This window comes from Xenopus tropicalis, chromosome 8, assembly GCF_000004195.4.
Source record: "Xenopus tropicalis strain Nigerian chromosome 8, UCB_Xtro_10.0, whole genome shotgun sequence".
Classification (NCBI taxonomy): Eukaryota; Metazoa; Chordata; class Amphibia; order Anura; family Pipidae; genus Xenopus; species Xenopus tropicalis.
This window is the reverse complement of record NC_030684.2, coordinates 96369601-96513779: the sequence shown is the minus strand read 5'-3', so window position 1 is coordinate 96513779 and position 144179 is coordinate 96369601. Positions and strand designations below refer to the sequence as shown.

General features: G+C 39.3%; 2 protein-coding genes across 16 annotated transcripts in view; both read right to left on the bottom strand.

Annotated features, from left to right (window-relative positions):
• The window catches only part of evl (Enah/Vasp-like), an 89490-nt gene extending 17374 nt beyond the window's left edge, over positions 1–72116 (bottom strand). For 4 of the 9 annotated variants that reach the window (XM_012967869.3, XM_012967871.3, XM_012967874.3 and 1 more), the window contains exons 1-4: positions 32818–32948; positions 24378–24546; positions 20439–20616; positions 3316–3388 (exon numbers count right to left, since the gene is read on the bottom strand). In XM_012967869.3, coding sequence (XP_012823323.1) covers positions 3316–3388; positions 20439–20616; positions 24378–24546; positions 32818–32828 — 431 coding nt within the window. In that variant the 5' untranslated portion in view covers positions 32829–32948. 9 annotated transcript variants of the gene reach the window in all.
• A 6800-nt stretch (positions 72117–78916) lies between these two features.
• On the bottom strand, positions 78917–141777 carry eml2 (echinoderm microtubule associated protein like 2). Of its 7 annotated transcripts, XM_031892388.1 has the most exons (25): positions 140580–141560; positions 124322–124504; positions 123433–123489; positions 121862–121994; positions 120688–120738; positions 119630–119764; positions 118099–118127; positions 110058–110084; positions 105433–105562; positions 104736–104885; positions 104338–104407; positions 102731–102841; positions 101900–101995; positions 100409–100543; positions 99852–99951; positions 96573–96724; positions 95101–95226; positions 93946–94077; positions 91829–91896; positions 90200–90288; positions 85843–85940; positions 84317–84404; positions 82257–82352; positions 81470–81600; positions 78917–81066 (listed from the first exon to the last, which is right to left on the bottom strand). In XM_031892388.1, the coding sequence occupies exons 1-25, from the start codon at positions 140647–140649 to the stop codon at positions 80941–80943; spliced, it is 2583 nt and encodes an 860-aa protein (XP_031748248.1). In that variant the 5' UTR covers positions 140650–141560; the 3' UTR covers positions 78917–80940. The 7 variants fall into 7 exon arrangements, with proteins under 7 accessions (XP_031748248.1, XP_031748249.1, XP_031748250.1 ...); XM_031892389.1 differs by lacking the exon at positions 110058–110084 and having other exon boundaries at positions 140580–141777; XM_031892390.1 differs by lacking the exon at positions 120688–120738.
• Positions 141778–144179: the final 2402 nt, after the last annotated feature.

The window sequence follows — 144179 nt, the reverse complement described above, 5'->3', positions numbered from 1 at the left end:
TGAGCTGGCCTGTGCTAGTTCATCCATGGTCCTGGCAGGACCGGCCAGGGTCAGTTTTAAAATCTTTGCCACCCACCTTACTAAAAATAGTGCATGCAGCAAATTGTTTGTATTAGCATTGTTTTAGTCTTGTATAGGATGGATTAATGGAGAAATATCACTACCTTAGCAAGCCGGTAGTGGTACATTGAGCAAAATGAGAGGATAGTTACTATAACAGCCCCCAAGATATTCTACTGATACCATTCTAACACATGGGAGAACTCAGGGCAAATGACAGCCTGTTAGGAAACACACATGGGACACTGAATCTAGCAGAGGCACAGCCTTCATAAAGATGCAAACATACATAAAAGCTGCTCACACAGAGTACAATACATTACTGGGATTCCCACCAACAGAAGTCTGTTTCCCCTACTGCAGGGGCTTCCACACTGTGGGCTCATGCTGCACTTTGCGGTAAAATAAACGGTGTGTAACAAGATTAAAGCCAGATAAAAACATTTTAGTCATCCTGCTACTTGTCTTGACATTGTGCTAATATTATATTAATGCAGAAAAAAAATTGCCCCAAATCTTATCCCACTTGGGTTTCAATGTGTAAATTTCAGCTGCACTTTTTTTTCTGAACCAGTTGTTCACCTTTAAACACAGAAATAAATGTGATATAATTTTGCACCCTAGGTGTCTCTCAGGAAGGAAGAGGTTAACCATATACTCAGCAGCACTGAGTTAACTGAGTAAACTGCACCTGTGTGTTGTACAGTATGTATGTGTAGCGCTCAAAGTGTTTGTAACTGCTGCTCCCAATACACCCCAACATTGTTTGGGTAGCAGTAAGATACTGGGAGCTGCAGGTTGCTTATGCCTTCTCCACACAACTGGACATTTTGTTTGTATACCCTGTGCTCTATCACAACCAAATGACACCTGAAACACTCTACTATTAATGCAGGTAAATAGTGAGGAAAGCCTTGGCTAAACACAGATATCCTAAACATAGGTTAATATAGGGCATTCATAAACCAGGCCAGAAGTTTACCAGCTTATTTTGGGAAAGTTAGAGTAACAGTGTCAGTCTTTCAGTAAGATCACTCTATAAAGGCCAATAACCATTGAATGGGCCTGATTCACTAAAGGGCGATAAAACGTGCGCTATTTTTATTGTGCGCTAAAATTTTTACCGCGTCTTAATTTTGGCGATTTTTCGCACGATTCACTATAAGCATACTCGCGCTTTTTTACGCGCGATATTGCATGCGTTATTTAACTTGCGAAAAGACTATTTCAATGCGGTATTTGCCGGTACATGCGCTAAATTACGCGAATAATCGCCGCATATGAATGGTAGCATAGAAATAGTGTATAAAAATTGTTGCCGCATATAAATGATGTATATAAATATTAGCCACATACTGATGAGCAAATGTGTTCTGGTTATCTTTAGTGAAAAATTAGCAAATCTTTCGAAAGATCCACGAAACGGCAAAAATGTTGTGCGGGCAAAAAAATTGTTGCTGTGACTATTATTTTTTGACGCTTGTATAAATTTTTGGATGTGCGGTGAATTTTTGCGTGGCAAATTTTTTCATGCGTTTTGCCATTGGCGGAATGTTTTGAGAAACGCATGAAAAAATCCGCCGCGAAAAAAATTCAACGCACGTCCAAAAATTCGCTGCGAATCCATGCCTGCCAAAACATTTCATCACTTGTAGCCAAATATAAATAGTCGCGCAAATGAACGCACGCCATGTTAGCCATACACGCCAATACTTGCAGAAAATGACTGTATTAAAAATGAACATTTCGCAGCAAACTGGCGGCTGCGTCACTCTAGGGGAAACACATACTTGAATAAATAACACTGTAAGTCCATATTTTATTGCAAAAAATCATTTACTGTACTTTTCTATAATTTTGCGCCTGCCTGTAGTAGGTGTTAATTTTCGCATAGCCGAATGCGATATTTAGCGCGCAAAAGTTATAGTGAATCATGCGATCGTATTCTTTTCAGCGCGGAAATTAACGCAAAACGGTAAAACTAGTGCGAGAAATAACCCATGCGAAAATGGCGATTTTTCGCACGCGATAATACTATGGTGAATCGCGCGCAAATTATTTTGCGTTTTTTAACGCGAAAAAGCATGCGATAATTTTTATCGCCCTTTAGTGAATCAGGCCCAATATCTTGTATTATCCTATTTATATGGATAGGTGTATAAATAAGATATATCCATCTTCCCAAAGAGAACTAACAAGGCCGTGCTGTAATTTCACTCTGATCCATGTTCTTCCCTCCCCCTACTGGGAAGTCTGTCCATTTTCACAAAGAGAGTAAAAAATGGAAAGTGGTTGGTATAATGCTGCTCCTGGTCTCCTTTTGTATAAATATGTAACATAATGCATGTCATAATGTTATCAGTACAAAGACAGTCTGTTCCAGTGCCGCTTCTTGCCCCAACTCCTGGCACCTTTCCTCACACCAAGCCCTGAACAAAATGCATGATCTTTAGAGTTCTGCTTGGAAAACAAAGAACAGGGAGAATATGCATGTTATGGGCCGCTGTGTCCTTCCCATTCACTTAGAAGGAAAACACACTGCCTGTGGAATACTGTAGTCTGGGATTTCATTTAGTATTAATGCAGAAGTTTCATTAAGGTAGGAAAAGTCCCAGGTTCCAACTATTCTAGATAATAGATCTCATACTTGTATTGCAATAAGTGCAATGTGTTGGCCACTCGATCACTAACATGCACGTTCACCCCCTTGATTCTACTTAGTGCTGTTTTGCAGGGGTATCTATCAGTCATTTCTCAATTCTCTCTAGAATTCCCAGAAACAGCCTTCATTTTTAGGGGACACTGAGAGTTGTATTTTATCAAAATCTGGGGACTTGCAGACTGGACCCTGTTTTAGCTCATTAGCGTGACTTTATGCATATTACAGAATATTGTCACAGGGGTTTGTATACACATTGGGGCTCATTTATCAACAATGGGCAAATTTGCCCATGGGCAGTAACCCATAGCAATCAATCTGTGATTGTCTTTTTTTCAGCCATCTGCAGGTAGAAGAATAAATGCAACAATGTGATTGGTTGACATAGGTTCCTGCCCATGGGCAAATTTGCCCTGTGTTGATAAATGTCCCCCATTGTACCTCAATAACCACAATAATCCCCTCTCCTGCCCTTGAAAATCTGCACCTGGGGCTCTCCAGCTACTGCAATATGCAAACCCCTGCTTGGCTCAAAATGGCAGATAGACTGCTGGGGGAAAAAATAAAAGAAAAACCAAGAAACATATGGATTGTACCTTCTCTGTATTTCCATGTCATCTGGGGAGGGTCCATTTTGTATATTCGGAGCTTGACGCTGGGCAGCAGGACCTAAACACAGGGAGATAGAGAATCATGAAGTACAGTACATAGTGGGGGAAACAATTTTAAGAAACATAAATACCAAAGTGTAGCACTAAATAAAAGCAGATTTAGTGCATGAACTGAAAGGAGAATGAAAGGCTTTGATAATATGTAGTGTTCCTGAAAAGCCCTCCCTCCCACCTCTTGAAGCACGGCAGGTTTTCCCCTTCACCCTGCACACTGAGATAAAGCAGAGCAGCAGGCACTATCTTCTACACCTAACTCTTCTCTAATAATTGATTTACACAGGGAGCATTAGTGGCTGAAGTCAGGTCCTGATCAATGTTGACTGCATATGTTCATTGTTGGGAACTGCTTACAGGAGAAGAGTTAGCTGCACAAGATGGCACCTATGAACTCCACTGCACTACTCTACTAAGCAAAACTTCTAGGCAGAAAGATTGAGAGTAAGAAAGATGGAGTATAATAAGACAAGATGGTGACAGCAACTCTTCATATCCTTTCTGGTCAACCCTTCATCACAAGAGCTCAAATTTGCCAGGGAGTGCCTGGAAGCTGTAGGGCCTCAACACAACAAATATTTCTACAAACAGTGCATTTTATTAGAAAGGCCTACTTCCCTGTAACTGAACTAGAACTTTACTTTCCTGTGGGATGAATAACTGACAGTCTCATTGCACATTCTTTCCAACATTATTTCCATTTTACATGTACCTTTGTGATTTCAGATCCTGCATTTATAAATTCCAAGGAAATAACAAGATAGGCAGACGTGTGGCACTAAAGCCAGCCAACAGAGAGGAGCTGCTGAGCTTTGGATAGCATTTACATAAAACATCTGACCTTGAGTTTGGTATTAAAAATGATATATTTAGCATACATTCTAAAGTGGGTCATTGATGCACGGGGATAAACTGGGGTGCTGAATTGATGGCCAGTTGAATTATGTAAAACTGCATCACTTTTCTAGAAAGTTTCCTTAAAAATCCTTATTTTGCACTGGCAAACTTCTGGGAACCCTCTATTGACTGGACCATCCATATCCTCTTCTTGGGCTCTGCACTTTTCATTAGGTGGTCCAGGCTCTCCTCAGAGCTCCCCTCCATTGGCTGGTCCACGCTTTTCTTAAGTGTTGTCCTCCATTGGTCCTAACTGTCCTGTAGGGTTCACTAGCTGTGCTCCTTTCTTAACATCCACTTCTTTGTGTCTATGATGCCAGTTACTATGTGTATAGCATGAGCAACACACAGAGCCAAGTAAAAGACAGACAGAAGATTTCACAAAGTTTTTGTAAAGTTTGAACACATTTCTTTGGGGTCTTGTTTTATGCATTAATACAGTTTTGCTAATGAAGGTGAAATTGCCCTTTAAGATGCAAGTTATCTAAGTGCAGGTGTTGAGTATTCTGGGCTCTCTACAAAAAGCTATTTATTTAATTAAGTTTAAGAAACTTTTAATCTTTTTTGGCATTCAGTACAGGAGATCAAAGAGAAATGAGGAACTTTTTCAGTAAGAATCTGAGACTGTGGGCTGAGCTGTTAAAATTGGGACTGTCCCACAAAAATCGGGATAGCTGGAGGGTATGCCAGTGCACTTTCAGGCTTCCAAGGGGGTGCAGCCCAAAGCAGATTAACAATCAGCATAAAAAAATGATATTTTAGTATTTTGGTTGGTGTATGCACAAACACATAACCATTGCATTATTGCAAGGTATTATGTCTAACAATTACAAAAAAAAAATTAGCAGTAGGTATGTAGGAAAGGGTCTTCATTTTGCTAAGTTTGTAACCCATAGCAACCAATAAGCAGGTAGCTGTCTGAAAATTAAAACCTGATTGCCTGTCATGGGTTACTAGACCTTTTATTACATTACACCAAGTATAGACCCCTTCTGTTGAGGTAAAAGTTGGCATACATAAAAAAGTACCAGAATGCTCCACAGGCTGAACTCTATTTGTATAGACACTAAATTTTGCTCCATTTGCATTTTTTGTAATGTATCCTGTTGTGGTTTAACAGTAAGTGCAAGGAATGAGCGGCATTCTGGGGATGATTCTTAAACTCTCTGGGTGATGAGAGAATTATTGGCCTGATCGGTGATGAAATGGCCTACTAACTAGGGCAGCTGTTTAACATTCTGCTGACCAAGACAAACCAATGTGATGGATTTGCACATGATAAAATGTTCGAGTGTTATAAAGATGTGAGACCTCAGATCTTTAATCTCAATAAAGTTTTCATTCATTTACTTGCTCAGCCACAGATTATTTTCTGAGTTACTCTAAGAAGTGTGTTTAATCATTTTAACAATGATTTGTGTTTGCAATAAGCTATGACTTCATACTAAGCAGGGCTCATTAGCTTACATAAGTGCTAAATGCACAAATGCAGGTGCCAACATCTACCAATAAGCAGGCTGGTATAAAAATCCCATAGGAATAATAAGACCCTGGGTGAGTTTTTATGTATTAAGCTCTAAACTTAATGCATAAATCTGCTCCTTAGGCTAATGTCTGATCAAGCAAGTTAGTTGTCCGTGTTAGATCTCTGCTACTGCAAGCAACAAACTGCTCTGAAATGCCTTTCCCTTGGCAGCAATAGCAGTTGCTGGTGGAAAGGGCTACGCATTGCTTAAGCTTTCCAAAGTCGCGAAAGTTGTCTGCAGGAGGCAGTTCGGATCGGTTAGCAGATCGCAAGGGACTAACTCGCTCTGTGGGACATTAGTCTTAGACTGCAAGCTTCACCAAGGCAGGAACTGATGTGAATGATAATATAATCTCAGATATCTGATTGGTTGCTGTGGGCAACTCCACCTATCATAGTAAATCAGACCTGCTGTCTAAGTAAAATAAATTTAAAATAAGATAAAACACTATAAATTGGTTACATTTTCCTTCTAGTAAAGAAGTTCACATCCCACATACAGTAGCAACACTTTATAAAACATGACATTTAAGCAAATGATATTCACAGACAAGCACTAATGCCACTCTCTCCAGTAATGAAATACATCAAATGATGCCAGACACAGTTCTAGGCAGCTCAGCTTTCCCTTTGGGAAACTCATTGCCCTGCATTAAGCTGCCTTTATCATATTTGGATGGCAAAGCTCCCAATATATAATTCAGTAGAGCTGGAGAACTGGGGACAGCAGCAGAGTTAATGACATACATACAGCAGCTGGTAGAAAAATACAAAAGGTCTGTATTTCACTGGAAGCAGGAGATATTCTCCATCTGTTTGAGGCCCTATTTTGTGCAAACTTCATTCATAAGGTTGCACTGGGAGAAGAAGTCTATGAGGAATAATGGGGCTTGTGTAATGCAAACTCACTTTCCAAGGGACGACTGGCACAGAGCTTCTAATGTTTTACTGACTGTTATTTTACTGAAAGATTCTGATGCTGCATATACTGTACCATGCCTGAAGCAGGCACGTAAGAAGTCATGAAAACTTGCATATTATAATCTACTAAATTATCTATGGCTAACACGGTACAACACTTTACTACTATATAAGAATATCAACATTATAACTAATATTTAGAAACTGAAATATATAAATTACTCATAACACAGCGAATAATAGAATGAAAGGCAATTTTCAGTCAAACCACAATAAATCCCATATTTGTCTATAAATCAATAAATAATATCTATCTTTCACACTGAACATAGATGGAAATCAGTAACTCTACAAATGTTACACTATAGCTCTCAATGCTCACTGGCATATTTTGGCTCTTGGTGGGATTCTGTGAGTTATAGCTTACTAACATCTGCACAGTAGCAGGATAGATATCAGTAATATATGTGGTCAAACTTAATGCTTTGAGTTTACATTGAGGTGCCATGACTTGTGGCTGTCTACCAGTTCCTAGAAAGCCATACATTCCTTTTTATAGAGAATAAAGGATCACCAGCACTGAACACAGGCAAGCAAATAGAATGTACAAAGTGCATTTTTTGTTATGTTTTTGCTGTGTTTTATTGTATTGTTAAATTTCAGTAAAATATAGACAGCTGGCCTAGGAGTTATCACTTTTAGGCAGACCCCTCACTTTTATCTGTAGAATTTGGCATATAGATAGAGCATGATCTACACCAATTTATTAAGCACAAAATTCTTTCAGTGACAAATTTCTCCGAGCTCCATTAACAGATTAGGTATGCCTGTTTTACAAATAGCAAAAAAACAGTCACTTGGCACTTGGCAAAGCATTGCCCTACTGACCAGAAAACTGTCAGTGTAATAGGAATGGGCTCACCCTCATAGTGCTGAAAGGCAGTGACCCGGTCAGGTTCTATCAACATGAGAACACACACACATATATACATTTATCTTTCAAATGTAATTAACATGAAAGACATTACAAGTATTTATAAGAGTAACCAATATCTGTTCTGTCTGCACAGCCCCCAATTCCCACATTATGCACAGAGAAAAGAAGCTGCGGCATACTGTGAGTAACTTTTCCCACTTTGCTTTTTCAGAGACATCACAAACTTTGCTGGCTTTGTTAGAATCACACTCTGTACTGTAATTACATTGCTAATTTACAGCAGGAATACAGGCAAAATATTCATATACATAATAAGCCAAAAGCCAATTTCCTCTCTGAAGGTGACACACATTGTGACCTGTTTGCTCATATTAAACGTACAGCTTGAAAGCATACATTAATTATATTTTAGCAATAAGAGAGCAAGTTTTAGAGCTGGAAAAGAGGCGTACAGATAAATTCCACAGGCTAACTCTATGCTTATCTTCAATTTCCATAAAGGTTATATAACACACTTATTAGAGCAATTTGTCGATAAGATAACATAAAAACGGGATATAATAGCTTGCTTAGTGTTATTCTGTCTTAACTTACCATACAGTTGGCTAGTAATGCTATTATCTCCCCAGTGTATAAAATGTAAAAGAACAGCATCCAGCATGCAAGCAACAGGCATGATAAACAAGAAATATGGCAGGAAAAGGCAACCTTGACAGATAAAGGGTTAAGCAATAGAAATTGGAAAGCCATCATCCTTCACCTACAAGACATTCTGCACAGGATGAGACAGTCGCAGTGGCACAGGCAGAAACAATGAAAGACCCACTCCCTGCTGACCATAGTATAACAAGGCCTTGCTCTGAACAATTCTCAATGCAGCCTATTCATTGCCAGCCCTTACCTGCCCTCCCACAGGGTACCAGGTTACACCAAGTGTAATCAATCCCTCACTCCAGCACACAAGTGCTCCTCCCTTTAAATATTTCATTGTAGTCAGTTTGCCAATCCCAGGACTAAACTGTAAAGGTAGATGCTCTTAGTGACCATCATTTTATACATACAGGCATTTGCCTTATTTCAGTCCTGTGCAACCATCACATCAGTCTATAGAATACAGCAGTTATCAGGGGATCATTATTGGAACATAAGGTAACAACAGTTAAGGTACCAAGTTTTTTTAAATTACATATTAATTACGCAACTACACCATCTGTCATTCTGCTGTTACTTTTTGTAACCTATTTGACTAGATACATACTTGGGCAATAAATCATTCTGACAGTGCATCTTCCTTGATTAAGGGTCTAGGTTTTTCCTTTCTGTATACTTTGCCTTATGTTTTGTCTGCATCTCACAGCTCTAAAGGCTGTGCCACAGTATTTATAGTGAGTACCAGCTGCTGCTGGCGTCTGCGGGAGATTGCTGTTTATACAAACTGTCATGCTATAATAGTGAGTCTGGTATTCTCCATGAGACTGAATGAGTCCATGACTCTGCAGGAGAATCTCTGCCACCTCAGAAAAATATCCTGCCATCTAATGTACATGCAACCTGGCTTTTTTTATGTCAGTGACCTCCTTAGGCACCAGCTACCCAGTAACTACCTCTGTAGGTATTTATTGTTCTTTTATTGGTTCTATTTTTAGGCTCTCTACTATTCATCTTCCCAGGTGCTAGGGACACACGGATAGATGGATGTTTATTTAAGCAACTGAATGATCAGAACTGCAGGAATTAAAGAAGGTTCTTATACACCCACTCATGTGGTGCATTGGCATACCTCCCAACATTTGAAAAATGAAAATGGGGACAAAAAGACTTGGCGTGCGCAGCGCGGCAATTTTTTGACCACGCCCACTTTGTGGCCACGCCCCAATTGCCACACCCCATTTTTTAAATTCATTTTTAAATGCCCCCATAGAAAGTACCCTCCATACACAATGCCCCCATAGAAAGTGCCCCCAATTCCCCCATACACAGTGTCCCCCATACACAGTACCCCCCATACACAGTGTCCCCCATACACAGTGCCCCCCATACACAGTGCCCCCATACACAGTGCCCCCCATACACAGTTCTCCCCATACACAGTGCCCCCCATACACAGTAGCCCCCATACACAGTGCCCCCCATACACAGTAGCCCCCCATACACAGTGCCCCCATACACAGTGCCCCCCATACACAGTAACCCCCAATTGCCCCATAGAGAGTACCTCCAATAGTAAATTCCCCCCATACACAGTGCCCCCCATACACAGTAGCCCCCAATTGCCCCATAGAGAGTACCTCCAATAGTAAATTCCCCCCATACACAGTGCCCCCCCCATAGACGCTGCTTCTTGTGGCTTCTGCTCCTTATGCGGCGGCGACAGGCCCTTTTATAAGGTTGCGCCCCGTTCCTACGTGTGACGTCACACGTACGCACGGGCACAACCTTTTAAAAGGGCCTGTCGCCACCGTACGAGGAATAGAATAAGAAGCAGGAGCCGCAGGACTAGACGGAGCCGGAGCGCTCCGCTGCAGCCAGCGCATCCCGCTGGCCTGGATAGTTTAATGAATGTTCTGCATTTCCGTAATGCGGGACATTCATTGAACAATCCGGGACAGCGGGATGCGCTTTAAAAACCGGGACTGTCCCCCAATTGCCCCCATACACAGTCCCCCCATACACAGTGTCCCCCATACACAGTGCCCCCCATACACAGTGTCCCCCATACACAGTGCCCCCCATACACAGTTCCCCCCATACACAGTAGCCCCCCATACACAGTGCCCCCCCATACACAGTAGCCCCCATACACAGTAGCCCCCAATTGCCCCATAGAGAGTACCTCCAATAGTAAATTCCCCCCATACACAGTGCCCCCCCCCCCATAGACGCTGCTTCTTGTGGCTTCTGCTCCTTATGCGGCGGCGACAGGCCCTTTTATAAGGTTGCGCCCCGTTCGTACGTGTGACGTCACACGTAGGCACGGGCGCAACCTTATAAAAGGGCCTGTCGCTGCTGTACGAGGAGTAGAATAAGAAGCAGGAGCCGCAGGACTAGACAGAGCCGGAGCGCTCTGCTGCAGCCAGCGCATCCCGCTGGCCTGGATAGTTTAATGAATGTTCTGCATTTCCATAATGCGGGACATTCATTGAACAATCCGGGACAGCGGGATGTGCTTTAAAAACTGGGACTGTCCCGCGAAAAGCGGGACATTTGGGGGTATGCATTGGCAAGTTACACTTTTTTTATATGTACTTTATTTTTCATTTTAAAGACCGTGATGGAGGGATACAGCATCCCAGTGAGTCAATGTAACCAGAAGATAACTAACATCAGGGGGCACTGCTGCCATGAAACCCGCCTTAGGTGACAGCATCCCTGAAGTTCTGAGTGTTATGTATGTGCATAAGCTGTGTTATGTTTCATAAAGTTATATGCTTTTGAAGGATGTTGGAATGTTGCAGCCTTAGGAAATAGTGGGAGGAGACTGGGAAGCTAGTCTCGCGTAAGACAGAAAGGTGGTAAACAGCTAACAACCTGCCTGCATTACTGAACGACATCTCTGATATAACACTGATGCAGCAAAATGCCAGCTTGCAACTTTATTCCTGCATTGAAATCCTTTTTTTAAAAGCACAAACGCATTTTAATTTTGAAATTTCACATGGGACTAGCCATATACTTTATTTCCCATGGTGCCACAGCCATGTGACCTGTGCTCTGAAAAAAAAGTCACACTTTACTGCTGAGCTGCAAGTTGGAGTGATATCTACTCCCTCCCAGTAGCCGAACAGCAGAACAATGGGAAGGGAGCAAGATAGCAGCTCCCAGTAGATATCAGAATAGCAATAGTAAGAAATCTAGGTCCGGCTTGGGACTCCTCCAGTTACATGGGAGCAGAAGAAAGCAGGTATGTTGCCACTATGGGCAACATACCTTCTGAAAATGACTTGCACAGATTTAACCACAAGCTGCTGGCTCCTTCTGAAAGCACAATGCACTGAGATGGCCGCTTACACAACAATATTACAACTAAAAAAATTAATTTGTTGGTTTAAGAACAACATTTTAAATGGTAGAGTAATTTAGAAATAAAAATCATGACAGAATCCCTTTAAGCTGTTACTGGCCTTAGCCTTACGTAGCCTCACATATATCACATAACATCATTTTGTAACCCCCTAACTAGAAGCCAAAAGGGATATGGCTTAGCCATTTATTTGTTGGAGGGTTGTGCACAATCATTTAAAGGAATTCTACATTGAGACATAGATACCGACTATAAATATTTATAGTCAGATAGTAATTAGTAGTTATATAGTTTATAATCCTTGTGACAGTTATATGTAATTATACTGAAAGCTTGCTTGCCTAAGCCAAATCTCATTTCTGCTTGAGCATTTTGACAGGAGAGGTCATTTATGGCTGCGTATTGCCTCCACTTGGCTAAAGGTCAGCACTTCCTTTCAGTGTCAGGGGTCAGTCCTTTATGAAAAGGCTCATTAGCCAGATGAAAACTCTTTCCCTTCTTGCCATGCTTGAGAAGATATCAATAGTAATACCTAAAATATAAATATATTGATAAACGCTATCTACATTTCCTTCATTTTCTGATAGCTTTAGATATGAAAACTTCCTTTAGGTAAAACAAGTTTATTTCCACGAGGAAGATCATTAGAATCAGTATTGACCCCATCTTGCTGATCAACCATTTAAATAAAAATACTCTTTATCTAAAGAACTTGTCCTAATATGCCTGTCTTTCTAAACAAGCAAATGAAATCTGTAAATTAAAACCAGTAAGCTAGACCACTTTAGCTCTTCAGTACAACAGGTCAGCACTTATCACACTATTACTAGTACCATTACTACTACCTTCAATAAGTTTAAATGTCTTAGCAGGAATGTTCCATGTACATAAATATTTCCCAGCAAAGGTTACTGTTATTTGTAAAAAAAAAAAGATGGGTTGACATTATTCCAGAATATACAAATCTTCTATTACCAGATACAAGTAGATACATTTTATGGGCAAAATGTCAACATATCTAGGGGTGCTGCTCAACTTACCTCAGGCAGCAGCGACAAGTTACCAGGGGTGGCAAAAAGAGCTGAAAATCAGATTTTTAAACTGCTATTGTGCTCTCTGCACTAGTGATGAGCCCCCACAATGCTCTCCATTGCCCTAAGACAGTGCTGTACATATCCAACATGCCTAAATACTAACTCATAAACCAAAGATATTAGGGTTGGGCCTTTTTTTGCTGCTACTCTTTTGGACTTTTCTACTAGATGTTACAACATGGTGGAATTTGCCCCACCTGTGGAAGAGAAGTCTGCTTCCACTATAGTTACTCCACTAATGTTCCTTTAATTTATATATAAAAAGTTGGGCAGTGATGAAGTCATGCTTGTAGCTGGCATTCCAGTTGACCCTACGGTTGGCCAGTTGGGTTGAGGTCAGCACTCACGGTCAAGTTCTTCCACTCTCATCTCAGCAAACCTATTCTGTACAGAGCTCTCTTTATACATGGAGGCATTATTAAGCTTGAACTGTTGCCCCAAAGTAGAAAGCAGGGAACTGTCAAAAATGTTATTGTATGATGTAGTGGAACCTGTGTCTGCAACGATGGATGTGGCTTAAAGGAGAAGGAAAGGCAAAGTCTCTTGGGGGTGCCAAAATGTTAGGCACCCCCAAGTGACTTAAATCGCTTACCTTGTACCCCAGGCTGGTGCCCCTGTTAGGAGAGAACAGCACCAGCCCAGGGCACCTGTAGCGAGCGCTTCCTCCTTCCGTCTTCACTCGCATGCAAATGTGCAGTAGAGTGAATAGTGGAACTTTAACAGAGAAGTCGGCTTTTCACTCTACTGCGCATGCGCCTGTCCTTAGTCCTTCCAAAAGCGAAGGAGGAAGCGCTCGCTGCAGATACCCCGGGCTGGTGCTGTTTTCTCCTAACAGGGGCACAAGGTAAGTGATTTACATTTTGGCACCCCCAAGTGACTTAGCCTTTCCTTCTCCTTTAAAAGAGAACTAAAAAGGTAGGTTAAAAATGCTGCACATTTTTTTTTGGCTTTTGAACCAGCCCAAGGCTACCACAGCCCTTTAGCAATAAAGATCTGTACCTCTGGTTATACCCTCAATAGCTCCCCACTTCTTTTCTGCTGATTCCATGCACACAACATACTGCATAAATACCATATTGATGTCATAATACTAGACTCATAAGTAATTCATTCAGATTCTCATTACATGGCAGCTCAGGAATCAGTGGAGTTACGTCAGAATTTAATCATTAGCCCTGTAGAATCAGATTGTATGACGACCCCTAAGCTTAGCTTCTCCACAGCTGCCCAGAGCACAGTGAGCATGCGCAGTGTCCCTGACACCCTCAACAAAATTCAAGATGGTGACCCCCTGTACACAGCTTTGAAGACCTAAATCATTACTGCTGAGATTCTTAAACTTTAAGCTGGTGCAATAAATTTAGTATATGAAATGTGGAATTTCTATCCATATTTGTTTTTTGGGGTTAGTTCTCCTTTAAATAGTCAATTTTTATCATTAGAACTAATAGTTACTTTTCACCGTGTTGCATAGACAAATGGACTGGCACAAAAGCAGATGGTTGTATAACTGGATATATAGGAAGATAGATAAATGTGCAGTGAAACGCGTAATGGTTGCCAGGTATGCAATATTTATTCTGACTTTTCATCACTTGTGATTGGGAAGATGCTGACATAACGCAATATGCCTGCCCCTCCCTGCTGAATGTTATACATGACATCCCGTCACACACACCCATATATCATGTGCAGAGCTGGCAAATAACAAGACTTTATTCAGACACAACTACAGGTGGATAACTGGAGCCATCTAATAACTACAAACAGACTAATACTGGAAACAGCACTGTCTGTAATTTCCCTTTTAGCCCAGCCAGATTTAGAGCAAACCGTCAAGTATCCAGAGTGTTATTCTCAGATTAGAAATGTGGTGTGTAATAAAAATAAGATTAAAACTCCTCAGAGCTGGTTTGTGTTGGTTGCTAGGAACGTAAGACTCTAAACCGGGACACCATCTCAAAAAGCCTCCTATAATAACAATGTCGCTCATTGATCAGTCCCCAGGGAGAGATAATTTCCTCTCCGGAGGGGTATTTATTGCACAAGTGAAAGCATCACTGCTCTGGGAAATGCCAGCCAAGATATTCCTTTACTGGAGCTGCTGAATGGATTGTTAATAAAATAGCTTGTTAAAAATAGGGCTTTATGGCTCGGCACATACTCGCAGCTTGTCAATATACTACATTTCCAATATTACGTTTCTGTAAATGTGACATTTGAAACCATCCAACCTTTCCCCGGTGCTCTTTCTAGCTCCAAGTGATACAGTAAGTGAAAACAGTTCTTCCACACATTAATGGAGCAGTGCATTTTACAGACTTCAAAACTCTAAATAAAAGCGGTTTTGTTACAGTACTGGCAGTGACCAGCGTTTTACAGGACATGGTTCATAAAAGAACTGCAAATGTTCTCCAGTTTAACTCTCACACTGGGAGACTTTACTGTATCCAATGGAACTGTCTCCCTCCTCTTCCAATACTAATAGGCACATCAGTAGGCCGTCTGATGCAAAGTAAAGACACTGCTTATATAGTATTGTTTAGTGAACAATCTTCATGTATCAAAGATGATCTCACTGAGCATTGCTTATATGATATCACCATGCAGTGTGTGTAAGGATTTATTTTACAGGGTATGCATGGCTTTTATTTATTATTCTCAGATTATAACACATTATTTTACTATTTATAACATGACAGAAACAAGCAAACCAACATAGTAAAATGGCTTCTACAATTAACTCAGATCTATGCTCAATTACAGAAGGATGCCAGTGCAACTTAAAGGGGTGGTCCAACTTTTAGTATGTTATAGAATTGCCAATTCTAAGCAACTTTTCAATAGGCCCTCATTATTTATTTGTTACAGTTTTTTAATTATTTGCCTTCTTCTTCAAACTTTTTGCAGTTTTTAAATGGGGGTCACTGACCCCAGCCTCTGTGAGGCTACAGTTTTATTGTTACTTTCTGGTGGCTAAGGTAACTTGGACCTTATCAACCAAATAGTTGCTGAAACTCCAAACTGGAGAGCTCCTGAATTCAAAATGAAAAATCTAAAAAAACAACAAATAATAAAAAATTAAAACCAATTGCAAATTGTCCCACCACCTGACCTTGCACCAAAGCGATATTCCTGTGCATCAGTGCAGCTTTTGTAGCTGCTTCAGATTTCTGTCAACAGCCTCTTTTTAACCTTTAAGACTGCAAAGAGTTACAGTACATGCAGAATTTTCTTGAAAATCAAGTGGGCATCTCCCTGACACTTTCACTGGTCACATTGCTCTAAAAAGCAAATTAGTAACATTCCACAGAGCCATAAATTCAAAATAACAGGAGGCAATTTTGGGCACATCTTGAGTTGCAGTCTCTTAACTGGAGCCATTATTGGAGGTTTTACTTTTAAAGGGCATTTTACACATATTCCATCTATTACAGAAGATGTAATAAATATGTGGCAGTAGGCAAAGGCTGTCATGGGTAGCTGGGAGTTGTAGTTTACCAAGAACTAGATGACTGCTGCTGGTTTGGTAATACTGGCAACAGATAAATAAGTTTGTTATGGCAGATAAATTATACTGATCTTACTGGTGAAATGTAAAACTACATTTATATAAATAATACCCACTACATTGTACCTGGGAATAGTTTTTAATCTCTAAAACACAACAATTATATTTGTACACTCTTAAGATTTCAGCATGATCAGAAATGTATCTATATAGGTATAAACCTTTAAGGCCCCCTGTGGATTAGGGGCCCCATTAATAAATGTTCCAAAGAGCACAATAGGTTACATTTCCAAACTGTATTTCACATTGATTTCACTGAAGAGATTTGTATTTCAACAAATTTGGCTTCATTTGGATAAAGCAGAATTGTTGGATTATGGATTTTCTTGGGCAAGAGATTCAATTTCTGTATTTTTTCACTTGTTTTACACTTTTGATGAATATGTGTTTCCACCATATTGGAGCCTCCTGGAGATCTCCCTTAGAAATGCCAGTTCTGCCACTCTGTTTGCATATAAACACAAATCAGTGGATACAATTTGAATGTCCTGTTATTTCTAGGTTCTGCTTTGATTTGCTGGCAGTTAAAAATGATTGCATTACAAATACACAGTATTTGGAAAAAAAACTTTTTTTTGCATAAATCATAGTAAGAAAAAAGTCAAATGTCAATCATAAACATTAAAACAACTTGGTTTAACGGTGATACCACAGCCTATTGTGCATTTTTCCTATTTGTAGTTGACAGCTGTCTGAGAATTATGGGAATTGCAGTACAACGGCAATGTGTACCAAGGCAATCCTGAATGTGTGTGGGAATAGCAGGGACTACCAGTATAAGTAATATTGGCCCATTGAAACCATGTTGGTAATGCAAATGGTTTTGGTGATACCCATTGCTGATTCCCCAGCTGGGGAGATTAGTTACTACTGCAGGAACATTGCTGAGCTGTACTGGTCAGTATCCAACCTATGCAGTTAATAATAATACTGAGGCTTACAGTACAGAATAACACATTCATTATATCACTCAGTATTTTGATTTAGATTTTTGTTCTAAAGCTATCTGCAATAACATACAAGATAATTAGTTATTAATGAAACGCCTCACGGAAAAAAGGGCTTGAAAAAGCCATACTTACACATCAGGTTGATAGTTGCCCAGCTGACTCGTTTAAGATGACCTTGTCGAGCCCGACGGACCGGCATCTTAAAGGAACCAGATTATCTAGCAAATTCCACCATGAAAATGGGAAGTTTAGCAAATCCTTCAGATTATTTTCCACATAGGACAGAAAGGAGAATGTATCCAAATGACACATCAGGCAAAAGTATCCCGACACGCTGAGTCTGAATTAGTGTTCAGCACAAATGAGGAAATCCCATGAGCGCAGCAAGGGAAAATAAATTCAGTTGAAATTAAGCCAAGTTTCACTAACCCAAAACTGCTTGGGATATTTTGGACTGAAAGCCCTCCAATCACAGGAGTGGTGACAAGAAAAGCTAACAGCAGCCCCTGTACACCATATATGTATTAGATTGTAGCAGACTGGGGACTCTGAAACTGGAGATGGGCCTTCCAGATCAGACCTTGCCTCCCCATAAGAAGCATCGCATGTCACTTGTCAGTGTGAAATAGAGTAGGGTTAAGAGGTCTTGTGTGAAACTCAGGGCCATGTGCAGTGGGACATATGTGAAATGAGATTTTAATCTCTTCTAAAGAAAGAAATCACTGCCGCTTGTCATTGTAACAGTCCAGGCCCAGACATGGAACTCATCTCATAGCTAGCATTAGTAAGCCAAAGCCCAATCAACACAACGGCACTCAGTGGCTAGCGGGATGGATGACAACATTGAACAAAAAACTGGTGATTAATAAAGAATTCTGGTATTTGAAATGTAAAAATGTAATTATAAGCAATTTTTCAATATTCATTAAATAGTTAAGAACTATATTAGTAGATTGCAAGCAGCATTTTTCTATACTTTCCTATTCCCGTCACAAGTCAGCTCTCCTCCACACTTCTGTTATTCTCAACCAGAACATGCAAGGCATTGTGGGAATATGAGCCTATGCTGGAGGACAGCTGACTGCCGATATAATATTTCAATTGCATTAGAAGCTAGAACGAGCAGTGGAGGAATAGTAAAAGACAGACTATCTATAGTTCTTTATAATGTCTCAAAACATTACATTTGTAAACTCACTGAAACTGTTTAATGAACGTATATTATACTGTGGCTTGGATTCACAATTTCTTTCAGTATGCAACATAATAAATAAATAGGTGGGCAAAAAACATGTTAGCATGTCAGCGTGGCAGAATATGTTGGCTGCTCTATGGTGAGTTGCACATAAAAGTATCTTAGCTCTATGTTCTACAGCATTTTGCAGAATGTGTACACATAATACTTGTCAAATAAGGTCTTTATTATTAACGAAACTACCAGGGACCAGAATCAGTTCATGAGAAAACACTACTAAATAATTACTAGAATATGTGCAGTACCAGTACATTGCCATTCAATACATCACAAGTATAGTATTACCAGTACAGTTTTATTAAATTGCACATTAACATGTTCATTAGCTCAAATAGCTAAATAGTGTCTATGCCCCTCTGGCATATGCCAGAATTCACAGATTGCCAGTCCAGGCTTGGGTTCATTCACATTATTTATATTAAGCATGCAGAGGTTGTCAATGTTCCAGTGCAGATTGTAGATTCATACTACTTTTCATGTAGTATGTGAACCATGTGATCCATTACCAATACACTCTCTCTTCTCTCTCTCTCTCTCTCTCTCTCTCTCATTCTCTCTCTCTCTCTCTTTATATATATATATATATATATATATATATATATATATATATATATATAAATACCCATTTATCCTCTGTAATTTTTTTTAATAAAGTGTAACTTCTTGCTGGCCTAAGCTGCTGTGGGTTGTCCTTTCCTGTTACCTGTTTGTGCAGCAGGATTTCTTATCTTGTTTTGGATAGGACAGAGATTACATCTAGGAACCAGTTATGTAACCAAAGATTCTCTTTAGAATTAGCTACTACATCATTGTATTTACTGTTTTCTGATTTCAGACCTTATGGAGCCCATTTATCAAAGTCCGAATTTTGGACTTCTAAAACTACAATACAAAAAATTTATATTAAATCTGATATTTTCTGATGTGCGCTAAAAGCGTGAAAATTTTGCATCGTTGTCGTATGAAAATATTGGGGTGCAATCCGAAAGTTCCGAAATTTCAGATCATTCGGATACGGTGCGAAAAACTTTCTGACTTTGATCCGTTAGTGCATGATTTTGGAAGCCTCCCACAGGACTCAATGGCACTCTAGAGCTCCAAACTGGCCAAAGGAAAGTCACGATACTGAAGCTTGAATGAATTCTGAAACTTTCGTATTTGTTGCGACAAATACGATTTTGTTGCACAAATTGTCGCAAAGTACAAAAAAGTTGTGCAAATTAATGAAAAAATTGCAGAAAATACGCACAGTTCTAAAACTTAGAAAACATACAAATTTTTAGTATTCGGACTCAATCGTACATTGATAAATGGGCTCCTAAGTTTATACTTCTAGGTATTTCTCCATCAAGGATTTACAGACTTAGTGCAATTAAGGGGAAAAAGTTCCCTGCACATTATGGACCCTAGGTGCATAACCTAAGTTATGTTAATTAACACTGAATCTCATTTGCCCACCTTGTTAGTTTGCCTATGGAGCATGTGTAAGACCTTAGTCCCAGGAGGCACCACTGACTCAGCTACTATTTTATATAAACACTATAACAATACGAATTGTGATTTACAAGTAGGCCCAGAAAATAAATGTATACATCACTGTAGGTCTTTGCAATGGTGTGTAGGTTCAGATTTGTAAGGCAAACACACGCAAACTCTGTTAACATATATGTGGGTGATGGTTGCTCTATAAATATGCCCTTTAATTTGTGCTAATACAAGCAGGCAGATCAGCTCTCTGTTTATTACACCCATGCCCAATAAACAGCTGGGTGGGTGCCTCATCACATAAGCAGGGCATCATGGATCACATTTTTTTATTCTGTATATATTCATTGCTCATTGCAACATTTCATTTTATTAGTGTTAAACCAATGTTTCTTTACCTCCATCTTGCGAATTCATGATATTGAGAGCAAAGATCATTGCGTTGGAGAAAGTGGTGGCTTCTTCTTTGCTTGCAAAGTTCAGACCGTACACCTGCCGTGCATCCCTCCATTGGTGGAAGGTTGGCGTTGCCTGATTGTATTTCAGGCCTTTCACAAGAGAATAATTAATAACTACCTGCAAAGAGAAAAGTGGTTTGTGCTTAACATTGGAGAACAGCTTCTGGGAAAAATGTTTATATATCACCTATTTATAAAAGGGGTTTGCTTTCCTTTATTTTCTTGTATGTGTACAGGTAATGGATTCCTTATTCGGAAACCTGTTATGCAGAATAATGGAATGCCATCTGCCATAGACTCCATTTTAAGCAAATAATTCTAGTTCTTGTACATGTATCAGCCCCCTTATTTGGAAATCCATTATCCAGAAAGTTCTGAATTACAGAAAGGCCATCTGCCATAGACTTCATTGTAATCAAATAATTCACATTTTTAAAAATGGTTTCCTTTTACTTTGCCGTAATAAAACAGTACCTTGTACTTGATCCCAACTAAGATATAATTAACCCTTATTGGAGGCAAAACAGTCCTATTGGGTTTAATTACTGTTTAAATAATTTTTTAGTAGACGGGAGATCCGAATTATGGAAAGACCCATTGTCTGGAAAACCCCAGGCCCCGAGCATTCTGGATAACAGGTCCCACACCTGTAATAGCAAATAATTCTAGTAAAATATTTAAAAATATTAAAAATAATTTTAGTTCTAAAAATATGATTCCCTTTTTCTCTGTATTAATAAAAGTGTACATTGTACTTAAACCTATCTAAGCTACATGAAACCATCTGTTTTTTTTAATGTTTAAATGATTTTTGTAGGCTTAAGTTATGGAGATCTAAATTACAGAAAGACCCCTTAGCTGGAAAACCCCAGGTCCCAAGCATTCCGGATAATAGATCCTATACCTGTACAGGTATGCAACCTATTATCCAGAATGCTTGGGCCCTGGGGATTTTTGGATAAGAGATCTTTCTGTAATTTGGATCTCCATAACTTAAGTCTGCTAAAAGTCATTTAAATATTGAGTAAACCCAATAGGATTGTTTTGCATCCAATAAGGATTAATTATATCTTAGTTGGGATCAAGTACAAGGTACCGTTTTATAATTACAGAGAAAAAGGAAATGATTTTAAAAAATTAGAATTATTTGCTTATAATGGAGTCTATGAGAGATGGCCTTTCCGTAATTCGGAACTTTCTGGATAACGGGTTTCCAGATAAGGCATCCCATACCTGCACTGTATTAAAAGTCAACTAGTTTGCACTAGGCAACAAATCAGATATTTGCTTTGCAGTAAATGGTAAGAGGAATGTGTTAATTGAATATTTGTGCACTGTACATTTTATTTACCACTATGGGGAGCTGCCATCTCTCACACAAGTGAGTGCCCTTGCAATACTCATTAAGCTAACCAGCCAATAGTTATCCATGGGTGTCAGACAGGTGAATAAGTGTTCCCTACAACTTAGCCAGGAACATGTGGAATATTAATACACCAGCCCATATTGTTAGAATATTAATGCACAACTATTTTGGGATCAACCCCTGCCGACCATTACCCCTTACTATTAAAATATAGATAGAAAAAGAGTCAGTGTGGTCTGCTTAATTACTTCTCTATTTTGGTTTGCTTTTTAAGAATGACTGGTCTGATACTGATCCTTTAAAGGAGAACTAAAGCCTAACTAAAAAAGTAGGGCAGAAATGTTGTACATTATGTTTTGGGGTTCTGTACAAGCCCAAGGCAATGATAGCCTGTTAGTAGGGAAGATCTGTGCCTCCAAAGATGCCCCAGTAGCTCCCCATCTTCTTTTCTGCTGCATCCCCAGGGTTGGACTGGGCCGCCAGGACACTGGGAAAAATCCCTGTGGGCCCTGGCGCCCCAGACCCGACTCTTGCTGGCACTCCCCCTGCCCGACCGTTCCTCCCCTTGAACGTTTAACTTACGTGCACTCAAGGGAGGACGTTGGGTGGGGGACCCCGCGGGGGTTTAGGGGGGCCCCTTTGGGGGTGGGTTAGGGGACGTGGCCGATGGCCCCAAGATGGGGAGCTCCTGTGACAACTGTAATGACCTATATCATTACTACTATAGAGATGCTGAAACTTTAAGCCAGTGCAGTCAGTTTGTAATATAAAATATGACATTTCTAGCCATATTAATTTTTAGGGTTTAGTTCTCCTTTAATGCCACTTACGTTTTTTGAGCTCTGTCAGAATTTTTTTTTCTTAAAATAAATTCAAATCAGAGCAGAGAAGTGAAATTATATTTCATTAAACTACATGGTAATTTCACTTCTCCTATCTGGTAACGGAACTTAATGATTTTCATGCATTTAGCTTCTTCTAAAACCTTTCGAACAAAATATGTTTATAAAATGATTTGTTTCCCTTTGTGAATATTGTTAGAGATAACATCTCTGGAGTCCTTTAATTTGCTTGTAATTTTGTTCATAGAATAACAATACAGTACTGAACTTAAAGCAGAGAATAGCCTGATATTAGCGCTGTCTCAGTTACATTTGCATATGCCGTATCTGCTGGTCTTACCGTAAGGATTATTCCTTGTGACAAATTTATTATAAATAATGCATAAACGAGAGGGGCTTTGAAGATGATCTCATATTTATTCAAGGGCTTTTTGGCCAAATAAAAGAATATTTATAGAGCTCATATTGAAGAGAAATATATTCATGGATAAATGACAGATTTTATTTTTGGATGATAGCAGCATTTGAGGAGAATCAATGTGAAAACCTAAATTTTTAGCTGAAAGAGCAAAACAGAAATCAGTATGACATGTGCATTTACTGTAACTCTCCTATAAAAGAATATAAAAATTAATAAAGAGTAGAATGGATCTGTAATTTCTACAAGAGATGATATAGTTTGCTGATCTGTTCTCAGGAAGCACATCCAGTGTCTTAAATGATGTTGTATCACAGGGCCCCAAGGTGCCCGTAAACAGACTGGAAGCCCTGGGACATAGCAGGATAGGCTAAGGCTAGAGACCCACTCAGTGTTTATAAGGCTGTTTATAAGGCTGTTACCATTGATAATGCTAAGTTCAGTTACGTGCCTCCTTAGTATAGGGCAGGGCTATCCATTCTGGCAAGTAGCCTCCTGCCTGATATACTGTATACAGTACTGCTGATATGACCTAAACATTACACATTGATGCTCACTCACATCCCTGTGACAGACTATTTATAAGAGTGCATATAATGCCTTTTAGTCTGGGATTTTGCTTATTTCCACTATTTTCATGGTTTACAATAAATCTCTAATATATGTAAAACTGAGGCTCTGTGCCCAACATGGAGACTGTATATTTTTAGTGTTCTTCAATAATTCACCCTACCAGAAGGAACAATGCAGTTGCTGTACTGGATGCACAGCAAGCCAGCAACACATTTACAGCCCCACTTGACATTTTTAAATTGTGCCACTGAGTAGTTTTTGCAAGGCATGGCCCTCTGTATACCTGAAACAGGAATGTATACTGACCCCATGGACCAGTGATCCCCAATCAGTAGCTTGTGTGCAACATGTTGTTCTCCAACCCCTTGGATGTTGCTCCCGTTGGACTCAAAGTAGGTGCTCATTTTTACAATTCTGGCTTGGTGTTTTGGCAGCAGAGCCTCCTGCAGGCCAGCAGTCCACATAGGGCTACCAAATAGCTAATCACTGTCCTTATTTGGCTTCCCCCAAAGGACTTTTCCCATGCTTGTTTGGCTCACCAACACTTTTTACATTTGAGTGTGGCTCACAAGTGAAAAAAGGTTGGGGGTCCCTGCCAGAGACTGTAAGGTTTATCTGGTAAGAATTGAAATTAAGCTATTACTTGCACGAAAGGGTTTAGATAACATACGGGTACTTACTTGTTGATCCTGAAGTTTAACTCCGACTACTCTAAAGGTATTATTGGCAGTGTTGTGATATATATTAATCCTGCTGAACCCCTGCTGGCCTGGCTTGATTGGCACCCATTTTTTACTGGTGTCATCATAGATCATAACGGAAGCTCGCGCTTGGCAGATACTCTGTTCACTGTAAAAGAAGAGAGAAGGATGTATCCATTATGCTATCAATATTACATTGGCTTACATATTATCTCCGGGGGGGGTGAATTATGTATCAGTCACCCCAGTATTATTCTAAATGGTACAAGTGCTTTGTAATTTAATTAAATAGGAAATGAATAAAAATGTGCTCTGATATTTGCAATATATCTGAATGTATTTCTCACATTATATTTGATCAAGGCACAGGAGGGGAAACACCATAGCTCTTTTCTATTATATAGAGATAAACACATGGAATGTAATATAGGTTGCTCATGTAAAAAATGTTTGCAACGGGGACAAAAATTCACATTGCGCAAATGTAAAATACCTTTAGCGAAACCTTTGCCTTTTATGAGACAGTAGGACGGCGACTATGAATTTGCGCAATATATGTAATAAAACTTCTTAATGAAAAAGTCATCATTTTGACACTAACAATTACGCTATATTCAAGAATGACTTAAACATTTGTGATGTGCAATTAAAATTCACAATTCAGTAACAGTCTAATGAAAAATATTATTCAGTGAAATGTGTATTTTTATTCTTATTTGTGCACAGTTTTTTCAGTTTACCAATTTTATTACTTTCTCCCTTTATAGCCCTAATAGCATGTGCAGTCTTACACAGCTACGTGTGGTTAGGTGGCTCTGAGTCCTTTTGCTAAATACAGTAGCTGTGGCTTAGGAACAGTGAGAACATCACAAGGGAAGTGGACACAGTTGCTGCGTATGAGGAGACATCTGGTTTTTTCTCTAAAACATAAACATATATATATATATGTTCCTACCACAATACAACTTTAGAGTATATATTATATGTAAAATGCAACAAATATAGCTGACCTTAGTGTGTGTGAGAATTTGAGACTTTAGACTATAAGCTCCACTGGGGCAGGAACTGTAGTAAATCATGAACAATCTCCGTAAAGTGATGCCCAATATGTCAGCAGTATATAACTAAGGATAATGATGAAAATAATTATACACACATAACAAACCTGACTGGCATGAGCGACCTTTCTAATAGAGTTTTTAATTCAGTGAAAGAAACACAGCACCCTCTGCTGTCCCTGGGTCCATACTCACTCTTACAGTAGTCTAATTCAGCCGTGACACTGTACTGGATATATTACAGAACACAAGCATGAGAAAGTGCCTTTGTTATTAAGCTTTTATAATATATAACATATATATGCTAATGCCAAATTCATATAAGCACATATTTTAATTTGCAAACTCGCTTTTAAATCATACACCAACACCTGGACATGTAATTCATAAGATAGATCTATCTATTGTGCTGTGGTTTGCCTTAATCCTTAGGGAGGGTAGGGGATATGTATAAGAGGGTGCAAAAATATCCATAGACAAAGGACTGAATAGGCTGGGCAGCTCATCCCTATTAAGAAATACACCTGAGGAGTGCAGTGTTGCAGGTTCAGAGTAGTCTGTGTATATAGAAGGTTACTGTCCATTTAGCTTAATTTAGGCACACTGTAGGCTGAGGGGCTTGCCCTAAAATTACTATTGCTGTCGCGGATGCTAATTTGTATCTGCATGGTTTATTCACATAGAAGAAGAGTTCATGTTTGGCTTGCAGCAATAGAGAGCAAAAAGCCATCTGCGTAGATGTTTCAAATCAGGTGATAATTCCAGAGTTCACTTGCATCAGCACACCTTGCATTAACATGGACTCAGTGGGTACAAGATGCAAGTATATAAGAGTGTGTATGAACACAAGTATTTTTGTTAATAACATTTCCACACATTTTTGCACTTTCACTAGTGCTTTTAGTAAATGTGCCCTTCTTTTGATTATAAAATTTTCTATTTGTACAGAGTGTGACTGAGAAACAACACTGTACCAGCCTCGTCTCACCCACCACATTGTTACCTAGAGGTAAACAACTCCCCTATGTGGCACCTGAAATTCCATGTGGCACCCAGACTGAAGAATGGCGCTGCACAAGATGAGTACAGAGTATTTCCACAGGGATAGGGGATGTAATCACAGATGTTTTCACAGAGAAAACCTCCAGCTTGGCGTGATGGGATTTCCTTTATAAGTATCACTTCTATTTTTCATTTGTTATTTCTATCTAACCAAAGCGTCAGCAGGGCTGGCCCAGTCTCATTTACAATGAATGATCAGGAATTGACTGCAGTTTTATTTTGCAATATTCAGCTCCTAAAGTATTCTGCGCTGGAGAAATATTGCCAGTGGGTTGGGTTGGTTTCTTCCCTTCCAGTATCTGCTGACTTTTTGTGTTGTCATCCCTCAGCTTTAGCTTTCACATGGCCATTTTATAAAATCTTATTTATAACTCTAGTGAACACAGTGTCATGGGACATTGCCAGTGACCAAATAACCACTCTCTCTGGGCCAGACCACACTCTCCAAACTATTTCCAGGATCATCGCCCAGACTACTATTTTTCAATAACTCACCCAAAGAGTATCTCAATGCTCCCTCTGTCAGATTTCCCAAACCAGTAAGCAAAATACATGTAAGCTGAATATTAATGTATTTACTAGCAGTTAGACAAAAATATACAAAACAGTATTCAGCGCAGCCACACAGGCCTGTTGAATGCTCATGGTAATAACAGAAATACAGCATAAAGAAAAATGGTCAGATCTTGTATCTGAGAAAAGAAGACTCAAATGTGATTGATATTTGCAGCTCATTAAATGTTGATTTGAACTTGGTTTTAAAAAAATAAAGTTGCAAGGCATCAAAATAAAAAATGTGATGGGCAAAGCAATATTGTAGCAATACATGGAGAGGCCCCACAGCAAAGTTTTTTTCAGGCCCTCACTCTCCATCTCTTTGCAAGGATGATGCGAAAAATGTTTAGAAGTTACTGACAAACCTGCAGTAGCTAGAGAAGTAATACCCTGGCAGCCAGTACCATGGGCAGTACTAGCTGTAAACACTGACAACACTATTCATACTTGGCCAGGATGTGTTGCATATGGTTCCAGCCATGAGCAACTGGAAGGGAGCTGTTAGATTTCCATGGAAAGTTACCAACAGTACTGAAAAGAAGTCATTGACCTTGTTGATTCTGATTGATTTGCATAATTTGTGAATTTTTATGCTTATGAAATAAATGGAGACCTAGCTTCATGCATATTTACTAGTTAAAATGCCATGTAATGATGCTTGTTATTATTATTATTATTATGCCTCATTACTGTCATTGGGAAATGAGTAAGATATCTGTATGTTAGACAGTTCATTACTTAAGAGTGTCAAAACTTGTTTGCGACCTTTCAGCTCATAGTAGCTACCAAGCGGCATGGAAATGGTTCTTTCCTCTCAGAGGGTTGGATACTAATCCTCAATGTTCAAGATCAACTTCTCTATTGTTTCTCTCCACCTCTATCCATGTCACTCCTTTCTTTCTCTCACCCAAGTTCTGTTTAGTTTCTCTTTAGCTGTAAGAATAAAGAATAAAATCTACATAGCTAAGCCATAGATAGATATTAAAATAGAGAGGCTTTTTATTGCCACATTATCAAGTTATACAATGATGCTGTATTGTTTGTCAGAGTAAATTCACATGAGAATGTATCTAGTACTTTGCACGAGTGTGTCAGTCAGTTCCAGGGAACATTTACACTGTGCTCCAGTACTGGTTCCATTTCTGAGAATATAAAAGACATTATAAAATGACAGCACAGATAAAGGCCTATTCTAGTACAGGTAGATTAATGAAACAATACTTTACTTAGCTATGTTTGACCATAAGCAGTTTTTAAATTGATTGTATAACCTGTTTCTAGTACTCTGTGTAAATTCCTTGAACGCTTAGCAATTAAGAGTGTTTTCTTGGCCCATTCCTTCAAGCACTCTTTTACCCAATTCCTTATGTTCGTAGATCTACCCATAATCTATATATAGCAAATATTTCAATATCTGTATGATTGTAAATATACAGATTAAGGGATCAGTATTACTTTAAGGAAAATAAAAGAAAGATCAATATCCAGATAACTACTTGGAGGGCAATTAAACATGTTTCCTAAATTCCAGAACCAATTCAGCGGCATCAGGTGCTTGATACAGGTGCCTGTCTGCCTCAGACTTGTCATCAATTCCACACAAAGCCTTATTTCTTCAAGTACAGATGATAAAAGTTTTTCTACATAAAAGTGACATGGCACAGACTACATAATACACCTTTGTGCTTTTGTAATCTGGCTGATTCAATATCTCTCTGCAGACTGGAAAATCTCCCTCAGCGAGCTTTCACATATGCAAACCTCAAAATTGAATCTTTATATCCATTCCATTAACCAATGCTTTTGGCATACTATCATTGATAATATCCTCCACAATACCCTGGGCAATTCAGAATGTACTACAGCCACAAGCTCCCTTTCTATTTGAGACACTGTACTCTGATGCAGGTTCTGGGAGCGTTATATATGAATTAAATGGTCAAACCATAATCGATGCGCTATCCACAACAGTATTAGTAACAGATTCCCAATACACTGGAAGGATAGGTATGTGGTGGCTATAAACACTGCCCAGCATTACAAGGGAAAGTTAGGGAATATAAGAGAGCCTTAGAGAGTTTTTTATGTAACATAGTAGCTTAGGTTGAAAAATACACTACTTCCAAAGGAAGGCAAAAAAAAAAAAAAAATTTTTTTAACTTGCCACAGAGGGTGAAAAAAAATTCTTCCTAATTTTAAGATGGCAGTCGGACCAGTCTCTGGATCAACTTGTACTATGAACTGATTTCAATGACTCTATATTTTCTCACTTGCTAAGAAGCCATCAAACCCCTTCTTAAAGCTATATAATGTATCTGCCAGTAGGACTGATTCAGGGAGAGAATTCCACAACTTCACAGCTCTCACTATAAAAACCCTTTCTGAATATTCAGATGGATCCCCTTTTCTTCTTGTTTTTGCTGGAATGACCTATTGGTAAATAAAGGATTAAAGGGATTATTATATGATGTATATTTATACATAGTTATCATACCCCTTAAGCGCCTCTTCTCCAGTGGAAACAACCCCAACTTGGCCAGTCTTTCTTCATAACTGAGACTTTCCATGCCCTTTACCAGGTTAGCTGACCTGAATTAATTTGTATTCTATAATATCCCATTTATGCACTGGAGACTAAAACTGCACAGCGCATACTATATAGGGCCTTACCAGCGCTCTGTAAAATGGTAGAATAACCCCCTCCTCCCGCGAATCAATGCCCCTCCTAACACAGCTCAAAACCTTGTTTGCCCTTGCAGCTGCTGCCTGGCATTGCTTGCTACAGCCAAGTTTATTATTTACAAGGACTCCAAGGTCCTTCTCCATTATGGATTTGCCTAGTGCAGTCCTATTAAGGGTAAAAGTGGCTGCATAAACATACCAGGTGCATAACCTTACATTTATCAACATTGAATGTTATCTGCCACTTAGACACTCCCTAAACCCACTGTCCAGCTTCTTACTAATCTCTTACTAATATAGCCATGCTAATAGCTGCTCATAATGTCATTCTCCAGAACAATTTTGAATGTGATGTTTTAAACTTTCAAATAACTTCCCTACACAGATGTCAAACTTATAGCCTATAATTGCCAGGCTGAGATCATAATTCTTTTTTAAATACTGGAATTACATCAGCTTTCCTTCAATCCATAGGTACCACACCTTATGAAATGCCAATTATATCACATTTTCCCTCCAGTGTCAATAACTCCAGCTTCGCTATTTTACCAGCCAGGCTTCTTGCATTTGCAAATATGCATTGAATGATGGCACTAGCATATTTAAACACACATTCTCGTCCTACTCGCCCTTACCAATACTAACATCTAAATTTTCCCCCAAATCCTTCTATAACCTACCTTCCACACAACTACTCACTGCAATATACAAACATCAGAAGCTATATCTGCTAGGGATGCACAGAACCCACTTTTTTTGGGTTTGGCCGAACCCCCGAACCCACCCTAACAGATTTAGCAAACTATTTCCCCCCTAACATTTAACCCTTCCAAATGTGAATTAACATGTGCTAATTTATGGTGATTAGGATTAGGTTTGGCCAGGACAGTGGATTCGCCGAAACCGAACCCTGCCAAAAAGGCAGAATCCTGGCCGAATACCGAACCGAATTCTGGATTAGGCGCATCCCTAATATCTACATTTTGCTTTATAACATGATCAGTAGTGTTATTTTTAATGAGCTGACACTCACACAGTCTCCTCTCCACATTAGTATGTAGCCTGCCAGTAATTAAATATTGGTCACATTTGGTCCACTAAAAGATAATATGAAATCCTATCTAATTAACAAGATAACTGAAATGCTTAATACAAAATCCTCTTGATTTTAGCTTTATCCCTGTTCATACCATTTATTTAATTACTGTAAATTGAATAATGCTTGTTTCCAGATTGTTAAATTCTAACAAAATACTGTATAGAGATTTCTTAACTATTTTTTTTATGCTTCTTGGAGTTTAACATCATCTGTCCATAACGGCTTTAATTAGTTTTGTACATCTCAGTATGTGGTTTATTTACAGTTTTTCTTTCTTTGCTTTAAACACCCCCTTCCGATTTACAGATTGTGAATTTTCAAATCTGTACCAAGTGATCCAAACCTGATAGAAGAGCTCTTGCCTTGCTCTATTGCACTGATCCTTAAAAGAAGGGAGTACAGTATTTGCATACTAAATCCCACACAGCTGATAAATATAAATATTTTCTTAAAACAATTAAGTATTCATCAAACCAAGGAGGGCATTTACAATAAAAAAAAAGAGTGTAAATGTTATTGTTACATATAGTTTAAGTTTAGAAACATGAGTGGCCTCTGGGTTTAGAGCAAAAGAATAAAGATAAAAGGGACAGGAAAGCTGGAATTTTCTCTCTGAAAAGATGGCAACCCTATATTCAAATTCATTCTTAATATCTGTATACTAAAGTGGCATCAGTAACAGTAACTAACATTATGGCACTGTCATCATATGGTAAATAACTTTCGAATGTACACGTATGGGATCTATTATCCAGAATGCTTGGGGCCTGGGGTTTTCAATAATTTGGTTCACTATACATTAAGGTTATAGTGATGTGGGGGTTTACCCTTATGTCAGGCTGATTAGGGTTAAAAATTGGGCGACCATTGTGCAGTTCCTACAATAGCAACATTTTGCGGGTTAGGGTTGGATGCAGGTTAGAGCTTTTCCTGAGCCCCACATCACTATAAGGTTTCTAATGAACATTTAAATATTAAATAAACCCAAAATTATTATTTTCCACCAATGGATTAGAACCCAAAAGAATGAATTCCCACCAATATGGATTAGTGGCAAAACAATTATTTTGGGTTTATTTAATATTTGAATGGTTTTGTAGCAGCTTAGTTGGGATCAAGTACAAGGTACTGTTTTATTTTTAGAGAGTACAGAAAAAAATAGGTTTCTGTAAATTGCTACCATTCCTTGCACCCTGCTATACAGATATGTACAGATTTATTTATTGCCCCAACTTATCCACAAAATACATATGCAGGAGTTCTACAATATTGTTTCAATTACAGTGTATCAATTAATGTAACTAAATAAAATATGGTAAGTACCATGCCAAGGGAGGGGGAAACACAGTGGAATCCCTTGTGCACAAATGCTTTGGGCCCCCAGTGTCTCAGAACATTTTTGTAAAATCAATTCCAAATATTTTTGGCCTCCAAAAAATACAAACCAATCTGATGAATCAGCCACTCTCCCCACCTATTACATCCCTTTCTCTGCACGATGAATAGAAATACAAGGTACCTTCCATATCCACTTGTAATGAACAGTAAACAAAGCTACATTCTTGGCACTGCAATCTTCCCTAATTTGTCCTAATGTATCACCATACTTCACGTCTGCTTAAAATTATTTAAACATTAATTAAACCCAATAGGATTGTTTTGCCTCTAATAAGTATTAAGTATATCTTAGTTAGGATCAAGTACAAGATCTTGTTTTTTATTACAGAGAAAAAGGAAATCATTAAAAATTATTTGATTAAAATGGAGTCTATGGGAGATGGCCTTCTTGTAATTCAAAGCTTTCCGGATAATGGGTTTCTGGATAACAGATCCCATGCCTGTATATCTAAGTGGTCAGATATGAAATTTGAGCCACGGTTGAAGGTATTTGGTTAGATGCTGATCTGTTTCGCTGCAAGGATATCCTTCCCCTCAATGCCTGGCTGCTTCATACAGTACTTACCTAGCTGCCATGGCTGATGATTTGAAGCAGAACTGGTTTGGTTTAAGATTTTGCTTGCTCAGAATTCGGCAGGCATGACGGTTCCAGTATGGATGAGCTTACCGAGCACAAGAACAGTATGTGCCGTTCAGCTTCACATACGCTACTATACCCACACAGGAAAAGGATGTTTTACCCAAAGCAAACACAGCAGGAAATAGACACTGGTTAAGCTATGGTAGAGAGAAGCGAAACAAGTCTTGTGTACTTCATGCATTGTATGTTCCTGTGAATGTAGCACTTTAATTACCTCACTAATGTAGTGGTTTCTACTTGTTTCAGCACCAGTTCTAAATAGAATTAAATAACACCAAGTACCTTTCCAATGCCTAAACTCAATATGTGCTACCTGTGCAGCATAAACTGGGATTCCCAGCATCCTCGGTCACTTGTCTGATCAATGAACCAAACAATTTCTACGGTACAAAGATATTGGTCGGGATTCTCACCCCAGTATACATAGATGAAAAATAGCAGGTAACATGACCAGCATTATGATAATACATAATCACTAATATGAGCTCTTAAAGTACACCTATCACTTTAAATATTGTTTCCCCCACCAGAGGTGCGAGCTAAGAGAGGATGCACTCTGGTTGGGGGAAATAATAGTTTTTTTTTTCTTTTTATAAATCCTCTTCAGCGCTAGGCTGCTGGCACCAGTGAGGGGGCCTATGTCCATAATGAGTGAGACTCACCCACCTACATCATATATATAATGAGCAAGTTGTGGTTATGTGCACACAACATGTCTGACCGCATCTGAACCTCCCAGGAACTAAGGTCCTTAAATAAAACTGGAATCTCTGTATTGAATAAATCTAGTAGAAATTTGCTGATAGCTGTGTGAAACTTGGATTCCCAGCATCCTCATTCATTTGTCTGATCAATTAACCAACCAATATCCACAGTACAAAGATATTGGATACACACATTTAGATCCTTTAATAAAATTGGAATATCTGTAGTGAGTGAATAAATGATAAATCTAGTAGAAAATTGTTTATAGCTGTGTGATTAAGAACAAAAAATATTTATGTTCGGAGAATGCAAAAATAACATATTTCAGTTGCTCAAGGGCTGTCTGTCTGTCGTTGACGTGGCCTTCTAAGGGCTTCATAGACTTCTTTATCTTTTAATATATCTGCCTATTGAACATGTGGTGTGAAAAAAAATGTCCCACAATATGTAATATAGATAGATTAGACAGATATAGATGGGGCAACATTTCTAAATTGGTGAAAACGCCACATCATTTAAATACACTTCAGCTTTAATGCTTTCTCCTTAGGGATAACCAAAATTTATAATATACATTGAATGCCCTATAAACACTACTCTCTGCCTTACTATGCTGCATTCGGTTTTAAAAATTATAACTCTATTTTATTTTTATGCCAGTGAAGGGTTAAGCAGCCATATTTAGTTGGCGTAAGGCACAAATCAGATAAGTCAAGGGCTGACCTCTTTCTATAATTAGGAAAGTAATGGCTTGATTCATATCTGTAGCCAGGGGGCAGTGTGGGAGACATTTTCTATATCCCACATATGCAGACCTGTACACAGCCACAGCTCCATTATTGTGTTACACAGTGTTACTGCTTCAAACATGGTCAATTGAAAGCTTAACTATTTATATATACAGTAGGCATCCTGTTGCCCTTAATTTAACAGTATTCTGTACTGACCAACAAAATACAGCGCCCTTTTGTGACTTACCTGCTCACCGGGAAAAAAATTGTCAATCTTATCATTTGGCCAGTGCACAGTATACGTAATAAAACTTTGTATTGAAAAGTAATTGTTTTGTTTCAGAGAAGCCACCTGTATACAGCTCTATAAAAAAAAGTGCTATGTGCTATTAATATAAGCTATGTAATAACTTTTTGTTATTTCTATTCCTTTACTACATTCCCTGTGTATGTTAGCACAGTGGCTAGTATAGTCTTGCAGTGCTGGGGGGTCCTAGGTTTAATTTGCAGCCAGCTACACATGGGGGCTGATTTACTAACCCACGAATCCGACCCGAATTGGAAAAGTTCCGACTTGAAAACGAACATTTTGCGACTTTTTCGTATGTTTTGCGATTTTTTCGGATTCTGTACGAATTTTTCGTTACCAATACGATTTTTGCGTAAAAACGCAAGTTTTTCGTATCCATTACGAAAGTTGCGTAAAAAGTTGCGCATTTTTCGTAGCGTTAAAACTTACGCGAAAAGTTGCGCATTTTTCGTAGCGTTAAAACTTAACGCTACGAAAAATGCGCAACTTTTCGCGTAAGTTTTAACGCTACGCAAAATGCGCAACTTTTTACGCAACTTTCGTAATGGATAGGAAAACTCGCGTTTTTACGCAAAAATCGTATTGGATCCGAAAAATTAGTAAAGAATACGAAAAAACATACGAAAAAATCGCAAAGTACCGATCATTACGAAAAAAACGCAATCGGACTCCATTCGACCCGTTCGTGGGTAAGTAAATCAGCCCCAAGGTGTCTGTATGTTCTCCTGAACTTGCCTGTTTCCCCTGGGTACTCTGGTTTCCTCCCACACCCCAAAAACATCCAGGCAAATTGATTTGCTCCTGTGTGTTGCTCCAGGCCACCCCCTAATCTAGTAACCCTCAGCAATCAAACAGCAGGTAACATTAAGTGGTTATATGTTTGAAAGCAAACATTTGACTGGTTACTTGACCTGGAGCAAATGTTGCACCTTGTATTACATGAATATATATATAAATATATATGTATAAAAATGTGCCCACACTCATCTCCAAACGTTCTATCATGGTGCATGGTCAACAAAATGCATATTGGCGCCATTCTCATAGGGGTTATGGGTATTTAGGATTTGCACAAGTCACTATTTGTTATCCTTGATAAAAGTCCTAATGTGGACCGAAACGTTGAACATGAGTGATATGTGAAATAAAAATATTTTGTTGTTTTTATACTTATACATGAGAATGCTGGTCCTTACCAAACATATATGTATGTATGTATGTATATATATATATATATATATATATGTTTTTGTTTTTTTTTAATAAATGTTTTTATGTGAATATATATTTGAAAACCTTTCATGTATGCATGACAATGTAACATGCTGACTGAGCTGCTTTTATCAGAATATCTGACTTCAAAAAACACTTTCCATAATTTGAATTTCACTTCCCAGCAGGAAGCCTTGTGTCACTCCAGGAGCAACTGACACCCAAAACACAGACATGAGGTAGGTGCTTGCAGCACTTAGTCTGTGCATCTGCAGTTCTAGGGTGGAGAGTCCGTTCCCAGAAACAGGCTCTGAACTCGTGCTGACTTATTGCCAAATGCAGCCTGAGAAAAGAAGAACAAACGCCACCCTCTAGCTTTGCTGGGTGCTATAATTAAAAGGTAATTACACAGGAATGATCAGACTCGCTCTAATAGAGCAGTTATCTGTGTCGGTCACAGAAGCTCCATCATTGTGTTTGGGAGGAATGTGTCACTGGCACATATAATTGCAGGAGGAAAAAAAGAGGGGCCCTGGCAAAGGCTTGGGCCTACTTTGGGGCTTGGTGGGATGCTGGGAGATACAGTTCCTACTGTGGCCGGTATCAATATGTGTAGCGTTAGGCTTTAAGTTACCCTTAATGCCAAGTATTAAGAGATAGTTATTTATGAAAGTGGACAAAAATGATGAAGAAAAAGACACAGTTCATGGAGAACTGTATCAAAACTGCATTTTGCACACTGCACTTGTATATGGAAATAACCCTGAAGTCGAATGAGTCAGACAATATATCCTTCTGTGATGCAAACCCCCATCAATACCCTATCATTACCATCATCAAGTGCACTTGCTCTTTTAACAGCTCAGCACTGGATGTCATAGAAGCTCATATTCTCTGGAGCCAAGTGCATCAAATATGGGACATATTTATTCCAAAGTTCTATTATGATTAATGGTAATAGGTGTGACTAATGTGCCAAGCTGTGAAAGCTGTGTGTGTCATTGTTTCCCAAACATTCACAGGAGCTGTAGGAATTACCAGCAATGGCAACTGGGAAAAAATGTGTTGAAGTGCCTTCTTTAACATGACTTTCTTCCACTTCTTGCCCTGCTAAATTAAAAGTGGCTAGTGCTTGTCAGCAGTCCTTACATTTTTCAGTATTTGTTATAAAATGAATGGGATCTACTATCCAAGAAAATCTGCAGTCCAGAAAACTGTAATATGCAGCAACTCCTTGAAAGTACATCTACATTGTGACCAGACAGCCAATACTAAGACAAGGTGTTGTACTGGATAATAACTCAAATAGCATAAATCTATGTTAGTGGCATAATAATCCTGCATTTTTTTGTATTTCATGTTTGACTGTTTTAAGTTGCTTTGAGGCATGGTGCTTCTCATTACGGAACAACCACTAATAAAGAAAACCCCAGGTTGCAAGCAATCCAAATAAAAGATCCCTATACATAAATAAAAAAGGGAGTTTCAAATCTCTCCTTTATGCAAAGCATTTGATTACTTTTACCACTTCCTCTGTTACCTCATACTGATATACTTTCTTCCTCTTTTGATGAATTCTGCCATTTGCCTGTGCTCTGCTCTCCCCATTAATTCTGTTCCACCAGCATCAGTTCAGTGAAACTATCAAGTACATGAGGGAATTGCACAATGTAAAACTGGAAGGAGGAAGCCTGTATGGGAAGCAAGCTGCCTCCGTCACTGCCCAAAGATCTGCATAACCCCTCAGCATCCTATCCTTGTGCCAGTGCTGCCGGAATTATGTGCCACATCTCTGTGTACAAGAGACAAGAGCAGGGATCTGCTTAGCACAAATCTCCCCTCTAAATGCTCTAAATGGCTGAATTATATGCTCATCTGTGTCTTCTTATTAACACCTGCCCTTGCTGGTTGACTTGTACCTGCTCTAACCCTAATTCTGGATGGTTAGAACTCTGCCTGCTCTGTCCTTGGCTTTTATCCTGACCCTGGCTGCCTATGAGTACAAACCTATATTCATCCCTTGCTCCTTACATTAAGCCATTGAGTTCTAACAGTTCACTAGCTCTAGGGCAACGGACAGACCATATACAGTTGTGGCAACTCAGTGGCCACAGATAAAGGTGCATTTTTAAAAAATAACCAAAGGGTGCAAGGTGCTCGTGGGAATGATACTTTGCTGTATAAGTGTACATGGGCTTTCAGCAGAGCTAGTGATATTTATTTTTACCAATACCTTAATGGAATTCTGAAAAGCACAGGGAAGCTCAGATGCTCAAAAGGTAAGTAGTCTGGACAAATGAGGGGAAGCTTCATAAGCTGGCATAAGGTATGTGGTAAACAGCAGAAGCATCTTAGTAGAAACAAAATACGCTCTACTTGTTTTGGGCTTATTAAATAATTATGAGAGAAGCCTAAATAATGGGCCAGCTAGCTCTTTTATTAAAGGAAATATTTTATCACTAGGGCTGCTGTTATGCTATATTGAAAATTCTCATACAATTGATTATGTTTTTTTTAATGGTTTTTGTTCTCTAATGTTCTTTAGTAGATGTTGGATGTTTGTTTTGTTAATGCAGATTTTGCTTTGCAAGTATGCAGTGACAGAATTTTAAGTGTACACAAATTTTGCCAACCTACTTTGTTGACTTATATTTGGGTTTCTTTGCTTTTAAAGGGGGGTTACTACTACAAACGTACAGAATAGTTTCCTCAGCACTCACTCTGTTATATTATTATGCTCTATTGCTTCAGCAATAATCAAGGACTGGCAGTGGAATTGGTAAATCTATTCTGGAGGCTTCTCCAGTCCTAGTTCTCCCTGCACCCTTTCTATTATGGATGAAAGCACATGCACTAATACACTGAGCAGTGATCCCACACTGACCTGAAACTTTCCATATGATGCACTGGAATGTGGTGTTTTCTGTATGTAAGAGGGAGAAAGAAAGGCACGTAAGATGAGAAAGTGTCAAGCCAAATAGGAGTAATTGGCATGGCATTATCAAGGATCTTACATGAAATATCCTTGAGACTGACACACAACGTCAGAGATGCAATTAAGGCTCCTGGGAGTGCGTGCAAACCTTGCTACAGCTGCAGACTTCCTCTAACATTGGCTTCTAAATATAAACCTTTAACACTTTTTCCCCTCCCCAGTAAAAAGATGAACATTGAGACCAATGATTTTATGTTTCATTCAGCTACTCAGGTAATTGGAATAGGACCAGGAAAGTATTAATACACTGCAAGCACAGGTTATAATCTGCCTGTCCTTCAGTGAAGCACGCAGAGGGCTGCAATAATTGCTGACTTAGCAGGTTAGCAGGGAGTTGACTGCACAGATATTCTGTACACGCTAAGATACACTTTGGAAATTCTGATTTCCTAGACCCAAGCCAAAATTTCTGTACATTTCCCCTTCATGGGGCAATAAGGCAGCTGCTTTGCACTGTGCGATAAGATGAATTAATAAAGGGCTTGTACTGAACATACTTTTTGCTGTTTTAATCTATGGTTTATGCATACCTCCCAACATTTGAAAATGAGGAAGAGGGGGGGAAAAATTGGCCATGCCGACTATGTGGCCACACCCCCAGATGTCCCATTTGTGCACACCGTCTCGCTGTCCCGGATACTTACAGAAATATTTTGTGGTGCCATTAAGTGTCTTGTTCGTCCCTCTCAGCTTCCTTCGGGTTTTCTTGGCTCCTTCTGTCATCGCTGTCTTCGGATCTTCACGGCTTCTTCAGGCACTTCGGGTCATTGTGATTCTTTTTGTCGTGGGTGCTGCTGTTGAGGCTGTGGGTCACAAAGTTACGCTAGTGCTGCTGTTCCTTTATCTACTATACAAGTTCTACTTACTGCTCCATTTTTTAAAAAAACCAAGCTTGGTGAGTCCCCTGACTGTAACAAGGGTGTTTATTAATAATTAATATTAATTATTTATTAATAATTAATAAACACCCTTGTTACAGTCAGGAACTCCCCAAGCTTGGTTTTTAAAAAAATGGAGAAGTAAGTAGAACTTGTATAGTAGATAAAGGAACAGTAGCACCAGCGTAACTTTGTGACCCACAGCCTCAGCAGCAGCAGCACCCACCCTGTTCGTTCGTGTCTGAATTTGAATTGAAATGGCTTGCTATGCCATACTCACATCTCGCAAGACTTGCAGACATTCAGAAAACGGCGAAAAGGACCAAGATGACCCAAAGCTCTGGGAAGAGCACAGGAAGAAGCCGTGAGGATGTGAAGACATCGGTGACGGAAGAAGCCGAGAAAACCCCAAGGAAGCCAAGAAGACCCGAAGACAAGTTAGACAGTTAAAGGCACTGCCGGACATTTCAGTAAGTATCCGGGACAGAGGGACAGTGTGGAAAAACTGGGACTGTCTCGTGTAAAGCGGGACATTTGGGAGCTATGGGTTTATCTCATTTTTGGCACTAAACAAGAATATGAAGCCATGTGTAATTTAGCACTTCCTGTCACTTCTTGATCCCAAAGAACTGCAGATAAACCGATAAAAATAATAACCAGTCCACTAAGAAGCCCCTGATAATGAGCTGATCAATGGCTGATGCTTAGAGAAGGGAGAAGTTTGTTTGTTTAAAGGTAGATACGGAGCTCTAAACAAATTTCTATTTATAAGGAAGAATGAGGTAAGTTCAGTGAACATTGCCCAACTTTCAAATTAGTGCTTTTTAATGGCAAGAAAATAGAAAAACATTGATTTTTTTTTATAAATGAAAACACTAGGCAGAATGTAATTTTAACACAAATCCTATTTAATGTTCTCATATTTAGCAAAGGTGTTTTAAGTGTATACTGTCCACTTAAAGGAACTGTTCAGTGTAAAAATTAGGCTGGGTAAATAGGCTTTGCAAAATAAAAAATATTTTAAATATAGTTAACTAGGCAAAATGTAATCTATAAAGGCTGGAGTGAATGGATGACATAATAGCTTCCTAACACTTCCTCCTACAGCTCTCTAATCTGTTACTAGTCAGAAACCAATCAAGGACTTGGGGGGCATGTGGGACCATGATGCATCTGCCAATCCCCAGTGCAAACCATGGCCTTACAGTGCAGCTGAATGTTTAGCAGTGGCACTAGCAGCAATGGTTTTGCACTCCCAACGGCCTACATTTCATTTGGAGGAAAGAAACTTGTGGAGCATTTCTGCAGTGACTTTTTCCCTCTCACTAGTAATGTTTATGCTGATAACTAGAAGCTGAGCATTTCTGACAGCAGATCTGGGGTGTGTAGAATACAATCTAATAATGGCCTCGCAGAGATCTAAACAGCTGCCTGCAATCCTCACAGGGAAGGAATTCCTAGCATGTGTTTCTCACACCACATTGCACTTTTCTAAGACCTTGGGAGAAGCTTCATACCCAAATAAGTCCTTGTTCTACAGTTTTCTGCAGCTTTAGCTTAGACAGGCACAACTGGTTACTATACAAAATATGAAAGCAAGTGATGTGCAGCATTAGGGTGCGTGGGTGATAGCATTAACACTAAGGAAAATAAAAGTCTCACAGTTATTACTCTTGTCAGAGGCATAAATTACTTTTTTGTAATTTTCAGGGGTATTTGTCCAGGGCCTTCCAGGACTGAAGACCCTCCCTCAGCAGCCATATCAACTGCTATAACCTTTCATTCAGACTTCTACCCCAAATGGCAGAATCCGGTTGGAAATATTTACATTATTACATATATAAAAGAGCTGTGTGAAGCCAAGCCAATCCACTTTTACTCTCAGTTAGGACATGGTTTTGCTGGATGCGCAGCAATATTTCAGGTCTGGCATGGCCCTTTGTCACTATCAAAGCACTGATTTAAGCCAACAAAGAAATTATCAGAAACGTTTCCAATTTGTAGATAGAAAATGACCCAAACTAGGCGACAAATGAATTCCTTTTAGGAAATGCTAGGCACTGTAATCCTTAATACATCAAGTATGGGGACTTCTGAAAAAGCCCACATCCTCATCTTGAGGTTTCTGCTTTGCCCCCCCCCCCCCCCCACGCCACATGTTCTACCACACCTCACTACAGGTACAACAAATGTACACTGCATTTTGCAGTCAACCAGTTTGCCCCAATGTGGAATGTATATTGTATATATTCTAGCTCAATAAGATGGAAAATACAAAACAGATTATCACAATGGCATATGTAATTAGTTATCAAAGCTACATGTCCCCCTCAGTACATTGCTGGAAACGAGATTTGCAACCACACAGTACACGGGCACACCCAAGCCTCCTAATATGATAAGTCTGGGGCACAGACTTCTGGGGAGACAGCCCTCCCCCAAGCTGGACAGGCAACCAAATTGCAGAAACCAGCACTCAAATGAGATTTGGGCTTGTACTTTCCAACTGGCCTACCACATGTATTGCCAAAACAATTGCATCTTCTGCTTTTAGGTCCAACTGGCACATAACCCTTTTTAACTTAAAGGCTGCATTAATTTATATTCAAGCAAACAACACATTTTCTTAACATACTATCACTGCCGAAAACATTTTTCTCTTTTGTATCTCTCCATAACAAATATTTGTTAATCATTAACTTTAGCTACCATTGTGCAGTATAAATAAAGCTAATGTGTTCTAGAAACAATCATAATATACTTCCATATGTACATGGTTCCAACATTCTAAATATCCATGTAAGCTGCTGGTGCCAAGCCCAAATGGGTACTAAGTAGACTGAAAGACATAATCCTGTAGAGAGCTTTCCTGTTGGCCAAAGAGTACATAAGAAGCTCTGGCTTCTGTGACATTCTAAGATCCTTTCATTGGATCTGTAACTCCATATTCACAGAGGAATAATGTAAAAAACTACCTGAATAAAAACAGAGATTTCTTTGTTCCACAAAAGTGTTTATTGCTATACTGATATTTTATAACCATCACAAAAAAAACCCACATTACTACCATAAAGAATGGAAAGAATGGAAACACAACAGTGCCAAAACATAAGGTGATTTGCCTTCCCATTCCAGCAAAGACAATAAATTTAAGGTAATGTTTTAAGAATTGCCAAGCGTAGATAAATCAGCCCCTAAAAATTTGCACAACACAAAGACAAAATAGTTATAGCAGCAAGGTTTAAGCCTTTTCCATCATAAGCTGAATAATGTAAGTTTTCATGGCTAACTGCTATTTCCTGACTTTATGCATGTCAAGGCCAAACTTTATTTTGAGATTTATATTTTAGTTTTTTTTCCCATTCTGTTAAATAATAATAATAGGGATGTTTATGCATCTCCTTATTCCCATGAGACCCTAAGCACTTTGCATCAGTTAAGGCCACCAGAACCTGACACTGGGGTTTGAACCAGAGTTTCCAGCATCACAGAAAAATCAGATTAGTCTAAACGCCTTCTCCCCCTTCATTCATTTCTCTCTCTAGCTATTTTTCTCCCATGGCTGGAACAGAACAATGTTCTCATAAAAAGGCATGTAAACCAAAGATTAAAACTGTGATATTACCACTGCTGATATACAGAATGTCATGCTATTATCTGACTGTGAGATCCTTCCTGTCCAACTACCACTTGGAATTTGACACTGACACATGTTTGCTGCATTATGCACCATAAAGCAATGTTACCGGTAAATAAAAATCATAGATGTGCAAAAATGTTGCAAACCCAGTGTCTGAGCAGGGCAGATGTGGTGGGGTAAAATAAGTCAAACATGGATGAAAACCCATAATGCAATACAGTCATCCCTCATGAAAAAAACATTGTTCTGCTTCAAAATGCAGTTCCAGGGATTAGTGCGGGGCTGTGTCAGGTTGTCCCAAATATCTAGTACTGGGGCACTTCAAAATGTCTGAACAAGCCAGGAGCTCAGGGACTACAGTCTTTGTGCATGCTTTAGCTCCCACCCACCACCTCTTCATTCACAATGAAGAAGATGGTTGTAAATATCTTTCTGACCCTAAAGTCTGTGAATGTAGGGTAGCTCGGTATCTGGGCAGCTACAGGCTGATCTTAGACACCGACTGTGCTCCCCCTGTGGTCCTACCACCCCATTATTTGCTTTCTGGCAGACCACTTTAGACAGGTAGGGAGAGACAAGAGGGTACCTCTGTTGCCTTCCCTTTAGAACAGACCTTCACCAAAGGAAGCCTCGTGGTAAACAATGCACTTGAAAAGCTAGATTTTGTACAGTATCCTTGTCAAGGCGCATCAATGTATTGCTATTATCCATGCTGCCTACAGGGGTCAGTAGATAAGTTCCTAGATATGAGACTAAGCAAAACAAAACACAATCAAAATATACAATGTACCAGTGGTTATTCAACTTGGGTCTCTGCCACTGTTAAACTAAATCTAGCAACATCTCACAACAGTCTTGAATGCTGGAAGCTGCAGTAGAGTAACAGCTGGAGACCTGGCGTTTGGACACCTCCCTTGGGGACATTTGCTGTAGAACAAAGACATTTAACTTGAAGGTCTCCAGCTCCTAGGGAACTCCCAGCACCCGCAGCCAGTTCCTTGTTATCAAGAGCTCTCAGAATCCTCTAGCATTTGTTGTTTGCAGTTCAGCAGAGAGCTAAACAGCCACAGGTTAGAAGTCTGGGCTTTAGAGACCTTTTCCTGCTGGTCCAAGCAAAGCCATTATAATTGCTGTTACACAACCTGACCGGCTTCCAGTAAAATCCTTTCACTGAGGCAGCAGTGTGTATTATAAATACTGTTAACAGCTATTATCTGTTACCCTGTAATTCTCCTAGCAGGGCTCCAAACCTGACACCCCTTCTGGGCTCTGTTTTACATTATTTTTATGATTGTATGCCAGCAGCACATTATTCACGACTATAATATTTTATTCACATTTTAATGATGACTGTTACCTGCATTGGCAATAAACCCTCTTTATCTTCTCTCTGACAAATGAAAATAAGCTCATGACAGCATTATGCCACCAACCTTAATGCACAAAGCCAAACTGTCCCACGTGAAAATCAATAAGCATAATAATTGCCCCTGTAAAACATATAAGACATAATGCAAGCTCTGACCATGAAGGTCTGATAGGCCAGACCTGCCTCTCCTTTCAAGGTAAGGTACCTATATCACAGTAATGGAGTCTACATTTATAAAGCAGCAGTCAGAAAACTGCATCACAAACATTTATACATTTCATAATGATTTTTGTCCACACCATTTTGTCAGTCTTCTTTTAAGTACAGACATACATGATATGTAAATGCCCTAGAACTATTGATACATACAGGCTCAGTGATCAGTTACAGAGCACTTAAAGGGGACCGGTTACCCAGACATAAAAAGCTGTATCATAAAAATCCTTTACAACCTAAGCATGAAACAACCCAAATTCTTTTTATCATTAAAACTTCCATACCTGCTATAAAGGTATTTAAAAATCTGCTTTTCAGTTCAGTTCAGTTACAAAAATGGTTAGCAGAACAGAACTGGACAAATCCAGAGTAAGCAGAGAATGTTCTGTTGGTTCCCAGTGAATGGTTTCTGCTGATATATAACAGAACAATATCTTTGCCCCAGAACTGTTCCACTTTCATCTTAATAAATGCTCCCCAGCGTGGAGAATGGATAGAGCTGCCATTTATGTGCAGTTTGCAGTCATATGTGAGTGCATCTTTTATTTCTTAACCTGGCAGCAACAATTACTGGGAAATAGGTCACTTCTCCTCACTCATATGGCTTCTCTCAATCTCTGTGATGGAGATTTAAATCAGCTTTTTTATAGCCATGTTTTTGATTAAAGGATTCTAGGTTCAATTACATTGTACTCTCAGATGCCGCTCCCAGACACTGTTTTTGAATGTAATATTCCAAATAATTGTTTGTATGATGTTAACATATTGTCACGATCGGTATCCCAAAACTCAGAACAGACTCCAAGGGTCCGGTTTCGGCTCACGCTTCTGCCTATAAGAGCCACCTTTCACGTCGGGAGGAGCCCTTCGCTACTCGGATTCCGCCAGGTCTTATTGTGAGAGACCCAAGGAGAGAGTTCTGAGCAAGCGAGGGAACCAATCGGATGGCAGGAAGGCGGGGAACACTTTAGAGTAGTCAAGACAGGCCGGGGTCAGCAACGATCGGGCAATGCAGCACAATAGTCAGTCAGGCAAAGGTCGGTTCAGGCAGCAGGCAAGGATAGTCAGGAACAGGCAAGGTCAATAAAGGCAGCAAACAAGAGAGGTCAGGTACAGGCTAAGGTCAAACACGGCAAGAACAACAAGAGTGTCCCCGCCACGAAGGAGGCATCCCCGCTGCCCTGCTAGACCACCAGGTACCCTTACACATATAAAACAATAGGTGGTGTGGGATGTTGCCTTCGCGTGTAACTTGTTTAGGGTGGTATAATTCAAATTTAACGAGCAGCACTTTTGCTTAATTAAGTCAAAAGTACCAAAAAAATGGTTAGAAAGAAATCCTAAACTGTAAAGGAGGTTAAGTCCAAGGACAGGACAAGAATGCCATATTAGGTATTTTTGTTTTTCAAAATATTAGAGAAAATCCTACCTGAATTCTTCACAGGCAAACATAGCAGATTCTAAGCCAACTCGTGCAGTATAGGATAGGCCAGTAAAAATGATGCTTAATGCCAATGTTGTTAACAGGAAAGAAAGATAAAAATATAGGAAGGTGGCAACCCTAAGTATAGTCAGTAGGTCCTGTGTTAGGCGCCAGGTTGGTGCATTTTATCTGAAGCTGTGAGTGCAGGGGTATGCAGTATGAAGGGCAAAGTAGTTTTCCTAGCAGCCTCTGTTTTAGCTAGCAGCTAACAGCAAGCATAGAGAGAGGTCTCAGTGATTATTCCTGTTTAATTAATGCAGCAAGTGGCTTTCTACTCTCAGAATGTGGGGACTATGGGTCTGTGCTAGGCAAACAGTATCCAAAAGGTGAGGTGAGAGACGAAGCCTTTAAAAGCAGAAGCAAACAGGAAAACTGCAAGAAACATTATATGAATGTTCTACGGTCACATTCAGGGATTCTATCTTGTCCAGCCAAGAACAGGCTGACTATTAGGGTGAAGACACACTGAGGTACTAGTAACAACTACTTAACTCAAGAAAATACCTTGCCATAGGCAATACTGAGAATTGCCTCTGCTAAAACACACGCAAATGCAATTATCAGTAAATGATCAGCATTGTCTATTTTAGCTTCAAATTAAATTCTAAGGTCTTTATTATAAAGTTTGATTTTTCATGTATATATAATTCACAAGGTGCCTAGACTGCCGTTGTTACATTGATCATCATGGGCCACTTCTTAATGGCTGCAAAAGACAACATCACAGGTAGCAATGAAGTCTGTTGAACTGAGCCCATCTACAGTGTCAGTCAATGTCCTTAAAGGACACAGTCCCATTGCAAAAAGCCATAGGCCTCTGCTTACAGTTTCTCTATAGTTTATGGAGGCATTCATATTTAGTATACATACTTTGTCAAAGGCTCTTTTCATTAATTTTTACCAATACAGTAACACATTTATTGCAATAAAAGCACTAAGGCAATATATTTGTAATGTAATCAGCTTCCATTAGTCCTATTTGCCCTCTCCTAAGACTTCAATATCAATATAGTTGAATATATATATATTAGGGATGCACCTAACCCACTCTTCTAAGATTCAGCCAAACCTAGAATCCTTTGTGAAAGATTCGTCTGAATACAGAACTGTATCTGAATCCCAATTTGCATTTGCAAATAAGGCCTCGGAGGGGCCAAAGTAAACTGTGCACACAATGCGTGATGAGAAATTTTCAACTTCTGGGTTTATGTGACAAAAAGTCACATGATTTTAAGGATTTGAATTGGCCAGACACATGGATTCGGCAGAATCCGAAACCTGCTGGAAAAAGGCTGAAAAAGGCTGAAACCTGAACCGAAATCCTGGATTCAGGGCATCCCTAAAAAAAGTGAAGAAAAGCACACATTGAAGATATACTGAGCAGGCAAAACTGACCAGGCAAATGTCGATTGCAAAGATTGCTAAATAAGTAGAATTGTCCTTGGGTCAGAGTCACCAAGTGTCTATTTATGCGACAAACCACCATTCATGTGTCCCATGCACAGTATTCAATTGAGCTGGCAGAGGCATACAGTAGTCAGGGACTAGATTTTAAAATAATCAAATAAATAATAGCAGGTCTGGACCAGGATTCAAAATAGGCCCTTGCGTTTCAAGCACACAGAGGCCAAAATAGCCACCTACAGGCCTAATAAATAGTAACTGTCTATGGCATTTTCCAGTCCAGGCCTGAATAGTTAAATAAGGTCCCAGATCAGACAGGTCTGACCTTAAGGTCTCCATACACGGGCCGATACTAACTGCCGATATCGGTCCCTTAGACTGCTTCGGCAGCTAATCGGCCCATGTATGGGCACTGCCGACGGGACTGCCCGACCGATATCCTGCCTGAAATTCGGCAGATCTCGATCGGGCAGGTTAGAAAATCTAGTCGGATCAGGGACCACATCGGCTCGTTCATGCGGGCCCTGGACTGACTTTTCCTATGCCCATCATTATAATTTGATGGTTTGGTCCCAGGGCCAAACGATCGAATTATCTTGGATTCTTCCGATATCGCCCACCCGTAGGTGGGGATATCGGGAGAAGATCCATGGGGACCTTTACAGCGGTGTAAGATATTATTAGATATCATAGCACTTCTGTAGTTTAAATGCTCATTTACTGCAGGAACAAAAATAATGGGGAACACATAGGGGCAGATTTATGAAAACACGAGTTTGAATCCCGAATGGGAAAAATTCGGATTGGAAATTAACATTTCTGAAGATCGCAAATATCATCAAAATGCTTACGAAAAAATCGTATTAGTCACTATAATATCGTATTGGCGATTCGAAAGCCACAAATTTTTCGTACCGAATGACTGTAAACAGCGGCAGAACCGATCTGATTTTTTCACGCTAAAATTCACGAAAGCGGCGAAAAAGTAGCGGAAAATACGATTGGAACGCTCGGAGCGTTCATGGATAAGTAAATGTGCCCCTTAGACTGACAGTCAAAGGGAAAGTAATAAAATGTGCACATACTTTTTAAAGAAGGATCACATGGCTCCAAAAAGCATTTAGGAGGCAAACTTTTGTTTTACCAGCTGACAAATCCTCACCAACAAGGGGAACATGAACTGCCTGATCCAAGAAACATCTCTGAGCCAGAAAGATAACCCTGTGAAACATTGGGGAATATTATTATGCAAAGGAGGAAGGCAGGATTAAACCACAGATAGGTTAGATTGTATGCCACCTACACCCACATATGACAGATGTGCAACACCTGGCCTTCTTTGGTAGCTTAGTTAACCCTTGCTTGCCCCACAAATCAGATGCTTGCTGGAAACACTGCCAATATACCAGACGTGTTCAGCTGCACCTGAGAATCAGCAGTGGGTAAATATCTGTGCTCAGATGCTGCAGATCCAAACAGTTAATGGTTGTTAAGAGATGCCAGGGGCCTAGCTTGTCAACAACTGGCATTTGGTAAGCTGGCAGCTGGCATTTGGTAAGCTGCACATCCTTTCTTTAGAGGAATCGAAATAACATTTGGAAAGAATAACCACATAGGCATGGTTATTTTCTAAGCCCAGACTTAGTCATATCCAGCACTGATCCATGTGGGCCTGAGAACAGGTTCTTAGTTAAAACTCCCACTTCAGTCTTTAAAGAGGCATATACCCATATCTTATTAACTTGAAATATTTGAACAGGACAATAAGTCTGGGATATGCAGTGTATTCCCAGCTATTTGCTATCACAGATGAAAGGATTAGAGACAAAGCAAATACAGCTGTTCCGTAATGCGGTCAAGACATTGCCATGCATGACAAACTCTACATGTGGCATGATGCCCTATTATTTTCTCCTGTTCTTCTATTTAGGTTTCTTTCCACTGACATCTGAGAAAAAAACTAAAAAAAGAGAAACGCACAGTATTTCTAAATGCATATTAGGACAGTGATGATAAAAGATAAAGCTTACATTGAGAAAGCATTAGCTGCTCTTTTTACATCTATGGCAGCAAGGGAGTTTGATATAGTCCCCAGACTTAAATGGGGCACTTGGCCAATAAGTGTCCTTTGTAAAAGTACACATTTTATATAACCTTCTCTTAATTTAAACCAGGTAGGTTCAGCCTGCTGCCATGCTGAGAACATTAATAATGTAAGGAGGCAATAAAATTAAAACAGCAAAGTTTGGACCAGGTCTGCAACTAATCGGGTGTTTGCTATCAAGCAGGTGACTAAAAAATGCTGTCTGCTGATTGGTGGCTATGAGTTACTACAACTTCTTTTAGATTACCCCTAACAGTCATAAGGGTTAATGTTATAAAAACTCAAGTAACCTATAGAAATCAATTAGATGTTTGTTTTTAAGCAGCTGACCCTTTAATGCTTTTTGCTGAGCAGTTGCTATGAGTTACTAGACAAGTAGAAAATGTAACACCATTTATGGGTTGCATGTATGGGTGCATGTATGGGTTAATTCTGCAAAAAGTATAAAATGCAGGGTGGTAGCTAGCAACCCCTAGTAACCAATCAATCAGATTGCTTCTGGTATTCTACCTGCAGTAGACCAATAAGAGCTACTGTTTTACAATTGTTTTAGTATATGCTCATTAGGCACATCCAGCTTGAAATCTTGTAGGTTCTACCATCTTCTGTTTGGATGCCACAAAGTAGATAAGGCTATAAAGTAAAAATGTACCCCCTGTTGTAAAATACAGGTATGGGATCCCTTATTCGGAAACCCGATATCCAGAAAGCTCTGAATTACAGTGCTTTGTACTTGATCCCAACTAAGATATAATTAATCCTTACTGGATGTAAAATAATCCTATTGGGTTTAATTAATGTTCGATTGATTTCTTAGTAGCCTAAGGTATGAAGATCCAAATTACGGAAAGACCCCTTATACAGAATACCCTTGGTCCCGAGCATTCTGGATAACAGGTCCCTTGGTTTGTTATATATATATATATATATATGTGTGTGTGGGTGTGCAATCTACTAATGCAGTATTTCCCCAAGAATTCAACCACTGCAAAATCTTTCACTTGACAGTTTGGGTAATGGGTGTACTGAGGCAAGGTGCAACCTTAGAGTGTATGTTGTATTTATGTATCCACTTTGTGTATATTGTTTCCAGCAGATTAGTGCATTTGGTGCAAGTTGCCCAGGATTAGGGTTGGGGAAAGTCATCTTTCCAGCACCACGGACAGCAACCCATTCTGTAAATAATTTCATAGATGTACAAAAATGATCTGCTGTTCAAACAGATGTCTATTGGGGGTTTCTGATTTGTAGCTCAAATGGATTGGGATTCAAAAGTCCTCACATACCAGCATTGCTGTGACATACAGTGTGGGTTTGTCATGATTTGCAGTTAAACCTCTGGTGCAGAATATATGTTTATATGCCAGCATGGCTAAAACACACAACCCTGCTACTATTTTCAGATGTTTGTTCCATATGAGCTGAACTTGCTTTACAGAAATACCATACACATACACACATGCACACCCAACACACATACAACACACATACTGTTAAGTATGCATTTTCCTTTGTGGTCTCCCCATGAGAATGTAGATAAGATAGTAAGGGGCGTATACAAGTTTCCTTCCTCTAGCCAAGTAAATAGCTGAATACTTGTAGACATTAAATGAATACAATAACTTGTAAATGCAATGATACAGTGACAGGTTGGCTCCAGAAACTCTGGGGGGAACTCAGGGCAGGGGTCGGGGGGTCCAGGATCTAGTCTGGCAGTTAGGGTGTGATTGTGGAAAAAATACCTATTTGCTCTCACTTCTGGAAATCTAGCCTAAAGGTTAATTCTAGTAAGATCTGATTTATCTGTCACCTTGCCAAGGGGCACCCTGAACATATAACAGACTTAAAAGGGGATCTCAAATTAAAAAATATCTTAAAAAACTAAATAACAAAACACTCACAGCTACTATATGCATAAAGGGCTCGCCTTGGTGCATTGCACTGCATAAAATAGGTTTGATATGAAAAAGAAGTATTACTCATATAACAGGGCCTAATATATTTTCAATATATTTGAAAATGAAACTTTTTAAGTCAAAATCTAAATAAAAGACTTGTTTAAGTAGATGTTCCAGAAAGCATGCTACATATGCACTGTACAAATTAAATCTAAAACAATCTCTTTGTATATCAGCTTGCTTTTTGTGAGTACAGCTGCTGCCTTTGTGGAACCAAAAGAGCTTTTGTTCTACAAAGCCAAAGCACCGATCTAGCTTAATGGGAGACCATTCCATCAATACAAACCTTTTTTTTGACCAGTAGAACATATTATAAAACAGAAAAGATATAGCAGATAGATGATAGTTAGATAGATAGATGATAGATAGACAGACAGATGCAGACAGATGATGATGGATAGATAGATAGATAGATAGATAGATACCTGTGTAACTCGCACAAAATCACTCTTTTGTAAATGAAACAAGGTCTTTAAATAGTCTCTTGATTCTATCATTTTCTTTTACTTTAACATGTCATGTGATTCAGTAAGCAAGCATTTGTATTGTGGACTGAAGTATGTTGTATAAGGCAGACATGCTGTGGCTATGCTGAAAATGAAAAGTAAATAATACAAACCACAACACAGTTTCTGTTTTTACAAACAATGTAACCTGTTCTCATGTGCTGGGACATTAGCCCGCTGTCACAAAGAGTTAGAGCAGGTGTGTCCAACCTGTCACTCTCCAGAACAGTGGTACACAAAACAGCGCAGGCCACTGTCTGGACATACCCGAGTTCATGCAAAACAAACAAGGGGCAGGCAAGGTAGATATCAGCAGCAGCTCCCAGTAATTCAGGACACCTAACAAAAAGGAACCTTAACCATACTGAATTCCTTAAATTGTGTATAACTGAACTATTTTACACACCTTAAATTCTTTTTGCATATTTAGGTTTCAATAGCAAATGTTGAAAAAAGTCAGTCACCACTAAAACTTGAACTAAACTATTAATTATGCCACCAGCTTGTCTTTGCACGAGTTTGCCACTTGTAATGGAGACACATTGGGGCCGATTCACTAAAGGTCAATAACGCTTATCGCATAGTTTTTTTAATTAAAAAGCATGCGATAATTAAGTACCGATTCATCAAAGTCATTTCGCATGTGTCAATCCGCATATCGCATGCACAAAAAAAACGCATTGCGTTAATTAGCGAATAGAAATAGTACTAACGCATGATTCACAAACACATATGAAGCGTTAAACGTGCAAAATATCGTGTTAATCTGTGTGAATATTAACCCTACTTGGGGCAGGTGGTACTTAAAGAAAATTGCGGTTCGTGAGCTATTGGCAACACAACATGGAGTTTGCAGTCGTATTTTTTCAAGTATATGTTGGCCCTAGAGTGATGCATCCTCCAGTTTTCAGGGAAATGGTGGTTTTCAGAAAGTAATGGTTACGTGCGTAATATATTGCGCTCTGCAAGTGGCCTTTTAGTGAATCGAGTGAAAAATAAGAAGTGATAAGATTTTTAACGCATGCTATAAATAGCACTCCTTATTTCGGACTTTAGTTTAGTTTAGTTTACCTTAACTGAATTGAACAGACAAGGAGAGGAAATAGGCACAAACCACCATGTATATATGAACTTTAGCAACCGGCCTCATACTTTGCACCTTGGGTGTAGGTCTTTGCTTTCCATAGTGTTTACAGCAGTACTGGAGATTACAGTGCAGTGCACAGTGCAATTGGGAGAGGCACAAAGCCTTCTACATAATTCAGACACACAAGTTAGGGAGCAACAGCAGCCACAGGATACTGCAGAGATCCGTACATCTGACAAATGTTTAGGGCAAAGTAGCTTTGCCCCCAACTGCATTGTTCTTTTTTTAACTGGTGCAAGGTGCAGAGCACCGCTAGGCACAGTCCCTAGTGCTGAGTGAATAGAAATTATGCCCCAGATAGAAGTGCCAGAGCCCTCAGGGGAGCAAAATCATACAAAGTATATCATTCGCAGTAAATCACATACAGTAAAGTTTAGCATTCTCTCCCATCTATAAAAGGTTATCAGATTACATACAGATGAGAAAATATACTGTTCTTCAAATGTAGCATGACATACCTTTCACATAATATGACAAAATATGGCACTGTGTTCTAATAATATCATAAAAGTCAGAGGACTATGTCATACCAACCTGCTTACAACCTGCTTTGTTTCTCCTTGTCAGAGGCTTTCCTTGGGCATTTGGGTTTCTTGCTATCATATCCTCCCTAATCACCTGCCATACCCCCCTCTCCTTTGTGCCCTTTGTGCACATTGTTACATAGTTATAGTACATTGTTACTTTGTCCTTCAGGCCTCTGTTCCTGTTTATCTACAATATCTTGCATTTGCATCCATGATTATTAAGTAATTGTGTGTTGGCTTAATCTATATTTAATTAGGGATAACCTGTTTTTTTAGTAATAGTTAGCAGTTTCCAGGTAATATAATTGCCATAAAAGTCCTTGCTCACTGGAAACTCAATAGTTTTAATGCTCTCACTATTGCCAAATAAGGTAAAAACCTATTTCCTCTAATGTTATGGCTAAGATCTGTTATTACAGTAATGCTTGTTACATGTGTTGACCCCAGCAGTTGACAATCATTCTAATAAGCCTCTCTCTTTCTTATGTTGCAAGTTGATTCATTAAAGCCTGGAGGCTACTTATTATGCAATTATATTTGCATAAATCCTCTTACCCTCTTTTTATTAGGTTAAGGGGGCACTGACAAAAAAAAACTGGAGTGCAAACCCATAAAACTCATTACTAGTATTGGATAATATAGACAGTGATCCCCAACCAGTGGCTCAGGGGCAACATGTTGCTCCCCAACCCCTTGGATGTTGCTCTCGATGCCCCCAAACCAGGTAATTATTTTTTAATTCCTGACTTGGGGGCAAGTTTTGGTTGAATAAAAACAAGATTTCCTACCAAATAAAGCCCCCTGTAAGTGTGCATAGAGGCCCCTAATAGCCAATCACAGCCCTTATTTGGCACCTCCAGGAACTTTTATGATGCTTGTGTTGCTCTCCAAGTCTTTTTACATGTGACTGTGGCTCATGAGTAAGAAAGGTTGGGGATCAATGGAACAGTACTTCAGTTTTGTCAATTTTTTTTCCTCATGTAAATAATGAAATCTTGAACTACTCCTAGTAAAACTGATGTGTATGTGTGGCTGGGAAAGTAGATTGTAAGCTTAAATGACACAGGCACTGATGTGAAGTGCTAAGGGTTCCCAGTAGCTGGTATTTTACTGGCCTGATCTGTAAAAATGTTCTGTGATGCCAATGTTATTAATAGAAAATAAAGATAAAAAGATATGAAGGTTATTTTTTTCCAGGAATGCGGCAATCCTAGCTACATAAATAATAATAATAATAAGCATTAGCATACACTGAGTGGGAGGTACTCTGTGATCCTGTGGAATTGTTTTTAGAGAAGGGTGTGATCACAATTATTATTCTGCCTCCTATTGATCATTTAGAATAGAAGTTGCAAGGAATGCTGGGAGCTGTAGTGCTAGGACTGCATACAGCCTACATCTGCACCAGAGAGAGCAACTGAGCAACTTGGAATAAAGCAGGAAATGAGAAACAACACTGGTTCACTAATAAACCCTGTGTAAAAGTAGCGTTATAGAGATGTGATAATGTGGGTACCTGTGCAGCTGGTTGATATGGAAACTGATTCTAGCCCTCTCTTTTTGTAGGCCCATGACTGGGGGCAAGCTATGAGCAGTCATGCTAAGATGCCCATTCACAGGCAGATAAATGGATAGCGATTAGGCAGATAAATGGTTGATTGTGACCTGCAGCACTTATATTTGCCTATTTGTGTCTGTAAGTTACCCTCCCATATAGATTGTAAGCTCTACGGGGCAGGGACCTCCATCCTCTTGTGTCTTTGACTCTTAACTTATTGCAACTGTATCTTGTATTTATTTGTGCTTATTGTAATACTTTATATTTATCTATTTTAATACCCCTGTTTATATTAATGTATTCTACTGTACAGCGCTGTGTACATAAGTAGCGCTTTATAAATAAAGTTATACATACATACATAGTTGTGCCTTTAATAACCAGAAAGGCATCTTACTGGCTCATGCATGGGACAAAGACAGTCAGATTTTATGTCCAGCTTCTGATTGGACTCACTCCGATATGAGTCAGGCTGTTTTAATAAGCCACTTGCATTATGCTGACCCTTGTAATACCCCTGTAACAGGTATTAAGTATACCAAGTAGGGGGCTGAACTGGGTAATAATCAATTTGTTTGACCTGGTTTTTACAGATCCTGTCTGTCAGTTATAGATCTAGCTATACATTTTACTTTATGTGTCTTTGGATTTTAACCAACTGGATTAATAATTCAGGCTGCTAAGAATAGAATCTCCGCTAAAGCCACCAACCAGCAAATGGACCTTGTGATGGTAGGAATGAGAAAGAACAATATAGTACTGCCCCTATAAATATTATCAGCCTATCAACACCCTATCAAAACATTTTTAAGTTATCACTTTACTCATGGGTGCTTTCAGCCTCAAATTGGGCATTTACCCTTCGTCCCCACCCAGAAGTAGACTCCCTGTGGTTATAAGATGTCCTCAACCATCTTATTGCCGCGACCCTTTAATACAGTTCCTCATGACCCCCAACCATAAAGGAGCGCTGTCTCGGTTCCTAAGACCATCGGAAATATGTGTTTTCCGATGGTCTTAGGCGACCCCTGTGAAAGGGTCATTCGACCCCTAAATGGGTCCTGACCCACAGGTTTAGAACCGCTAGTCTAGTGGCTGGTTATAAAATGTATGTGCCTTTTATACCTATTCTATGTGGAGGGAAAACACTTTGCATTTGCAAAGGAACCATGTATTGTGCAGAGGGCACGTGGTACATTTAGTACAGTAGAGGCAACTTTGTCTTAAACAACATTAGGTAGCTTGCCATGGAATGTGACACAGAAGCCCCTTGCCATAATAGGATTTAAAATAGCCTGTGTTTACGGCAGGATCTAGTTGCACTTCAAAGGGTACTGTAAATTTAGAAATTAACCTGATTTTTAAGACTATAATGTATAGTCATACATATATAAATAAATGTGAGAACTGGAGAAGTTCTCCTGCATTCTTCCAATCAAAGAGGAAGCAAGACATTCCTGGGGAATTTAGCATCTCTAAGGGCCATGGCCATGTGAAGATTAGTTAGCCACCGTTAATCCCAGGTACCACGAGCGCCTAATCTCCACCAAAATGCCTTCCCTTCGGCAACACTGTGAAATGCTGGGTGGAAGGCATACTGAGGGCATGAAAGTTAGACATCCCAGACATCCCAGAAATCTTGTGCCATGGGGACACATGGTCTTGTGTGGCTTCACCAAGGGGCCTGAGACCAACTATTCACAAAGCTCAGGCAAGAATCCAGCAAAGTGTGTGCACCTGCCATACAATGGTGGGCAATTTCGTATCTCTGGTCCATGCTTACACAGTTAAGGCTTTTCAATTAAATTCCTCCTATCTTATTGCTTTAAACATATTGTATTTCATACGGTGGAACTGTTACAGCATGTTCATAGAACATGTGGGAGTTGCGTTTGGACAGAAACTTTTAAAGCAATCATCCTTTAATGTAATACAACTTGTTTCATTTCACAGAGCATCTAGTAACATTTGTAACTTTCTTTTTGCTTCACATAAACACTGACCCAATTGCTGAATAACCTGTTTTCCCTTGTCTGTAAAAAAGGGCAGGGATCATTTCATAAATCTTTTCTTTAACAAGTTATGGAGGTTTACACACAGACACACACCAGTAAATGCATACTGTGACTTTCCTTTTAATTACTACATTACACAAGTCATTTACCAATGATAAAGGCACAAGTTCTAGAGTGCTAAGGGGTGCAAACGTACACCCCATTAGCATATCCACAGATTTTAGGAAAGGGAATTCTGGGAAATATAATATTTTCTTCATATAGCTGAACATTGGACAGGACAGGGCTCTCAGAATATAAATATTAAGAGTCCCGTTTTTTTTTTAGAAAAATGTTTTTACTGTTATAAACAATACACTTACTAATGTCATTTGTTTGTACTGGCCCACTAGTTGAGATGCTGAAGATATATGTAAACTGTCCAAAAACCAAGAGAGTTTAAGTGGATAACATCATCAATGTCAAAAAATAAAATATCGGTGTTACAAACTGGTATTTTAAAGGTATATGGTTCCTATAAATCTATTTTCAGTTGCAAATATAGAAGATGTTGTTGTTAAGTAACCATTGAGTTCCACTAGTAATAAAAAGAAAAAACTTCATTCTAATTTATAAGCAGATCCTTTTAAACCTATATCACTGTAGACATCACCTGTAGGGTATGTTTGAGAATCTGCAGACAAACCTTTTTGTCTTTTTCTAGAAAACCAGTCACATATATATATTATATATATATACAGACCGAAACGTTGGCCTGTCGCGTAATGTATTTATTATAATAAAAGTTATGTTTTAAATGATTCCCGGTGTGCACCAATATCACTAGATTTCTATTTTTAATGCTTAATTGGTAGCACCCGGGTCTATGGACTACGCTTAGGAGTGCTGAATCTACGTATCGTATAAGATTTTGTCTGAGCAGGACATTGATTCTTAGCACCCGCAAGATTTGTTTAATTTTTTTTGCAATTTTTGGTATTTTTTGATTCTATCAATACAGACATTATCCAGACAATATGGAGGATTACGTGGAGAGAGCATGTTTTGCAACTGACTATGCGGAGGTTTGGCATGTTAGTGAAGCAGATGCGGTTCGAGTTCTGTGGCAGCACAGTCATACTGACAAGTGCAAAACAAGTGTGAGCGACACCACTCGTGAATGGGAAAGACTAAAGAAACGTGAGATAGATCTTGATCTACATGGCTTGTTCCTTTCTGATTATTATAGGGCTAAGAGGATTCCACGCGGCTTCCGGATACGGAATGTTCCTACCATCGGTCGGTCTAACCCCGAATTCTGCAAGAAATGGATTGGGGTTTTAAATCGTTGTTCATTTGACCTGATGATCTTGGTAATCGAGGAAGTGGCAAGTGAACTAATTAAGGTACGCAAATCCCTAGTTGTACATGAATCGGAGCATGTTTCGGTGTTTCAGGGCGAAGCGGCAGGGGATCTGTTGTCCCGGACCCGAAAACAGGTCGAATCCTATAAACAGGATCTTTTGCGTTTTAAAAAAGAGAAGTTGCGGTGTGTAAATGATGACTATGTTAACTTTCGTGTTTACAGGTGGTTAAGCGGAGAAAGAGAGCTACCATATCCCCAACAGCGCCCTAGACGCCAGTTTCGACGCAAATTGATAAAACCCCTTAACACCGTGGACACCAGTTCAGGGGATTCTGAGGGAGATGATGTTGGGGTTACAGATTCGCAAACGCCTGTACCTGGCGTGGATATCAGCTCTGTTTCCACTTCTCCTTTTTTGGAAGGGTCTCCGGTCAGTGGCAAAAAAACCCCCATAGGAATCGGCAACGGAAGAGGTACCCAACGAGGAGGGGGCAAAAGGGGTCGCGGACGCAAGATGTAGACATTCCGATTTTCAACCTGTCTAAGCATACCCTAACGGTTAGTGAAACTAATGTGCTGCAGAAAGGTCTTTCTTTTGTGCCTTCTTGCCATTTTAATGCTTTTCAATGGGAGGTTGATTTCTTTAAATTGTGCCGTAATATCAATTTAAAACACCAGTTCATGAATTCTGAATCTGGGCAAAATGATACAACAACCTTAAAACTAAAAAGTCTATACACACCTCCTGTGAGCAATCCAGCTATCAAGCTATTTAAACAGTCTGTGGAGAAGGATGTGTTGAACTACAAGAACTCTCAATATGGGAATAATTTGACTTTGGCTGAAAGGTCTGCTTTAAAGTCCCTAATGGATGATAAAACCATTGTGGTCCGCCCGGCTGATAAGGGGGGTGGGATCGTGATACAAGATTATTGTGACTATGGGAAAGAGATTTTGGGCCAGCTGGCTAATGAGAATGTCTATAGAGGGTTACCTGGAGATCCTATTACATCCTTTAAAGCCAAGGTCTTTTAGTTGGTTGATTTGGCAGTAAATACGGAAGTGTTAACTAAACAATTGGGTGAATTTTTAAAACTTGAGCACCCTGTATGCCCTGTACTCTATACGCTGCCAAAAATACATAAAAATTTGACACATCCACCTGGGCGGCCTATTGTTTCAGGACGCAACTCTCTATTACATCCTATTTGTGTGTACCTTGACACTATTTTACAGCCGGCTGTACAAAAGATTCCCACATATTTGAGGGACACCCCACACCTTTTGGATTGTCTCAAGGATTTAACTTTGCCCATTGGGAAACCTTGTTTTTTGGCTAGCCTGGATGTAGTTAGCTTATATACTTGCATCCCCCACGGAGGAGGTTTGGATGCAACACGTCGCACACTTGAAGCACTGGAGAGTTATGATGGGCCCCCAGTTCCATTTGTGATTGAACTGTTGGAGTTGGCATTAACTATGAATTATTTCCGTTTTGAGTATGATTTCTTTTTGCAGGTGTCCGGCACGGCGATGGGTGCTGCGATGGCACCATCTTATGCAAATTTGTACATGCATTGTTTTGAGCAAGAACATATTGTTCCCAAATATGGTTCCAACTGTATATTTTTTCGTCGCTACATTGACGACATGATAATGTTGTGGTGTGGTACGGAAATAGAGTTTCACAGTATGATTCAGGATTTAAACGAATTAGATACTCCTGTTAAATTCACGGCCGAAATACATAGGGAGCGTTTACATTTTTTAGATATCGAATTGTGGGTGTCCGATAATCGGATTGGCTATTCTCTGTTCCGCAAGCCTACAGATAAAAATGTGCTCCTCCACTTCAGTAGTGGTCACCCTCCATCTTTAAAGAGATCTTTACCTATTTCTCAGTTCTGTAGGGTATTGCGGAATAATTCTGATGAACAGATTGCTGAACTACAAATTAGGGAGATGTGGGCGCGCTTTGAGGCTAGGGGTTACCCGGCCGCGGTATTGTCGGCTGCGTTATCTAGTGCTCGTACCCAGAGTATTGTAACTGATAGGGCTTCTAAGCCCCATCCCAGTATTGTGTTTAGTACAGCTTTCAATGACAGATCAGACCATGTTAGGAAAGTCATAAATAAGAATTGGAATATTCTCCAGGCTGATGATGAATTTAAGCGAGTATTGCCCCGGTCCCCCTTTGTGAGCTACAGGAGAGGCACGAGTTTGCGTAACTTGCTGGTACACAGTGATCCTATTGCATGCTATCAGAAAAAAACGGGGTCCTGGTTACGGGGAGACAAAAAGGGATGTTTTAAGTGCCCTAGTTGTACATCTTGCAGATATATGACTCCGGGTGAATCCTTTCTACACCCACAGACTGGCAAACGCCTGCTTATTAGACATCACATCACCTGCACTACTACGCACGTTATTTATCTTATAACTTGTCCTTGTGGTCTGTCATATGTTGGCAAAACCGATCAGACCCTTAGGTTACGGATGGATGGCCATCGTTCAGCCATCAGTACAGCATTCAGGGATGGCACTACAAATAAACCAGTTGCCAAGCACTTTCTTGAGAGAGGGCACAGGTTACCCACGTTCAGGTTTATTGCGATAGACCATGTTCCCCCCATTAGGAGGGGGGGCGATAGGTCTCAATTGCTTATGCAGAGGGAAGTTTTTTGGATCAAAACGCTCAATACATTATCCCCCTTTGGACTGAACGAGTATTGTTCCTACACGTGTTTTTTGAAGCAACGTTAAAGTATGCTCCAAGTGGCTTGTGGTATACATTTTTTGTTTAATGTGTTTCTGATAATGTTATTTTACAGTGTTTAGCAATACATATGCAAGTTTGTTTGCATGTTGTGGCAAATCTACATTGTATTTCTTCGTAATGTTCTATGCTATATTGTCAGTTCACTTTAACTTGCACTCCACACCTGAGGGTTAACTCTCCTAATTTTCCTCCTTATGTGTTTTAATATGGTTTCTCCTCGGTACAGGGTTTCTGTCTCTTTGGTGCCTGTTTCAGTCACAGGATTGGGTGGAACCCTGTCTCTGGGGGGTGTGTCTGTCTTGTTTTTACTATTTATATTTCAATTGGTTTTAAGGTGACTATGGTCTTGATAAAGGTCTCAGATACAGACCGAAACGTTGGCCTGTCGCGTAATGTATTTATTATAATAAAAGTTATGTTTTAAATGATTCCCGGTGTGCAGCAATATCACTAGATTTCTATTTTTAATGCTTAATTGGTAGCACCCGGGTCTATGGACTACGCTTAGGAGTGCTGAATCTACGTATCGTATATATATATATATATATATATATATAAAGCCTTAAAAAAATATAAAATACATTCTCTTCTACGAATAGATTTCCAGTAAGAGAGACCTCAAGATTGCTGTTCCTGGAAAGTTTAATGATATGCAATTTCTCATGTTCAAGTCTCTGTTGACTTTTGTGTATAAGATTCTTGTAGGGAGCCCTATTCGTGTTTATGTATTTATACATCTACTGTATATTAAAGAGTGCCAGGATCATCTTCCCCGCGTCTAGTCTTCAGTTTAAAACATTTTAAAACCACCTGGAAAGCAGCCCAGAGACGCTTGGCCATGCGTCTAGTTTAGAAGATTAAAGCAAGTTATAAATCTTGTGCATAACAGTCCCCGAGTCACTGGGCAGGGATGCTACTTTTATAACAGAAGGAGCCCATGCATGATACGCAAAACCTGATTAGGTGCAATACTAACAAGTGCTGTATGATCAGGGAGCCATCATTATAAATAAATGTGATTATATGCACAAACTAGCAGTAAAATGTTAGAGGTGCACTATAAATGGAACACTGGCACTCTTTGCTTGCCAACCACTCAGTGGTGCCACCCATGTCTCAGAGCAGTTTAAACGATGCTGGATTTGGTGCAGGTTCCAGGGGCATTTAAAAGCAACATGACACTTAATTGAATGTGAGCATAACATTTCAGGTGCAGCAGCCTCCCTTCCCTAGATGCAAACTACATGTGGCAGGTGCCGGAGCATACAGTATGTATGGCTCATCAATAAATTATTTCCAGTGATGCCACATTACAATGGGCTGGATTCACTAAAGAGCACAAAAAATAGTATATTTTTATCTGTGAGAAAATAACTCACAATTCACCACATCATGTGGTCATAGTGCTAGGAACGAATTATTAACCACAGTGAAAAACAGGCCCTGGAAGTGATAATAAATCTAAAAAAATAACACCAAGTCAGACCAGGTGTTAGGAATGCAAAATGTATTTTAGTAACAGAGGACAAAGTCATCAATGAACGCACAAAAACAACTGTATTTGTGTGTATATGTTATACCGAATGACTTAATATTTTCCTTTATTTCCTGCAATTAACATTTTACTGCATTTTACCCTCTCCATTCTCCAAAGTCCATATTACTCATGGCTCTCTCCTGAAGCCAATCTGTTTGTCTTATTACCTGTCTACAGGTCTGTCCTCTGCTGTTTTAGATCCTCTCAACTAGTCTACTAACCTTTTCCAATACTGTGATAAACTTTGTGTTATACAGGGGTATTATATGGATATTAGTTGATGCTATTTTTATTTATTGGCCCTGCAGAAATCAACAAAACGTATTCCATCTACTAACCTGCTGTGACATAGGATCAGCATTCATATTACACCCTAGCAAATTGGTGTTTTCTATTGGAAAACCAATGATAGTTTTTTACTTGTGGTTGTGTGAACCCAAAAACCTGCAATGCTACCCATAATTTCCATTACCCATAACCTACCCATGATTGTGTGCCAAAACACAATCTTTTGTGTTCATGTTTTATAACCACATGCGTACTTTTGAAAACTGTGTGCGCAGGGAAGTGGGTGGGTCAGAATAAGTACAAAATTCGGTCATTTGTTGTGCGCACTACAATTTCTGTCATTTGTTGAGCGAGCTGGTCTAAAATTTGTGTGCAATAACCCGCACAACTTAGAGGGAACGTTGTACGATTGCAATAAACACACACATATATATATATATATATATATATATATAGAATCTTGGAGAGAGGTACCGCTCACACAGGACTTAGGGTTCCATTTTAGATGCTTTATTTAAAGAAACACGACAACTGATGTTTCGGCTGTAACACCAGCATTTGTCAAAGTTTTGTCAACTTTGTCATTGACAAAGGCTGGTGTTACAGGCGAAACGTCAGTTGTCGTGTTTCTTTAAATAAAGCATCTAAAATGGAACCCTAAGTCCTGTGTGAGCGGTACCTCTCTCCAAGAGTCTGTATACAACAATTTTTTCGGGACTGCACCCAGGCATTATATTTTTATCTACACGTGAGTGCCGGCTTCCTCTGCATATTATATATATATATATATATATATATATGTGTTTTGGAATTTGTGATCTGGTGCAAATGGCAAAAAGTGCCAGATCTCATCAAGGAATGATGTCCCTTTTTGCCTCTCTCATGCCTCTCTTTATTAGAGTTCTGCATCAGGAAGGGAACATGTTGAATAGATGTTTGTTTTCATTATTTTACCTGCACTAGATAAGTACCTATGAACTTCTGGTTGGTTGCTGTTGGGTTACCTGACAGCACCATTACACTGGAAATTCAGGTTAATCTTTGGGGCAATTAATTTATAGCAAACAGTCATAATTAATTAGTCTAATTCATCTAAACCTAATTATTGTCTGTCTGCTTTACAGAGAGGGCTGTCCAAGTGGAAGCCAACGGGTGAAGATGTGGATCATTTAAATATCATGTAGTAATATTATTGGGCCTGCTTAAGGGTATTGCCTTAATGTACTTATATGTAAATCTATACCTACTGTATGTCTTTGACTTTCATCTATAAGTGACGTCTTGATTTTTGCACTTCTCTCAGGGAATACTGACATGGTCAAAATATCCTTAACTCTTGACAGACTTCCCATCCATTTAAAAGAGTTTTACTAGCCAACACAGGCATAAGAAGGCAGAGCATACTGTAATACAGCATGCTTTCTTGCTATACTCTCTCTGTTGTGCCACAGGCAGTGATATTCCCATAGACTAGAAAGGCAAAAGTCTGTCCCCAAATTTTTAAAAATACTCAATACTCTATGGGGCACATTTACTAACCCACGAACGGGCCGAATGCGTCCGATTGCGGTATTTTCGCAATGATCGGTAATTTTTGCGATTTTTTCGTATTTTTTGCGATTTTTTCGGCGTCTTTACGATTTTTGCGAAAAAACACGAGTTTTTCGTAGCCATTACGAAAGTTGCGCAAAGTCGCGATTTTTTCGTAGAGTTAACACTTGCGCGCAAAGTCGCGCCTTTTTCGTAGCGTTAAAACTTAAAAGGCGCGACGTTTCACGCAAGTTTTAACGCTACGAAAAAAATCGCGACTTTGCGCAACTTTCGTAATGGCTACGAAAAACTCGTGTTTTTTCGCAAAAATCGTAAAGACGCCGAAAAAATCGCAAAAAATACGAAAAAGTCGCAAAATTTTCGTTTCCAATCAGAATTTTTCCAATTCGGATTCGAAATCGTGTCTTAGTAAATCAGCCCCTATATGTTCTTGTATTTAAATACGTAAGCATGTTTGATTGGGGTGGCTCCTTCTTTATGTGGCTTATAGCACCACAACAATATTAAATACTAAATCTTTAACTAATAATAATATTAATATATAAATACTGCGTTAAATATTTGGGGTATTTCTGTTGTGTCTCAGTTACACAGGAACTTCATTTAAATAGTGCTACTTATATAAGCAGTTCTATCATTTAACAGTACATTCATTGTACAGAAAGGGGAAACAAATCATGCTGTGAGGCAGAAGGATTATAATGTAAATAAAAACGGGATGTGCACTGCTATTCTAAGTTATAGTTTGTATTAATTCCGTCAGTTTAGCTGCACTAGCAATAAATGTACATATATTTGAAGGCATAAGCATGTAATAGGGATTTATTATATTATAATAACTGTCCTATATAGGAATGAAGCTTCTAATAATGAAACATCTAGCCAAATCCAGAAATATTATTATAACCAATCCAAACAGACTGGGGCAGTTTCGGCAGTCAGGAAAGCTTTGATTAATCATATAATAGATTGAGCTGCTGAATTCCTTCTGGATTTCCCAGTTTGCTCCTTAAAGGGATTTTTCACCTTTGGGTTATCTTTTATTATGATGTAGACAGTAATATCCTGAGACGATTTTCAATTGGTCTTCTTTTTTATTCAATTTAGCTTTTTTTAATTATTTTACTTTTTGTTCAGCAGCTATCTAGTTTGGAGTTTTAGCAGCTATCTGGTTGCTAGGGTCCAAATTACCTTAGTAAGCAGGGAGTGTTTTGAAAGAGATACAGGTATATGAAAAGGAGAGGACCTGAATAGAAAAATAACTTATAAAAAGTAAAAATAACAATAAAATTGTAGCTTTACAGAGACATAGTTTACGGCTGCTGGGGTCAGTGACCCCCATTTTAAATCTGTAAGGGAACAGTAAAAGAAAGCAAACAATTCAAAAACTATAAAAAAAATCAGACCAGTTGAAAAGTTGCTTAGAATTGGCCATTCTGCACAATAATACTAATTTAAGAAATCTTTTCACAGTGTAAGAGCCCCCTTGCCAGCTTTGGCCTGCACCAAATATTCATGTTTATGTGGGGACAGGGATTCCACTACTCATATCAAAGCAAATCTGCAGCTATGTTTCATATTAAACTATTCTTAAACATCTATAATTATTTATTTAAAAGGTTCCATTCCTTTACAGAGCTTGTTAACTGAAATGCCTAATATGTTTGAACTCAGCACTCAGCTTTATTGTGTCTATGAGTAATGTTCAGCTGGGGAGATATATTTATAGTCAGTTATCACTGTCTGCTCTACTCGCCTTTCATAACAGAGTATACTTTACTTAATGAGTTTGGGGGCTTTATATCAAGTATCTCTCTTCTGGATTTTGCTAACATCGTGCGTACAACAACTCTCCCGTTCATTCAGAAATGTGTTCAGTTCAGTTTCAACAAAATGTCCTCATGTCTTAGTACTGTTTTGTGAAGGATATTTTTCCCAGAAAGATGTCACATAGTTAATGTGATTAGGCTCCACGTTTGGAACATATACTCTCTGGAAACTGTAAGGGATGATTTGTTTCACTAGAGATATTGAAGGCCTTGGAGCTGACCTTTTAGTAAAGAGCATCCCTTGTCAATCAGAATCAACATGAAATATAACCTTATTCCTTTCAGAGCTGTTATTTAATTATATTCATTCAGAAGTAAAATGACCAGTCCAGAACTCTCCCTTCTATAAGTCACACTGTGGGGCTGCAAAATCAAAATACCCCAAAAGCTTCTTCTGCAATCTGCACTTTCTCCTGCTTGATAAACTGTATGTTATGCAAAGACACGCATGGTCATGAGAAATAACTGTGGATATTTAACCCTAGTATTTTCCTAATCCCCCTTGGATGAGTGACTAGCCAGGGCTGGATTATTTATACCCAGTTTCTCACCAGGAGTAAAGCCCAGCACAAGCAACACATCAGTAGTCTGAATCAGGTTGCTGGCCTACTCTCTCCAACAGAGTTCTATGGAAGCTGCCATATGTCTCAGGGGTGCAAGAAACATGCAACTTCCATAGGCTTCCACAAGTGATACTTTGCTGCATTTTGATCTCGGATCTTTTTGAAGTTGTGTTGACAAAATATCTGGTGAATAAGCCCGAAGAGCCACTATCAGTATCAAAAAAGAGATTGCTGTCCCCAGCTGAGCCCATGCAAGCTTTCAGTTCAGGGGACTTATTAAAGTGGAGGAGATTTTGCTCTTTTTCTCATATCTATTTGCCAATATCTGTACATTTAAGAAACCTATTTACTTCCTGCAAGGAAATTCTTAGACTCTTTCACTATATCCCCCTATTCTGGAACAGTAATGGTATTGGAACGATTGTGCAAAATGGAAAAATTACTGATGTGATCAAATTTACAATTCATTGTTTGCATAACTACATATGATTTCCTCAATGGGAAAGTATTTCCTGAGTAGAGCATAAATGATTTGAACATATTTGTTAAGTTCCAGTAGATTTGCACTACAATGAATGTGATACTATGAAAATGCATAACTATGCATTACTATGAATAAAGTGCCACAATTATATTATTCTACAACACTGCCTCTATGCTGCCCACAGCCCAGGGGTATTTACAAGTCATGATTCCCATATAGGTAAAGGTGTGGGAGCCACTTCCTGTGGTCATGTTGGGGGCGTGGAAAGTCAGTGCAATCTTTCCATAGGCAGGCATAAAAATGTAGACAGTACTTCAGCCTATTTAAGAGACTGTACCACCTCTAACCGAGCGCGCGTGACAGACACCTTAGCCATGACGGTGTTTCGAAACTAGCAAGTGGGCTGCAGGTGCCATGGGGGCTGTTTTGTAAAAAGAAGAAGGTGTCTCTAGTTATATTGACATGTTCCCTTATTAGTATCACTTTAACACAATGTTCTTTTTCAGGGACATAACAAATCAGTAGAAAACAATTGGATTTTACTGCTCAAAGCAGTCAAATCAATTTTGACTGATATTTTTTAAAGATGCCTGAAAAAAAGCCTTTGATAAATGTGCCTATTTGTTAAACACTTACCTGACAGTCAAGAGAGTGTTAATAACTCCCCCAGGAATCCCCATTTGGAATTTGAATACATCTGCCCAGTAATTAAGTTATTTATAAAATATACAAATGAACAAAATTATCACTGTTGTTAAATCATTTACTAGGTTTGCTATTGTGGCTCTCAAGTATGTTTATTTAATTTATTTTTTATAGAATGAACTCTCCTGAGTATCAGCCTTCACTGGCAGATCCACATTGTCATATAGAGTCAATGGCAGTACATAGGTATGCCGATATGGTAATGTTTTGTATAGAGCCACAAGAGCGTTGAATTTGTGCTGACATAAAGGAGTTGTGCCAAAGCAGAGCATAATGATAAGCAATGCACTACCTGCTGCCTGTGCTGCTGTTGCCAGGCCATGTGTCCATGGCGTTTCATTTTCCGGCAGACTGTAATGATTGGATGAGATGAGGAGAGATCCATGCAGCATGTGCGTGTGTGTGCAGCTCTGTGCAAGGGGGGACGCTGACTATGACTGCCTGGACTTTCTACAATCACATTCAGGGAATTTTGCAAAGAAAGAAGACAGCTATGCATGTGCCTGATGTTATGCTGAAATTCTGTAAAATAATTCATTATTGTGTGTAAAATACATAATGTATTGCTCATGAATTTAGCACTTTGCACTAGCATCACAAGTGATGTTTAGGGTCCGGATTACAATTAAATGTCATACAAAGTATTCAGTGGAACACATGGGCAGCTGGAGACCCATAAAAGTCCTCTGGGGCCACTTCCAGCACATTAGCCTCCAGATGGACAGACTTGGCCCAGATGATTTAACTGCCCATATCTTACAACATACAAACTTATGGGCTGATATTCTATGGCATCTTCCACGGTTTCAATTCAAGAAATGACAAATTGCAATGTAGGGTTATGTAGCAGGTTTTATCATATAGGTTCTACCAAATATAATAAATAACAGCTGGTAAAGATATTTTTTTCTGTTCTAGATGATGGTTAACTACAGCTCCCATTATACACAGCAAGCCAATGAATTACAGTTTAATTAGGGTGCCTCTGGTTGTCATTCCCTCTTCCAGATTCCATTTATCCTTGTGTTTCTTTTATAAATGTCTGTAACTGTGACAAGGCTTTCATTTCTGCACCAAGCAAAGAATAAAAGGCCCTTTATGGGGCACCTAATAATTGTGTAAAGTTATGTGACAACACTGGGCTCAATGGGCTCACTTGTCACTGGAAATGGACACCCCGGAGGTCCTCAAACGAGACATGCACCCTGGTGATCCTCAGCCTATTTTAAGTCTGCTCCTCTACTAACCTTATAAAATAAAATGTGCCAAGCCAGAAAGAATGAGAGGCCGAACCCTTGTAAGCTCCAGTAATATTTGTGTCACTCAGGCAAAGACAAGCACTCTTTCCTGTAAGTGCGAGGGAATAAGCAAGGGTTTAATGCATGTCTGTGCGCACATAGCAATATTTAAAGGAGATTAGGGCATTAGATGGAGAGCAACGATTACAACAGATGATAGGAATTGTACATGCAAACCCTGGGAAACAAGCCTAGAGTTATCTAGGTCAGCACTGCAAAACTAGAGGCATCCAAGCATTCGCATACTACAGCTCCCAGAATTCTCTTTTAGCCAAATACTGTATGATTCAAAACTCAAGTGAGGCAACCTATGTGTCAAGGGCAGGGGTACTTAGGTAGTACACAGGCATGTTAATAGGCCAAGCATTATATCTCAGCTGAGCAACCATGTAGGGCTCCAAGGCAGGGGAGTCTAGGTTCTTATCCCACTAAAACACTGTACTGTTATACACATAGGTGTTTACATTCATGTACTTCAGATATCAAGGCATTAGACTGCAAGCTCTTTGTCAAACTAATTCAATAAATGAAAGAGTAACCCTAGATCTGCCTGGCAATGGCCGTGACCTTTAGTAAAAAAGTGCCATATCATGTTTGTTGGAGCCCAGAATGAGGTGCAGTTTTCTCTTTAATTAGGAACATGTGGTTATACACCTGTAACTGGGCTGGGGGACATTAATACAGGTTACATGTACCTTTGTAATGAGGTATGTTACAGGGGCAATGGTATCATGCTTTCCTTTTTAAAAATGATGCCAGTTTTAATGCCTCCTGCCCATGCGTTAGGCCAGCTCCAACAAGCACAGACAAGTGATATATTTAACAGTAACTGCACAGAACTAATACAGAATGGCTGGGCCTCACTTCAGGCCTACAGTGTGGTAGGGGACTGAGATATTCCATCACCCATGACACAGACCTAGCAATAAAGGTGCCACTGGGCAGCAGGTTACAGGCTTTTATTGCTGGATGAACAGGAAGAGCAGATCCCTGAGGGTGAGAGAGAGATACAGTAAATGACACCTGCCCAGTGCCATAGTGACACACGGTGAGAATACAGTGTGCCACTCACTGCCACAAGGGGCACATATATATGTCACAGCTATAGATACGGCGGCTAATTCCTTTACCACACTGATTAACCCCTTAGTGCCTGGGAACCTAAAAAAACAGCAAGACCTCAGAGAGGCTTTCAAATGCAGAAACCACAGGTGCGCCCCCTAGCGCCCAGAGGGTCTCACCTCACGCTTAGCAAGAGGCTCCTATAAATGGAATGACATATAAGCAGCTGATTAAATGCGAGGTAAAGCCGGCTCTAAATAACCACTGGCAATCGATCAAAGGCACTACAGGCGATTTCACGTTTTCACAAATGTCTGGTTTCATAGAAGCCCTTGGATGGTTATTGCCTTTTTCTAGTCCCTATTTGGGGGGAAGGGGGGCTAGGGAGAGATTCCCTATTGCACATACAGCTGCACATTCCCACAGAAGCAGCGACTTGCCGTGACATAGATGCGCCTCTCATATGTATTCGGCCATGTCTCTTCTAACCATGGCAGCAGCAGCACCCGTGCCCCCTTCCCTGTCATCACAGGCACAATGAATGAGGCAGAGACATCCATAATGTGCCCGGTCACTGCAGCAAAGGAACCCGCAAATCCCCCCGCCGCTCCCTCACCTCATTCTTGAAGCAAACGCTCGGTGCCCCCGCTTTCTCCTTGGGATCGGCTGTGCGAGTGAGGCTGGCGGTGCGGGCAGATTAGCGGCGGATCCCCCGAGCTGCTGCTGGGTATTGCTGAGCGTGTATGTGCCGAGCACTCGGGGCTGATGGGGAGAGCTGCTCAATGGCAGTCCTTTGGCGGCTCCTAGATGTGCGGTATTTACTCTCGCTCCAGGGTCCCCCGCAGTTCATGTTTGGCCCCAGACTAGCTGCAGAGATGCTCCTTCCCGACTGACAGCTGTTGTAGCGGTGCTGCCATCTTTCTCTCCACCGAGTAGGTGAGGTTGCAGCAACAGCAGCAGCACATACAAAGGCGCCTGAGCTCTGCTGCCCACTGCTGTCAGCCTGGTCTGTGCGCGCTGCACCCCCTCCCTCCTCTTCCTATGATACTGTACATACACACAGTAGCGCCGCCACCTGCATCTGCCCGGCTGCCAACCCTTATCTATGCCCTTTATGGAGTGCCACTTTATTACTCTTACCTCAATAACAATGTTTGCCTTGGCTGGGCTGCCAGTCTTATGTACGTATTTTCACATAACCACCATAGCACCCACTCACACTGGGGTGCCAGGTTATATGTACAACTACATATCTAACATATCTGCCCACCATGGGGTGCCAGTTGTACTGTAAAAGAGATAGCATCAGAGTTAGCTCTAGGCTGCCAGTTTATTTCACTAGCTCAAATACTCATCCCTGCCCTAGAGGTGAAGCAATTAGTTTTACTGGATAAAGTGTCCTGTCTACAGAGGAACAAGACCCTACAGTTGCAAGAGGGCCCAAAAATGCAGACTGCCAAGTAAGGCCTTAATAACAAGCAATTTTAATTTGCTGTGGGGCCCAGTAACATCTAGTTACACCATTGCAACCACCCTTATGCCATAAGTGGAGTATACCCTAGGTGCCATGTGTGGGATAGATATGCTTGTGCCAGGCCTGACTCCATCCCTTTTGACCACTCCCTTGTTAAATCACACCCAGTGATCACAAGAGCTTTTAAGATCAAACCCACATTAATGACTTAAGGTCCCCATACACGGGCCGACTATAACTGCCGATATTGGTCCCTTGGACCGATTCGGCAGCTAATCAGCCCGCGTATGGGGAGAACAGAGCGTCCTGGCCGACCGATATCTGGCCTGAAATTGGCCAGATCTCGATCGGCCAAGTTAGAAAATCCAGTCGGATCGGGGACCGCATCGGCTCGTTGATGCGGTCCCCGATCCAACTGCCCCATTGCCGCCCACATAATCCGATCGTTTGGCCCCAGGGCCAAACGATCGGATTATTTTTTTTTTTTACCTAAATGCTCCCCGATATCGCCCACCCGTAGGTGGAGATATCGGGGGAAGATCCACTCGCTTGGCGACATCGCCAAGCGAGCGGATCTGCTCGTGTATGGCCACCTTTACAGCCTGAATCTTTGGTGTTAACAATGCGGGGGGCCAGTTAATCTCAGTACTGATAACATTTAAGGGCAGTGGCACACGGGGAGATCAGACGTCCATGATAAAACTTGCAGCAGGCGACTAATCTCCCCAAACTCCATCCCACCGGAAATCTATGGGAACTTTGTGCCTAAAATCACTTCATAAACAGTATGGGGCTAATTTATAAACAATGGTGTTGTGCAAGTTTAGATTAGTCGTCCATGGTTAAAATGTCATCTACAGAGATTTAATAAACTGCGGGCAACTAATCTCCCTGTGTGCCATTGCCCTTGACAGCGGACGTGCAGATGCTGGTTGCAGCAGATTAGGGTTTTGCTTTAATTTTCTACCTGTAGTAGACTGTTCAAAACTAACTGCTGATTAGTTGCAATTGGCAGCTGCACTGATGCTGTTCAGCACCAATGTTTATAAATGAGCCTTTGACTCCCCAGGTGTATTTATATGAAGCTTGCTTGCAATACTCAGTATTCTGAGTCCTGCTGAAGAAGGCTGAATCTTGGCTGAATCCTGAACCAGATCCTGAATTAGGTGCATCCCTAATTTCTTATAGTATAGTATATCTAATTCCATTTAATGTACAGACAGTTTCATCTAATATTAAAGGAACAGTAACACCAAAAAATGAAAGTGTATAAAAGTAACTAAAATATAATGTGCTGCTGCCCTGCACTGGTAAAAGTTGTGTGTTTACTTCAGAAAGTCTACTATAATTTATATAAATAAGCTGCTATGTAGCCATGGAGGCAGCCATTCAAAGGAGAAAAGGCACAGGCACATAGCAGATAAAAGATAAAACACTATTGTATTCTACAGAGCTTATCTGTTATCTGCTATGTAACCTGTGCCTTTTCTCCTTTTTTCCAGCTTGAATGGCTGCCCTCGTGGCTACACAGCAGCTTATTATATAAATTATAGTAGTGTTACTGTAGCAAACACACCAGTTTTACCAGTGCAGGGCAACAGTGCATTATATTTTTATTACTTTAAAGCTCTTTCATTTTTTAGTGTTACTGTTCCTTTAAGATCCCTTTAACAGAAGGGTCATGGCATGCAAAGGATAAGCAGAATAAACAGGGGGATGGGGCTGTGTGCACAAGAGTCTGCATAACAAACTTTGGCTACTGCAGATCATCAGGGATACAAGAACCAGTTTGTTTACTGATTTTACCTTGGCACTGAATGTCAGTTCTTAGGTTCAGTGACAGCTTTCTGGCAGTTGAACAAGGATTATTAAATACATAGTTCAAGGGAACTTCACCAAGTACTTTTGCCAGTTTAACTCAATCTTTCTGAATTTGATTTTATTAACTCTAGAGAATTAACTCAAACCTTGAAACGTCTGGTGAAACTGGGTGCTCCAGATTCACGTGTGGCATTCTCATGATAATGGTTTAACTCCTAAGGGCTGTGACAGATGGGAAGATTAGTCACCCGCAACAAATCTCCCTTGTCGCGGGCGACTTATCTCCCCGAAATACCATCCCACCAGCGAGAATGTAAATCGCAGCTGGGATGGCATACGCGGCGCCGAAATCACTTAAGGTTCCTCTCAAGGCAACTTTGGCGATTTCGGAAAATCGCTGCGCCGTTTATTCCATCCCACTGGCGATTTAAATTCTCGCCGGTGGGATGGTATTTCAGGGGGGGATTAGTCGCCTGCGACAAGGGAGATTTGTAGCGGGCTGTCTGTCACAGCCTTTAGTGTACGAACCCACCTTGTTTACGAAATGGAGGAAAGCTTTTGTATATGTTACTCCAATAATATTACTTTCTCCAGTTTCCGTTTAGACCACTTTTGTGAATTCTCCTTGGAGGAGAACTGACTTCTGCTACATTTTTTTTAACAGAATAGAAAGGATTAAGAAAATACTACTTTCAGTTACAATGACATTTACACAAAATAATGAATGGAATTAAATTAATGTAGATTGGAAAATTGCTTGGAATGCCATTTCCTTGCATTAGAAAGCAATGCTTTTCCTCCATGTCAGGGGGACTGTATTTCCAGATACTCCCTTGTTTAATTTCCTTTCTGCATATACACAGATAGGCATCAGCTAGCAGGTGGATTCTTTTGACAGAACTGCCAGCTGATCTTCCCACATATGGAACCAATACTGAGGACAGCAATTGGCAGTGCATGTTTCTAAATGTGCTTTACCATGTGATCTGATTGTTGGTCAAGAGAGGTGTGAATGTTCAATTAGGCCATCCTAGCATTAAAGGAGAAGGAAAGTCATTTTGGCATTTTACTGCCAATAGATTCACCACATTAGTGCCACCTAGAATGCTATATTTATTCTACAAAAAGATTTATCATATCTGAGTAAAGAGCCCTAGAAGCTTTCTCTATTTGTTTAAGATTGCAGCTGCCATATTAGTTTGGTCTTCGTAGCTTCCTGCTGTATAGCTCTAGCCCTTATAGCTCATATCACATATTCCTAAGAGTTCTCTCCTACCTCCCCTCTCCTGTTCCCCCCTCCCATAAGAATTCATAAAACTCCCTCCCCCACCCTTAGGAATATGTGATATGAGCTATAAGGGCTAGAGCTATACAGCAGGAAGCTATGAAGACCAAACTAATATGGCAGCTGCAGACTCTGGCCCAGGGAATTAAGGATTTTTCCTTAAGGAAAGTCAGATACCCTAAGAATATGTTTACAAAAAATGAGATAAGAATTCCTGTGCAACAATACTGTAAGTGCTTATGGCTGTATTTACATAGACCTTTCTGATAAAGCTTACTTAGTTTTTACCATTCCTTCTCCTTCAAACCAAGCCTGGCTGATACAAAGTACCACTTGATGACTTGGACAAGCACATGGGCCATAATATGTATGACCAGATTTAACTGTACTTGTACTTGTCCTCTGGCAATGTACTTTTATATGATTTCCAGAACCCTTAAACAACAGCCATAACCAACCTGTTAGATGCATTCAGATAAATAGTGACTCATTACAAAATCAGAAATAGTTTCCCCAAATAGTTTCATGATGATAGCTGCTAAGAGAGTGGGGTTTCAGACTTTTTGAGTTTAAGCCCTTTTTAGTGGTTCAACATTTATTGAGGAACCTGCCTCATAATGCTAAAGATCTATGAAATCGTTTCTATCTTGCTGTAGTTCCAAGGATATCTAAGTCAGTAAATAAAGTGTTCACTCTGAATCTCACCCTAACTCACCCCTCCCCCCCTTCTCCCAACATACATTGGTTGGAGTCCCCCAGTGGAGGACAAGCAGCACAATATGGGAACCTTTGCAGTGATTTTGCCTTGGCAGAAAACCACGAGAATGTATCTACATTGGCATTCCTAAGGATCCTTTGTTAATTCTGGGGCTTCGTTTGACTTGTCTGAACACAGCCAAGCTTCCTTAGGGTTTTATGCCTGCACTTTATAAATATCATCTAAAATAGTTCTGCATCCAGTTTTATTGGCATCGCTAGCAAAAGCCTGTAATAATCATTTTCAATAAGGGTGTGTGCTAGGAAACATATGTGCTGGCCTAATAATCAGTGTCAAGCTGGGTTAATTACTCCACCTCCCCTTTCCCTTTCTTAGCAAGATGGTTTGAGCCAGAGAATGGCTTGAGCCCTAGCATCAGGCAAATTAAAAAGTTCTGTGTTGAGCTTTAAAGCTGTAGGAAAGAGTGGGCTTCATAATCACTTTGTCTTTAGAACAGTCCAGCCCTTCTAATATTAAGTACTGTACTATTCCAGGGAGTGTCTGCATATAAGCTGTAATTAAAGCGATATGATCAAGTTTGAGAGAAAACCAACATATGCTTTGTTATCAGTGAGGGAAATGACCTTAAAATAAGACAATAGCTTTGGCACCAACTTTTTCCTTGGTCCATCAAAAACCGCAATTCTATTCTCACCCCAGAAGGCTCAGTGTACTGATGTGTGGCTCAGGAAAAACTCAGCCAACACCCAACCCTAATCCTCAAAACCTTAAAGGGTGTCATGATTTTTATGGTATACCTTTTATTTCTAAATTACACTGTTTACATAGCAAATAATTCACTCTACCATTTAAAAATGTTATTCTTGAACCAACAAATGTATTTTTTTAGTTGTAATATTGTGTGTAGGTGCCATCTCAGTGCATTGTGCCTGGGTCTGAGCTTTCAGAAGGAGCCAGCACTACACATTAGAACTGCTTTCAGGTAACCTGTTTCCTACTCCCATGTAATGGAGGAGTCCCAAGCCGGACTTGGCTTTCTTACTCAGCAGTAAAGTGTGACTGAAGTGAAGAGCACAGGTCACATGGCTGTGGCACCCTGGGAAATGAAGAATATGGCTAGCCCCATTTGAAATTTAAAAATTAAATATTAAAAAATCTGTGTTTTTGAAAAATGGATTTCAATACAGGATTCTGCTGGAGAAGCTCTATTAGCTGATGCGTTTTGAAAAAAAAAAAAAAACACATCTTCCCATAACAGTTATCCTTTCACCCACCTGACCCCATAGGCAGAGGGTGACTTTTTTGATTGGCTAAAGATCGGCCATACTAAAACAGACTGACCAAAAGCTAATGTGAGATTCGCTGCTGGCGTAAAAATGCCCCAACTACCTCTTGTGGTTCCCACTGACTTACAGGGATATTGTGCAAAAGTGGGAGTGCTTTATTTCCCCCTAAAATGTTAAGTAAATATTCATACATTCAATTTGCCAAAGTCGCCCGAAGTTTCCTCTCAAGGCGACTTCGGCAAATCTTTTTTCGTCGCCGTTACGACTTTATCGTAAATTGTCGAGACTTTTTCGTATTGAGCGCTCGTAACCGGTATATTATTCCATAGATAGCATGCAGTATGTGCTTACAAATGCATATTCTGTATCTCGGCTCTATTATATAATACACACAAGACACTATTCGGCTCTTGTATTACAAACACCCTGTACATCACTGGACATTATTTTTTACACCCTGTATTTCTTGTGCAAGACATGCGTGACTGACAAATGCACCAGTGTACATATATCTACGTGCTATTCTGCTCCTCAGAAATTTGTATTTTATTATTCCTGTACCCCATGCACCAAACTCACTACCAATACCAATTTGAAGCAAAACATTGGAAGTACCCCCTGAACCTGGTAGAGTTTTTGGCTCCCCAAAACAGCACTCACTGAAACAAAAGTGTTTAAATAAATCATTGGCTAATATACTGTAGCATATGGGGAGGGTTAGTTTATTTTTTTGCAGTCATTCTTATTGGTCTTTGGTCTGTCCATTGACTCCTTTTATGATGTCATAAGTTGGTAATAATTGGTCCTCAAACATGATTTATATTAGATAAAAGGCTCAGTATTTGCTGACAGTTGCTGTCTTGCACCTTTAAGTTTCTAAAAAAAAAAAAAACTTAAAAGCATTATACTATAGTTGTTTTCAAGGATGTATGTTACTATACAAGTTGAATTTACAAAAATGGCCAGTACTAGATAAGCCAGTGTATAGAAGCTATTGCATAATGGCTGACAAAGGATGCTTCAAACGGAAGGGCATTTCTTAGTAGCTTAAATGCACCGAATGTCTTAATGTCCTATATATTGATAATGGGTGAGTGCAGAGGATCTCTTGTTGTTGTTTCTATGTATTTTGTGGTCACAACCTCATTGCACAACTTTCCCTTTTTTTGCTAAAGGATGCTTCTTTCTTAGTCAGTGCTACAATGAAGATTCATTATAGGAAAAAAAAAAAACAAAGTACATTTAGATAACAAACTTCAAATTTATTATTTTTTTCCAGATACATTTTTCCCCCATGTAAACAATGCATTTTAACAATCAATGCACTTAGCAAAGTTAATGTCTATGTAAGCCTTTTAATAAACCTTCCTATGACAGGCCTTGATGTCCATATCAACCTATTCAAGTGTGAATTCATCTCCTCTCCCCCCCTTCATGCAAATTCATGACATTAAAAAGATTTTACCTTGTTATGATGCACTTTAAAAAAAAAAAAGACCAAAACAGACAAATATACAATAGACATGGAAATAAAACGTAAGGCATAGCCTTATTGTTCATTACGCTCCATAAAATGTACACAGTGACAGCTTAGCACAGTATTGGTGATACACGTACATGAATATATTCAAAACAGTTCCTTCATAACCAAATCATTGCAACAAATTTTATTTAGTCAAAAGTTTTATAATATATATATATATATATATATATATATATATATATATATAACCAACGGATTTCAAAGTGCCATTAGCAAGAAATATAGGAAATGCGACCCACAAAAAGGCACTTAGATACATAAGCCTTTATTTTATTACCACTGGCATTTGTGCCAAGCCATAGAATGCATGTTCAATATTAATGTAGTGAGACTTTTTCACTGCCAACACAGAAGCTGGAGTAAGGACATGTGTGCACCTGAGGAGAGAAGCAAGCATAGGGACATGCTGTACTGTTCTATATTCTCTGCTTGCCTGCACTAGGCCAACTATCTCTACTGTTCATCACTGTAGTAAAGGGTAAGCACCCCAACACCCCTTCAAATATACTATTCTATACCCTCTCTTTTGTAAAGCTTCTCACCCCCAATCCTTAAAACATAATAGCACCTACGTAGCCCCAGTGAATGGCCCACATCACCTACAGTACTCCCTTTCACACAGACTATTTACACAAAGCCACTGCTAAGGCAGAGAATATTATCTTTAACTTTTCAATTTGACTTTTTTTTACGTTTTTCATTACGTAACATTCTATTTGCCTTTCTCCAAAGTGAAACTAAATATGCCACCTGAAGTTTCAATTGTAATCATTTATTGCTTTTCTTTCTATTCAGACCTTCTCCTATAAATGTTTCATTTAGGCACCCAGACTTGCAGAACAAAACAGAAAAATATTTAATTCACAGCCCTCCAGCTATTGTATTAGTACCCAGAGTATTGTAGCACAAACTGGAGATGTACAGCATGTCTCCTATAAATAGTTGTAAAAACCCAGATGGACTGAATACACTATGTAAATAACCGCCTGCCTCAGGTAAGGTCCCCTCGCCTTCCATAGTTAGTGCACTTGCAGCAGCTGTATGGGTCCTGTGGTGCAAACATCCAGCTAGTAATACCGCTTAAATACTAGAATTACTTTGGAAGCTCAGTAAAACCATTTGTATGTTGCTTTATAAGAACAGCTTTTTGCTACAGCTTTGTGGCAGGTTGTTAAAAACCAATCAGAAATGAACAGGAGGATATTTCTATCAATGGCCAATACATGTAATAAGCATGCTATAGGAGGATGGGAGAATTGTATTGCTCAATGCAAACCAGTATAACTTGCCAGAGGTCACACACCTACATGAAATACATTCACATTTCCCAATCAAGACGCATGCAGCACCTGGCTGTATTTCCCAATGTACCCAAGCTCTTTGTTTCAATACTGTCAATGGCAAATCTAGAAGTACACGAGGTGTGATGAATATTTTAGAAAGGCATGTTGTAACACAAATTTACAGTACATTAGACATTTAACATTACTCATTAATACAATGTAAACCTTTAAGCTTTTGTATATGATAATGTAATGCTTTTCCTGTCTGAAACAATTCTAAGTATAGATGGCCCCCATTGAAAGCAGAGAAGTGACATTGATTTGTCAGCGCAGGACACCAGTATAAAGAGGATTGTTCCTGAGTTTGGTTTTAACAAAGAATTCTGAGACACTGTTTGGTACAGTCCATGTGTGCCCATACTGCCAAAGGTCTGCCTCTTTACACAGCACGCCACTGCATTATACTCATGTCCTTCCCGCCAGTAGAGATTAGATGACGATCGTCATATAAAAAGCTGACATTTGTTACATGGCTGCTGTGTCCACCATAAGCATGACCAGATGCCTAAAATGAGTGAAAAAGGAGGTTTTATAACAAATGCAAATAGTCGGAGTGCTCCAAACAATTTTTTGATTTACTTTTTCTTTCAACATTTCAAGATATTAGCAGTTTTTAATAATGATAATATGGAAACAGTGCCACCTGCTGGTCATTTCTGCTGTCTAACTCGGTCAAGTTAAATCAGCAGTAAATTTTCTGACAGAAGGAACATCTTGTGATGTTGCTCTGCTTAAAAAAATGCAGTTCTAAGCAGAACATCATCACAAGAAATTACTTTTCTCTGGAAAAATATTTTCCAACTACTGTAGTCAGTTGGCCAAAATGACCAGCAGGCGGTTATCTGGGGTTTACATTCCCTTTAAGAACAAAGGGGAAAAAATTAAAAGCTACGGTGTCCACAACTTACCCGAAATTGTGAGCATGGAAAAGAAAAGAGATGTACTTTGCCAAAATCATCCCCAGTAGCCAATAGTTTCTTATCAGTGGATCTGCATATAGCATTAAGGTCAGTTCCATCAGAGCCCTCAGGCCAAACTCCTGCAGAAGGAGAATGTAAAAGGTAGGTTACAGAAATCACCACATTAGTACTAAGAGGAGCAATTATTAAAGTGTGTCCATTCTGTTTAATATATTACAAATGATGAGCTCAACTCAACTAAAAAAACAAAAGGGGGGGGGGGTTTAATATATATCATCCACTTCACCCCTGTATGGGAATTGTACTCCAGTCTTGAAAATCAGATGCCGTAAGTCCAAACTAACAGCTGCTTCTTGAACAAAAAGCTGAGCAGGTGAACAAAATCTTGTATGAATGCATGTGTACATGGTCCCTGATAAGAGATACCAATGCCCAGCCAATTACAGTAGGCACTAGATTTTGGTAAGGTCGACCCCAAAAATAAAAAGGTCTGGCAGCTAATGCCTTGAGCTGTGTTAAATACTTTTGGCCAACTGAAATAACAGGCTTAGCGTCACATAATTACTATTCTCAGGTTTTTATATTTACCTTGGGTATATACAAATCATACAAATATAAACAATTATTAAAATGTCATCCCTCCTGCTCATATGTGGTGGATCTATGGCTATCCTTAAGTTACACACAAAACCTATGGAAGAGAAATTACAGCAAGGAAAAAAATGCATGACTTGTTTTAGTATTCATATTGCCTTAAAGTATTTCTGATACTAACCAAACACCTGGAAGCCGAGCGTGCACGTGTGCGTGACCCACTCAATATCTCTGGTTGTTTCCACACTTACTACTTGCTTGCAGGCCGAGGGAATCCCTACACAGGAAAAGGCCAATATTTAGAATGAGTCCTCTGAATCAATGAATGCTTTAAACATAATCACTTCCCAGAGCACTGGTTCAACCTAATAGTGAAGGTTGGTTACTGCAACACTCCTTTTTCGTAAGAGCCTAACGTATTTATAGAAAAGAAAAGCATCTAATAAAAAGACGCAAAAGTGCAATGTTAAGTAGGGACAAGTTGAAAATCAACATATTTGGAGTGGGCTGGTGATAGGCAGAAATATGGTAAAACAAGAAAGGAATATTTACACACACGTATAATTAGGCAAATAGTTATTTTTTGGGTTGATGTCCTTTAAGAAGATCTATCAGTGTCTTGCTTGTATCCAATGTATACAGTGTTTTGGAAGCGAGTGCAGCTATTTTCATAAATTATATATGTATATATAGTGAATAATATATCCCTTGTTGTAAAATATAAGTATATTATAAAGTCACGAGGAGTCCTATGACCCTATAAGCCGAGTGCTTTTATACAGGCCATGGAAGTACGAGGAGACTTCTAATATCCTCATTCTACAATGGTGAAACATTATTTATTATAATTCACAAAATCCAGCCCTGGAAATGACATCACTAAGCACCATTTATAACTGATGACATTGCTAAGCTTCATCTATAAGGATATAATTTACAGGATATTCATGGCCCTTGTGTAAATAAATATATATACACACACACACACACACACAGGTATAGGATCTATTATCTGGAAACCCATTATCCAGAAACCTCCAAATTACGAGAAGGCCATCTCCCATAGACTCAATTTTAATCAATTAATTTAAAAGATCCCTGATATGGAATACCTCAGGCCACAAGCATTCTGGATAACAGATCCTATACCAGTATATCATCAACTAGCAGCACAGGTGAATAACACGTTTATATGGTGCACACCACTGCTCCTTTAAAAAATATTTATAAGAAAAATTGTTAAGTCACATAGGCAACATTAATATATCAATATTTAATATACCCAAACAGATATGGATAAACATCACATCTATCCAAAGATCACATCATCTATACAAACTTAAAATATTAGCATATTAATCATATTCCCTATTTAGCTCAGTTGGATGTTGGAAGTTCTATGTATCCAATAGACTTTCCTGCATTTTAGACATCTATCTCCTTCTCGATGTAGATTCTGTACCTGTTCCAGGACGCAGAATTGGATATCAGTATCATTTGGTTTACGTGCATAGTCTGCATCTGTGTATTGGATTGGGAAGAGATATTTGCCTGCACATAATAGAAGATTTATGTTGGGAAAATCTATCCTGTACTTTTGGCGTGGTTTCTCCCTAGGGTACAGAGTACACAGAAACAAGATGTGGTGCACACAGATCAGGTAAGACAGAAAGGATAAGGGAAGACAATGAATTGGTCTAATGAGTAGCTGGCTTAAATGCTGTGCATCCCATAAGTAGTATTTTCTGGAACTGTACCGCTCTTTCCAGGAAAAACAACTGAGCCCTAGGCAGGTACCTCTGCAACTCATTGCTAGTTCCAGCCATGTGTACTCATTATTTACATTACTATACACAAACATATAGTTATGCACCTACACATGAATTTACCAGTTATCTGGAGTTAGGCCAGCTATGAAATAACTGGATCTATGTTTTTCTGTGATTTTGAAATCACTATGTTGCCAAAACCACAGAAGGCTGAATGACCAATTCTTACTGTGTGGCACAAAGCCTGTGCCAGTACCATAATTCTGTGAACCTACCACCTGTATGCTGAATCTATACTGTCTAACAGAACAACAAATCTAATTTTGTTTGTATTCTGCTTTACTGGGGCACTTGCATGAGTTTTGCTTATAAGGTCCCCACTGTCCGATCAGCTGTACCTATGTAATTATTAACAGCAGAAATAGCAAACCATTTGTTTGCATGTAGGTGAATCGTTTTTGCAAACACTTACAGTACAAGATCTCATAGTCTCCAGAATTGGACATCAAATATTGTGAATTTATAGACCAATCCAAATGAGTAATGAAACTGGAATGCCCCTAGAAATATAAAGAAAAGGAACTTACTTTTAAATATAGAATTTGCGTTAGACTGAGGTAATGCCTGACCATTAGAACTACTCTACATATAAAGTAAACACATTTTGTTCTCTGCAAAGCATTCTTAGTGCTCTCCTATTTTAAAAAGAAAACAGAGGATAAACAGAACCCCCCCAATCTTGTAGGCAATAATACATAGGGGCACATTTACTAACCCACGAATCCGAATAATTCCGATTGGAAAACGAACATTTTGCGACTTTTTCGTATTTTTTGCGATTTTTTCGGCGCCTTTACGACTTTTCGGAAATTGTCGCGACTTTTTCGTTACCAATACGATTTGCGCGAAAAAACGCGAGTTTTTCGTAGCCATTACGATGCGCTCGTATCTTGTCGCGACTTTTTCGTATTGAGCGCTCGTAAGCGGCGGGCGAAACTTTCAGACTTCGCATGATTTTGGAAGCCTCCCATAGGACTCAATGGCACCCTGCAGCTCCAACCTGGCCCAAGAAAAGTCACCATACTGAAGCTTGAATGAATCCGAATCTTTCGTACTCGGCGCAAAGGCTACGAAAAAGTAGTAACTCTACGAAAAAAATCGCCAGATTTTGTGCAACATTCGGAATGGCAACGAAAAAGTCGCGACAATTTTCCGAAAAATCGCCAAATACAGATCATTACGAAAAAAACGCAATCGGACGCATTCGGCCCGTTCGTGAGTAAGTAAATGTGCCCCTTAATGTGGTGCTGGTTTCACTCTCAGCTAAAAATCATTACTAAGTTTAAAAATAACCCCTTTATTGGAGCTCCCTGTAGATCTATTACGGTCCCCATCTGTGTTTTAAATAAGGAGATGGGTGTGTTCAAACGGTCCCTGCCAGAAGCACAGTAGAAGGGGGACAGCCAATCACAGCCCTGCACTCACACAAGCAAAGATAGGCTTCAGTTCCCCATCAGGACAGCCTAGCTGCTGACTGCTATCCTACAGTGCAGGTTCTGAGTGTTGCTGGCCCCCCTGCACAGCCTGGGAAATGAAGCAGCAGCAAGTGGAACAGATGGGTGGGACTAGTAGGGGTTTTGCAGAAATTTTCAATAAACCAACCCAAAGCAAAATTTTGTGTATTAAGCACAATAATAATGAAACATTCTTGTTTTTCCACACAATATGTCACTTTTAAGGTCTAAACCAAAGAAAACTTGTTAAATGTAATCCTTTAATACATGCAGGGTTCCTACTAGTTATATATAGGCTTTACTGATTAAGCAATAGAGCCCTCTAATTCAAATTTTAAACCTGATTTGAAATAAAAGAACCTACTCCCGGGACGCCCCATATGTGGTTACATAGATTAATATTAAATGATATTGCTTTGGTGTTTTTGTTGCTGTTCAAATTTCCCAACATAAAAGACAGAAGTGAATATCTTAATACACTTACTGAGCATTTTCCAATTCGACTGTATTTTCTTCCGTTCTCATTAACAGCATATATATAGATGTAGTTGTCATGGGAACCAATTGCAAGAAAATTCCCATCTATTGAGAGAAAAAGAGGATTGCAAAATTATGAGTCAGCAAAGACAAATTCTCAGTAGGCAGTTTGCTCAGTATTTTGGTCACATTTTTCCCATTTCCTTTAACTTCATTATAGCATCTGCCTGGTACCCAATGATATAAAAAATCCTGAAAACCTTTCATCCCTTCTGTTAGAATAATAAGCTTCTTAAACTAGTGTAGATAGATTTTATGATAGGGTTACAGAAATATGCACATAATGTAAAAGCAAAGCAAATGTCTTTTAGTGGGTTCAGTGACCCAATGAATATGCACATAGGCAGAACTAACTAAGAACATTTATCATTTTATACATGCTTTATATATAGCAGTTATCTCTCTTGGGTTACAAATAAATGCAACTTTACTTATAAAGCACTACAAGGATACATAACACTGTACTTGTCATGTTAGCCATGAAGTCCAGGCAGGCACATTTGGATAAAATATATATGTTAGTATACATACCATTAGAAGGGTTTTATAGTCTGTACAATGAGCAGACTTCTTTTGGGTTTAAACCATAGAAACCAACAAGCTGGTATTGATTTTTAAGCAGTTAAAATATTTAAAGCAACATTTGATTGGGTTATATGAGTTACTATAACAAGAAAAATATTGCCTGTTTCCCTACTAATCTACTAATCTTTCTGGCATTGGGGGCTGAACCATGTTCTTCAGTCTAAAATTGTGTATAAGTCAGAGCTCTTCGTCTCTAGGCCAGCCTTTCATATGGAGAAAAGTAGGTCATCTGTCATTTCCATCTACCACAAGAAGGAAACATGCAACAACGAATGGGCACAAAGAGTTGCGAAAGGGCAGCAATGAGGTATCCAAGGCAGGAATGAAATGAGAAACATAAGTTACTACAGAGGGAATTGTATTGAATTATGAAACTGGATACTGCCAATAAGGGATTGAATGAGAATGTTAATTTCAAATGCTTTTTGTAATTGCTCTCGTATTATAGGTATGGGATCCTTATCTGGAAACCCGTTATCCATAAAGTTCCGAATTACAGAAAGGGCATCACCCATAGAATCCATTTTAAGGAAAAAATTCACATTATTAGAAAATATTTCCTTTTTCTCTGTAATAATAAAACTTGATCCCAACTAAGGTATAATTAATCCTTGTTTGAGGCAAAACAGTCCTATGGGGTTTTTTTTTAATGTTAAAATGATTTTTTAGCAGACAATTCATGGAGATCCAAATTACAGAAAGATCCCTTATCCGGAAAACCCCAGGTCTCGAGCGTCTTGGATAACAGGTCCCATAGTTGTACTAATTATTAATTATTTCCTTCCTTCCAGATTAAGAAAATAAGGTAGAAAATTGCAGTTGTTTTGCAAGGTAGTAAAAGCCATACGGTAACAACTTTCTTTTGTTTTGATTTATGTTTGCTAAATGAATTTTGTGCACTGCTTGTTTTTTTCCTATTAAATATTAACAGGAAAATGGACTTTATGTGATCTACACCTATAGTTCACTAGCAATCCTCTCTTTTAACTATTTGGGAACATGAAATGAGTTATATCACCATGGGAGTGTCTGCAAAAAGCCTAACAAACAGAGTATTGGTAATTTCAGTAATTTGTGAAGCTCTGCATATTTTCTGAAGACCTCAGACAAATGTTGAGGAAGCCTCATTACTGACTGTAGTCATAACAGTGCATTACTGTTAGCTTGGGTACAAATACAGTTGCATCAATAAACCAGCAGGAAACCTTTTTGAAAGCTTTAGCAAAGAGGCTTCAGATTTAGGAGGCTCAGCAAGTGTCTCTGATATGGTAGCATTTTTAAGCCCACTAGCTCGGGCTTCCTAGTCCTGCTCAGGACTCCCTTTCCTTGCCCATCCAAGCAGCAGCAGCAGCTCCTGATGCAGGCAAGACTAGGATTTCTGCTCCCTCCTAGCAAGGTATAGTTGTTCTGTTGAAGCTTCCTGAATTAATGTTTAATTCAGTTCCAGCCTTCAGTATTTTTCCACTGTGGCACTGGCCTGGGCATTTCCCCCTGTTGGGGAAAGAAGGATCTCCAGATGAACAACTCTTCTACTTTTATCAGAACGTCTTAGCTTCTGTGTATCTGACAGGAACCTTTACTATAGCTTACTATGGAACTGGATTTTAAACCAATAGAGCAGAGATTGCCTGGAACAGTTAGAACCTGGTAAATGCTATAGAAGCATCTTTAGGGGGAGTTATCTGCAATTGATCTGTCATCAGCCTTTAAAGCCTGCTCAAGACAGGTGTTAAGTACAGGGATGCTTTTGCACCTTCTGCCATACTTTTAACGTAAACATGGCACAAAGCACAAGTTGTACTTCCTATGAGTTGTAATTCCTAAGTGAAAGAACACTAAGGAGCAAATGTATCAAAATGTGAGATTAAAGCTCACCATAGAAAAATTCACCCACTTACTATTTATAAATATGCTTCTAAAAATCTAGAAATTCTATAAATTAATAGAAAGTGGGTGAATTTTTCTATGGTGAGCTTTAACATCACATTTTGTTAAATTTGCCTCTTAGTGTTTGCATCTTTTAAGAACCAGTGTAAATCCTGGAAAACTAAAGTAGATCTACTAAGTATCCTTACTCATCAAGGTGATACCTGTTTAAAAGAAAGCCGGCTTGATAATAGCATAGAAATAAGTATCCAATACTTTTCTGTTGCAATGCCCTTCTCTTTGGCCACCTAAGAAAAGTCTCTATGTATAGCACCAGGATTATCTCTGTCCCGTGGTTAAAAAGGACACTGTAAATTCCTGCTATGCTAAGCCACATCTAGATTTGAGGGGGGAGTATTTTTTGGCAAGCTAATAATTCCTCAGACTATAAAAGGAAAATGATGATTTACTACTGACAATCAACTCCTCTGACTGAAAGTCTGTTACTTGTGATAGATCTGGAGGTTCCAGAACTGTAGGAAACTTTAATGATACTGCTATTGCTCACAGACAATGTCTCTGTGAATGTCCTATGCGGTCAACAGAAAACAAGGGACTCCAGGCCTTGCATACACTGCCACCTATTCTCTGCATCTTTAGGCAGACAGATGTCATCGGGAAATAATGGTCTTACTGGTAATCAGTCGTCCTACAACTCCAATTATACTTGGATTTTCTGGCTGCAGCACCATAAGCCTATTGTGGACAACTCTCAAGTAAGCTAGTCTCTTGAAGTTCCTTTCCAAGTACCTGTCTCTAATATCCATATCAGCCAGTCAAAAAACTATAGCATACAGAGAGAAGAGAACAGGGCAGATCACAGAACCCCGAGGTAACCCCACACTAAGATGAAATAGGAAAGAGGGTTTTTTAGCAAGAGCAACAGAGAAGGAGCAGTTAGAAAGGTAAGTAAGAGAACTATGATGCAGCTTGATTACGGATACCAAGGAGTATATGCAATAGAATGCAATGGCCAACAGCATTAAAAAGCAGAGCTCCAGAATAATAAGTATAATAATGACCTTGGCAAAGTGGAGATTGTTTGCAACTCTGCATAAGGCCATCAGGAAAGGCAGCACTTGTTTAACATGTTTACTTTTGTTACATTTTCACAAAACGTAGGAAAAAATTTAACCAAATATTTCATTTACTAAGCAATGCTCAAGATTTTCCTTTTAATTAAATATATTATATATCGGCACTGGCATTTGGATTGGATATGAACTACGACTTCTGCTCTTCAGCCTACATAGATCCGTGGTAATTTGTTGATCATCAGAGGTAGCAGAATACAGCAGAGATAGCCTCTACTTTACCAATTATTTCCAAGAAATAACTAGGATTAATCATCTAAATAAAAAAAAAAACTGTTGCCCCAGTGTCTGACCAACTGAAGTAATTGCTAAAAATTTTTTCTGCTTACAACAAAAAATCTGGTCATCCCATTAGCCAGCTGCTGCACTTCTCTGTCACTCACTTATTCATCAGCCTGTGAGCAGCTATTAGTATAAAGTAAATAACTGCTTATTCTGTATGTACAGACATGTATATTTTATTCAGTGTCACTAAAAAGAGCAGTGTAGATTTTGTGACTTATTTTTAAATCACAACTTAAAAATACTTTAGTTTTTCTTAAAAGTTTGCCATATTTAGTAATTCTCATGTACAATCTCCAGTTAAAAATTAATAATTATATTGCCCACAACCTGATATCTTAATCCTGCATCTTACATAATAACAAATAATATAATAAATAAGTGAAACAGTTTGCAATTTAACATGTAAAGACAGACCTGGTGAGTAGCACATAACAGACAACTGCTCATTGCCATCCGTATGCACAGTGACTAAATCCTTTGTTTCTGTGTCTAAAACAAACCACCTGCAAAACAATGAATAGAATTAGTCATGGTGTGACTGCATTATGGCGCATTTCTGTATAATTTCATGTTATTCATAGTCTTTCTTCTGAAGATTGAGGAATTGGCTTCTAGGCTAGTACAGGAATCATCATCCTACAGCGATAATTACCTAGAGAAAAAAGGTTGAATTTTCCCCTAAACATAAAGTGACACAGTCATGTTTCTCCAATAAAAGGCACTGCGTCAGTATCACTTCTAAGGAGGCCTGCTTTATATATTTTTTCTTCTCCATCACTCCACCTGTCCCGTATTGTCAGAGGGGTCTGACAATCCAACACTGCTACACTTAGGGGAATATTTATCATGATGTGTAAAAAGTGGAGTGAAGCATTACTGGTGATGTTGCCCGGCGCAACCAATCAGCAACTAGATTTCAACAGTTAGAAAACCAAAGCAAAGCATCTGATAGGCTGCTATGAGCAACATCACCGGTGATGTTTTACTCCACTTTTTACACAGCATGATAAATATACCCCTAAGAACGGGCTGTCTGTATTCTACTGTTAGTGACGCTGCTTTGGGGGGTGGTAAAATCCTTCTACATGCCCACAAGGATGAATGGAATTAGTTAACACCTATGCTTTTGTATGGTGAATAGTATAAAACCACACAGAATCACCTTTGCTACTAAAGAGTATGAATAAAATTAATGTGACACAATGACATTAATAGGTGCTACCTGTATTCCAAAATCCAAAGTAGCCATGTTCCAAAGAAATTTCAAGGTATACTCCAAAAAGGTAAAAGCAAAACCACTGCATTCCCTCCCCTCTAAGAAAACATGTGAGACATGAGACAAACATAGCTTTGCTTTATAACAAATAGTGTTTTGGTGCTCTCTGCATATATCTAGCACCTTAATGTAAGAACATGAATTAGGAAATGCTTGCTAGGTTCTGGTCAAGTGGAAGCAGACATTCTGTATGTTGCACCGTACGGATTTGTCCTTATGGATACCAGGATGGCACCCACAGCATAGTGCCATAATCCTGAGCTTTACTTTGTAATATTCCATATTTTATACATGTTGTTTGACTCAGACTAGTGATGAGCTGTCTGCAGATAGTGTTTTGCTGGAGTACTACCCTAAGCAAGGTTTTTCTAATAAACTCTAATCTTACTGGCTCACATATGAACTGTGTATTATAATGTTATGCAAATTAGTCATAATAGTTGGTCCAAAACTACAGAAAAGTGCAACTGCCGGCCTAAAATAATTATTTGACCAGATTCCGATCCAAATCAGTTGCATTAGATTTCAGTTTTGCTGAAATGGAATGGAAGTCTGTAGTGTGGGAGGCTTTAAACTGGTAGTTACCAGTTACCATTGGCCCTTTAATTACCAGTATTCTATTTCAAGCAACATGCTATACAACTTACTAAATTTAGTTTTTACAAGGAAACTAGACCTCAGACAATGAAAGAAAATATTCTTACGACAGATGAGAGAAGTACAATTTCTTAAAATACATAGGAAAATAGAATCTCAGTATTTCTCACCTTCCAGTTAGAGTTCCAATTGCTACAACGGAACCGTTTGGATGGAACCCGGAGGATTGAGCTGGATCCTTGAAAGAAAATATAGTTACATTTATTAACAAAACATGACAAATTTAAATTTCATTCCCTGTTCATTCAGCCACTGTTTGCCTCTCTCATTACATGATGATATTAAATCATCACAAGTGAGTCCTACCCGAAGGCATGGACACCGATGCTCGTGTGTCCAAGGCATCAGCCAACAGACAGCATGGGCCGACGCTAGGGTGAGCCCCACCAAGTCGTCGTACTCCCCTTCGCCTTGCAGCTAAGGAAAGTCCTTGTTTACCCTGGGTTCTGCCAAAGCTTCCCCCAGGGTGTAAGTCTTGGCCTGGGGTCAAGTCCAAAGGACTATGACACCCATCCATTGGTGCACAAATCAAACACACAAAAAAAAAAAAAAGTTCTGAAGTGTGCTGGTGCAATGCCATTGATTGCTTGATTGGTAAGGCTCCAGCTAGTGGCTGGAAAAAAAAAACCTTCCCGCCCGCCTAATGTCTGGGGCAAAGGAAGTGCAGCATGATTAGGCAGAAGATGCATGTGCATAGTCCCTGACTAAAAATGAGTCAGGCACATTCCCTCATGGGAACACAGCTCCTCTGCTTTCATCAAGCTTCCACTTGCCATCCCAACGGCCAGAGGACCAAGTGTTTCTCTTTCAGTAATGAAGCCAATAACTGATGAGTATGGGATGCACGCTAACATGAACACCAACTACCTAGAAATACCTCCCGGTGCCTTTCAATTTTAGGGAGGGATGATCACAAACCCCTGTATTTTCTGTTTTCTAACCCCCCAGTTCTTCTCCCAGTACCATTGGACGGCAATATTCATAAGGATGAATACAGTTATTTACATTTATATGGCACGCACGCACACACACACACGTACAATATTTGAGGCTGTTTAAGTTTGTGGTTAATGACACAAATTGCAAAATGTTCATTATTATTTTTACCGTATTGAGTAAAACAAGATCCCTCCCATTTTTGAGAGAGCCATTATTGAAAGTTACCTAATAGCAGTCAAGCATGCAAGACATTTAGCCAAGGGATCAAGGTTTCACTAAAGAGTTTGGACCATATTTTTTGTAAGGGGGTTGTTCACCTTTTAAATTAAATGTAAATATGATGTAGACAATGATATTCAGAGACAATTTGCAACTGGTTCTCACTTTTATAGCTTTTGGAATTTCAGCAGTTAGGGTCCAATTTACCCTAGCAACCAGGGAGTGGTTGGAATGAGAGACTAAAAGATGAATAGGAGAATATCTGAGCAGAAAGAGAAGTAACAAAAAGTAACAATAACAAAATTGTACCCCTCAGAGCAATAGTATTATAGTGTGATGTGATCCCCATTTCAAAGAGGCAGAATGCAAATCATTCAAACTCGATAAAAAAAATAAAGAAGACCAATTGAACTAAGGTCACGTTTGGCATGCTACCTCTTAGTAAACTACAACTCTACAGAATTCTTGGTCATTCGGGCATTTGATTAGCTCCATAACTAGCTTTCATTTTATAAATTAGAGAATAATATATATATATATATATATATATATATATATATATATATATATATATATATATATATATATATATATATATATATATATATATATATATATATATATATATATATATATAAAAAGGCTGAGGCACACACTTATAGGGATAACAACCTATATATATATATATATATATATATATATATATATATATATATATATATATATATATATATATATATATATATATATATATATATAATATTTTTTTAATCTCTAAGAATTACACCTACTAAATAACCAATTTGTCAAGAGACCTGAATAAAATATGCATCATGCTTACTCATATGTATTTAATGGGAAGCTTGTGGTCAATAATACACACAAATGTATTCTGCGAACTTGTAAAGCTCAGTTACAGCTGGTAAAAACTATTCTTGTTGTCACTTTGTAGAGAAACACAAGACACTTTAGTAGAAACAATTTATAATACACAAATATCTTAAATATATATTTATAGCAAATCTCTCTCTCAGGAAATAACTTGCTTTATCACAGAGCCCATACACACCTCAATGATTTTTGTCCAAATAGGACGATGGCTGGTGGCATCCCATAATGTAATTTGCTTGTCTTGACCACAGGTCAGGAACTGAGGCTTCAGTGAATGTGCAGCAAGTCCCCAGAGCTCATCAGTATGGCCCTTTAAAGTAGAGAGACCGATAATGTAAAAAATAAAGAAGACATGATTGGGATAGTGATTTACTTATCTAACAGGATCACCATGATCTACTGATGAATAAAGAGAGATACAACTAATGCTGAATGTGCGTTATGGGTTTAGCTTTAGAGCAGCATTCCACAATAAGATTTTACATTTTTGCAGCCGGTTGATTTATTTGCCTTGTCCATAAGAAGCTATTAATCATATTTTGCCCAGCTTTCCAACAGGAATAAGTTGTGCCAATCTTTAACCTACAGGAAAATTGCTTTTTCCAGTTTGTAAACAGACAGCAAGCACCAGTATACAGCTAATGTTTTATCAAGCTATGGATATAATGTGAAAAAGTAATTTAGATAAGGAGACAGTAACTTAATCCTAACAAAAAAAATAAAATTTTGCATACTCTTACTTTGTCGCAAATTTTATCAACATAGTGGTTTCATAACATTTATGGTTATGTTCACTTTCCATCTCTACGTTTCAATATTTTGTAAGGGCCACTTTTAACACATATGGTTAAAGATAAATATATAGTTAGATCAGTCATCCTGTCAACTTTTTTTTTTTGTAACTGTACACGACCACATGCTTTGCACTGGCAACACTGACTGCTAGGAGCCCTTTAGAAGAAAGGTGGGATGCATCATACTTGCCACAGGTTACAGGATGACAACCCATAGAGGAGGCAGAGTCTGACAGTCTGCATTTTCTACAGATAGTAAAGCCAACATGCAGCACACTGGAGAGTGCAGCCTTACTGGCCACCTCCGAGACTGAGGAACTGCACAGCGCAGAAGGAATATCATGCATGTACAGTAATGTGCAGTCTATATACACCGCATTTTTTCTTTTTTATCCTATTTAAAAACAGCAAAGATATTTGCCCCTTTATATTGTGCCATAAATCAGCACTACACCACTCTGGCCAACATATTAATATTTAAATACAATGACTGTTGTGTATTAAGGAGTAAACTATAGATAAATTACTAGATTACCTACCTGGGTAATAGTGTTGAATTCCCCAGATAAAGTGCCTTGAAGAACAAAATTTCTTGTGGTGCCAATAAGCACAACATCTCCTCTTCCCTCTGCAACGGTACGTACTGGACCAAACTGTTCTGGAATCTAAGGCAGAAAAATGTTTATTGTATAAATGGTTTCCTGAAAAAATCTGACCAAACAACTTACATTTTAAACAAGTACCAGGAAGGAGACATAAAACTAAGTATGTATCTCTGGTGGATAGCAAATCACAGTTAAAGTAGGAAAGGTAAAAACTAAGTAAGCACTCACAGAAACGCTCTGTATGTACGTATGTATGTATATCTTTATTTATAAAGCGCTACTTATGTACGCAGCGCCGTAGAGCTTACAATCTATATGGGAGGGTAATTTACAGACACAAATAGGCTAATGCAGTATAAGTGCTGTAGGTCACAGTGGGTGACACTATAATATAAGTGTTGATTCCCAGATCAGGTGCTGGGTGAGTGCTCCAAAAGGTAGTCTTTAAGTTTAGTTTTAAAAAGACTGAGGGAGGATTCTCTCCAGAGGAAATCAGGGAGGGGATTCCAAATGTAAAGGGCAGCAAGGCAGAAAGGTTTAAGGCAGGAAACAGCAGTAGTAGTGGGGGGCGCAACCAAACGGTTGGTCTGTGAGGAACGAAGGAGTCGGCCAGGAACGTACGGAGACACAAGAGAAGAGATGTAGTGAGGAGCAGAGGAATGGAGGGCTTTGAAGGTTAAGAGAAGGAGTTTGTAAGATTTTCTTTGTTTAATAGGAAGCCACGATAAGGACTTTAGCAGGGGAAGGGCCTGAACTCTCCTGGATGAGAGGAGGGGAATTCTGGCAGCAGTATTTAATATAGACTGTAGGGGGAAAAGATGGGAGTTAGGGAGGCCGGTTAGTAGCAGGTTACAGTAGTCCAGTCGGGATAGTCAAAAGAAACAGGATTTGTCTGTTTTCCTGTGCCAGAGACACGCACAGCTCTCTCCCCTCTCCTGCTCCCCCCTCCCTCAAATATGCTAAGAACTCCCTCCCCCCCATTAGGAATGTGTGATCTGAGCCAATCAGCAGGAAGCTTCCTTATAGTCTTACAAACTGAGCATGTACACGGGTCTGGGTGCCTGTGCAGGAGCGAGGCATAATGGGAACTTTCTTAACAGAGCTCAGTGTTTTTTTTCCTATGAGGCTTCTGATCATCTGAACAGGAGAAATATGGGGCACTATTGAGAGAACTGAAGGTATGCCTGCAGCTTGAGATTAACTCTTTATTAGCCTTTCCTTCTCCTTTAAAATGATGGATCAGATGGGCATCCAGTTATATGCCACTACTGATCTCACCCATTGATTGGCTACTTGCAAATATATTTGCAAACTGACAGTCCTCTCGTTTGTGCTCCTACACATGAATAAATAAGGACAAGGAGAGGAAGTAAAGAGCGTGCACCTGCAAAAATAAATATAATCACCTCCACTTTATTTAGTTGTTGATAATTTCCATCCCAGGACACAAGTTTTCGGTCTTTTCCTCCAGATACCAATGTTCCATCTCTTTGCATACAAAGTGCAAAAATCCCACCATCGTGGGCTCCTTGAACTGCATGTGTTATCCTGTTGGTACCTGAAGAATACAAATAATGCATTTGGTTAATTATTTACATTTACAATATATGGGTTTTAAAATGAGAGAGACTGTGCTATCAAATAATATCACTCCTTTTTATAATCCCATTCAATATTTTTTTTTAAATAAATAGTTGCATTTCTTTTCAGATTCTAGTGGTTTCATTGATGATTTTCACATAGCCTTTTTTAACCTTTGCTAGTAAAATAAGTCATGGTTCTGAAGCAACCACATTAATCTTGCAGCTGGCATACTATAAAGGAGGTAGAGGAAAAACTGACTGACCTTACACAAGGCAGATATAATCTCAAATGTAGTTGCCTCTGTGGCCATATACTGTACTGATAATCATTTTGCATGATTTTTGGATGATTCTGAAACACTATCTTCATATCATGGATATTGATTAGTTTGTCAATTGGTCAGGTTTGAAAATATAACTAAAGATGCACTAAATCCAGGATTAAGTTCGGAACTTATCCAAGATTTGGCCTTTTTTGGCAGGATTTGGGCGAATCCGCGTGCCTGGCCGAACTGAATCCTTAAAATTACGCGACTCTTTGTCACAAACAAGGAAGTTTAATTTTTTTTACTTTTACAGTGAGCGCTGTGAAGTTATGGAATTCCCTTGAATCAGTGGTACTGGCGAATACATTATATAGCTTCAAGAAGGGGTTGGATAGCTTTTTAGCAAGTGAGGGAATACAGGGTTATAGGCAATAGCTCTTAGTAAAAAGTTGATCCAGGGACTGGCCAATTAAAATTAGAGAGGCTTCAGATGGGTTTTTGCCTTTCTCTGGATCAACTAGCAGGTAGGCAGGTTATATATAGGCATCAAAGGAGAAAGAAAGGCTAAGTCACTTTGGGGTGCCAAAATGTTAGGCACCCCCAAGTGACTTTAATCGCTTACCTTTTACTCTGGGCTGGTGCCTGTTAGGAGAAAACCGCACCAGCCCAGGGTAGCTGCAGCGAGCGCTTCTTTCTTCCGTGTTTCTTCTGCCGACAAAGTCCCTGGGCCGGCGCAGTAGTGTGAAAAGCCGACTTCTTTGTTAAAGTTCGGCTTTTCACTCTACTGTGCATGCGCAAGCGCAAAGCAGGAAGAAGGGGGCGCTCGCTGCAGGTACCCCGGGCTGGTGCTGTTCTCTCTGAACAGGGGCACCAGCCCGGGGTAAAGGGTAAGCGCTTAAAGTCACTTGGGGGTGCCTAACATTTTGGCACCCCCAAGTGACTTAGCCTTTCCTTCACCTTTAAGGTTAAACTTCATTTTTCAACCTGAAATTACTAGGTTACTTTCTCTTTAACCCTTTCAAGACTTTATAATTAAGCATATGCAAATTAGGATCCAGATTCGGTTTGGTATTCTGAAAGGTTCAGCTGAATAGTGGATTTGATACAACCCTAATTATAAACCAGTGCACCATGTAGCACAGTGCAGGCAGTGAGAAGGAGACTATAGGCTAATTATATTGAATGAAACATGAAACAAATCACCTGATGCCACACAAAAATGGTAAAATAGCTTTTTTAAAGGCCTACTTGCTGCACAGTAGTTTATAACAAGATGAAAAAAACAAAACAAAACAAAAGAAACAGGTTAATATCACACTTTTTTTTATTATAATACCAGTACATTCTGAAATGTTTTAATTACTGAAGAAGATTATGTGACTTCTCAGACTGAAATAAAACGTATTTTTATAGAGGATACCCAGAAGAGTGTGCTATTAAGAAGCAATTCAGACATACGCATATAATAAAGATCAATGGTGCCATCTGCAGATGCAATCAAATCTGCTTTGCCTATAGCTTTTGAAATGAAGATGTTTCATTAGTGCAGATATAATTAAGGAAATGATTCTGACGAAGAGCTCAAGTGGCACAAAAATGTCACCACAAATGCTGTATTGGCAGAATGCTAGTAGAGTTTATACCTACATCATTATTTAAATACTTAAAGTGATACTGACACTAAAAAACTTACATTAAAAGTTCCTAATATATCATGTTGCTTGTTTTTCACGGATAGGGCTGCTTTTGTAAGTAATTGTTCCTAAACCTGACTGTTTACGGAAAGCCCATCTCCCACAGACCCCATTTTAAGCAAATAATTCCAATTTTTAAAAATTATTTCCTTTTTCTCTGTAACAATAAAACAGTACCTTGATCCCAACTAAGATATAATTAATTTTTATTGGAGCCAAAACAATCCTACTGGGTTTAATTAGTTTAAATATTTTTTTAGCAGACTTAAGGTAGGAGATCCGAATTACAGAAAGACCCCTTATCCGGAAAACCCCAGGTCCCGAGCATTCTGGATAAAAGGTCCCATACCTATAATAAAGTATGGGTATATCACATGAAACCACACCACAGCTTATGAATATACAGTAGAACTTGCTTTTATGTTTTTCAGGGACTACAAAAAAAGAACAAAAAAACAAAACAAAACAGCATTAATTCCGGAAATGTATCGGAGATGGAAGGACTGCTGCTTACCTGCGGCAGACCACAAGTGATCAAAGTCATTTCTGGGTATGTAAAATCAGGGTTATATTGTATTAAATGTGCAAAAGCTACAGAAAATGCCCTTTCTTTTAAACAAGAGATTGTTCTTTCTTATACTGTATTTAAATATTACCAGACATATATAACTTTTGTGCCCCCTAGCTCTCCAAATTAGGCACTTCAAGCTTATAATGCAAAAGGATTCTCTAATCATCATCATCCCTGCTGACACTATTTCAGTCATCTTGTTATTTAATGAATTGAAAACTGTGCAATCTCAGTATGCAAAATATTACACTGCAATCAAACATTGGATGCCAAAATAGAACTATATCCAATATTTAAAATTAGCAAAAGCTTGTGTAGTGCCTTTGGTGACAATCACATAAAAACAAAAACAGTGATATTCTGCCTGCTATTTGGAAAGTGCGGCTGAATATTCTCTTAACATTATACATATTTTTGAGACACAAATACAATCCTTTTGACCAAAGTTCTCCTTTAACATGATTATAAAGGTACCTATAATTGTGTTCTCATAACCACTGTGATCAGAAAGCAAAAACACTAGGTCACTAAATGCACAGTTACTAAACAGTGTCTGCAAAATAGATCTTACCTTTTCCCCAGACCAAGAGGTTTCCACTAGAGTCTCCTGTTATTGTATCACCGTTTTCCGAAAAGGTCACACACAAAACAAACTTTGGTTTTTCTTGTTTCTTAAGAAAAAAATGAAATAAAAAAATCAGATCATAAAATTATGTAGAAGGCAGTTCTTTTCATTAGATGTTATGCGTCCATGTTATGCTTCTGCAGGGCCAGTACTGCTGCAGTTATTAGAAGTGATTAACACTGCATTTCACATAGTACAGTATCAATACTCTATAAAGAACCAACATCCCACATTCTCCTACACAGACATGATCTTTTTTTTTCTATTCAAGCTACATAAAATGCCCTCCCCTTTCTAGACTGCTGGTTCTAATGTTTAGGCTGATGCCACATAAAATGAAAGACTGGCAGATAACGTGCAAACACAGGGAAAACAACATTTCCCACACCCTCCTAATGGGAAGTACCTCATAGTTTGTGAACAAGTAGTCTAAAAAAAACCTGAAACACTAAATATTAAAACTAATATAATTTATCATCATTTAAAGAAATGTCTCAACATACCTCAAATAATCCTTGCTTCTTATTCAAAGAATTTCCTTCTAATGTCCAAAAGTAAAGATGAGACTTGCCACAAGTCACTATAACATTTGTGTCCGTTGGATGAAAGTCGGCAACAAACACAGCTTCATTTGAGCACTAGAAGTAAAAGAACCATTAAAATTATATATATATATATATATATATATATATTAGAGAGAAGATCCCCTTTTAAATGCAGCTGCAAGCGTCTTCCTTAGTCAACTACACAAACATTTATGTTCAACTAAATTTTATATATCTATTGATTTATAGATAGAGTAATAGGTTCCTCTGCAGTGAGAGCATAGAGAGAATTATTTTTCTGTATTAATATGTATTGGCACTGATGGTGTGTAAATGCCCCTTAGCCAATTTGTGCACTAGAGCCAACTGCTCTTCAATACCTTTCTTTTCAGAAAGAAAGCAACTAGTACCTTTACCTACCCTATGGGAGACCATATTATTTTGCCTGGTATGCATATCATGGCCTTGGGCATAAACAGACAGTCAGGTTCCCCAAATTCACTACCCAACTACTAAGACTGAGTTTTGTTTCTATTGCTCACATGCCCAAGGAATACATTGTTCAGCCAGGGAAAGAATGATGCAATACTAGCTTCAAGTTCATACTGAGTACAACAGATGTTAACTTAAGGTTAACATCAATCCACCACACACACTGAATATCTTATGAAACCTTGTATTGTACGATATTGGTGCGTGTATGGTGGATTGATGAAGCAACCGATATCACAAAAAACTTGCATATCGGCCGTCTCAGATGGGACAGAAAATTTTGATTGGGCGCCATTGAAGGCACCCAAGCAAATGCAAGTGTTTAGGGCTAAATTGTCAGATAGGGGTAGAATTCCTATAGTCCTGCTGTCTGTCATGTTAAAGTATTGATAGTAGCAGAGGGTTGTACCATATTAGCCATTGATGATTCCAGGAAAATGTAGAGAAAGTGATGCATTTTGTCGAATCAATTTATATTTTCCTGCATATTATAATATATATATATAAAAAATAATAATATATATATATATATATATATATATATATATATATATATATATATATATAATCCCCCAATATTTTTCTTACCATTTCTACAAAAAATTTACTATACTGAAATAAAAGTGGACTTGCATTGCACTAAAAAACTGTTTTCCATTCAATAAATTATGTATTTTTATTCCTATTTAGTGCACTTACAACAAATGTTATCAACGAGAGTGACTGCCATTTAATGAATTATTTTGTACTTTGGCAAATCCATACTTTTTTTATTGAGAATCATTAGCGGAACTCTTACTTTCTATAATGCTACCTGAGGCATAGCACTGCTAAGCACCACTTCACCATCCTACATTGCACATACTTTTCTAAAGTGTGTTTATTATACAAATTACAAACAGGGATGATGAGGGAGTAATAATCACCGGTACTTTACACTTCAAGTCTTTACTATACCTTAACATCAGCCAGCTTTTCTTCTTTTTGCCAATCCCACACAGACAATACATGGTCATTGGAATCATCCACGGAACACAGGTTCCCTCCGCCATTCTAAATAAAGAAGTGAACAATCTGAAACCATAATTACAGACAATACAAGAGATAGAGGGCAGACAGTTGAAATCTCCAATTAACAAATATAACACAAATTAATCCATAATGAACATTTTAATATAAAAATTTACAGTTGTAGATGTTTTGACATGCTGCTATCTCCTTCACTGTACATTATTGTCCTCGTAGGCTCAGGGCCCCCCCTTAAGCTTTCCATAGCAGGCTTAGTGGGCATGTGATACACAAAGGAAAAATGGCCTTCCATGTGATTAAAGCTTTATTATATGGTTAAAGCTCTGTGTACAGAGAAGCATATCTGCTCTTTGGTCACCATTACTATCATTTATAATTGGCCAGTACATTTATTAATGATTCCATCAGGCAGACGGTCCTGTAATTAAATGTTGATTACACCTATACCTAAATTTATATTAAAACACATTTCTAGGCAGGAAACAATATGAAAACAAAAGACCTTGCTGTTTAAAATAATTTTGCCAAACCACCAAGATACTGTATCTCTGGTATTATACAGCCTAATGCTTAACTGGGTCCTACATCCACCAAACAACACTCTGGGCTCAACACTCTGGGCCCACTGTGGAAATAAGGAAAATAAGGATAGGCTGATGGAAATTGTCTTGAGGCCCAATGGGGGCATAACCCACCAGGAGATCCCCTGTTAGACCAGTCTGACCCTTCTTTAACACCCAATCTGAATTAAATACTTACAGATTTAGAGAAAGCAACACAGGTAACAGCACGATCAAAGAAGCCCATTCCAATAACATGCAAGGTATTTAGTGTCACAGAATCCCAAATGCGAACATGTGGTGGCAATTGCTAGAAATAGAATTAACAAACTAGTCAGTTAAACAAATAAACACGTTAAGTAATGTGATGTCAACATAAAAACTTAATACTAATAAATTAATGTGAACTTATTACACCAGGGAGCGCGCCCTTCTTTTCAGATTAACATGCCTTTGAGCATTTGTGCCATACCTATGGTACCACAAGAGGGAGCTATAAGCTTAATAAAAATATAATTGTAGCAATGATTACCCAAAACAAACTCATTAATAACTGCCTTTATAAAGGCCACACATGGATGGTTCTTTTTGTGTGTTTAAAAATGAACTTGCATGTACTACATCTATATGCCACTTTTAAACTAACTGAATTTTTGGGAGTTCCACCACCAAAAAAACACAATGAAACTTACTGAAATAAAACACAGTTCTGAACACACTTCAGTACAAACAGGCAGAATATAATAAAATCAATTACATGATGCATTAAAGGAACAGTTACACCAAAAAAATTTAATTGTTTTAAAGTAATTAAATATAATTTACTGTTGCCCAGCACTGGTTCAACTGCTGTATTTGCTTCAGGAACACTACTATAGTTTATATAAACCAGCTGCTATGTAGCTATAGAGGCAGCTATTCCAGCTGGAAAAAAGGCACAGGTTACATACCAGATAACAGATAAGCTTTGTAGACTATAATGAGATTTTATCTGTTATCTACTAAGTAACCTGTGTCTTTTCTCCTTTGAATGGCTACCCCCATGGCTACATAGCAGCTGGTTTATATAAACTAAAGTTGTGTTCCTGAAGTGTAATACAATACTTATGCAACACTGGGTAACTATTACATCTTTATTAACATTAGTGTGTTGTAACAAAGAGTGACCAAATTGCATCTTTAGGCACCCTTCTTCAAGATGCCACATTACTGTGTATCAAAGGCCTCTAAAAAACAATTTAACGGGTTCAAACACCCAAAAACCAGTATGGCAATTTTCATTGAGCTTTAGGAGTATGTACCCTACCAAAGCACCTATCTGCTGTTCTAACAAGCCAATGAACTGTTTGCATACATATTACTACATACAGGATATATTATCCAGAGGGACCAGGGTTTACTGAACAAGGGATCTTTCCGTAATTTGGATTTCCGTAAGTCTGCTAAATGTCATTTAAATATTAATTAAACCGGATAGGATTGTTTTGTCTCCAATATGGATCAATTCTATCTTAGTTAAGATCAAGTACGAGGCGCTGTTTTATTATTACAGAGAAAAATGTAATCATTTTTAAATAAATTCAAATTATTTGCTTAAAATATACTCTATGGGAAATGACCTTCCTGTAATTCAGAGTTTTCTGGATAACAGGTTTCCAGATAAGGGATCCCATACCCATATTAAAGACCTGCACGTTCATGTTCTGTTTGTGAAACACTACAGCTTGATGGAGATCATATGGATTATTTCATTGTGAGTTTTAGAACTTTTTTTGAGTTCATTTAAAAAAAAAAAGTATCACTTACTTTCCCATCCTTTGATGTACCAGCAACCTGGCCTGTCGCTATAGTAATTTTATCTGGATGGACAGCGAGGCTGCAAGAAGAACATGTTTGAGTCAGCATGTAGGAGTCAGCATGGTAATTAATAATTAAACCCATACTTCTGAGAGGTTATAAAAAATACATATGCACTTGAATCAAGCATATGACATGACTCAGTGCCTGGCATCTGTTTAACAGGCTGATATTCATTTAAGTGCCACAGGGAGCGTCAGTGTTGACAGTATCAAATAACCAGTTTCAATTTATGCATCTGTCTAATTAGCCTCAATTAGAAAAGCAATGATGCACCAGAAAGTGTTAAGGCCTGCACCAGAAGCAAAATAGCCGATATTGATTTAATAGTATTCAGTAGGACTTACCACTTAACGTCATCGGTGTGGCCAGTGTAATGTCTTTGCAGCTGCTCTTCAACATTATATAACACCACTACGGAAGCTATAAAATATACAGTTTCTCCTGTAGGCAAAAGGTACAAGTTGCTGCGGCAGTCCCGTCCCCGGTAGCCATATCTGGATTGTTAATTAAGGAGAAATTCCACTGGCAGGTAGAAGAGTCATCACATAAAGCTCAATATTGCTGAACAGTGAGTAAGCTGAAATGAATCTATAGACTTAACTGGATATTGCCCAGTGCATTTCATAATTAAATGTATTGATCTTGAAAACAAACTATATAGAGCCCAAGGATCACTTACCAATGCTATTTAGGTAGTAAAACTTACAGTTATCATTTTTTTTTTACCAGTTCTTCTAGAGTTATAAAGCATTATATTACTGGGTCTAGGTTACAAACTTTAAATGCTAGGTTTATAGGTACAGGTTTATAGGTTTATATTCTACGTTTGGCTTCTCCACATGTATTTAACTAACCCATATGAGAACTATGCCCTGAAACAAGGCGACACTGTATTTACTATTTCCCATAATTTTAGCTAGTGTCTTGTGAGTCTTAGGTCAGTGCTACTAAACTAAACCTTATTTCATTCTTCTAAAATACCTGGAACTCATTAGTGTCAAGATGATTATTACCATAGACAAATTATTAATGAGAGGATACACCCATTCCAGTTTAAGCTTTTTAGCTGGCAGTTCACCTTTTGCCTCTAAACTGTAAGTTTCCACTTGCTCTTTGGGCATATACATAGTAACAGGACGTCCTCTCAGGAACATTTTTACATAGCCTTCCTCTAAAACAAACAAAAAAATTAAATAAATACAAGATACAATAGTTCTTAATTTATTTTTAAGTGACAAATGCATACCATTATCTCAGGGACATCTCCAGTTAGTAATTATCTGTATGACAATCTGAATAAAAATTTTAGCAGACATAAATAAAATTTCTCATGTACCAAGCAAATTAAAATGCAACATAAAATTGGAAAAAATACACAAGTCTGCAACCAGAATTTTCAGAGCTCTTTAATGCAATTAGTAACATCCACATGCACATAAATGAACACAAAATGTATTGTGTAACATGCCTTCATTAAACCATGAACACAACACAAATAAAAGATTACTTATACAATGACAAGCATAAGGGCTATGCTGCAGTAGTAAGGCGATTCTGTTCTATAGCATTTAAAAGAAACAGACTATTATCATTAATAGCAAAGCTGGAAATAACTGCCAGGGGACTTGGGGCTTTTAAAGCTAGGGGACCTAGGGAAAGGGAGATTGGTTTGGCTTGGACTTTTAACCAATGGGAGGGTAGGGGGCTTCGGAGAATCGGACGACACTTGTCCACTCTCAGAAATGGTTTGCTCATCCAGCTCCATGAGGTTCTCAGTGGATTCCATCTTGTTCTTAAAGGAGTCAAGCAGTTGGGGAGCCAGCAAAATCTGCACAGTTACTAGGTAGAATTGATGAAAAGCCACACGGAGAAATGGAAGTACACAAGTAACAATTAATAAAAATGGATATTTCTTCCCATTACAAAATATCTTATACCTGTCAGAGTTCAATCTGTGTGCTAGACTTGGATTTTGCTATGCAATTTTAAGTCCTGAGAGAAGGTAAAGCACAACTGCTCAGTGCAGATTTGAACTGAAGGAAAGAATACATGTTTACAAAGAAGGGCAAGTATAAGTGGATACTTGGAAGGAAGAAAAGAAAATCACACTCCCTTATAATCTCAGCAGGCCAGTCTGACACAGATTGAAAGTCCTGCTGGCAGATATCACTGCACATTTCACAGACACGTTTCTGAATGCAGGAGCACAGAGAAGGCAAGCTAGGAGCTCTGTAACTGCAGGGCTGTCTCTACAATGCACAGGCTACAACTAAACAAACACTGCTTATCCTGATTAAATGTATGCAATGGTTTTACTGATGAACATTGGATTATTTGGGCTGAAGTGGACTGGCAACACTCATTTTAGATCTACCCCACCAGTATATTTGAGGAATTACATACCACTACATTTATAGCTTTCAATGAAAGCCAATATGTCTCAGCCAAGTGCGGAACTGTTTGTATTAAACAAGGGAGCCTCTTCGCAACAGCTTACTTACTTAAGTTAAAGAGAAGCATTTGTCTGCTTGCCAAGCCTGCTCTCTAAGCCACATATTTCCTGCAGCTATGCGTGTGCTTAGCTACCATCATATTCCAAAAGAAAACATATACATTATTTACTCTTCCCACCTGATGACATTCAGAGCATGAATCTGAGCAGGTGCAGATCAGAGCCCCCAGTCATATCATGCACTACTCCTACAATGACTGTGCTGACCATGCTGCAAAATATAGCTTTGGGTATATGCCCCAGGTACCATGGGAGAACCAGCTGGCAAAGAAGCCAAACTTACAATAAAAAGAAATACCCTTATATAGTATACAGTCCACACTGACCTTAAAATAGCAAAACCCTCTCTGGGCTGAATCTGTAGCCACACTGTGTGCTCAGAACTCCTATCAATTATAAGAACTGTTTCCTGTTAAGGTATAAAATCCTGCCTTTGTGGCATTAAGTGAGCATCTAAGCACAAGAAAATCCTCCATAGCTCCCTCCCACCAATAACCGGATTACTGAAGGTTGTGAGTGATCTGCTCCTCAGCTATTAAATGGAGAGGGTAGGAACTGGGGGTGGCAGCAAAAGCCCTATTGCAAAAAAACATCTATGGCATGGCAGCATTCATTCTCTTGCTTACACAGTGGCAGTCATCAACACAGAACTGTGTTGCAGACCCCCTGTTCTCAGTGATCTGATAAAACCATGATATTCACACTAAAGAACAACATGAAAAGGTGCTCTTCACATGTTAACCTTAGTGTGACAGCCATGGCTCTATCAAACCAATGACATGGTGCCAGCAGAAGTGTGGGGGTTCTGCAGAACCTGTCAGAGCAATAATATGGGCTTAGGGAGATTGATCCTTTTTATTTTGATTGCAAAGGCTTACTGCATAGGGAAATAACCCCGAGGCTGCTGGCACTAAATACACAAGTCATTCTACCAAAGAATGGTTAAAGAAGAATAAAGTGAATGTTCTGAAATGGCCAAGTCAAAGTCCTGATCTTATTCCAATTGAAATATTGTGGAAAGACCTAAAGAGCAGTTCGTGTGAGGAAACTCACCAACATTTAAGAGCTGAAGCTGTTCTGTGTGACTTGATTTACAGTTACCACAAACGTTAAGTTGCAGTTATTGCTGCACAAGGGGGTCACACCAAATACTGAGAGCACCATTCACCTAGTAAATACAATAATTTTTGTTCAATTTGTTTTAGTTATTGTCAACTACTTTTAGGACTTGTTTGATATATATAAATTCAGGGAAGCACACTCTGACAGCATTATGGGTTTTTTTTTTTTTTAAAGGGATACAGCTATTAAATAGTATGTCTATCTTTCTGTCTATCTGACAGAATTAACACCTTTCAAAGACAAAGTATACCTTATTAAGAAATAGTTAATACATGGGCCACCCCACAAGACCATACCTGCACTAACAACAGCAGTATCCCACCCAACAGTAATTAGCACAAATATGATAGTCTATAGCAGGCATCCCCAACCTTTCTTACTTGTAAGCCACAGTCAAATGTAGACTTGGAGAGCAACACAAGCATCATAAAAGTTCATGGAGGTGCCAAATAAGGGCTAAGATTGGCTATTAGACAGCCTCTATGCACACTATCAGCTTACAGGGGGCTTTATTTGGTAGTAAATCTTGTTTTTATTCAACCAAAACTTGCCACCAAGTCACGAATTCAAAATTAACTACCTGCTTTGGGGGCACTGAGAGAAACATCCAAGGGGTTAGTGAGCAACATGACTGGTCTATAGCATATGCAGTGTTTTCCCCACAGCCTTACTCTGAGAAAACCTGAGCAGTTAAAATGCCCTTCCACACATGCTGAAGCTGCCGTTTCTGATTTAATAACATCTGAAATGCCAGCATTTGCCAAAAGGAGTGTCTTTTCCCATTTATATGAATTGGAAGTTACATGTTACATTTCCCTGACCTGCATTTACTTTGTTATGGCCTGTGGTGACTGGAGCCTGACAAACCGGCAACTATGACATAAAACATTGCTCATTGTTATTTGCTTTAGCAAAAGAGATTTTATTGAAATTATGCGAGTCTCTTGCTTTCTCCTTTGCTTTACCAACATTTTCATTACCACATTTGTCACATTTTTATATAGGTGTAACTAACAAAATGTAAGGTTGGGACCCAACAAAATACTAGCATGTGATATGGCTACATCTAAGAGCACCAGTCAGCTGTCACCAGATAGAAATAATGCTGCTACCAAGCAGTACTCACTTGTGGCTCTGAAAATGTCAAATAACCTTGCCCGGTGTTGGTCTAAAGTCAGCATTGAGCATGGACCGCACCAGTACTGACTATATTGCAATACTATGTAGCACAGTCAATCACTGAGTCAGGACTACTTTTCTGCCTTCTTTTATACTCTAAACGGTGCTATATACATCAGAGAGGGCTATGCGTAACTCCCTAGTTAACAGTATGGCATAATTAAGCACTGCTGGGCTTGTTTCAATTAAAAGCCAAAAAGAACAGGTGTACATACTAGTAAGGAGCAAAATAAATAAAAGCAATGTTATAAAATTATATGCAAGACCTTGCATTTGAACGTGGAACAAGCAGGGAATTTGCAAGGGAGCTGAGGCTATATATGACAGCTAGCTTTGAACACACAGTTGCTTAGGATTATAAAAGGTAGGCTTTAATGCGTGCTATTTGTTCATTAGAATGACACACTAGCAAAGCAAACTGTGCAGGCTATCCACACACTGTACTACCGACTACATTTCAGAAGCCAGCTTTCTATGCACAGGGGTATGCTACAGATACAGCTCCCTGGGTAAGCACTGGCTTTCATTTGCCAAGATCAAACAGCCATTTGATTAAGGATTTTTTTTTGGGTGTGTAGCAAAGAAGGGAAAAAATGCATAGAACAATCGATATATATATATATATTTTTTTTTGGAAGAAATGTGTAAAATAGACAATCACCCCTTAAATGCTTTAAGGAAAATATGAAAATGTTATCCTTTTGGACCCTACAGTTATAATTAGGATGGCAGGGGTGACTGCAAAACAGCTGCGTGCCATTATGGCACTAAAGGTATTTTTGTAATGAAGCTCCGATCACCTTGGCAACAGTGCTGCCCAGAGAGAGTATGAGCATTGGCAAGTGAATCCTACCTTTGCAGTGCGTCACGCGGCGCTTCCCTTGTGATTACAGAGACAGAGAGAGAATTAGGGCTAAAGAGATTCACACAGACTTTTTGTCAGGAAAATCTAGTCTTCTACTTGCCCTCAATATCCAGATGCTGCCTTCACACAAGCAGATCACTGGCCCATTACAAAACCAAAATGATATTTTTTCTGGCTCAATGGGATATTTATTGGGCTGGGAAAAACTTACAATTGGCCAAGTACCAAATCCATTCATGCATGCAGTCCTCAATCAAAAACATTTTATAGGAATTGTGTATATTTAATTTAATCTACTAAGGGGCACATTTACTAATCCATGAACGTCCGAAAAGCGTCCGAATGCGTTTTTTTTGTAATGATCGGTATTTTGCGATTTTTCCGTAAATTGTCGCGACTTTTTCGTAGCCATTACGACTTGCTTGTAAATTGTTGCAATTTTCATAGCCATTATGACTTGCTCGTAAATTGTTGCGACTTTTTCGTAGCCGTTGCGCCGAGTACGAAAGTTTCGGATTCATTCAAGCTTCAGTATTGTGACTTTCCTTGGGCCAGGTTGGAGCTGCAGAGTGCCATTGAGTCCTATGGGAGGCTTCCAAAATCATGCAAAGTCGCAAAGGTTTGCCCGCCGTTTATGAGCGCTCAATACGAAAAAGTCGCAACAATATACGAGCAAATCGTAATGGCTACGAAAAAGTCGCAACAATTTACCCATTCGGGATTCGGATTCGTGGATTAGTACATCAGCCCCTATTGGTCACACATTTGGATCAGTCCATTTGGTCAGCTTGGTCAGGGAAAATATATCATCTCTTCCTTTAACACAAGTTCATTCAGTTGGATTTATGAAAAAAAAGTTGCATAGACACTATATGAACTTTCAAAAATAAACATACAAAGACATTTCCACAGATTGAAACAAAACCATAATAGTCTGTCTGTGATTGCAGGGACCATTTTCCCACCTCCCCTTTAGACTCACAAGGTGATCCAACTCATCCCTCACCTTGTTCCATGGTGAAGTAATGGGTTCTGGGAATTAAAGTTTCACTGCTTTCCAGGGAATTTGTGCAACACTTCACAATGGAAGTCCCAGCAAAAGCAAAGACAGACTATCATGGTTTCCTTTTAATCTGTGGAATCAGGCATGTCTGTGTAATAATTAAAAAAAAACATTTTTTGTGGCACTTCAGATAGTGTTTATGCACTTTATTTACATAAGCCCAACTGAATGCGCTCATGTCAAAAAGAGGATTTGTATACTCACCGATAAAGCCTTTTCTCGGAGTCCCGTCACGGCAGCACAGGCACTAATGGGTTAATGCAGTCTTCCCTTTAGGAGGCAGGATAGCAAACAAAAAAGAACAGGCTAGGTTCCGTCCCCCTGACTGCCCTCCCTCTTCCCTGCATTAGCCCCACCTCTGGCAGTTCCGGCTAGCACAGCTAATATTAGAGATAGATAGGGTGGGACTCCCTGTGCTGCCGTGACGGGACTCCGAGAAAAGGCTTTATCGGTGAGTATACAAATCCTCTTTTCTCGGTCGTCCCTAGGCAGCACAGGCACTAATGGGTTCGTCCCAAAGCAGTAATAGTGGGTGGGAAAAGAGAGCGGAAGTAGGAACAGAATAACCTTGGAAAACAAACAACAACAGTGTATAGGTGCTCTAACATGGCAACTGAGGGTGAGTGTTATGGCTTCACCGCGGCTTGGAGAACTTTGCGACCGAAGGCTGCTTCGGCGGACGAGAACACATGGAACTTGTAGAACTTCGTGAAGGTGTGGATAGAAGACCACGTAGCAGCTTTACATAACTGTTCAGCAGACGCTGCGTTGGCCAGTGCCCAGGAAGTGCTGATTGCTCTGGTAGTGTGAGCTGAAGTTTTGAATGGGATGGGTAGACCCTTGTCCCGGTAGGCTGCAGTGATCAAGCTTTTGATCCAGCGGGCGATGGATGCTTTGGAAGCTTTAGCACCCTTGTGTTGTGCCCCGTAGAGAACAAACAATGAGTCCGACTTGCGGAAGTCCCTTGTCCTATGGATATAGAACTTTAGTGCCCTTACCACATCTAGGTTGTGGAGTAGGTGTTCTTGTGGCGATGATGGCTTGGGGCAGAGAGATGGGAGAACAATCTCCTGGTTAAGGTGAAAGGCTGAGGTGACCTTAGGCAGAAATGTGGGTAGGGTTCTAAGTACCACTTTGTCCTCATGGAAAATACAGTACGGTGTTTTGTAGGATAAGGCCCCCAATTCTGAGATTCGCCTGGCGGAGGAGATTGCCACCAGGAAAACTACCTTCCAGGTTAGGAGCTTGAGGTCAATTGTAGCTAATGGTTCGAAGGACGCACTCTGGAGGGTGCGGAGCAATAGGTTCAAGTCCCATGGGGGAATTGGGCTCTTGTATGGAGGCTTGATGTGAGTTGCCGCCTGCAGGAATGTCCTGACATCTGGGTGTAGTGCGAGTTGGTCCTGAAATAGTAGCGAGAGAGCGGACACTTGCACTTTAAGGGAGTTGACTCCCAGGCCTTTGTCCAGGCCTCCTTGGAGGAAGTCCAGTAATGAAGGGATATGGCATTTGGAAGAGTTACGTTGCGTCTCTGTGCACCGTGTGAGGAAGGTATTCCAAATCCGATGGTAGGATGCGACCGTAGTTGGCTTACGAGCTTTCAGAAGCGTGGATGTTACCTTGTCGGAGAAACCCTTCTGTGACCAGATGGTGGTCTCAATAGCCATGCCGTGAGAGCCAGGTTTTCCAGCCCAGGGTGGAATAGTCCGCTCTGGTGTAGGAGGTCCGGTCTCAAGGGGAGTCTCCAAGGCGGAGCAATTGCTAGTGCTTGGAGGTCGGAGAACCACGGTCTTCGTGGCCAGAATGGAGTGAGGACGATGGCTGTTGTCTGGAATTGTAGGAGTCTGCGGAGAACCGGGTGGATCATGGGGATGGGTGGAAAGATGTACACTAGTGTGAATTCCCAAGGCGTGGTCATTGCGTCGATTGCAAATGCCTTTGGGTCTCGGTATCTGGTGCAATAGTGAGGGACCTGGTGATTGAACCGGGAGGCCATCAGGTCTACCTGCGGTGTCCCCCAGCGGCGTATAAGTTGCTGGAAAACCGCCTTGTTCAGGGACCACTCTCCTGGATCTACAAAGTTTCGGCTGAGGAAATCTGCTTCCCAGTTGAGATGGCCTGGAATGTACACCGCTGTGAGGTGGGAGTGGTTGTCTTCTGCCCATTGGAGTAGTCGCGATACTTCCTTCCAAGAGGCGCGGCTCTTTGTACCGCCCTGGTGATTTATATAGGCCACTGTGGTGGCGTTGTCTGACTGGATCTTCACTGGGCGTCCGTGCAGTAGGTGCGCCCAGTGGATGATGGAAAGAAATACTGCCCGAATTTCTAACAAATTGATATGCAGTCTTGCCTCCTGTGGGGACCATTGTCCTTGCACTGTTCTGTGGCCGTAGACGCCGCCCCAACCGAGTAGACTGGCGTCTGTTGTGATGACAGCCCAATCGGTGAATGAGCAGGTTCTGCCTGCTAGGAGATTCTTGGGTTGGAGCCACCAATGTAGAGAGTCCTTTGTTTGTTGTGACAGAAGTATTGGCCTTCTGAGGTCGTGCTGGAGTCTTGCCCATTGTCTGAGGAAGTCCAGCTGCAGGGGCCGCATGTGAAACTGGGCAAATGGGACTACTTCTATGGTTGAGGTCATAAGACCGAGTAGTCTCATGCAAGTTCTTGCGGTGATTGACCTTGCGTCGATGGCTTGTTGAGTTGCCACCTTGAGGCATAATTGTTTTTCCGTAGGAAGGGAGACCGTGTGCTGGTTTGAGTCGAAGTGTACGCCGAGGAAGACGATGGATTGCGTAGGGATTAAGGTACTTTTTTTGTGGTGAATTTGCCACCCATGTGCTTCTAGAGTGCTTATGCATTTTTTGGTCCCGGCCAGTGATCGGGAGTGGGACGGGGCTCTGAGCAATAGATCGTCCAGATAGGGGAGAATGTGCAGTCCTTGTTGTCTCATGTAGGCCACTAAGGCTGCCATCACCTTTGTGAAAACCCGTGGGGCCGTGGCCAGACCAAAGGGTAGTGCCTGAAACTGGAAATGTCTTCCCGCGAATGCAAACCTCAGATATTTTTGATGATCTCGGTGTATCGGGATGTGTAGGTAAGCGTCCCGAAGATCGATGGACGTGAAGAAATCCCCTTGCTGTACATTGGCTATGACGGAGCGTAGGAATCTGTTTAAGGCCTTCAGATCTAGGACAGGTCTGAATGACCCGTCCTTTTTTGGAACGAGGAAGAGGTTTGAGTAAAAACCTGTTTTCTTTTCTGACGGTGGGACCGGTATAATCGCTTTGGAAATTATCATGTTGTTTATGGCCTGCTTGAGTGCGAGTCTCTTTTGCGCTGTGGGAGGCATATTTGATTGTAGAAACTTGCTGGGGGGGAGTGGTGGAATTGGATCCTGTAACCCGAAGAAACGAGTTGATGGACCCATTTGTCTGTGGTAGTGGTCAGCCATGCCTCCCTGAAACGTAGGAGGCGGCCCCCTACTGCCTCCTGCCTCCCGGGAAGGGCTTGGCCTTCATGCGTCCTGAGGTTTGTCTGAGGTTCCCTTGAAGGGACGTCTCTGTGTGTTCCAGTTTGGTTTCTTAAAGGGCCGGTAGGCCTTTGTGGGTCCCGAATATGTGTTCTGTGGTCTAGAACGTTGGGGGGAACGACCGGTGTAGCTATTGGAACGAAAAGGCCGCTTAGGTTGAGGGCCGCTTGGGCGTGTTTTCTTGTCCTGAGGAAGGAAATTACTTTTTCCGCCTGTAATTTTGTTAATTATTGAGTCTAGCTCTGGACCAAACAGTGAGGCCCCTGTAAAGGGGAGGGCTACCAGGTTTTTCTTTGAGGCTGGGTCGGCACTCCAGGTTTTCATCCATAGAGCCCGTCTGGCTCCGATGGACATGGCCGAAGTCTTGGCTAGTAGCTGTAATGTGTCCATGGAGGAATCACAAAGGAAGTGGACAGCGTTGAGTATCTTTGACAGCTGGCTATGCATGTCGAATGATTCATCTGCGGTTGCATCGATGGCTTCTTCAAGCCATAAGACTGCTGTGCGCGACACACAGGCTGCGGCTACCGTAGGTTTGAAAGCTGTATTAGTGGAGGAAAATATGTTTTTGAGTAGACTTTCAGTCTTCCTGTCCATGGGATCCCGAAAAGACGTTCCGTCTTCTAATGGGATGGTGGTGCGTTTGGCCAGTCTAGCTACTGGTGCGTCCACCTTAGGGATGTTGTCCCACAAGTCTTTGTGTGTTTGGTCAAATGGGTAGAGAGTGTCAACTCTTTTGTCTTTAGCTAATCTGCGATCCGGTGTTTTCCACTCTTTTTTAATGAGCTCTTCTACTGTCTCATGTACTGGGAAGTGTTTTTGGTGTCGGTGAGCTGAACCAAATAGTTTATCTAGTGTCTTTTGCTCCTTCACCTCTTCCTGAATACCCAGAGTTTGAAACATGTCCGTAAGTAGGACATTAACTGCCTCTGACTGGGACCTCTGGGATAAATCAGATGAATGTGTGACTGGGTCTATACTTTCTGCGTCACTAAAAGCTGGGTTCTCTTCATCTGAGGTGTAGGCCTCTGTTTCTAGTTGTACAGGGCCTGGTAATGTGCTGGTTGTTGGGCCGGCTGTAGTGGCTTTGTCTGATGTAACACTTTGGTGAGTGGGCTGTACTGTGGACAGCTTTTCAAGTGAGGAAGAGATACCCAATAAAGTGGTTTGGAAGGGTTTAAACCAATCAGGTATATCAGACAGGCTTTCTGTATGTGGAGGGGTGAGTTTGCTCCGTTTGCTGTCTTGAGCATGTTCCTTGGGCTTGGTGCGTTTATGCTGCCGTTTGCCCGTACCCTGAGTTGTTTCTATGGGTCTGGTAGGGTCCCCTGTTTCTAGTCTGGGGGAGTTAGATGTCTCAGACGCCATGTTAGGCTGTTCAGTGTTAGGAGAAAAGATTGAGTAAAGCCAAAATATAGATAAGGAGGTGCTGTGCCAACCGTACCTTAAGAGTATGGGGCCTTGGAATGCCTGATGCGCTTCCTCTGCCCTGTGCAAAAGACCCCTCGCCGCGTTTATGGCTGAGAGCTGGGCCGCTCGCTGTAATTCCCCTGTCTAGCGCTCAGGCGGAAGTGCGCTGATGTGAGTCGCGTCTTCCGGTTGGCGCTCCTCAGCGAAGGGGAAGAATGGCGCCAAATTTGAAAAATAGTAGCGCCTTGTCGGGAGAAACGGCCGCCGTGCACTCAGGTGGCTGTGGGGATGGATTATTGGCTTCCGTGACAGCGCTGCAGCATGTCTTAGCCGTGAGCCAGCTTTTGGGGACGGTTCAGGTAGCGCTACAGCATACCCTGTGGACCGAGTCCCCTTGCTTTGAGACACAGAGGCAGCGCTGCAGCATGCCTTTTTGTCCCCTCTTATGCCCCCTGGTATTGGCAGCGTAGAAGCCTGCCATTAGTAGTAGTGGGAGCGGAGGGTAGGGTCCCTGGCAGCATAGAAGCATACCTTGGGGAAGAATGTGTTGCACCATTAGTCCTGGTAGGAGGGGTGCTTGAAAAAACTGAGAAAATAATCCAAAGAAATTAAGTGAAAAGTAAAAAAAGGCATAATAATAATAAAGATGACCTGAAAATAAAGTAAAAATTAGTAAAAGGAATAACAGAATAAAAGGAAAATAAGTTGAAGGGAGCACAGCTCCCCAGACTCCTGCCTCCAGGAAGCAGGATAGCAAAAAACTGCCAGAGGTGGGGCTAATGCAGGGAAGAGGGAGGGCAGTCAGGGGGACGGAACCTAGCTTGTTCTTTTTTGTTTGCTATCCTGCCTCCTAAAGGGAAGACTGCATTAACCCATTAGTGCCTGTGCTGCCTAGGGACGACCGAGAAATGAGGGGTGTATTGTAACAGGCAAGATGGAAAGCAGTATAGGATGGAATACTGCAGCACAGCCAATAAGCACTCAGTTCAGCAAAATGACTCCACTTTGTATGTTGGGAGGATTAATTCATTATTTCTAACAAGGGAATTATTTTACTTACCTGGACAGGATAAGGTATACCACACAGCTACAAAAGAGCTTTCTATGATCATATGGAACAAATCATTGCAATAAGGGGGTTCAACAAAAAACTAGTCACCATCAGAATCAAGATCAAGCACTGTTGCATAGATGATAATTTACTTGAGTATAATATTTAGCTAGCACACCTAAGATGCTTATCACTGGTTGCAGCAACGCTAATCACAACACTAAACAATGGACAGTATTTCAATTATAAATTCTTATTTGTGCTGATTTGTCTTAATGTAATATAATCACTGTAACACAGCACACAGTACCTCATAAAAAAGAAATAAATAAACAGAATTACAGGTTCACATGAAAGTCAGTGTTTCCAATAACAAGGCCAATCCCATGTATTATCTGCAATAACTACCACTGGCACTGCATGCTGGTGCCAAGCAACAATCTATCTGTTTACTGAATCTCTTAGAGACCTTTAGAGCCTCTCTGTTTACCATCCCGCTTTGGCACTAGGGAAAGTAAAACTCCAAGGGGTAAGGGTCACATCAGATCAAACAAACCATTACATCTTGTTAAGGAACAACTTATGCATAATTCAGTTGAATAATTTCAGCATCCTTGCCAGAAGCAAAATTAATATGCCTAGTCGAAGTATTACAGGATTTCAACAAAAATAGGAAAATAAACAAATTCAGTTAGAATTATGTTTCAGCCTGGTTCTCTGTGCCAGCACATCTCATATAGATATATGGGGGACAGAGATGCGTAATTGCAAGTCATGAAAAAGACAGGGGATCACAGTTTGTTACCAGGCTCTGGCTGCACCACATGCCCCATCCTGTATTTGACACATTTCTTGGGCAAACACATTTCATAAACTGCAATGGACAGTGATCCCTGATTTTAGATGTGCCTTAACATCCAGTTACCCATAGAAAAAATGAGCTCAGAGCTTACAGAGCACAAAAACAAAGACTCACCTGCACTGAACATGGGTTCCTTGGGTTTGCTGAAAAACAAAATTAATAAAATCATTAGTAATAATTACATTGTAAATATGTCCAGGGGAGGTGTGTGCAAGCAGGTATACATACACATATTAGGATTACCAGCCTAGACTTTTGCAGAGGGACAACTGCCAGCAGCCCCAGAAAGTGTCAACAGTGCAGTTAAAGGCTTGTGCAGATGCTACTGTAACAATTTAATCCATGTATCAAATATGGAGAGTGGTAAGAATGGGAATGTTATTACAAAGTAGCCATTGTAAAATGGGATGTCAGGGCAGACTGTCTCTCAGGAAGCAGGGTTTTAGTTACTCAAGCAACCCAAGGATTGAAAACGTAGCTAATACAAATTTATAGGCTCTATGCAAGCCTAGAAGCCTGGATTATGTACTGTAGGTATTTATTTAAGTTCAGAGAAAGCTAGAGAGACATTGATATACAGTATGTATATATCAGTGTATGGCTGCACTGTTACAGCTTCTGGGGTTCCTGGGAGTTTCCTATTTAACCAGCTAACTATACCATGTAGTATTTCATGCAGCACACATTGTCCCTTAAATTTTATCATAGCTCTAAAAGTAGATGGTTAAAGGAAAACACACTTGCTCATTTCCTTCTTATAAGAGTAAAAAGACAAGTTACAGATAAATGGCAGACAGGAAAATGCTTTACAAATATTATTGTTTCCAAATAAAATATAAAGGTCAGAGGAAGTTCTAAAATCACAGAGGTAACAATAGGTTTGAGCATTTTCTTGCATATCCACCTACAGTTTATGCATTTACAGTACAAATTAGGGCTACACACAGGGCTGTCCAAAACGGAGTGTCTTCAAACAAAGGATTGCAGATTGCAGATCTTGGTGAAAGGTTTGTGTGCTTCTAAAGAAGCAGGTTCAGCCTATTAGAAGGGTTTTTTCATCCACTACACACATTATGAAATAATCACATCTGAAAATAAAAATAAGCCCTCCAAAACACAGAATTGTACATAAAAAATATGCGCTAAAAAAATGAACCATTCACATTTGAATGGATGGCCTTAGTAGCATTTTATTGAACACATTTACTGAATTGCATGATGTAAGTTGGCAACAAATGGCAGCCAAATCTTAGGTCCCTGTAACACACACCATGGTCAGTTTTATCAGAACCAACTATGTTTTTAGAGTGTGGGAGGAAGTAACTGAAGGCTCCCTCAAAAATACAGGGAGAGCATACTGCTGAGAAAAATTGGAAAGGATAGTTATTCTGACCATTATTTGCATTGCCTTATTTGGAACGCTGCATTTTAGCTGTAATATACAATTGAGATCAAATGCCCGTACTGCTTTCTGGCATATTCCCAATAAAAATGCTCCTTAGCTGTCAACAGATTAAGCATTGACTATTTTTTTATTATAACCAACTTTTTAACATAGGGGTCTGGCCTAAAAAGATAAGATCGGATTGATGTTTCAACAGCTCTGAATTCAGTGGAATAAAGTGTTCAGTTGTTTTTACTGTACCTTTCACTGTTCTTTTTTCCACTGGATGAACTGCTCGTTGAGCCTGCACGATTACGACCACCTTTGGCATCTCCAGAACTTTCCCTTCGCACTCCAGAAGAGATGCGCTCAGTAGAATTAGTTCTTTTGACGTTACTAAAAGTTAATGGTGTATAGTAAGCAGTATCACTATCAAATCTTTACTTTAAATTATGGAGAATGCAGGAAGAAAGAAGACTGATCAATTAAAAGGGTTGTTCACCTTTATATCAGCTTTTAGTATTATGTAGACATTGATATTTTAAGATCATTTACATCTGGTCTTCATTTTTATTTTGTATGATTTTTTGGTTATTTAGCTTTTTGTTCAGCAGCTCTCCAGTTCAGTATTTCAGTAGCTGTTTGGTTGCTAGGGCCTTGTTTACCCTAGCAACCAGACAGTGGTCCTGCATAGAAACATAAGGAAATAACAATAGTATTGTAGCCAGTGCTGTATTGAGGTGGCACCAGACCTAAAAATGCTCCTATGTCTCAGAAGTGACGTCACGTGCATCGTTGTGTGATTTTGTGATGCTGTGTGATTTTAAGCAGTCTTGTGTGTGGCAATAAGTGGTTGTTTTAGGTTGGCTGAATATTAGCTGTTTTTTTTAAATACAAGGATCAGTCTATCTCCAATGCATTCTGCAGTAAGATGCAAATGTATTGTACTAATAAACAATTCAAGCAGAATCAAATGTCCTGAGAAATACAACAATTTTACAACACAGCTTAACCATTTAAATACAGTAATTTGCTAAAATTAAAGAGTACACAATGTTTATTTGGTTTACAAGCAGGGTCTGAAAATAAAAGAGGATGTCAAACCTGTTTCCCTGCAAGGAAGTATTAAACATGTTTCCCTGTTGAGTATTAAAACTTATAGCATTCTCAGCAGCAACTGCTCAGTGGGGATAATGGAAGGCATTGCAAAACAGCTAGGGGGCCACAAATTTGACATCAATAGCTTGAGCTTTTTTGTTTTTTTTTTTACATGTTTAATAGCAAACACAAAGCACCAGGTACGAAAACAAAAAGTTTACCTTGTTGCAGTTTTAGATAATTTACACGCATTCAAGAGACGCACAGATTTGCTACAGCCAGAATGATGCAGGGGAGAAGCAGAGCAGAAATGAGTGCAAGAGACAGATTAAAAGGTATAGCTGCACAGTGAGAGAAAGCAACCAACCAAAGAACATATCTGCAGACAACAGGTTTTATCAATCCCCTAGCATGTAAGCATTCTTCCTCCCAACTTAATGGATAATTAAGTGGCGATTAGTGTTGGGGGGATCTTTCTGTAATAACATGCAGTTTTAAAAGTTTGTAGATTTAGTATCCGTGCAAATCCTTCTGGCACACTAGGGGGCATATCTATTAACAATCAGATTTTTATGGTTTTAACTAAACTCATTTCCACTAAAACCGCAAATGTTTAATGATTTATTAAAAGATCTGAATTGAAAAAGCACAAATGAATTAAAATTCAACAACAAATGTTTCTGTGGTTTTAAAGTCTCTGCATGAATCCTTGTGGAAATAACTGGAAACCTCTATAAAACCACACATTGTATAAAGATTGTTACAATTTGCCTAGGACAACTGCAATTGACCACATGAAATTGACAGCTTTTTTTTTTTTTTAGTGCAAAAAATAGACTGCGCAAAATAAAAAATGTTTTAAATATAGTTAGTTTATCTAACTTTACCCAATTTTTATTTTTACACTGAACTGTTCATTTAAATAAGAATTAAAGGAACAGTAACACTACTGTAGTTAATATAAATTGCTGTTGTGTAGCCATGGGGGCAGCCTTTTAATTGAAAAAAAAAAGAAAAGGCACAGGTTACATAAGAAGATAACTGTGTAGAATACAATGGGAATCTATGCTACTTATCGGTTATCTGCTTTTACCAGTGCAGGGCAATAGTACATAATACATTAATTATTTTTATACACTTTCATTTTTTGGTGTTACTGTTCCTTTAATGTGAAGATTAAGAGAACAAAAGATTTACGAAGGGTCTACTGACAAGAGTATTTTAGAGCAGTTCTGTAATGGGATAAAAAAACAGAGCCCCCAATAATTTGTTTTCCTTAAATGTGCCAGAAGATGCAGGGTAGAGCCAACCCAATAATAAAGCACTTTGATAAATGAACAAGCAAAAAGTAAAAAGAACAAACAGTATGTTGCGGTGTGCATATGGTGGGCTTACCTTTTGGATGCTAGCGGAACAATATCTTTCTTGGTCCCTGAAGGGGAAGGTAGAGACCCACTTGGCTTCTTTGGTAAGATGGATTCACTATTAACAGCATTTCTCAGAGGAAGTGTTTGGACCAGAGGTCGTGCTGTTCAAATGCATCAACAAAAAGTTAAAAACTTCCATGTCATCAGATATTTAGTGATTTGTATTTTATTGCTTAGTTTTTCTAACTTAATCCATACCTATAGAAGCAAGTGAAATAAGTTTACATTACTGGAGAGATACATTATAGCTATATGGCAGCATGAAATTGGGAGTTCTTTAAAGGAACAGTAACACCAAAAAATGAAAGTGTTTTAAAGTAATTAAAATATAATGTACTGTTGCCCTGCACTGGTAAAAGTTGTGTGTTTGCTACAGTAACTCTACTATAGTTTATATAAATAAGCTGCTGTGTACCCACGGGGGCAGCCATTAAAGTTGGAAAAAAGGCACAGGTTACATAGCAGATAACAGGTGACCTCTCTAGAATACAATAGTGTTTATCTGTTATCTCCTTTGTGCCTGTGCCTTTTCTTCTTTGAATGGCTGCCCCTGTGGCTAAACAGCAGCTTTGTTTATATAAATTTCTGAGGCAAACACACCAGTTGTACCAGTGCAGGGCAGCAGTATATTTTATTCTTATTACTTTTATACACTTTCATTTTTTGGTGTTACTGTTCCTTTAAAAAAACACCTTAAAGAGCTATAGTAAAAAAGCAATAGTATTAGCAGCTCACCACTAAAACCCTTGCAACTGGCTATACTCCAAAGCATATTAACAAATGGAAGTGTAAGTTTAACCATGTTTAGGTTGCCTTGGTTAATAAAAAGAAGAAAAAAAATGTAAAAAAAAAATGGCAGCCACATGCAATAGACTGAGTTGAGAATCAAAAAGGCTTGAGGTTCTCAGTATTTCACTGAACATTTCTGTATTACATAGCCATCGGTAAAAAAGTAACTAAATGAGTGACATGGCTAAAAAAACAATATATGAACTGGAGTTATCATTCTGCTAATTTTAGTCTTTTGTTACTAAATATACTCAGTTTTCATCAATTGTGTATTTGAAAAAGACTGTGAAGCAATCTTCTTTGCCACACTTATGCTTTCTTATGTCAAATAGACTGCTTATGTTAGAAAATGTAAAAATGAAAAAAAATGAAAATATTAAGTCTTGTAAAGGGGCTGTTACATTTCTATTATAAATCTGATTCAGAATAAATTGTTAAAATATTTTAAAACCTCCAGGCTACAATAGCCAGCAGTCACTGGTTTGCAAAAGAGCCTTTGCTCTACAGTGCACCATCCAGGAAGCTGTCCAAAAAAAAAAAAAAATCATTCCAGTCTGCACTGCATTCATGCAATACCATACAAAGTGCTACATGACCTGCTTTTCATCTTTCTTGAATTACTCATGCTTTGTAATTTCAAACCAATGTTATAAAAAAAAAATCACGACACACACAATTAACTAAAATAAGTGTTAACGGGTGAATATTCCACTGCATTTTATTTTCCACGCTGTTATTTTTGTGACATACCTGCAGCAGTACTGCGCTGATACTTTTCAACATCTGACTTTTTTTGAACACTGTGATCTAAAGATTAATGAGTTACCCATATTATATCCCTTCTACAATATTTTTGTATTTGTTTATTTTTTTATTTGCCATATTACAGGGGTAAATCAAAATAGAAAGGATACTTGAAGAGACAAGACGTTGGGACAACAAGTACAGGTATAGGACCCATTATCCAGAATGCTCGGGACCAATGGTATTCCGGATAAGGGGTCTTTCCGTAATTTGGATCTCAATACCTTAAGTCTACTAAAAAAATCAATAAAACATTAATTAAACCCAATAGGATTGTTTTGCATCCAATAAGGATTAATTATATCTTAGTTGGGATCAATTACAAGGTTCTGTTTTATTTCTACATAGAAAAAGGAAATCAGTTTTAAAATTCTGAATTATTTGATTAAAATGGAGTCTATGGGAGACGGGCATTCCGTAATTCAGAGCTTTCTGGATAACGGCTTTCCGGATAAGGGGTCCGATACCTGTACTGTTACTGATAAGAGACTGTTGCCGACAGTGTGACACCAGTACAGTGTAGTCATACTGGAACCTCATTTATTTAAGAGAATAACAGGGCCATGGAAATGCCTGCTAGATTCTCATCTGCTCCAAAATAAAACATGTTTTATTTAGACTTTATAGCCATGTATGCTTCATCTATGTAACTAAGAAAATGATGTAAAAGCTGAAATAATTTTCAACACTCAAAAAACATCAAATATAAAAAGGTTTCCGCTTCATTTTTGTTAAATGTTGTCCTATATTAATCTTGGTTTACAAGGTTGTGTTTGAAGCAGAGATAAAATGATATTTGTAATTAGCATTAAAAGTTTAAGGCACTGTCACATACCTTTGGTGGGTCCCTTCCTATTCTGCAGTGCATGCTGTTCTTCAGAGAGATTTAGCCTTCTAACCACATCGGCAAGCGCAGACTTCAGCAGCTGGATCTCATCTTCTTGTATCTGTACTCGTTGCTCCAGGGAAGCAATGCGATCAGTCACCTCCATACAGCTTGAAGCGGAGGCACTGTCATCTGAACAGGTAACGGAGCAAAATGAACAAAATCCATTAGCATTGTAAATAATAGTAACAAGGGCTGAGTACAGAATTGTGTTGGGGATGAGCAGTATAGAGTCAATACAGAGAGATGAATGTGAGAAAAATAATAGTTAAATTTTTCCCCATTTGCTTACCCCAGAGGTTTCCAAACTGTGCAACTGGCCTCTATAATAGGAACAAAGTGGTGAATGTCAAGTTGGATTACCCTATGGCTGAAGCCACATTAGGGCGATTCTCAGCCTGTGGAAAAATGCAGGCAAAGAATCAGCCCTTCCCTAACATCAGCCTCCTTCCTACCATGCATGCACCCGTAACCATTGTAACCACCCGGGTGCAGGCAAAAGCGGTGGATATTGACTTGAAATGCAAACTCTCATGTCTTTTTGCCAATATCTGCTGCAGGCCTGCACCTGGGTGGACACAATGGTTTCAGGTGCAAGTAAGGTAGGAGGCTGATGCCAGCGTTTTTCTGCAGGCCAACAAATAGCCCTGTGTGGCATCAGCCTATTAAAGGAACAGTAACACTAAAAAATAAAAATCTTTTCAAATAATTAAAATATAACGTACGGTTACCCTGCACTGGTAAAAGTTGCGTGTTTGCTTCAGAAAGACTACTATAGTTAATAGAAATAGCTGCTGTGTAGTCATGGGGGCAGCCATTTAAATTGAAAAAAGGAGAAAAGGCACAGGTTACATAAGAAGATACCAGATAAACTGTGTAGAATACAATGGGAATCTGCTACTTATCTGTTATCTGCTTAGTAACCTGTGCCTTTTCTCCTTTTTTCAATTTAAATGGCTGCCCCCGTGGCTACACAGCAGGGTATATATATAAACTGCAGTAGTGTTTATGAAGAAAACACACAACTTTTACCAGTGCAGAGCAATAGTATATAATATATTAATTATTTCTATACACTTTCATTTTTTGGTGTTACTGTTCCTTTAAACTAATGTCACATGCAATGGTTTATCTGCTGGTGGAAAAAACTGCAGATTCAACCTTTTTCATGTGTGGTGACAGGAATGCAATCTGCCTGGTATTGTTGCACACTGTAGTGCACATTTTAGTGTTTATAGGACAAAATCAGCTCAATGTGATCAGTGACAATATATAAAATCAAAAACAGAAAGGCTGTGCATGATATTTGTCGCAAGACTACATTTTTGGGCAGAAACTGATGTCCAATGAAACACTGTATATATTCCAGGTATTGGATCTATTATCCAGAATACTCATGATCTGGAGTTCTCAGGATAACGGATCTTTCTGTAATTTTGATCACCAGACCTTGCTACAAATCATTTAAACATTTAATAAACCCAATATGGATTTATGCAGCTTATATATATTTGATGCTGTTGTACTATATAAAATAAACATAACTTTTTTGCATTAAGAGTGGATTGTCTTTTGTCAACCCAAATGAACTATAAATGCTTAGATTTTCAAAGTCCCAATGAAATAAGGAAGTTGTTCTCATTGTTAAGAGTTTTATTTCTTCCTGCTGGGCTACTAACTGTGAAACCTCCTAGTTGAATAGAGTTCACATTGTGCCCAATGGAACTAAAGCAAGTAGACATATATTCCGTTTCTGAACAGTTAACCTCGAGGGGCCAAACTCCAACATATCATACACTTCAGTAATTAGATTCTAATGCAGTACTGTATGCAACACTATTTATTTATTAGCGGTCTCACCACACAAAATACATAGTGTGAAAAATAATATTGTGTCAATGAATTGTACTCATCTAAATAGAGAATCAATGTACAGGTATCGGACCCCTTATCCATTAACCCATTATCCAGAAAGTTCTGAATTATGGAAAGGCCATCTCCCATAGACTGCATTTTAATCAAATAATTCATATTTTTTAAAACAGTTAACTTTTTCTCTAGTAATAAAACAGTACATTGTACTTGATCTCAACTAAGATACAATTAATCCTTATTGGACCCAAAACAATCCTACTGGGTTTAAATACTGTTTAAATATTTTTTTAGCAGACTTAAGGTAGGAGATCCGAATACGGAAAGACCCCTTATCCAGAAAACCCCTCAAGAAATCTGGATAATGGGTCCCATACCTGTACTTTAAAAAGTAGTGTTTGGGGCTGATTTATTGATTAATTTATTTTCTCCAAAATTCCCATTAGTCCCGCCCATCTGTTCCACTTTCTGCTGCGTCCTTTCCCAGGCTGTGCAGGGGGGCCTGCTACACTCGGCACACTACACTGTAGGATAAGAACCAATAAGCAGCTAGACTGACCGGATAGGAAACTGAAGCCTTTCTTTGCTTGTGTGACTGCAGGGTCGTCATTGGACAGGAACCTGAGATGACCTATAGGGAGCTCCAATAAAGGGGCCATTTTTATAGATATTATTACTTTTTAGCCCAAAGTGAAACCAGCACCATATATTATCCATAATTGCCTACAAGATTAGCACTTATTCCCATTTATTCTATATGTCTCCTTTAATTTCTTGATAAAATACCTAGGTGCCTAGAAATTGGGTTCACCGTCTGGGGGCTAAGCTACCAGTAGCTGCAGCGAGTTGTGCTTCCCACCATATGCATACTCACAGTCTCATATATTCACTCCTTTAATATAAACACATTTACAGTACACTGTGTTATTACAAGCAAGGATAAAGCATCCTGGACGCATCTCAGCTTAGCACCAAACTAATGCAGTGGTAATTATTCCCGAGCAGGAAGCGCTAATTAGTAAAGCAAAATGTTCCAGACTTGATACAGCAAATGAATCTATGTAAAACAAGAATCGCATTCCCCTTCTTGTGTTCTCTCATCTCAGTCTTTGCCAAAATAGTGCATTCCTAAAGTCTGTGCTGTCTCACAAAACAGCAGGCAAGGGTCGGGCTTGGCAGACAAAGAACGCCAATAAGTTCAATGTTTTTTTCTCTTTTAGAGAAGAACAATCATGGTACTTATATACATTACCATTACAGGGGCAAGACTATTCTTTTGTCTATTGTCCTTAATGCAATCCATCCATTTCCAGCCCAATGATATCAGTTACAATCTTGTCAACTGTAAGGCCCTTGGGAAAGGGAACCCTTTGCAGTCAAGTTGTGAATTCACAGCATTGTTGTTTTTTTAATTTAAGTTTTAGGGCTGTGACCCACCCATCATATTTATCTGCAATGTGTGAGCAGCCTAGCAATGGCGTGGGCTGTAGGCTTTTTTTTTTTTTAAATATTGTTTTCCCCAACCGGAATGCAGGCCCTATTAGCCGGCACCTCTGGTAGGGGAACCAATTTAGAGCTGGGCGGTATGACCAAAAATTTATATCACGGTATTTTTCAAAATTATATCGGTGTCACGGTATTTGACGGTATTTTTTTTTTCCATGCATGATTAGGTGTTAAACCCATTTCCCAATAAATTAGAGAAAAATTACTGCAGTATTGAAAATCAGAGTCAGGCAAGCGAAGGATCGGCAACAGAAAGTCGTAAGGTAAATCAGGCAGGCTTAGTTTCCCAGGCAAGGCTGCAGACAACATAGCACAGGAGGAGGCATTTGATAGCTTTAAAAATATGATATGAAATCTGGGATTATATAATTATCAGGGAGGACATTATTTTTTAATATTATATATACAGGTCACTCACTCAGCACTCACAGAACTTGAAAGAAAAAAAAAATCCTTTTAGTAGTGCAAAATCATATATAATTACTTTCCTCTACTTACTTTTTAATTACTTTCCTTTAATATATATTTACTTTTTTATATGCTGCATAAAAGTTAACTTTATTAATGATCTACATGTAATAAACCAAAGCCTAAAGCAGAGCGGAACAATGTTTTTTAGCTAACACTTTTTTTTAGCTTTTTTTTTTTAGAAGTGTCTCATTAATATGCCTATCACTAACTACTGTGTGAAATAACTTTGAATCATGAATTCCCATTCTGCTCAGTTGAGAATTTCTATCTGTCAAGCATTGTCTAGCACTAAAATTACTGCAAGAGAAAAATTCACTATATAAAAGGGGGCCATGGTTCAGACTCACTTTCATCTTACAGTCTGTCATTTATTTGTGGATGCTAAAGTGAGTATTTGCAGCAACAAATATGTGCACTATGTTTCATATAATGGCAAGGGATTTTCCTGCTGCTCCAAAGAGATTGGGTCTACTAATTTTTGATTTGTGACAACTGTATGCACTGTACGCATATAATGAAGACCAAATGTAAACTGTAATAGTACAGGTTTGGTATCCCTTATCTGAAAACCTGTTATCAAGAAAGCTCTGAATTACAGGAAGGACTTCAAAGCAAATAATTATAATTTTTAAAAATGATTCCCTGTGTCTCTGTAAAAATAAAACATTACATTGCACTTCTTGGTAACTAAGCTGTATGAATCCATATTAGTGGAACAACAACCCTAGTGATTTTATTTAATGTTTAAATTAATTTTAGCAGACTTAAGGTACAGAGATCTAAATTACAGAAAAAAAAAACTAATCTGGAACTTTCTAGCTCCCAAGCATTCTGGATAATATTAAAGTACAGGTATAGTATTTATTATCATTAATGTCACCTTAACTTTGAAATTGTCTTCTTCACTCCATGACTCATTGGGAAAAAAGTAACACAAATTGCAATATATAAATGGACTATTGGTGTAGGGTGCAGTAGCCAGACCTTTGGCTAAATAGCACATAGGGCATAAATATTACCTTAAATCACTTGTTCAATTGGGGGTCATTTATCAACACTGGGCAAATTTGCCCATGGGCAGTAACCTATGGCAATCACTGAAATTGTTGCATTCACTGTTCTACCTGCAGCTGGCTGAAAAAAGCCAAAAACAGATTGGTTGTTATGGGTTACTGTCCATGGACAAATTTGCCCATTGTTGATGAATAAGCCCTGCGTTTTTCCAGGAGAGAGTTTACTAAGGGCCGTGACAGAAGGGGAGATTAGTCGCCCGCGACAAATCTTCCTTGTCGCGGGCAACTAATCTCCCCACCTCTCTAGCCATCCCACCGGCTAGAATGTAAATCAGCGGTGGGATGGCATATGCAGTACCGTGATTTCCCGAAATCGTGGAAGTTTCCTCTCAAGGCAACGCATCTCCCCGTCTGTCACGGCCCTAACAAGTGCTTGAAATAAGACTAGTAGCAACTATAAGGTAACAGTACACAGGTAGAATAGTAGTGTTTTACAAAAGCACTTGTCACTAGACTGGATAAGGTACAATTGCAGCATTAACTTGCAGCGGGTAAGATTTATAGTGGATTTTCCACCTTCACTGAAGAGACAAAATGCTACAAAATGTGCCATAACTGTGGAGAACAGTTTTAAATATTGCCCTGCTTGTTTGGGCCATGGCAAGTAAAATGCCAGAAAATCACCCCATGTCATTGTCTTTAAAAGGGGACCTGTCACCCTAGGAGATTATTCCATATTGTTTTTTATTGCGTTTGTTAAGCAAAATAAACTTTACTTTATATAAATTATTTACAGCAAGCAGGCAGGTGCCATTTTGTGGACACTTATTAAAGCAAGCATTGTACCACCCCAAAATCTTGTTTATGTGCCAGAATGTGGGACCTGATACCCATGCCCATGCACTGGCTACACAATTAGGGTGAAGATACACACTATGATTAGTAACCTCCTTAAGATGGTGAGGAGGGAGAGGGAAAGTGGCTTCAAGGGAAAGTGGAGGTAATTCTCTGCCCTGCCTCTATGCCTAAGGCAGGTCAGTCAATATATGATTGACAGCTGGGATTTTAAATGTCTTGATAATGCGTATGGATGAGTTAATAAAAAAAGAATTTGGGTTTCACGTTCAACTTGAAAATGACTTTCATTATACAGCTTTTTATGTCTGGTCCACTTTAAGGTATGCAAGTAAAATGTCCAATCAGAATTGAGTGCTGAAAATGTCAAGGTGCAATTGTTCACAACCCAAGGGTCTTTATTTAATGTTAAACTAAGCATTACATTGGTCAGACCAGGTCAGGTCTTCTGTAAATACACCTGTTATTTTTCTGCAACCTGAAGCCCAAACAATGCGACAAATATTTAACTAGTTCAAGTTAAAAACACATCAATATTTCAATCCTAATACATAGGAGAGTCTTGTAACATGCACAGTTATGTGTGTCAAAGTTTCTTTATTTTAATAGAAAAAAAATATAAAAAGAAAATAACTGCCTGCTTGAAAGGCTGAAAAAGTAAGGAGGAGGCTGATTTCTTTACTTGAGAAATACAGATACTTGTCCTCCCTGAGTATAATTTTGTATTTTGTAAGACTGTACAATGATGCGTACCCTTGTGTCACTTTATAAATAAAGTTATACATTATATAATCGTGTCTTAACAAATCTGTATACTAACAAAGTATGAAGAATGGCATAGAAAACCCCAATCCTGCTCTGATACTCACCCTGTTCAGAAAGCACTAGCAGGCACAGCATCTACCGGTCAGTACTTAAATGGCTTTCATTTTGGCACAAAAATGCACATATCCCAAAATCTGCCAAGTTTGAGCACTGACCGGCAAATACTGTGCCTGTTTATACTGTTAACAGATCACAGAACTGTATTGGGAGCAATTTTGGTCTGTACTGTGAGTAATTGGGGCCAGACAGGCTGGAATGTATCAGTATAGCATACAGCGCCATAGGTTAGCATATCTGATAGTGCCAGAGTTGCATAAAACTCTTTAGTCACTTATAATATTTTTATAAAATGTAATAGATGGATATTTTACTCCAAGTATTTGGTATAGGATTTGGCCTCATCCCAGCCCTTTTTTTTTGGGGGGGGGGGGGGGGGTTCAGGTCTGGGGCTCTTTAACTAAATGTATCAATTTTCATTCACTGATGACACTGATTTTTTTTTAATGTATCTCAAATCTGTATAAGCAAATTAGGTTTGGTATTCATTTTTAGAGTATTAGGTATTTAGCCAAATAAAAAAATTCAGTGGATTTGGTACATTTGTAACTTTACCCCAAGTTGTATTCAGCTAAATTTCTACTAAATTATTATAATTCTTATTTACTTTTTTTCCCTACAAACTTCTGAACACAAAAGATAAATCCTCAGTTATGGTTATATACAGCCTTTATCCTGTGCAGCTTTTCTAAATTTGAATTTTCCACATGCAAAGAGATGGAGCAAATTAGTCATTCACTGGGTCGCTGACCAAAGTATTAGGAACAAATTGTGCACTGTGCAGTAATCGGGATAAAAATGTACTGAGTCACATTAAAAGGAAATATGTGACATTTGGGAGGTTAATTTCTGAATGATCTGAAACAGTATCCAAGGAGACCCAAATACTGCATATAAGTCAGCATGGAAGTATGAAGTAATGCCAGTTCTGCAAAGCATTTCTTTTGGCTCTGATTCACAGAAGGGCCACATACACGGTGGTTTTTGGCTCTCAAAGAGCTGAAATGGAAATTATTCTCTTTAAAGGAGAAAAAGATGCTGTTTCCTAAATATGAAGCATGACAACATCTGGTTCAAGAAGGAACTGTATTACAAATTTTGGTGGTGAGCTGGCATGGTAATGCAATGGGAGATAGCTAAATGACTAATGTTGATTTTTGAATGTTTGCATCCATTACTAAAGACTTAAAGACTTAATTCCTGAACAGGGGCTGTGTGTATTTCCAAATGTTTCTCTTTTGTATCTATTAATTTAAACACAGAGTAACTTGCTTCTGTTTCAAAACAAATCTTTTATTACAATGATATAAACCAGAGAATGGCTTCCTACCCAGACAAAACAGCTAACGGTGCAGGGGAACACAAAATTGTTCCAATTCGGACGTAAAAGAAGACTTCTGTTTTAAATTAAGGGTAAAATACCAGACATTTGTCACTAACAAATTTAACTTTTCCAGCCAGTCAGTGAACTTCTGACAGATTCAGATTAACAAAGCACACAATACACTTTATATACTCCTGTCAATGTGTGTTCAATTAAAGCAGAAACGTCAAAATCAATTATAGTTTTTAGCAACCCCCAATACAATGCTGCTGAGGAATGAAAGGAGTCCCCCTTCCACTAAGGACAAGCTGATGTTAAACATTTCTTTCTTCTTTATTTTGAAGCAGTATTTGATTAATTTAAATGTTTTGTTTCTCTGTTTCACAGTTAGTCATTCAAAAAATTGGTAATGGCCCTGCTTACTAATTATGTTATGTTAACCATGCACCCAGGCAGTACTTGATATGTCTGCAAAGTCAAATTTGCCTTGTTTTTTTTTTGTTTAGTTATATCATCTATATCTTTATATACTGTTTAAATCAAATATGTTGGCATACTTAAAAAAAAAAAAAAAAAAAAACTACATGAGGTACACTTGCTTAACTGTGTATATACACACATACAAAATCAATCCAGCCTCTGTTTGCTGTCTGGTTCCCAGGGTCACAAACCCCTTGCTACAATTGCGATTAGCAATACTTAGCATGTTGTGAAAGTGTAGAAAATTGAGACTAATCTCCTGAAAAACAACCTAAGCAACATCATGATCTATGCCATTTTACAGTAAAGGCTGTTTCATACTATTGAGGCATGCCTAAAGATGGCCTAGAAATCCAAAACAGTATAAATGGTCATTTTCAAGAATAGTTGGCAAGCTGGGCAAATGCAAAGTTAAATTACCATGATTAGCCAGGTAAATGGAAGTAAAGGTTAAGTGAAGAGACACTGCTTACTTCTAGATCAGCACACATTTGCAGACTGGCAGACTATATTGTAACTGGACAAACAAAATCATGTGCTAAGATTAAGGGATGGTCAAACTTCCTGAAGGACACAGACGTGTAGTTACGGTCTAGAACTAGGGCCAAAATTGGCCAATCTCCATAACATCATCTCTACACCTACAGTCAATTATTCCTTTGATTGGAAGTCTAGCAAGCAGAATTCTTAAGGTCCCCATACACGGGCCGATTCTAGCTGCCGATATCGATCCCTTAAGGTGGCCACACACGTGGCGATTTTCGATCTTTCGTGCGACCACCGGTCGCACAAAAGATTGTTCAATCCGCCACTAACGTTTAGGGCTGAAACGGTAGATAAGGAGGTAGAAACAATAGGATTTCTACCTCCTTCTGCTAATTCAGCCCTGAAGGAAGATTTTGCTCAGGCGCCTTCTATGGCGCCCGATCAAAATCTTTTAACCCGCCTGATCGCTTCCTGCGATACCAGTCGACTCGCCATACACGCACCGAATATCATTCGAAACAAGGTTTCATACAATATTATTGTGCGTGTATGGCCAGCTTTAGACCGATTCGGCAGCTAATTGGCCTGTGTATGGGCACTACCGACGGGCCTGCCCGACAGATATCTGGCCTGAAATCAGCCAGATCTCGATCGGGCAGGTTAGAAAATCTAGCTGGATCGGGGACTGATGCGGTCCCCGGACCGACTTTTCCCATGCCCCCAGGGTCTAACGATCGAATTATCCTGGATTCTCCCGATATCGCCCACCTGTTGGATTGGAAGGTTTCAGGCTTCATCTGGACAGTTTTGCTTTAGGACGGACACTCTAGTGTATTTACTCATGACCAGAAGCTCAGCATATCATCAAGCAGAGGTTTCCAGAGGGGGCTCTCTCAATTTTAAGGGCCCATCCTAGTACAGTCTTCATACATTAAATTGTTCAATATATATTTAGCTAGGAAGTTGTTTAACTTTTTAAAAATGCTGCCTGAAAGCAATATTCCTTAATCTCCCAGAAACATTGTGTATTAGGTAAGAGGCGTTTTCAGAGAGCCTGTGGGAATTACATCTTATTATAAACATTACAATGAGCTTACTCATTAACTGCAAAAAGCAAGCACCACTAGGTAACATCTAATTGAAGTGCAAAACCTTCTGGGGTTGTCAGTTAAAATTGCATGGGTGACCTCCTGTTCAAGAAATTCAACACCTGCAAGGTATCGGCACCTCTGTACCTTTCCCCCCATCCCCCACTGCAACCCAATCCCTTGTGGTGTTGCACCTGCTAATATATGTGCCCTAGTGACAAAGTAATGATGCACTCTTTCAGTACAAATTATAGGATGAATACTACGTGAAAAAATATTTACAGAAACCTAGCGTACAATTCCCACATGGAGCAACACGTTGAAAAAATTCAACATATGGCAAACATGCTAGTATGAACAAGGGTTAACGGTGATTGCCTATTAAAAAAAAGGGCCTGGCTTTATACCTTAAACTCTGATCAGATCATTGTAGGTGAGCATTTGAAATTTTGATAAGACTATAAATGGACTTTAATCTTTGAAGGGATGTGGAATTATGCAGAATGGAGACAATTCAGTAATTAATTTAATTGTACAAGTACGTGACTTAGGAAGGAATAATTGGAGAATAGGCAATGTCTTCCCTTGGTTATTCTCGTATATAGGTTCTTCAAAACAGTAGGGGCACTGTCAAGGCCTCCAAACATCAGCAACCAGGTAAATCATCCAGTCATCTCTTTGTTATATAATGTTTGGATCCAGTGATCATTCAATATGTGCTTAGACTAAGCACCTAGGTAGAAAATCATAAAAACAGTGCATTTTACTAAACAACAACAATCAGAATATTTCACTGTATCAGACAGACTGAAGTGTTCCACCGACATCATCATTCTGTATGAGAAATAGACAGAGCACTACACGTGATACAGTGTGTTTGGCACCACTACTATAGACAATTAGTAACTAATATTGCGGAAACATATTTTGCTCTACTCTGTACTAGATCAAATATGCTAAAACAAAAGCAAATTCTATTGCTATGAAAAACCCCATTATTTATTATTACAAAATATTACCAGCTACAGCTAAGGGGCTGGAAAAAAAAGGTGTAAAAAGCTGTGCAAAGTAAAATGGTGAACTTCACCGTCTGAACTCCAGATCTGAGTTCTAGCGGACGAAAAAAATATGTAAAACCTGGTAACGTGTGGCAAATTTTATCATAGGTCCTTTCACATAGCATAATAAATAGGCCCCTAGGTGTATAACATACACTACACAAAGCTAATATAAAAGGAAAGCAAATAATCAGAACATCTGAATGCTGAAATTTATGAAAGTTTCAGAAAATTACTTTTTATTATTATCTTTTAATTGAAAAAAAAAAATGCAGCCATTGCCATTAAGGGCTACAAAAATATTGCCTTTCCTACCTAGAGAGCTATTATAACATAAGAACATAGGCATCAGCCCTGTGCAATGCCGTAAGGTCATTCTTTTAAACCTAAATATGTTTTATTGAATATTTGTTTATGCACTACTGGTAGACTGTCTCATTCTTCTTAAAGAGAAGGTTTTTCATTTTAGACTTTCCACCAGTGCAGTAATAAATCTGCTTTAAGAGGATTATCAGTTTTTGTGATGATTAGTATTGTTGAAGCTTTTTTTCTTTTTTTTTTTTATTGTTTTAACTATTTTCCCAGCAAAACAAAAATAGAGCATAAAACAACACTTTTATGCTGCAGTTGACACAAGTGATACATCAGTGTTGGATTAGATACACAAGGTAAGGAAACTATAGTTACATAGTATGCTGGGTTAATGAAATACCTTCAACACATAACAATCATAAGTTCAACAATGTATGTAATGTAATTTACAAACAACATTTTCCTGTTTATGAGGAGTACCGTTGTTTCTACCAGGGGGGGCTAGGGGGTAAGAGGGGGGCTTGAACACAGGACAGCTCTTTACCCTGGATTAGGGATTGTTTCCTCTAATTAATTTAATAACAGCATTGCTAGATCAAGAGGTATTATTAATGCTAGGAGGCTACTGGCCTCTTCTGTCACTGGAGTACAAACCTCTGGATGACTGGACAGAGCCAGACAAGATATTATAGCAGATATATATATATATATATATATATATATATATATATATCTGCAGGGGGCTGACTGCATTTAGGGCATAAATTGGGGATATTTGGGTTTATCAGGTGTAGTCTGTGGGGAGTCAGATAGGATCTATGGTGATATCGGAATTGTATCATCTTGTCTTTGGAGCTGATTACCAGTGCATTATGGGATTCTAGAATTTTCAGGTGTGAAGTTAGGAGTATCTTGTTTCCACTTTTCAAATAATTTGGGAAGCATGGACTCATCTGGTTTGTTCAGTAGAGAATAAAATTGAGACACTGGTTTGGTCAGTTTAGGGTTGAATACCATATCTTCAAGCTTACGGGAAACAGTGTCTGTTCTGAGGTTACTTAACTGGGCTTTTCAGGGCATGTTGTAGTTGGATATAGTGAAAAAACATTGTATTAGGCAGTTGTATTTATCTTTCAGGGTGTCAAAGGGGACCAAGTTCCAATGGTCCATCACCTATGGTGCAGCTTATGCTTACCATCCCTCTCCACTCCCCAGGAATAACCCATTTCAGGACTTTGGTCCCCCCGGAGAAATCACCCCGTGGAGCGTCCCTGTGTGGCAAAAAAAAAAACTCTGAAAAATTCCCATACAGGGATATAATCGAGTTCTGGAGGTATTGCCACTGGAGTGGATTAATATATATTATATTGATGGTGTATCTGAAAAATGGGGAGTGGTTTATTGGGGTGTGTCTTACAAAGTGGGCAAGGCCTAACATTTTTGCCATAGTGCACCACCATTCTTCTCCCTGTCCCTAGATTTCAATTCTGAAAATCTGGTCACCTCAGTGTAGCTATCTTGATTACAGGCCTGGACTGGGATTCAAAATAGGCCCTCACATTTCAAGTACACAGAGGCCCAAACAGCCCCCATCAGCCTAATAAATAGTGACTGTCTGTGGCAACTTACAGCAGCACCTCTGCCATTTGCTAGAACCAACTGATTGCCAGTCTGGGCCTAATTGATTAGCATTAATCTCTAGTGAGATTATTACTGATCCATGTATTCAAGCAGCAGGTCCATCGTTAAACTGAACACACAATGTGGTCAGGAAACCTGTGGTTTAGAATAGTACTGCATGTTTAGACTGCCTTTGCCGAACATATTCTCTAATATTAAAATACAGTATGAGTAAATGTGGCAAAAAATAACTGCAATTGCTTGTATGTCTTTCAGCAATTGCAAGCACAGAGTTCAGATGTGGATACCACAATTGCTTGGTAGGCACAAACTTTAAAAGGAAAATATGGCTTAGGGATAAGGAGAGTTACATTTCATGTATTTAAATTTAAATAGCAAAGTATGTGAGGCATTTCTGCATATTGGCATTTATATATTTCAGTGAAAACTGCCAAATTATTTGCAATGGGAGCCAGTCAATGAAAACAGCAACAAAAAAGCACCATCATTATAACCACCTGGGATTTTGCTTTGATTGCACTTTAAGAAGTAACTTTCACTTTAGTTCAACAGTGTGGTAGCTCCCACTTACATACAAACCATAAAAATATCTGCACAGGGTACACACACATTGTCCCGATGTCTGCATGGGTTTCCTTTAGGTACTCTTTTTCCTTCCAGAATCCAAAAACATACAGATATGTTATCTGGATCCTGATGAAACTGATGTTTGTGTACATACGCATGTTAGGGAAGTTAGGTTTTTTCACTAAGGCAGGAAGAGATGTGAACAGTGAACTCTCTCTGTAAAAGCAGAATATGACAGCTCTGTACAAAAGATATTATTTTTGGGCAGAGGATTCAATGAGAATGTGGTGTGCAAATAAAACTGAACTTGAGGCACATCTTAGTAATATGCATTCACAGACCAGAATGCTAATCTACAGGATGCTGCCAGTAGAGAGACATCACACAGTACTATCAAATCTATTTGCTCTTTATGAATACTTAATAATAAGAAATCAAACCAGTTAGGTGCAAACACGGTCAGTATAGTACAGGTATCGGACCCCTTATCCAGAAACCCATTATCCAGAAAGTTCCGAATTACAGAAAGGCCATCTCCCATAGACTCCTTATTGGAGCCAAAACAATCCTATTGGGTATAATTACTTTTTAAATATTTTTTTTGTACACTTAAGGTAGGAGATCCAAATTACAGAAAGACCCCTTTTCCGGAATACCCCAGGTCCCGAGCATTCTGGATAACGGGTCCCATACCGTACCCTGACAAGTCTTCACATGAAATAATGGCATAGGAAATCTGACACATGCGAACAATCCAGGACTGCTGCAAATGCTTGGGAAACACTGGATGCTAGTGGGCAGCACTAGAAGTAAAATACTACAGTCCGAGGTTAGAGATTTCATTTACAGTAGTATAGGGGATTCTGCTAAGCATGATTATGGCAACCCACCAATAAACAGACTTTCCTTGTCCTTTTAAGACCAATGCTTTTCTTAATTTAAAATCCTGTAATTACAGTCTCCACCGGGAAATGTCTAATTACTGTTTAAAACTGGGTAAGTAAAGAGGGGGTGGAGCGCTGGTCATTGGGCACACCCTAACTAAAATTACTTGGGTGTGAAACTGACAAAAGGAATTTAAACACTGTGGTGCTGCTATTTAGATCAAATGATTCATGCAGCCATAATTCCAGCCCTCTGTTAATAACATCAATACAACCAAGCTATGTGTCTGTAGCACAGGCCCATGGCTCCAAGTGCATGTAAACAAAAGCCACATTATAAAAAACTCTGCCTCAAACAATAAAAATGATAGGGCACTGACACACAAGGCGGGAACAAATTAATTGAGGATGGATGGCACACTAAATTATTCACCCAGAACAGATTTTTTTTTTTTAATTATTTCCACATACATCTATTTTATAAATATCATGCTTTATTCCAATATATTCTTAACTAATTTACATTGGTACCAATGCCTTTCTTTATATTGTGCTTGACTGAGGAAGGTGATTTTACATAACAAAATCTGTTAGTGGGATACTCAAGTACAGTTTAAGGTTACATTGCCGGTTCAGTTGATTTGTGTCAGGAGTCGCATGCACAGGAAGCAACTGCATAAGCTCTCCCACAGTAATTCCCTCTGTCTCCACTAATGCCCTGAGGTGGGCAAACTGAATATCATTTACTTTTTCATTCACTCTTCATTGTGGGAAGAATAAAACTAAACATTTAAGCAACAATAGCACAAACACTAACAGCACTCAAGTTACTAAGTAATTCTTCTACTATTCAAGGATCAGAGAAGCCCAACACAAGATCTATTACTATGTATATAGCTTCTAGCGATGAGCAAAATGGGGGCTTAAGAATGGTTCTGTTCAACCAAAATGTCAAACTAGTGGATTCTCTATTTTTTCATTTTTATAGCATCTATGACTTATATACAGTTATTTTTAGATACACAGAGATTTTACAAGATAAATTTAAAGAACTTGACTTACAGCACATTACTATTCTATATATAGAAAGTTGGGCAGCACGGACCCACAGGATATAAGCATAGCTTATAGGTTGAGCTGTTTCAAAGAGCAACAGAAGTATAAGAGATTGTGCTAAGCATGTGCTTGGAACCTAGGTGGCCACCACACACATTTCAGGTAGCCTTGTACTTTCTCCAGTTTTGGTCCACTGGCAGATTACAAGCAGGGTGTATTGATTAACTCTTGTGCTGCTATGCTGGGCTCAGTTGCAGGGCTTTCTAATTACAGCCATTAGACTGATGAGAAGCAGGCTCCTGCTGACCTGACTAGACCTACACAGCAAAGTATTGAAGGGGTGGGAGGGTGGCAGAGAGGATGGATAGGAAGGATCAGGGGAGGCTATTCAGTGCTAAGCTGCCATCCAAGATCACTTTATCATATTACATGCATGATCCACTATGTTAATGCCTATGGTTAGTTCTCAGCTGATTGCCCACATCCCATGTCTGTTTTTTTGTATAAAGAGCAATTTAAGTGTCATAATTCTTACAGATTCCACACAAAGCAAACTCAAATAACGAAGTGAGGTGGGCATCCAGCTGCTGCTGCTGAACTACTCCTCCCACTTCGCCCAAGAGCTGCTTCTCGGAGTTGTGTGGAACAGTTGGAGGGCTGCAGGCTGGGCAGATAGTAGTATTGTACATAAGAGAAAGGAATAGGTATTTACCGTTGCAGAACTGGAAGAGGGAGGATGTGTCATACAGACTGCTGCTATAGCTGGAAATACCGTCCTCCATTCCGAGGGATCTTTAGGCTTCTCCTTCTGTAATGCCCGACCCCTTTTTCTGTCTTTTGATGCCCCCTTTTTTCTCCTTCCCCCACTCCTTCTCTATGGGGTCAGTGACTGGAGCCTCCTCCCCGGGGCTGGGGTACTGTCTCCGGCCTGCAGCAGCCCTTGGTTACCATGACAACCGCTGCCAGGGGCTGTTGTGTTGCACCCTCTGCAGGGGCAGGTAGCTGGGGTGGTCGTGCTGCTTTCTCTCTGGCCTCGTTATTTCCCCTTCCCAGAGGGATACTCTGAGCAGCGGACTCCCGTCTCAACCCTCCGCCCCGGGAAGCTGTTGTGCCGCGGCTGCAATAATGGGGAGTGGGAGAGAGGCGGCTCTCTGGCTTTTTTGGGATGAGGACTTGAACTTGCGCTGGCCCCGCCCCCACTTCCCGGCTGAGACGTCTCCGAGCCTCTGTTTTTAACCCTTTGCGCTGTACCAGGGCGGTAACTACTTTTCCCTACAGAGCTTACACTTCACATAATTGTGTGGCTGCCGGCAGATTATATCGCCATGAACATGCCTGCTCTGCTCCCAAAGGCGGGAAACCCTACGTGTCCATTAAACCACATGAAACAGAAAGAACCTTATAGGGTTACGATCATTAATGTTCAGCTAATACACCAACGACTGACGGCAGTTCCACTGCTCTGTTATACCGTCTATGCACCCCGTCTGTATATATAATATCTACATCACACCAACCACGAGGTAACCCTATTAGTGCCTTTAGAAAGCCACACCCACACACTCCGCATAGCAACCTGTTGTCAAGAATGTTAAAGAGCAAGATTAGGCAATTATATGCCACACATGGAAAATGCACACATGCTGTAACAACCCCATATATTTACCAATTCATTACATTTATTTGGCTTTTGCAGGACCACAAAAGCCATACACCCTCCTTATTGACAGATATTTTCAATATGTCCAGTCCAGCTTGCCTAGTAACAATACCTACTACTACTTTTCAGTAGTAACAGGTTTCCATGGGTTTTGATGGAAGTTGTTACTCTTAGTTCTTTTATACCTATCCAGCTTGCTATCTGTCTGTCTGTCAGAGATGTGGCTCCTTTTTGGGGATATGCAGATCGCTATGACCCACACCAGAACCTAACCCATGTCTAGAGAAGCCACACAAGCCTGCAGCCCTTACTTTTACCTCAGCCCAATGCTATGGGTGATATCATGGAGGGGGCATGTCCTGTCACTTAAATCAGGGAGGGGCTCAAGATGGCAGGTCTGGCAATACTAAAAGTTGAAATCACCTTCCGCCACTCTAGTGAGCATTCTGTGATGGCACCATGCATTGCACATATGCACTTCACAGGGGGCAGTATAAGTTTACAGCTCTGCTAGTGTCATTTTCTGTGGAGACAAAGGGGTTAAACATCCTTGCAATTTGTGTATATTTATCATGCTGTGATTTACATTCTCGCCTGTGGGATGTCATATCGAGGAGATTAGTCGCCTGTGACAAGGGAGATTTGTTGCGGGCGACTAATCTCAGCGTGTGTCACAGCCCTTACACAGCATGATAAATATACCCATACACCTTACAATTACGATCTTTCCTGCAACCAATGACCAAGATCGTCCTCACCCTCCACTGACGTTCAGGGCTAAATCGTCCGATATGGGGGTAGAAACAATAGGGATTCTATCTAATGATTCAACCCTAAACAGTGCCCGATCAAAATCTTTTGTCCCGCCAATCAACGAAACAATATCCGAAGCTTACACACATCAAATAATGGTGTCTCACCGGTCTCGGTTTTAGTGTCTATCTGACAATAAGCCTTATGTTTTCACTCATTTACTTAAGAAAAGCTGCAAAGGTAAAAGCCTATTAGCAGTGAAAAATTATTTTATCCACTAAAATGGGTTAAAAAATGAATTTAAATCATAAAAGTGCTCAGCAGAACATTCTGAGTGTGTTTATTTTTTTTTTATTTTAGATTGCTTGAAATACATTTCCACCTCAACTACCAAGAGAGTTAATGAGTATACAGTTCTAATCTTGATTCCTTTATTTGCTACACATTCACAGTAACCTTAGATCCGAGCTGGGTTTCCATTTCAAAACACAACACAGTCCACTGATCTCTAACAAAGTGGGAGTGGAGACGAGCACACTAAGCAAAAAGCAGTGTGGGTGGAGGGGCTGTCTGTTTTCATACTTATGGCCAGCTTTAGGATCAGCCTAGAGAGAAAAGTTTGGCTTATTTTGAATTAAATACACTAATCCTTGTATCCTTGTATGGGATTTGTACATTGAATACTGTGTGTGCGTACAATTTATGTTCTTTTAATGCTGAAAGTTTATGGAAAATGCATACCTGCTCTGTTATTGTGCCTACTTTACGGTAATCTTATATAATGTACAACAACTGTGACCTCCTTTTAAATGGTATTTAGTAACATAACCTGACTTTTTTAAACTTGTATATTTTTGCAGTAATGTAACTAAATCCTCTCTGTAAAGTAGGCTAACCCCACCACCAACACCTTTGACTGACCTTTGCCACTTATGCTGCACTAAGTGCAACTCCCAAAGCCAAGGTGGGCTTCCTTTCATAGTGACAGAGCAACACAATGAGCTTTACAGCAGGCCATGGTGCAGTAGCACCCATTTATCATTTTTGGATATGACTTTGTAATTGAGCAACAGTTACTGAAGTTGACACACTTACCTCCCTTACTTTATTTTGCTCACTCACTGTATGAAACATTCCTTAGTATGTTTGTATGGTAGCCATTACATAAATCCTTTAATTCTCCATGTTTATTCACCAGATGCAGGAAATAGTAAACATATCTTGTAACCAAAAGCACAATAAATACATCTGCATAGATTTTGAACAATCTCAAGTACTGCCATACAGCAGCTTTCCTGCCACTGGAATGATCTTAATAGACCACAGGACAAACCATTATTGGCAGGGACACCTACAGTATTCTGCCCCTTGGTTTATTTCCTTTGATTCCTTAGCATATTTATGCATGAAAGCAGATTATAGATCAGATACTTGAGACTAAAATTTGGTTATTTATGGGGTAGTTGGTGAAAGTAAATAAATGGGAATGAAGACAAATGAAAGGGGTAAAGTAGTTTTCAATGTCTTCATGGGATCGTTCTTACATACACTCTCTTCAGACACAGAGACTATTTTATTTAAAGCACAGGGACAGCTGGATTGGACATCACCCCATCACATGTCAACTATCTGACAATCTGGGCACTGTCAATGAGTATGTGTATCACAATATACTTGTCACTAGACACTGTAAATTTTAAAGGATATAAATCATCAGTTTGTTCTTCCTCTGGCAGGGGTACCTGTAAATTTCAGCCAATATTCCATATTGGTAAAAGATAAGGTTAATTACTGTGGTATGTTTTTGGTTTTACATAAACTCTTTTTCTGTGCATGCTGGTTATGAGATAAAGTATTGCTTTTTTATGTCAATATTTTCAATAGAAACAAATAAAATAA

What these genes read in the sequence shown, in the direction of transcription:
- eml2 (XM_031892388.1), bottom strand. Translation starts at nt 140,649, where the DNA reads ATGGAGGACGGTATTTCCAGCTATAGCAGCAGTCTGTATGACACATCC. An exon ending in GGAACCCATGTTCAGTGCAG is followed by an intron (nt 110,085 to 118,098) that starts GTGAGTCTTTGT and finishes TGTAATCACAAG; the next exon opens with GGAAGCGCCGCGTGACGCAC. An exon ending in CCGCGTGACGCACTGCAAAG is followed by an intron (nt 105,563 to 110,057) that starts GTAGGATTCACT and finishes TGTTTGTTTTAG; the next exon opens with AGGAAGGCTATGTAAAAATG.